Source organism: Molothrus ater, chromosome 8, assembly GCF_012460135.2.
Source record: "Molothrus ater isolate BHLD 08-10-18 breed brown headed cowbird chromosome 8, BPBGC_Mater_1.1, whole genome shotgun sequence".
NCBI lineage: Eukaryota > Metazoa > Chordata > Aves > Passeriformes > Icteridae > Molothrus > Molothrus ater.
Genome location: NC_050485.2, coordinates 29,176,661 through 29,319,714, shown reverse-complemented (window position 1 = coordinate 29,319,714; position 143,054 = coordinate 29,176,661). Strand labels below are relative to the sequence as shown.

Here is a 143,054-nt window from a genome sequence, read left to right as displayed (position 1 = left end):
CGGTGTCCCACCGCCGTGCCCGGTGTCCCACGGCCGTGCCCGGTGTCCCACGGCCGTGCCCGGTGTCCCACCGCCGTGCCCGGTGTCCCACCGCCGTGCCCGGTGTCCCACGGCCGTGCCCGGACGGCTCCCGGAACGCGCCTTCCCCGGGTCCGCGTGGGAGCGAGGGCAGGGCGGCCCCGGGGTGGGCATCGGTGCGGGCGGTCCCGCATCCCCCACGCACCGGCCCGGGGGTGGGCGAGCGGGGCCGCTGTGGCTGCGGCCGGGCTCGGCTCCCTCTGTGCTCCGCGGGGCCCGGAGCCGGCGGAGGCACCGCAGCGGCTGCGCCCCGGGGCTCCGGCCCCGCTCCCTCCGCCCGGGCGGGCAGGTGCAGCGGCCGGACCGGGCCCCGCCGCTCTCCCTTCGCCGGGGCTGCGTTCCCGGCCCGGCCGCCCCGCGGAGCCGGGAGCGGGGCGGGGAAGAGCCCGCGGGGCCGGCGGAGCTGCTGCCGGGCCGCAGAGGGACGGGGGCAGCTCCGCTCCCGCCCCGCTCTGGGATTTGGGATTTCCCTGTCCCGAGAGCAGCCGGGCTGCAGCGGCGTCAGGCCGGGCGGCGGCACCGCCGACACTGCAGAGCACGTTTTTGTTTGTTTCCACACAGCAATTTTTCCTTTTCGTTTTCCTTTCCTTTTTCTTTTTCGTTTTCTTTTTCTTTCTTTTTCTTTCTTTTTCTTATTCTTTACCTTTCTCATTTCCTTTTTATTTTCCTCCTTCTTCCGTCTTTCTGGTTCTTTTCTTTCTCCTTTTTCCCCTTTCCCTTTCTCCATTTTTCTTTTTCTGTTTCTGTTTTTCTTTTTCGTTCCCTTCTTCCATTGCCCTTTTCTTCTCCATTTCCTTTCTCTTTTCCGTTTCCCTTTTCTTTCTTCCGTAGTGCCAATTCAGCACAGTTTAAAACAAAGCTATAAACACCAAGCATCGAACGCCACTTTCCCAGTGAAGAAGTCCCTTAAAGCGTCCCCTTCCTCCGGCTGGCGCCCGATGCAGCGGGATTCGGGGAGAGGAAGAGCCGTTCCTGCCGCGCAGGGCAGGGAGCACCACAAGGAGGGGGCAGGTAAACTGGCAGGTACTTGAGAGTATTGCCTTAACAAGAGAAGTTGTTTGAAAGCACTAACTCTGCCCATCATCCCAAGGCTGTTAGTCATTTTAATTTACACCCGTAATCTATTTAACACGCAAATCTGACACCGTTTTTCCAGCAAGCTGGCCCCTCGCCATCCGAGCCATACTGTGAGAGTCACGGTTCCCCAGGACCGGGGAATCCAAAGGAGCCCTCTCGATTCTCTTTTCCCCACCGTCGAGGTGGTGATGGTTTAGCGTAGTTAATTCTAAAATGCTTGGCAGCTTGCCCGTCAAACCATAAGCGATAGAAAAATGCAAACAAACTCCCTGTTTAATAGTCACAGGACAGTGCAACTAATCCACTGTAAACTGCTAATGGGTATCGATGTCAACAGGTACGCGGCGAGAGCCTGATACTCTGCACTCAATGGAAGACACTTCCCTTCTGAATGAGGATTATGTGCAAAATGCAACTTGGCAGAAGGATCCAAATTAAATTCATGCTTCAGTTAATTCAGATTAATTTTCCTGATTGCCCTAGCACACCAGACAACCAAATCCCTGTGTATGTTTGCTCCTTTTCTTTTAAGGAGTTGATACAAATCTCTTCTCCTAGGAAGTCTTGCAAGATGCGTGTGCTGAATATTGTGATTCTCTCAGTCATTACCTAGGAGTAATAAAATACCTGAGATGTATTTTTATATTGCTGTTATTACTACAAACATTAGTTTAGGATACTGGATCCACTATATGACCGTTTTTCCAGTGTTTTTTCACTAACATGCTGCAAGCAACATTCCAGCTAATCACCTTAATGGAAATTAGAGAGGAAAATGGTCTATTAGGCTATTTAATCTACCCTCACTCAGTAACATTTTCTTACCGTTTTCAGTCCAGCCTTAAATTTAAAAATAGCCCATAGGAATTACTCTCCAGAGGTTGTTATACCAACAGATAGCTCAGAAAAGCGTGAAAATACACTAAAAAGAGGTTGCTAAGAAATGTTTTCTGGTGGTCAGCTTTATTTTCTTTCTGTTTCTTGTTATCCAATTGCTATAAGTCACACATCCCTCTGACAACCTAAATATGTGCTCTCTCTTCTTCATCTGGACTCCTGTCACCCATGACTCTACTGTGTTTTTAATGTGGGCGTTTTGGAGTTTATTGGGTTTTTTTTTCCCTACAGAAGGTTAATAAAAGAGTGTGAGTTTAGCTCGGGCTTCATTCCAGGCAGCATCTTGACTACTCATTTAGATCCAAATTCTTGCTCTTTTTCTTTTCCCTTATTTGACACCTTGACGGCAAACAGCATAATCTTTCTTGCAGATTTATTTTTTCCTCTGAAATGATAGGAGAAGTTGGAAATTTGTTTGCTTCTGCCCCAAGCTGCTTTCTCTGCTGTTTCCTCTATGAAACATTTACATAGAGCTGGTACCCCACAGAGAATAAATGTATGGTACGGCAGCATGTGGGAGCTTTCTGTGTCAGGGTAGTACATTTTATGTCACAGCCTCAATGTAATTTCACCCTCTTACTAAGGGTATAGCCTGCCTCACCCTCTCCTTGGCAAAATTAGTCCTTACACAGGGATCTCCTGGCCCCTTCTCCATCTCCATGCACCCCCCTGTGCTTGTCCCTCCAGCACTCTCCCCATCTGTGCAGCTGATACCACAGTGACACTGAGGACTCCAGCTGGGGGGACACAGCCGTTTTCCGGGGGTTGTTTCATTCCATCTGCTTCCCCCTGCAGTTACTCAGCTGGCACCACTGGGAGAAGCAGCCACAGCAGGATGATCTGCAGGGGTGAGGTGCAGAAACTGCTTCACCAGGCTGTGCCACCAAAATGATGTCACGGTGCTGCAGTGCAACTTTCTGCCGTCATGCGAAGCCTCTGATGGCGTATGTGGATGTGAGCCAGCCTGGCCTGCTGCTTTTGGTGGTGCTCAGAGGCTTAGGCACAAACCATGTCCCCTCCTGGCCTGCTTGCCCCCACAAGCTGCCCTCTGGTCAGATGACGTGCAATTCCCTCCCCTAGACTAGATTGAATGCAGTCCAGTAATTGCCTGAGGAACAATAAATCATACATGAGACAAAGCATTCGTTTACACCACTTTATTTCTGTAACAATGAGAGAAACTGAAATGGACCATTGTTAAAGATCACTATTTCCTGCTCTGTAATAAAAGTCTCATCTTCCCTGATGCTTGTTTATTTTATAAATGTCTCTGCTTTGGCTTTCATATTTAGCTGCCAGCAGGACACCATTATTCCCTGACAGCATTCTGTTCCTTCTCCATTGTCATTACTGCTGGAGTGATGTTATATTGCTGTGCTTGGCCTAGATGGTGGTGCTTTCTTATCCTGCATTTCCCATTGCTTTTCCCATCCAGGCTTCCAATGTGGCACAGAGCAGAGGTGGCAACACTTAAAAAAAAATGTTTTCATGGAGTATTAGCGATTCTGGTTTTAGCTTTAAAAAACCTCAACAATAAAACCCCCACTGGTTGCTGCTGTTTATTATTATGTTTTCAAGGCCAGTTGAGAAGGACTGAGCTGAAGTGCATGAGTTGCACCTACACTGCAGTCCTGAGACCCTAAGGACCAAGTGGGTCTCTGCTGTCCCACTTGTGGAGACCACACCAATGTGGCAGAGCCCCACAACCTGCAATGGACTGTCAGGAAGTGAAAAAAGGCAAAGGCCCTGGGACACAAGTGCTGTGTCCACATTTTTTTCTCAAGTGGAGGGTTGTGTGCATCAAGGGCAGGGGTAAGATCTCAACCCTGGTGCCTGTGCACCTTCCAAGGGGATGGGCAGGGCTGACCTGTCCAGATCCACACACTTGAGTAGAGCAGAGTGTGTGTAGGGTGGCGAGATGAGCAGTGCCAAGCTTGAAGCAAAGCTTTTCAGAGTCAGTGGGAGCATTTCCACTGATCTCAAGGACTTGTATTATGCTCTTGAACACCTACAAATGAAAGATACTGTACTCAAGACAACTTATTTTTTAGGGCCACCTTGCCCTGCTGCCCATCTGTTTTGTTGATCTCAGAACATCACCAGCAAAACAGCAAAAACCAGCAGCAAAGTCGTGGTATGTACCACACTGCTTCTCCTTTCAAGAGCTGAAATCTAATAATGCCCCTGACTCTCCCATCCTTCAGTCACACACACAGCATTCCCTTTAATATTGCCATGTCTCACTTCTCCTTCTTCTTCTTTTCTTTTTTAAACAAAATTCCCAAGTGGAGGTATCAAGGTTTTCCTACAGCTCTGTTTCACTTAAAAAATAATTGGATCGTTATTTTCTATAAGGACCAAATTTCAACAGTAAGTAATTTCTAGAGATGTCAAGTGGCTCAGCATAAAAGTTAATCTTGATCTATTGGTTTGTTAGGTATGTTTACATCCAACCAGTTAGCTCTCCTTAAACAAGAGTGATTTGAAGCCCTTTCTGGAGAGCATGAAAATGATTCCCCCAGCACTTAGATCCTCAGGGCCATAATCCAACAAAAGCAGGCTTATCTTTAAGCATATGAGTAGCCCTGTCAAAGTCAATGGGGCTCCAGATGTGTTTAAAGATAAACACATACTTAAGTGCCTTGCTGTATTGGAACTCGTTGCCTGTTTTATTTCCATTTAATTTCAATAGTAGACCTTAAATTTTGTACATAGAGGCAGAGGATTCTTGCTGGATGGCACATTAGAATATTATTTTCAAAGAGGCTGAATAGGGAAATCTCAACATCATAGAAATAATTTTGAATTATTCAGGTGGTTTATTTCAACTGTTATGAGTCTATATTGTTTGACTTGTTTTACTTGGGGCTTCAGGACAGAAGCACTGCAAACATGGAATTGAGCCACAAAGCTCTGTGAGGCTCCACTCCAGTGCCACAAGTTCAATATCCCACTTTAGGGAAGTTGCTTCACCTGCTCAAGCTTCATCTCACCTCTGCAAAAATGAAGATTATTAACATTTCCTTTATCTCACTTCAGTTGCCTAGTAAATGCTTGAACAAGGATTTGATAATAGAAAATGCTGAAAGCTGCTTCTATTGAAAAAATATAACTGGAAAAAAATATTGATTGCAAACCTGCTTGGGGAAAAAAAATGTTTCTTTGAGTTTTCCACATGCTCTAGCAATCAAATTGATCAAACAGCAATTTTATGCAACTGTTTCTTAACATTTCAGAGAATGAGCTCTGCTATTCTGGATGACTGAGCTCCAGATGAAAGTGCCGCAGCAAAATCATCCCAGTGAACAAAACTGAGGGAGCTGAGCTTTATTGCCCAGTGCATTGTAAGGGATGATCATCTCTATGGCCTTTTGGGTTGGATGGCTTTGCCTGGACGCTCCATCTGCCTACAGGACTCCTTTGGCAGGGTGTGTGCTGCTGCTCTGCCTGGCCCTGCTGCAGGCAGGTTTCACAGGCAGCTGGAGAGCCCCAGCACAGCAGCAGTGCCTGCACCCAGCCCTGCAGAGCTGCTGGGATGTGCCTGGGAGGCAGCAGGGTGGAAGGCAGTCAGGGGGGTGCATCACATGCCGTGTCTCCAGGTTCTCCTGAGATTCCTCCTGCAGGAAGAGACAGCCTTTGGGCTCATCTATATTTCAGCTGCTCCAGTGACTGCAGCTTCTGCAGAGTCATGGCTGGTGGGCAGACACAGCAGCACTGCTCTGGTTTTTCCTGCAGCTCCCAGCACCCCTGAGCACAGGAGGGGCAGGGTGCTGTGTCTGCCCTGCCAGAGCTGCATGGAAACATCCTCCTGCACAAGTTGTGGGTGTGGAAAGGGCTGCAAGGCAAGCAGCCTTTCATTCCTGTCAGACTGCGGGCAACTGGATAGATCCCATTTAAAAGGAAGGGGATGGGAGGGAGGCACTCAAAGAGTGGGAACATAATGAAATGAAAAGAAATCCAGATGTGGTGTTCATTTGCCTGAAAGGACTGCTGCCTGGGCCTTCCCACGCAGTGCAACAATTGCCACTCCATCTGCTAAGGAAGCAGCTATTCATACGGAGCCTGTCTTCCCACGGCACAGCACAGGGCTGCCCGTGACACCCAGGTTTGCAGCACAACCCAACAGCTTGTGGCACTATCAGCAAGCTTGGGCAGTGGGTGATGTCCTTTTCCCCAGCTGGAAAGACTTTACAGGAGCCAGTGTGACAACATGGCCCCGTGTGCCACACAGCATCTCCCCAACACATCTCATGTCTTGAGGTGACAGAAGCAGGGACTGGCAGGATCACAGAGAGACAACTCATTCTGTGTAAACATCCACTGACCTGTGCTGCTTAATTCAAGGCTAGGCACTGGCCTGTGTTTGGCAGGAGAAGGACAGAGTGGTTACTCTAGGCTGAGGTTCTACAGCATCTTTTTATTTTTTCCCAGATGACATTTAGCTCCTCTCAGTAGCTCAGCTTTCCATTTTCCCTTTGCCATGTCTATTCTCTGCCAGGAAACTTGCTGGCTGCTTTATTGCCTTGAATGTCCAGCTCTTCTGCTATTCTTTTCACATCTGTACAGTCATTTTTCCTTTTCCTTCTGAATCAGAGCACCACTCCAAACAACCCTGTGAAGTACAGTCTATTATCCCTTTTCTCCACAAAGTGGTTTTGAATTTTCATATGTAATGCGCTATATAAAAATAAAAAACCTTGTCCTGTCTTAATAGCCTAATTCTTAAACAGTTATGGCCTCATTCTCCTTCAAAGTACATAATTTCCATTGACAGCAGTGGGAACACTGCCAACACAATGGTGAATTAGTTCCCATGAAAAAAAAGATGCAGACACCAAAAGGTCCAATTCTGCTCTTCATTAGGAGGAAATGAAGGTAGAGCCGACAAAAAAAAAGATAAAACCAAGACACAAAATTGCATGAAACAGCTTCATACTAACCAGGCAGTAGGGAAACAGCTTCATACTAACCAGGCAGTAGGTTGCTAACTGAGAAGTCATTGGAACTGACCCTAACATGGCAGGAGTGTGAGTCAAGAGAAATTCAGTAACATCAGTAGCAGCTCATCCCTGTGGCAAAGCTTGGAGCCAGCCCTCAGAGCTGTGCCTTCCCCTGAGCTGGCAAAGGTTGGTACAGCTGGACCTCACCTGCCTCCTCTCCCCTGGCTCGTGGGGGTCTGAGTCAGTGCTTCAAAAACATCTTCAAATATTTCCAAATGTTTGTCCTTCACAGCCAGACATCACATGGATGTTGTCTGTGCCATATTAAAGGGCAGGGAGTGGGTGGCATCATTTCTACACCTGAGAACTCAACAGTGGGGGCTTGGCAATTATTCAGCTTCCCTGCTGTTTAACACCTCTGTTTTCTGAATATTTTTTCTTTCCTTTGTGGATGGTCTTATAGTTGGAGCACTTCCCTGAGGATCTCGCTCCATCTCTCTGGCAAAACTGGGAAAGCATAGCATTCTCTGGGCTTTTTTTTTTCACCAATAAAATAAAATAAAATAAAATAAAATAAAATAAAATAAAATAAAATAAAATAAAATATTTATTCTATCTGTAAAAATAAAAGAAATCATATTTCTTCTCTTATCTAATTAGTCTGTTTCAGGTTAAAAACTTGAAGAATGCTCAATTTTTTTTTGTATGACTTCTAATCCATCAAGAGCACAAACAGATATGGGGATTCCTGATGTTTTTAATGTAACATCACTTTTCTTGTGCTATTCAATGGTAGAAACATCCTAGCAATAAAAATAGACAATCAATATACTAGTAATACCAAGTCTTTACAAACATCTTATTATTTGAGATTTGTATCTCTCTGCTATTTAAATGAATAACCAAACTATAACTGCACCTAAACTCCTTTATATTCATAAATGGGAAACGATGGGAGTTTGGTAAAAATTGCCATACCAAAGTGTTTCTGCCTGACAATGAAACTGCTGTGTGCTTCTACTGCTGGAAGAACTGCTCCTACTGTTCCTTTCACACAAAAGTGAGTCTTGGAAGTCCAGGCAGCAAGATCTGGACTCCAGGATTTCTTAAAATTACAGAATTGTTCAAGATCTTTAAGATCCTCAACAATAAGCCCAGCACCAGCACAATGTTCATCATTAAAGCACATCCTCAAGTGCCACATCCACATTTTTGTGAACGCTTCTAGAGATGGTGGAATCATCTTATCTTATCTAGATTATTTCCTTCTAGGAGCTGGAAAACATAATAAATCATCCCTCTTGTGCACCCAGAGGGGGAATGCACCTTCTGCCACAGAGATGCCCGAGGAGTTTGGTTTCCAAATTTTGCAATCCCTTTGTCAAAGGAACCTGTGGAAGTGCACCAGAGCAAAAGATCTCTTATTATTGCTCCTCTCCTCCTTGTCCTTGCCTGTGCTTTGCAGAAGCTGAAAGCAGACCAAACTTTGACAAGCTTGGCTTTGCAGAAGCTCACTTCTGAGCTGTCCTCCACATTTAGGATTAATGTTGTCTGCTATCCCAAACGTGCTGCTCTGGCTTTTTCCTACCCATGCCACCAGTCTTTCAGTACCCTGCTCCTGGTATTTCAAGGAAGAGCAAACTAACTCCCAAACAGATGCATTTCTGCCCCACTCCCCAGAGTGAGCAGTGCCCAGCCCTGGGTGTAGGACTCAATCAGGCTGATCATTGTTTTCAACCTTGTGTAATGAGTTCATCCTAACAATGTCCAACTCACTTTAAAATCAGACCAAGGTATTTGCCTCAGTAACCTCCTGCAACAGCATCTCCTGTAGGTGATGAGACATGTCTGGCCATTTATTTTTCATTCTAAACTTGATGGTTTTAAATTTAACCTGATGCTTATTCTCATGTGACAAAATAAAAAGAGGGTACAACTTTCAGTGCTTGAGAATTTTGACTTCCACAATCAGCTCCATTTTCATCTTCTTCTCATCAAAATAATTCCAGTCTTTGCCATGTCTTGTGTATTAATCCTAGCAGCTCTGTCCTAACTATTCTTCATTTGAATTTCTCATTGAATTCTTATTTGAATTTATTATTTCTTATTCTTATTTGAACATTTTTTTAACTATGCTATGTACCTCAAGAGAGAAGAGGTTAAAAAGAATGAACACAGATTTAAGGTGTAATTGTGGCATAATCCTGCTATGTGGCATAAACCAGCTATCTTGATGGGGTTTTGGCATTCTGCTCTATCTTTATACAAGGAAACCAAATAGTCTAATTTTTTTGTTTTTTTAAAGCTGCTGCTACAGATTGAGGTAAATCAGACACTGCTGATTTCTAGTACAGGTTCTTTTCCCTCAGAGATTGCAGGAAATTCAGGGCTTTTCAGATTATTTGAGCTATACAGTTAATCACTGATGATTTACATTACTTTTCATTTAGCCACGCTCAGAGCTGTCTCCATCGTGCTGCTCACCCTCCCAGTGTGCTTAAATCCATCAGGTTAAGTATTCACCATGAAGTGAACTCATCCCAAGCTGGCCCACAATCTCCAATGGGTTTTAACAAACCAAAGTGCACTGATTTTTTTGCCCGTCTTTTCCATAATTTTCCATGACAAAATGTTTGGAAGTATACTGAATCATTATTTTAAGGGGTCCCACTGAAATTCTGCTATCTTCTGAGTAACAAAATCCTGCCAGCATTCAACCAGCATATTCTGTCAAAAATTTCCTGTAGATGTGACTCTGTTCCCCTTTATTCAAGACCCATAGTTCAATAATTTTGTGTTTAGGCTCCTATTTGTTGGATGTAACCAAAAGGTCCAGGCAGGCAAACCTTTCAAGAAAAGATTTGATTTTGTTTGTGGTTTGTACTTGTGGTTGCTGTTGATGTTTTCCATTTCCATATAGGGAATAAAGAAATCACATTATAATAAAGTAAAAACAGCAAAAAACAATCAAACTTAAACCATTTCAGGAAGATTTTAACCAAGTCTGCTGGATGCTCCTGGGTGAGCCTTAGGATGATGTCAGAGTTTCTCTCACCCCAGAGTGAAGGGACAGTTTCCAATCTCTCCCATATTCCAACATGACTGTCCTCTGCAGCTTTCCCTGGATCCTTGGGACCATGCTTTTGAGTTTTTGAGACACTCTTGGTGTTCAATCTGACCTGACTTAAATTTTCAAAATCAAAGAACTGAATGGTTTTAGCCCAAAATGTGACTTTTTTTTTTTTTTTTAATTTGATGCAAAGGTCTTTAGTGTTAAAACACCAAGTGATTGGGAAGAGTACAGTTCACATCTACTGCTCTGGACATGTCACCTTTGCAAACATCTCCTCTTGTTTAAACCTTCAAGCTTGCTTTTATTGGCTCTGTGAAAAAAATATGATTGTGAGAGTTTTAGCACCAATAGTAAAGGCTCATGGTCTAACAGCTTTTGAGGTGGTAAATACTCATGAGTGCTCCAGGCGAGCTGGTAAAGCTCAGCCCCCTCTCGGGAGAGGGTGAAATGAAGGCAGAGGGAGTTTGAGTGCTCAGGTACTGCTGATTACAGAGGCAGCCAGTGACATGGGGGAGGCTGAAACCAAAGGCTCTCAGTCTGCTCTCAGAGAAAAACCAGTATTTCCTCTCAAATCACAGTTTTCCCTCATGGAAAGCCCTGTTCAGATGGCTTGCATATGCCATGGGCATGATACAGGCAATAAAGCTTTGTAATAAGCTACTGTCCAGATTGATAACTGTAAGGAGCATCTCATAATGACCACAACATGATTAGTCATGATACATGTGTGATACCCATGCTCATTATTACTGGCCTCCAGAGCAGCACTGCTGAGTCCTGCCAATGTGCTCAGTTTAGTATCTGGGAGAGACAATACTGCAATTACTGCCAATGTATGCAGGAAAATTTGGAAGCAGCTGGTTGGGGATTCTGCACCAGGCTGGCAATCAGGAGCACAGCAAAGCATGGGAAGGTAGGAGCTGCAAGAACTAACTTAGATTATCTGGATCCAATGAATTATTTTAAATATGTCTCTGGATGTGCCCATTTATTTTAAACGGTTGTCTTGCAGAACAGAAGGCATGCATGGGACACCGGCATGAAAAACACAACATCTGCACTGGAGCTGATGAAACCTATTTGGAAACAGCTACATACCAATTTCATACCAATATTTGATGTTGTTGCCCACTTATAAGGCAGAGAGAAATTTTCTTTTTCTTGCTGTTGCGCCCATTAGGTTTCTTGTGAGCCTGTGACATTTAATTTCATGTGCATCTTTTATGTCATGACACAGGGACCCATGTGCCATTGAAAAACACAAATGTACCTGAGCACCTTGGAAAGTCTGGGAATTAGAGCTGTTTCTAGCCATGCAGACTACCACAAACATGACAACCTTCCACTTCACACAGAGAGCTGGACTGAGTCAAAGACTTCAATCCTTTCCTTCAAAGCAGTGTAAAGTTTCCAGATAGAAACACATTTCTGTTCCTCAAGGATACTGCTGCCCTGTGTGGGAGGAGTCAATTTCCAGGCTTACTTGCAGGAGATGAAGGCAACTCAGACTAGAACAAATCTCTGTTTGAAACAGAGAGCTTAGCACATGCCTTCTAAATGTCCCCTAAACACACAGTAGCACGTACATTCTGAAAGTTCCAGAGTCCATCTGCTGTGGTAAGGAAATTTCCTCAACAGCAGCAAGTAACTGCAAAAGCAAAAGAGTTGTTAATTCTGCTGTGCACTTTGTTTTGAGGAGGTGCTCAATGTTCCTGTTGGTAAACACATTTCTGAGACTTGTGGGAAAGAACCTTCTGGTGAACCTTCATCTTGATAAAGCTCTTCTTCTTCTGCACTGACACAGTGTCACTCACACTGGACAGAAACACCCTGCCCAAGAGAAATGTAACATTGATGCACAAAATAATAAGGTTTTTCTTGTCTCTTCACAGCCATTCCTTGACATTATCACATGTATCATTATGAGTAACCACCACACTCTCTGTTAATTGGAAATAACCAGGAAGTTGTTCAGCCCCAAGGAACCAGTTCACATCCCCCTTGTGCTAAACAAGTATCCAAAAAAGGCCTAGCAGCTCCTTGCCAAAAACATCTGTAAGTTCAAAAGCAAATAATCTGAACCAAAATAATCAGGAAAATTAATGGAATAAAAATCTGCTTAGGGCTATTAAACCCTGAGATAAATCTTTGAGTCAGAAGATCTCTGAACCACGTTTTTCAGATTGAAACTTTTACTTTCATTAACAAATAACACAAGAAGTAGTAGCTGTAATGTACATCTCTCCTGTACATGAAATAGAGATAAAAATAACATAAATAATGGCAGTCAATGAGAAACAGATTTTTCAGTCTTCTACATGCTAATGCAAACTAATAAAACTGTATTTGAAAAGCAGCAAGGTCTACACAGCAAAGTACAGCCAGGGAGTACCTGTGTAGTGTGCTAAGAGATTTTATGCATTATTTGAAGAGAAAAGAAGTAACCCTTCATCTGCTTATGTGGTGACACACGAGTGTGGATGTGAGAGTGCTGAAGCTACAGACAAGCCTGAAGTTATAACAGTAAGAGAGGGACATATCATGTCCTGAAAGAACAGAACATCCAAGAATGACTGAAGCATATTGTGGGGGGAAAATGAATGAGAATAGGTGAAAGGAAATTTAGTGACTGCTGGACTAAAGAAAACATTGCTTTTGTGAAGGATAAAATTCTGATTTTTCTCCTCTGGATGTTGCTATTTGTTGCAGATGAGCGGGCCTCAATTAAAGGAACTGAGCTCTGTTTGGACAGGCTTGTCTGCTCACTACAAGTTTCCTTCAGGATTAGACTCATTATTTGAATTTCCAGACCTTCAACAGTGCTATGTTCATAACGTGTGAAAGAAAATTTAACTGATTCAATTGGGAAAATTCTCTTTATATCACTGAATTCTATGGACAAAAAGATCCTTGAAATGTATTTATCGTAATATGGCACAAGTAGAACAAAATTCCGCTGGTCTTTACTGAGCTTTGGATCAGGGGCTTGTCAAAAAAAAGAAAAAAAAAAAGCGAGATTATCACACAAACATAATATTTAATCTCCAGATATTCTGTTTCAAACAGTGTAATTGAGTTCAATAGCTCCATGTTTGTTATTATGGCCTATGCATAGAGATTAGCATAAAGAAAACTATGGGGGGAAATGTCATACATACACCCACACACCTATGCAAATACAATTATAATTGCCTCTGTATTTCACAGTAAACCTTTTATGGGAATCACTACGCCTATTCTGTCTAAAATAAAATCTGTTAGGTAAAAATGTTTGTAGCAGAACTTTGTTTTGTTTAGCATTAAACAGCCATGTCCAGCTGGGACTGTTGATGGAGCCTTGCCTGTGCACACATACATGTCTGTGTTTATCTATATCACACAACAAAGCTGGCCTGCTAAGCCCAGCCTATGCTTCAGCCACATTAACAATTTCCCTAATCAGCATCCACTTGTTGCATTTCCTTTAGAAAGACCAAATCTCTCTGAAATGTATCAGAGGTTTCCTGGTATCCTGTCACCCAGCAGGCCTTTGAGCAGCACTGCAAATCCCTGGAGGAAATGAACTCCTTCCATCTTCTCTCTGTAGCTGCATGGAGCCTTGCACAGGGGGCTGGGGTTTATTTGGGGCCCCTGGGTATGACTGCCATACATGTGGGAGCTAATTACAACAGAGCACCACAGATCCCTGAGATGCACTGGCTGTAAGGAAAAAAGAAACCTGGTCCATAATAATGAGGATGTTCCATGTCTGGTTGTATGCATAAATACAGTTGAAATGAGAGGGGTGGATGAAGATTTTGGGTACATCTCACCAATCTCAATCTGACTTTTCAGACAACGTCAGTATAAATAAATTATGGAGATTTGCGGAAAAGTTACAAGGATTTGAGATTTCCATTTAAGACAACTCACTGAAATGTACCTATGAACAGCCATCTTATTTTTCTTTTTTTTTCTCCCCTTTTTTGTAATCCTTTCCTTTCCTTTCCTTTCCTTTTCTTCCCTTTCCCTTTCCTTTCCTTTCCTTTCCTTTCCTTTCCTTTCCTTTCCTTTCCTTTCCTTTCCTTTCCTTTCCTTTCCTTTCCTTTCCTTCCCTTCCCTTCCCTTCCCTTCCCTTCCCTTCCCTTCCCTTCCCTTCCCTTCCCTTCCCTTCCCTTCCCTTCCCTTCCCTTCCCTTCCCTTCCCTTCCCTTCCCTTCCCTTCCCTTCCCTTCCCTTCCCTTCCCTTCCCTTCCCTTCCCTTCCCTTTCCTTTCCTTTCCTTTCCTTTCCTTTCCTTTCCTTTCCTTTCCTTTCCTTTCCTTTCCTTTCCTTTCCTTTCCTTTCCTTTCCTTTCCCCTCTCCTTTTCTTTCCCCTCTCCTTTCCACCGTCCCCACCCCCCGTTCTTTTCTTGCCTCCCATGAATTTCCTGTTTATGGTGATTGGGCACTTGGGCACTTGGTCCTTCCCTCCATTCCACCACCTTGGACAAAGATTGTGTCCCATGGGATGAGGGTGGGTGGTTTTTCCACCAGCAGAGGCAGGATGAGGCCCATGGAGCTGAGTTCTGCTTCTCCCTTCTGCTACCATCAGCAACAAGGCACAGGGCTGGCCCTGCCTGCTTCAGGTAGGTGGAATTCCCAGGCAGGCAGGGGACGAGGCAGGGAACAGCCAGCCCGGTGGATACACCGCCATTTGTGTGAAAAATTCTCAGGGAAAATTCTTTCTCTCCCTCTCAGGCCCCTAAACTCTTTGTGAATGGGGCCAGTGCAACATGTGGCCTTTCACCTCGCCCAAGAACCACTGCCAGACAGCCACACTCAGAGAATTGTTTGTTAATAGTCCAATTAGATAATTGCCATCTTTCACTCCTTTTGCTCTACGTTTCCCATAAAGGAATGAATAAGGAGAGAAGCATGAAGAGGGCTTCTGCCCTGCAAGGTGACAAGAAGGACTGGAGCATGCTCTTTGCACAAGGCCATTTGCTTGAATTGAATCATTGTAGCCTAATCAATGGTCTTATTGGATTACTGGCTGTTGCGGTTCTCAAAGATATTGTAGCAGAGACAATGAAATAGCTAGAGTAAAACTTTTTTCTCCTTTAGTGGATCACGCAGTTGAGATTTTTCACGGGCTATCTCTCTCTCTCTCTCTCTCTCTCTCCTTCCTTCCCTCCCTCCCTCCCTCTCTCTCTCTCTCTCTCTCCCTCTTTCTCCCCCTCTCTCTTTCTCCCCCCTCCTGGATCCACTGCACACAAAGCTGGCTTTTTTTTTTTTTTTTTTTTTTTTTTCAATGAGCAGGCTCTGCGAATTGGTTCAGTGTTTGCGAAGGTGCAGAATTAGCAGACACACATGCATGCACACATACACACACACACAGAGGGAGAAGCACAAAAAGCAAGTATCGGGACTGAAATAAGGAGAGGTAGGAGTTTAAGATGGCTGTCTGTGGGGAGATGTGTTAACGAGGATTTCTGCTGGCCAAGATAACCTGCTTCCTTGGAGAGATCTGCTTGAAGGAAGAACTTTTTGGGTGTGTGCGTTCTGGGGATCTGTTTGTTTGTTTACAATTCAGGGGGCTTTTTTTTTTTTTTTTTTTTGCTTTTTCTGCACCCCCCCTGCAACTGCATTTTTTCAGCCTTTCCTAGCAGCTTTATTCAGATTTATTTGGCGTGCTTTGGAGAAAGCCACTATATAATCGGGAGGTCAAAGGCAGACTGAAGAAAGTTAATAATGGCTGCTAATGGTGCTAACAATTCAGGGTGAATCTTGTCAAAAGTTGTTTTTTTTTCCCCTCTCCCCCACCCTTTTTTTCCTCTCTCCTTTTTTTTTTTTTTTTTTTTTTTTTTTTTTTTTTTTTTTTTTTCTGGAAGTCTCAGTCTTTTGATTGTGTGTTTCCTGAAAGCAAGACCAATCATTTCAGTTTATTCACTGGCTAAACTCTACTTGATTGGGGACAAGCACACAAACCATCCATTACGATCTGATATATTATCCAAACAATTTAGTGTATTCATGAGGTAACCTAAATGTGGAGGCTGCAAAATTACCCGTAATCAATTGAAACAGCGAGTGCGCGTCCCTCTGTGTGTCTAACAACTACATGTCTCTGTAATAAGGCAGACATTAAATCATTTTAGAGTTGTACTGTTGAGTACCTGATCACTGGGCGCTCTGGGAAGCTGGACAGTCACATTAGGACGCTGGGACTGAGGAAGCCGCTGCTTTTCCAGTGGGATAAAACCCGATCTTCCTTACTCAAGGTGCTTTACAGATCCCCACCGATCTCACCCTAAGTCGTGCAATATCCAGCATAGACTTCGTCTTCTTCTTCTTCTTCTACTCTTCTATAATTTTTTTGTTATCGTTGTTGGCGCTTTTTTTTTTTTTGGTTTTTTTGTTTTGTTTTTATTGCACTACATGTTTGGGAAACAAGACAAAATGGACGTTAGATGCAGTTCAGAGACTGAAGCTAACCGGGTGTCGAAGAACGGACATAAAGAGGGCAAGGAAAGCAAAGGGTCTGAAGGAAATATTTCTACTTCTTTTTTGAAGGATCAGCAAGGGACTTTTTCTGCCTCTGCAGCTACGGAAGGTTGTAATAAAAGTAAATCTAGTTCGGCTGATCCGGACTATTGCAGGAGGATCCTAGTTAGAGGTATGAGTTTGAGGTGTTTGGCGAGGGTGGGGGAAGGTGAGCCGCGCTCACGCCCGGGAGATGGGTTGATTTTGTCGCTTTGCCTTGGGTCTGGCCCTGGCTCGAAAGCCCTTCCTACGGCTGCGGGGGAGAGACCCCGCTCCGGGCCGGGCTGCGCCCCGGACCCCGCTCCGCCGCCCTTTATCCCGGGGAATTTCCGCCGCCGTCTCGGCGCAAAGTTAAGCCGTGGTTGTTGCTCCCCGGCGCTGCCCCGGAACGGACCGGCCCCGCTCATTGTTGGTTTGTTTTTCCTTTCCTGCCCCGCAGCTTTCCCGGGGTGCCCGTCCCCGCGGGGAGCCCTCCGGGACCGCGGCTCTGCCCCGCGGGCCGGGCGCGCTCCCTCCGCGCCCGCGCATCCCGCCCGCGGCCGGCCGCGCACCACGGCGTGGGGCTGCGGGCAGGAAGGCCCTGTGGGAGGGCAGAGGTTCCTTCGGTGCCCCCTCTCTCCGCGTCCGGCAGCCCGTAGGAAAGGGCTGGTTTAAAATAACCACCAGCCTTAAAATAAATGGAGGAATGACGAAGGGGTTTTTAATGATTACTTTTTAATAGTTACACGTTTAATTTCCTTCAATCTTCGTCCTTTCTCCAGGCTAAAATAGCTAAATCATCTTATTCTTACTCCCTCCAAAAAAAAAAGAAAAATTTACCTGAAGAAATTTCAGTTTTATTAAGGTGCGTTTTGGGGAAGGAGGGAGAGAAGAGAATCGGAACAAAATATGTGGGAAGCAGGCCTTGAAAGCCAGAATTAATCCTTACGCCACTGGTTGACCCAGAGAAGGGTCAGATTAAAATGATGTGATTGTCTCTGATTTAAAACATACCGAGGAGGTAAAATTACGGCAAGTAAAGTTGGGAAGGTTTTAAGGTAACCTGAATCTGGCTCTAGCTTGACAGTCGTGTTAATGAGATTTGTCCTGCTTTCCTTCAGTCGGGGCTACCAGAAAAGTGAGGTTTCTGCGGGCTGGTTGGTGCCTTGGTTTATTTCCCTCCCCCCCTCCTTTTTTTTTTTTTTTTCCCCTCCTGCTTCTCGTTGCCAAAACCCCAAAGCGGCAGCGGCAGCGGTGCAGGGTGGGCTGGAGGTGTCCCCACGTTCACAGTGGCAGGCAGCCAGGTCGGGGCACTGCTGCCTCCGAAAGCTTTTTTTTTTTTTTTTTTTTTTGGAAGCATGAGAAACTTGTTATTAAAAAAAAAAAAAAAAGAAGGATTTCTATTTTGGGGGGGGCGGACGGAATGTGTATGGTGGCTACCAGCAAGTCCTAGCCCGGAGCCCAAGGGGAACAAAGAGTAGCCCTGCACTCCAGGCACAAAGCCTGGCCTGAAGGATCTCTCTCTCCCCAGCTTCCCAGAGGGGCCGTGGGTGATGCCGCAGTGTCGTACTGTGAGTGCAATATATTCAAAGTAATTTTTAAATGGGCTGAGGGGATTAATTATAGAGGCCTGGGCCCCCATCGCCCCCTCCTTCCTTCTCTGTTGTGGGTTTTTTCCCTCCGTGGGTGCAGTGGCCAGGTGCAGAGCCTCAGTCGCAGGGACCCTGCTCCATCCCGACTCGTGTCTCGGTTCTGAAGGCGTTGGGGACGGCTCTTTCCCTTGGAAAAATTAGAAAGTATAAAAAGGAGGGGAAAAGCAGAGGAGGGTTGCCCGGGTATGAAGCTGATTGCGCCTTTCTTTGCCAGATGCCAAAGGTTCAATCCGAGAGATTATTCTGCCTAAAGGGCTTGATCTGGACCGTCCCAAGCGGACCCGCACCTCCTTCACGGCCGAGCAGCTCTACCGCCTGGAGATGGAGTTTCAGCGCTGCCAGTACGTCGTGGGCCGGGAGCGCACCGAGCTCGCCCGCCAGCTCAATCTCTCCGAGACTCAGGTAGCGCCTGCAGGACGGGGAGCCGCGCCTGCCCTGCCCTGCCCTGCTCCGCGGGACCCCCTTCTCGGCCCGAGCAGCTCCTTCCCGGCCCGGGCAGCTCCGTGCCCTGCGGGCCCCAAGGACGCGGCCCTGCGCGCCTCCTGCGCCCCCAGCGCAGCCCCCGCGGGGCGAGGGGCGAGGCAGCCCCGAGGTGCCCACGCGTGTCCGGCCGGGACGGAGCTGAGGGGCTCGTGGCTGAGGAGTCCCGGCTGGGAACCCGTAACTGCGTGTCCCTAACTGCGTGTGTCCCTAACTGCGTGTGTCCCTAATTGTGTGTGTCCCTAACTGAGTGTGTCCCTGAGTGTGTCCCTAACTGCGTGTCTCTAACTGCGTGTGTCCCTGTGTGTCCCTGAGTGTGTCCCTAACTGCGTGTCTCTAACTGCGTGTGTCCCTGTGTGTCCCTGAGTGTGACCCTAACTCCGTGTGTCATGGGAAGGGGAGCTGCTGACCAAGGGAGTCCCTCGTGTCCCCGCACCCAGCTCCACTGGGCTCTCCCCGCGGGCGAGGAGGCCCGAGGGCCTGGAGGGAGCTTGGCCACGAATCCAAACTCCTGCCGGGCCGGGAGCGGCTGCCCCAGCTCCGGCCCGCGGGGATCCGGCCCCGCCAGGCTCGGTGTGCCCGGCTGCCCCAGCTCCGGCCCGTGGGGATCCGGCCCGGCCAGGCTCGGTGTGCCCGGCTGCCCCAGCTCCGGCCCGGCCAGGCTCGGTGTGCCCGGCTGCCCCAGCTCCGGCCCGGCCAGGCTCGGTGTGCCCGGCTGCCCCAGCTCCGGCCCGGCCAGGCTCGGTGTGCCCGGCTGCCCCAGCTCCGGCCCGCGGGGATCCGGCCCCGCCAGGCTCGGTGTGCCCGGCTGCGCCGAGCCGCCGTCCCCGGGCGCGGAGATTTCGCTGCTGCGGCCTGGGAGAAGCGAGAGGAGGCCGAGCCGCTCCCAGCCCCGGGATACAGGCGCTCAAAGTCGCAGGGGTAGACGGGAACCTTCCCCCAGGGCTGCCGGGCTGGGGATGTTCGGCCTGGGCTTTCCTGGGTATGAGAAATCCAGGGATGGGGCTGAAGTTTGGGCCGTATTTTGAATCCTTGTATGTCCGAGGGGGAGAATCGCTCCTCCACCCTCCAGAGCAGAAAGGCCGGGGAACGACAGGAGGCCCAAAACTGTGTGAGAGCGCGGGGAAGCATCCAAAAAGTCCAAACTTCTTAAAGCCTGTTTCGTATTTCCACAAAACATCATATGACTAAATTCCCCTGACACGATAATTAGCTTTTTTCTTTCCTTGCCACATAGGAGTCACAAGTTCAACAGCTTGTAGGTTACAGAACCTGCCATGGGTGGGTTTTGTTGTGTTTTGGTTTGGTTTTGGTTTTGCTTGTTGTTTTTTGGGTGACTTCCAGAATTCCTTTTAAAAGTTGAATATTATTTAAAATTATTTGGGGGTAGAGAGAGAGCGTCCAGTTTGGAATACGGGGAAAGAAACTCATTGCTGCTGCTACCCCCAGGAAGGGCACTCGGAGCGGGCAGCGGCTGCTGGGAGCCGCGGAGTGCCCGGGGCTCCGGCTGAGCCGGCTTAGAATAAAGCGGTGAGAAAGGGCTGGCTCCGTCTCCCGGAGAATTCCCGGCCTGTAGTAAACTAGGACGAAGTGAGAGGTCTGGTTAAAGATGCAGAACGAAAGGCCCCGGGGTTACCCCGAAACCGGGACCAGACAGAGGGTGCGGGGGGCTGTGTTCTGTGAGCGTGGCTTTGTGCGTTTTGGAAGCGCTCCCCGCTGCCAAGCGTCTGCGCCCCAGCCCTCCCCCGCAGCCTCCGGGGGGGCACCTGCCGGGGGGCACCGCTCCTCCCGCCCCGCTGACCCTGCCTCTCTCCCCGGCCCGCAGGTCAAGGTCTGGTTCCAGAACCGGCGCACCAAGCAGAAGAAGGACCAGGGCAAGGACTCCGAGCTGCGCTCGGTGGTGTCCGAGACCGCCGCCACCTGCAGCGTCCTGCGGCTGCTGGAGCAAGGCCGGCTGCTGTCTCCGCCGGGGCTGCCGGGCCTCCTGCCGCCCTGTGCCACGGGCGCGCTGGGCTCGGCGCTGCGCGGGCCCGGCCTGGCTGCAGCGGGCGGCGGCAGCGCGGCGGCGGCTCCGGGCGGCGGCGGCGGCGGCGGCTCCCCGCACCCTCCGGCCGCCAGCGGAGCCGCCGGGCCGCCCCCGCCCGCGGCGCTGCACGGGGCGGCGGCCGCGGGGCACGGGCTGTTCGGGCTGCCGGTGCCCGCGCTGCTGGGCTCCGTGGCCGGCCGCCTCTCCTCCGCGCCCCTGGCCGTGGCCGGCTCGCTGGCGGGCAACTTGCAGGAACTGTCGGCCCGCTACCTGAGCTCGTCCGCCTTCGAGCCCTACTCCCGGACCAACAATAAAGAGAGCGCTGAGAAAAAAGCACTGGACTGACTCTAAGTACCTTCCCCCTATTTATATTTATAGTCTCTATTTGTGGCGGTATTTATGGGACGGGCGGCGGCAGCCGTGCCCCCGCTCCCCGCCGCCCCCGAGCCCCGCGGCGCGGCTCCCTCCGCGGGCCGGGGCGGAGCGGGGCCCGCAGCCCGGGGCAGCCGAGGCGGCGGCCGGGGCCGGGGCCGGGGCCGGGGCCGGGGCCGGGGCCGGGGCGCGGCGAGGGGCTGCGGGCGCCTCCCGGTGCGCTCCCCCTGCGCCGCGGTCCGTCTGTCCGGGCGGGAGGGGCGATCGCGCTGCTCGTTCGTTCGGGAAGGGACGCAGAGGGTCAGCGGTCGGGCCGAGGGTCGGCCGGGCTCCCCTGCATCGGCTTTGGCCAATGCCGAGCGAGGGAGCGGCATTTCGGAGAGAGGAGGATGGAGCTGCCAGGTGATGCCCGTTTTGGGGTGGTTTTTTTGTGTCTCCCAGACTCAGTGATTTCTAAGCACAAAGGTTTTGGGGCCCCACCTGTGGCCCCCGTTTACCCCCACACTCGCTGCACTACAGCCCCGAGCGAGCCCTTAGCGCCAGTCAGGAAATCCTCCAGCAACTTTTCTTTTTCACGGTAAATCTTGATTGTGGGAAGGGCCGAGACTGACTGAACGTACAGTCACGAATAGGGGACACAGAAACCAGTGGCTGCAGAAATTTTGCATAAAATTGTCTCTTCCTTCGAGATAACACAACGTCCCCCCCCCTTTTTTTTTCTCCTTTTTTCCTTTTTTTTTTTTTTTTATTTGAATTCCGACGGGCCTGTCCTGCGGAGCTTATCTGCAAAAACAAGTCCGCAGACAAATCATGGAACTCACAAATCTATTTGTATCTAGATCTGTTGCGAGCGTAATTTTAATTTTTATTGCTCTATTTGATTTTTCCAAATAATTTCAATGTTCATCTAAACACAAAAAAACCCTGTAGCCTTCCTTCCTCCTAAAATAACCCTCTCGCATATCGCTCACACTTCATTTGAAACGAACGTAAAATATAAAAAGTGTATCTTTTATTGTTATTTTTGTACTTTAAAACACATCTATGTAACAAACTTTTTTTTTTCATAATTCTTACTGCTATTTTCTCCACAAACATATGTATTTCACCTTCTAGTATTCTGGATCGAATATTTTCTGTTCAATTTTGGTACTTGAATTTGCCACAAAAGGGACGCTGTACTTAGGTAATTCTTTGGGGGAAAAAATTATTTACTTTGGTTTTAAGTTTCTTATCTTTCTTTGAACTTTAACACATGGCGTTTACAAACTGTATAAATACGTGCCACCAAACTGTAACCAAAAAAGAAAAAAAAAATTACAAAAAGTGGAATGGTTGCTGTAGAATATAGAATTAACTATAGACCAGAACTGGACAGAAGGAGCTGGATGAAAAGAAAATAGTAATTTTATTGTAAATTATTTACGTCTGAAGTTTCTAGGCAACTAGTCGAAAAAATAATGAATGAATCGAGCGCTGAGCCCTTGCTACTAACTTTTGTTCTGAATGTTTTGGATATTTGGATGTTTTGTATTTATGTGGTGAGAGTGAAATATATTATATCTATATGATGACGGAATTAGGTGTATTTTCGTCTTATATTTGTAGCACCCAAATTGCCTTCATTTACACACGCACTGCAAAAAAAAAAAAAAATCAACAAAAAAACCAACAAAACTCTATCCCTATTGAACCTGCCCGATTTTTCCTCTTTTTAAAATTAAATTTAGTGTTTCATTTTGAGCGGGGGGCTGTGAGGTCCACTTCCTAGAGGGTGATTTTCCTCCTGGGGCAGTTTGGGGCATTCCCAGTCCCGTGCTCGGCTCCGACCCAGCCCTTGCAGCTCTCCCTGGCCCGCGGGGCCGATGCCCACCCATGCTCGTGCCCGTGTCCGTGCCCGAGGTGCTGTCGGTGCCCCGGAGGTGCCCACCCTGCCAGGTGCCACCCTGGCCAGGGCACTGCTCTCCTCCAGACCTGAGCACTCCTGGCTGCACATCCGTGCCTGTGTGACAACATGCAGGTGTACAGGCACAGCTAAGCACACTGGCACGGCTTGTGTGCACAAACACAGATATTTAGAGGGGTTTTCTGAGCAGCTCTTGCTTCCATTCTGATGGGCAGCCCAGCCCTGAGGGCTTTTACTGGGCAGGCAGTGCAGGTTTCCAGGAGCCCCCCAGTGCCCTGGCTCCCCAGGCCAAGCCACCTGGGCAGGGTGGCACCTGCTGTCCCCACGCCTTTGCCCTGCCCTCAGGTCCCTCTGTGGCCTCCGCTGAGCTCTACCATGAGCCTGTCCCAGCCAGGGCAGATGCACTGCTCCAGGTTAGGGGGGAAGGATGCAGTGCTGATGCTGATTTGGTTGGTTTTTTATGAAGAGTGTAGAAATGATCTGGGGAAGGGCAGCCGGGGTGAAGGAGGGGATCGCAGGTGACATTTGAAGAGGTGGCACTGAAACTGCTGGTCAAGACTGGAAAACTTCAAGGGGAGGGGAGGGAAAAGCGTTGTCAAAAAGGAAAGAGCTGAATGTGACAGAAGAGATCTGCCAGGGAGATCTGGAGGGAGAGGGTGGTTTTCAGTTTGTGCCTTGCTGGACTGCACAGCATCACCCACAGCCCCGCACAAAGAGGGGAGCCCTGGCCTGGGCTGCCTTTGGGAATTCCCTTCCCAAGGAGGGAATTATCACCACCCAAACCCTCCCTGGGCTCCCCTGCCAAACGTGGGGCTGAACTGTGTGACGAATTTGCCCTGTCTTGCAGCTGAGATGGGGCCATTTCAGTGCCCAAATTCGCTGCTGCGTTGTGAGCCATGGGAACAGCAGCACAAACGTGTTCTGACAGAGCTGGCTCAGGTGCCCCCATCTAAAAAGAGGATTCCCCTTCTCCTCTGTTTAACCAGAGATTGCAGGAGCATTCCTGTCCCCTCACACAGGTGCCACGAGGCTCTTTTTCCCTGGTTGCTGGCCTGATCTGCAGTCTCAGGCTGGAGCTGTGGTCACTGTAAGCTCTCTGCTCCCCTTGTAAGGCAGTTTAAGCCAGCACCAGGCTAAATTGCTGACACAATAGCAGAAGCCCTTATTTTACAGCTTTGCAGCCCTCAGTACACATGTGAAGAGCTAGACATTTTTATTCTTATTTCTATTATTATTAATTATTTCTGAATATTAAAAAAAAAAAGGGATATGCCTTGAAGTGTGAAGGAGTCTTGTCTAAGCATTCAGGTGAAATAAATACTTCAGGAAATTTTAATTTCTTTTTTTTTTCTTGTCTCCTTCAAATTCCACCTGTCCCACACCTGTATCAGGGGCTGCTTCTGGGCTGGGGTTGGAGCAAAAACCAGAGGCTCCCCAGCCCTGTGCAGGGCTGTCACAGTCCTGTTCCAGTCTCTGCTTGTGACTCAGGCCAAAACCCCAAAACCTTGGAGCCCCACAGGGAGGGAGGCAATCTGTCATTTCCTTTAAAAATTTCAGCATCTCAGAAGCACGGGGTCCCTGAGAGCCAAAACACCCTGCTTTCTACAAAAGAGACATATAAAATATGTTCATCTGCATTTCTCAAAAAAAAAAAAAAAAAAAAAAAGGGAATACCACCTGTGTCATTGCATAGGACAAGTTAAAAATCATTCATACACACATCTACATATACAGTGAAGCTGAATATAAAAGCTGGTTTGGTTTTTGGTTGGTTGGTTTGGTGGGTTTTTTTTTGGTTTTTTTTTTCCAACTACACCAAAGCTGTTCTGAAGCTGTGTGCTGCCCAGAGACCCTACTTGCCTGTTTGCACTGAAATGCTGATTTTCATCCTACTGGAGCAATGAACACAAGCCACCTTCCTGAAGCTATTTGCTGCTGAAAGGTTTTGCTGCATTACTTGCTGTATTTTTATTTGTGGCCATCACTGGGGCATTAGAGCTCAATCAGAGAAATATTTGGCTTATGCAGAGGGAGCATGTGTGAGTGTGAGGGGCAGGAATATTCAGTAGGAAAGGAAATAAACCAAGTATAAACCTATATCTGGCATGAATTTTTAAAGGAAATTACAAAAGGATTTCTGTGGCAGGTGGGCTTCCCCAAACTTTCCCTTAGCAGCAGCTACACATAGGGCTTAGAGTGAGTAAGGATTTACAAAGATGGAGTGCAGCATGGGCTATTTAAATTTCTCCTGAACTCAAGGAATATTTTCACAGGTCCACGGACAATATCTCTCTTCCTGTGGCTCTCAGGAAGGAAAAAGCTCCCAGGGTCAGCTCCAGAGCACCCAGGGAAAACACAAAACAATGTTACACACAGGGAAAAGAGGAATCAGTCTATTTAAAGGATTCTTTCAAAAGCATTTGCCCACCCACTTAACATAGACCTGCTTTTTTTGCTGCTCCTCTATATCCCTCATGCCAGGGATTAGTGCAGGCTCTGACCACCCTGTCTCCATTTGCAATCCTGTCATCAGCCCAAGGTACATGACCTTGTGACATGTAAAAAAGCACACGAGGTCTCTGAGTAACTTCAGAGTATTTGATAACTTTTAAGGAAAGAAAAACACTTTTAAAGAATAACTCTTGGACAGAAGCAAGTCACAGCCACCAGCAAGTGTTTAACAAAATTACCAGGAAAGCTAAAATGAAATCAATGGATGTGATGCTGTCTATGCAACAGCCACAATACAAACTGTGACCCTGGACCACAGCTGTGGCCAAAGTGCTGGCTGGCAGGGGCTGACCTGGAACATTTCTGACTCAGGTGTAAGAACTCTTCAACAAGCACTTTACTCCCCATCTTTCTGCTTCTAATAATTGCTGAGCAACTTAAGCACAGTATTTATTTATTATCTTTCTATATGTAGTTGTTAGTGCTCATGCTTTTCTTCATCTCTGTAAGTGACTGATTCTAGTTTGTATATTGTCCTAAACTTTTCTAGTGGAGCTAGTTCCACAGTCAATCACACACAGAACAAAAATTATTACATTTTGTATATGTTTTTATGTGCTTATATGTTTTTTTTATATGTCAACTTTTTGTTGACAAGAATTGTCCCAAGTTCTGTCATTAGAAGTAGCAGAACAGATGTTCCCACCTTCTGCAACCATGTCCTTTTTAATTCTTTTACCATGTTACCTTTTGTCTCCTTTCTCACGAACAATCAAAATAATTTTAACTTATTTTCATACACATTTCTTGCAAACTGTACTTAATATAACTGTTTGCCAAGAGGTGCTGCCTTTTTTTTTCCTTATTCTCACGGTGGAAAAAAATAAAGTAATAAATTCCCAGAGCTTTTTTCTCTTCAGCTGTCTTCAACCCATTCTTCTGTTTCATCTCCCTGCTGTGAGCAAGAATGAAAACATCACACCAGTGCAAGGATTTGTCCAGAACACAAACCTTCACTTGGCACTTGGTGTCATTGCCAATGCAAGAAAACTGGATCACAGGCCTCATCTGATGAGATGACACAGCCTGGGTGAATAAATTCATTTTTTATATTTCAGCTGAAGCAGAAAACCAAGGAACCAGATCTAGGAGGGGGCAAATAAAAGAGTTCAATCCACACAAGGTGGGTCCACAAAGTTTGTCACAGAACCAGGCACACCTACCTGGCAGAAACCTCCTCTTACAGCTCTCACAAGTGAGTGGATTGGCTGCTTAAAAAACACCACCAAAGGTATGGGCAAAAGCAGGGTTTAGTATAATTTGTGGAAATACAACTTGACAGAGTTTGATGGCAAGGTTCACTCTAAAATTTACTGTACAGGTTAAAGTGTAAAAAGGAAGATCAAATTAGAAGCAATTTGAAATGATTTGTATGGAATCTGGGAATGCACAAGCAGGTAAAGGTGTAAAGGATATTGATGCAAAGATAAGGGTGCAAAAGGGTTTAGCAGCAGTTAATCATTGAATTCTTTAACATTTACAATAGTGATTCAGTAGGGCTCACTACAACAATGACTTAACCATAGATGTGAGACAGTAACATCATACCATAATCAATCACAGGCACACAGGTAAAATTATGTGTACACCGATTTCTGTGGGTGCAAAGGCTCCTATCAAAAGTTCCCCTCAGGTTCAGTGCAATACTCACACCAAATCATTGTACTCACACCAAATCATCAATGCTCACACTGTGCACTTCCTGACAGGCGAGGGTTTCACTCTGAGGAATGTAGAGATGTGGTGGGGTGGGGAATCAGCCTCAGCCTTGTTGTTGTCAGAGATGGTTCCTTGAGTACCACAAGTTTGGCTTGGGAGCTCTGGGAGGTGCCCCAGTCACAGGGAGGTGCTGGTGCAGCTGCTGCAGTCCAGGAGAGCTCAAAGGGTCTCACTTAGGACCACCATTTATAGGGTCACAGGATGATTGACTTTGGCCACCAGTAAGTTTCCCTCCTGACCATAACCCAAGCCAATAATTGCTGTGCTTTTTTTGCAGCTTCCCAGAGGGCTGTGACAATGGTACCATTCCACCCAGGCTACAGTTCACACTGGTGCCACTCCACTCAGGCCACAGCCCAGGTAAGCGATTTACCAAGGTTACAAAGGAAAATTGCTTATCCTTTGTTTCCCACCTTTTTTTGGGAAGCTGATGTTTCTGGTACTTTCCACCTCTACCATGCAAGAGCTCCTGGTACAACCAGGGAGTGACTTATGGCTGGACTGGTGTGGTCAAGGGACACTTCACCCCTCAGCTGGTTCCACCAGGGTTTATCAGGAGCTTCTGAGGTCACAGAGCAGGCCCAAGGATGAGGAGGATGGTAGATGAACCACTACAACAGTCCAGAAGCACATCCCTGAAGGTGCATGAAAACCAGTCTGTGAGATGACTGGAAAACCAAAGGGAAACTCGTTTCCTAATTTTGTCTCAAAAATTTAAAAAAATGAACATGAATTAAATTTTTCCTAAGGTTGGTATCCTTTACATATTAGAAGATTTTTCTATTAGTCTAGCTGCACAGGGATGAATCCAGCAGAAAATCTGTAAGGGAAACCTTGCAGAGTTCTTGTTCTTTTAAATTCCCTTCCACATTTTTTTCTCTTATTTTAGTGGACAAAAATTAGAAGGAAACTCATCCTGGCAAGCAAGGAGTTGGCAAGTCATGAGCTGTGGATTCAGATTGGATATTGGGAAGAATGCCATCCAGGACACAAAAGAGAGAAAAAGGTTACTGAGGTCATACCTGGCTATAAAAATGCTGTTAGAGAGAGAAACAAGTGAAGGACAACCTGGTGTGTGTACAGAAGCATGGAAGGATGTCCTCATGGCTTAATTCAAAAGCCATGACAATTAAGAAGAAAAATTAGGAAAATTAAGAAAACAAATTCTTATTTTTGCCAGATTTGTCCAATTCTGAGAGCACTGTTAGTCATTGGCCAGTGAGTTTCTATCTGCTCTTCCTCTGAAATGGGGATGCTGATGCTCATCTAAACCTATTCAGAAGGAGGTATGAGTGTCAAGTACAAGTGTACTGAAATAAAGTTGAGGCAAAATTGTGATCAAAAATTTGACAGCCACCATAGTTGACTCCAATTCAATGTTAGCACTTATTGCCTCTTGTTAGCCCTGATCTTTCTTCTTTTGTTTATTTTCTTGCCTGGTCTCTAATTTAAACCTCCAAAGGGTGTCTACCACTAGACAGTTATAATCTCCTTGAGGCCTCTAAACAATTTCATAAACCAAATCCTAAATGGAAATTAGAAACAGGCAGGAGAGTGAAGTGTCTGTTGCCATAAAGAGCTGAGGAGGATAAATAGCCAATCCAAGGCATCCTGAGTGCATGCTCCAAGATAATCTCTATATTTCTCTGGACACAGCATTGTGAACATCCTCAAGATCAGCTGATTATTGAGATGAATTAGCAAATAAGAGCCCATTACATCAGGTGTGGAGGAGGACTTTAATTGTGCTCAGGCTCCAAATGGGAAACTTTATACTGTGTCACAGCTGTTAAAACAGCAGAGCCTTATGGAAACAGTCTTGGATTACTGGCCCCATGGAGTGAAACATTTTGAATGGAAGGGATTATGCTTATTATTTCTCAGTGCATTGTGTTTTCTTAGATATTTTTACTGTCATTATTATTATTTACCAAGTTAATTGATACATACACATGCTTAATGATGTTTGCATGTATATTTAATACTTTCTTCCACTGGTGTAATTTGAATATGGTCGTAGGGAAAATAATATGAGATACATGAAGTAGTTGCCCTTTGTTAAGATTAAGATCCTGAGAAACTTGGTGAGTTTGCTTCTCATCCACTTGCCAAGTGTCCTACTGCATTTTACCTGATGAAATCAGATCCTTTGTCAGGTAGAGTTTAAATGGTATTTTGTGAGAAGATGATCACCACAGAGGGACTGCCTTCACTCTTAGTATAGACTATTTGTGTTCAGAACAAGTTTTCTCTTTTATCAGAAGAACCAAGTGGGGAAAAACCCAGCGGAATTGATCAGAACTTTTAGACATGAAATTTGTCTGTTGCAAAGGGAGAGGACCAGACTTGTAAGTTGTATTTCCATTTCATCTTTTAGTCTGTATTTCATTACAAATTTGAGCTCCTGAGGTTTTTAAGTAGAAATGTGGCAACCTGATTAATGCTTCTCAGCGAAATGCCTTGGACTCTGTGCACAGGCTTTCATAGAAGCAAGGGCTCATTTGTGTATACAAAAGAAGAAATGGCCATCTAATAAGGTAGTAAAAACTCTTCTATGGCACATCTCAGGTTTCTTAGAAGCATGTTCAATGTTGAGAACAAATATGTGAAGGCTGTTTGAGAAGAGTGGATAAGTGTGGAAAAGATGAAAAATCAATGAATACAGTATTTATCATGAAACACAGTCATAAAAAAGGAACCAAGGAAAGAAGAAATATTTTCACTCTGTTGGAAGATGCTCAAATCCAGCTGCCCAGATATCTCTATAGAAATCTCTCCCTGCAAATAGGAGTTTTGAGCATGTATTTACCTTCTATTTTTTGGACTCTGTGGGCCAGTAAGCTGAGATAGTGTTACTGTCTCAAAACTTCTCCATGAGCCAAACCTTGCATCCTCTGGATATAATTAGTATGAAACATAAGGTGTGAGCTTTATCTCTATCTTTTCATCCACAGTTAAGGCAATTATTCCAATGTTCTAGCTAAATTTTGGCATGTTGTTTTCAGACAGTCAGACACATGAATCAAAGAGGAAAAACACAATGCAATGCTCCAGAGCACCGGCTTAGCCAGAGACGCCTCAAGGCATAAAAATTTCAGGCAAATGGTCTTTTTCTGCAAGAGTGCCCTAAGCACCAGTGACGCTACAAAAATGAATTAACAGAAATATCAATACAATTCCTTTTATGTGTAACTGCTCATGTTCAGAGGGGAACCTGACGAGGTCTCTGGTGTCAAGATGACCCCAAGATGTTAAAAAGTCTCTTTTTTCCCAGCCCCGAGACTGAAGAAGAAGACAGAATTCCTTGGCTCTGGTTCTCAAGGTTGTTTATTTTTTCTTATCTATTACATTCTTTCTCTGACCTGCTGAGATCTGTCCAGCAGGTCGGTTTGAGGCACACTGACCGCCCTCGGAGCGGTATTATCTTTTTATACTAAAAACTACGTGTACTTTATTTACAATAATTTTCCAATACCTATCACCTATGTTAGGCAGTCTGTCTCTACTCTAAACCAATCCAAAAGTGCCACCATCACAGCAGAAGATGGAGGACAAGAAGGAGAAGGAGAAAGACAGAACACGCCCAGATTCCTCCATCTCGCCTCTTTGAACCCCCATTCTAAAAAACCCCACAATTCTACTTTTCCACCCTGTGATAAATTCACTATCATTCTATTCAAACCCTTGTGGCTTGTAGCTCCTCACACAACGTTGGTAATTGTTTCCATGGATTAAAATCGAAGGCACGGGTGGTTTTGACTCTGTGCCAGGGTCTCGAGTCCTCCAGGGCAGCCAGAGGGATGTCCTGGGTCCCGACAGAACCTGCTCCCGATGCAGGTCCAGCCATGCTGATGTGGGACCTCGCCTCGTGCCTGATGGAGGCAGAGCCTTTTCTGCAGGCAGGGCTGGGAGCTCCGGGGCCGCTCAGCACCGCGGACAGCGGCGGCAGCACCGCGGGGCCGGGATGGGAACCCGGGCTCGGGAGCGGGGAATCGCTCGCACCGCGGCGGGGCGGGTCCGGCACCGACACCGGCACAGGAGGGACCTGAAACGAATCGATCTGAACGTAATCTCACTAAATCTCTCACTAAATGCGTCCGTAATTTTTTTAAGGCAGCTCTTGACAGGTCAGGGATGAGGTGCCATGTCGCGAATTTCTTTAATCAGGAAAGGCAAAATTGTTTCAAATGAAAGGCTTGGTTGCTGCAACTCCCTTTTGATACCACAGTGCACGTGTTTGGCAGGTTTGCCTGCTTGGTTCAGCCCTACAGCTCTAACCACAGAGGGATCTTCTTCCTGCAGCTTTGTATGCTGAGCATGATGCCACTGGTAGGAAATACCCTGGTGGGGAGCTGGGATCAGCTGTCCCAGCTGTCCCCCGGCCAGCTCACTGGTGGTGCGGGCTGAGGAGCAGAAAAGGCCTTGATTCTGTGCAAGCACTGCTCAGAAGTATAAAAACATCCCTGAATTACCAACACTCTTTTCATCACACATCCAAACTGTGTCCCACATCACTCCCACATCAGCTACTGTGAAGAAAATTGAGTCTACCACACCCAAAATCAGCACACCATTTTTCACAACCTCCATATAATCCAAATGTACATGAAACACACTTTTGTCTTGTCACAGTTAACAGGAGAAAGATTATTTCCTTGACGTCACTTAAAAGATATTTCTAAGATCCGTAGGTGATCAGGATCCTTATTTAAAAGCATTAAATGCTCTTTCCAGAACTATGGTTGTGTGTCTGGCAAACTTCTGTGAGAAAGTACAACATTACAGAAGTTCAGTGGGGACAGAATGTGCAGACCTTGGTTGGTAATCAGAGAGCTCCACTTTGTTCATTTGCTTTCCCTTTCCATTCTGCTCTCACTCTTATTAAGTTTATCTGTAAGATTTGCAGGTAGAAATTCTCCCCTGCTGTGCATTTGCATAATTAGGCCAATCAATAATCACTTCTTTCATATGAATACCAATAATAAATAGCTTTGTTAGTCCTTAAGAATACAGTAAACAGTGAAAAGTCTACAGCCACAAGTTCAAACCCTTTAAAGAACTGTAATGCTAGTTTATATTAAACTCAAGATAAATGATAATTTTCTACCTCATCATTTGTTTTCACAGTTTAGAGGGCAGATACATTCCTCTCTAGGTGCATGTGAGTACACTAGCACTATAAAATATTCCTGCTAATACCTGTGGGACTATTTATTGAAATAAAAAAATTCCAGAGTTCACCTATCTAGAGCTTCCAAGAAGTTTAATGTCTGGCTATATGTAAACACAAATATGCTTTTGCTAAGAACAACCCTTGAAGCAGCCTGCACACCATAGGCAATTGGTGTGGATATGCAGATAACACAGAAAAAAAAAATCAGTAGCAGAGAAGATTTTTCAATGTCAGTTTGTGCAGGCTAAAACAGAGAGTATCCCAACAGAAGAACAAATCCAGGAAGCAATCTTTGGTGTAAAGCTGAATCTTTTTTGCTTTGTTACTCTGAAATTTATTGCATGAGATTTAAAAGAAGAGACTAACCTAAACATCAAGATCAGGGGTTTTATGACATTTTCATAAAGAACTATCAGGTGTTTCATTGCAAGTTCTTGATGCGTAAAAATCAAGAGGTGACAAGTACCAGAAAAAGAAGAAAAACCAATTCAACCAATGTAAAATAAATATGTCTCCATTATAATAAGAAGACAAGGGAGTTCTGTACTTTCAAGGTGTGCTTTGGTGGTGGTAGTATTGTGGGGATTACCCAAGTGTGTATGGGTTAATATTGAGTCTATTAACTCTTGGTAGTCTGGGATTGGACATGAACCAAAAATATGTTTTGCAGCAATGCTAATAGGCAACCCCTTCAGTCTTGATTAGTTCAAGAGTTAGTCTACTGGTGAACTCCTGCATGAATTTTCTAGAAATGGTGAGTTTTGTACCACAAAATAGTGCAGGACTTCAATTCCTTCCATAGCTAGAACTGTGAACAATTGCTAATTAATATAATGCTACTTGATCTCTGTTGTTATGTGAGAAATATTCATCTTAATATATACAGTGTTCTTTGAGAGAGGGAAAGGGAATAGCACAGGGAGCACCACGTTCTCATGAGTTATCTTGCAAACAACCACACTGAAAGGTTGTATTTTCTAAAATTATAGGGAAAGAAGAGATGTCCTTAACTTAAAGGAAATAACTTACCAGCCTTATATGACCACCTGTTTTTTTATGGGGAAAGTAAAAATTTAAAAAGAGAAGTTTGAAAATCTCTCTGTGGAGAACTCTACTCTGTATCACAGAGATGCATTGCAGAAGGCTGGAGACAAAGCAAAGGATTTTGAAGCCTTCAAGTACAAGACAATGTTTAGTCAGTACTTAACAGTGGAGCATGATTCCACAGCCCCATTTACCACAAACTCTTGCTGACTGTATTTGGCAGCATAAGGCCTTTGAGGTCAGGGTGCTCACTTTACAGTTTTGCCCTTCGAGTCTCAGATGTAAGGAAGCATTTCAAACCTTGAGCTTCAGAAAGAATTTAAGAAATGCACAAGAGAGCCAACTTTTAAATGAACTGGAAAGATTTTATGAGGACAGAAGATCAACAAGTGACCAGGACTCCAACTGTGAAAGAAAATGTGAGAAACAAGCACCTCTTCTAGTGTGAAATTGGTCTAATTCTTGGGGCCCTTAGAGTGGCAGTATCAAACAACTGGCCAATATCGTGTACACTTTCTGCCATCCACGTGGCACCAAGTCCATTACCACACTCTGTGAAGCAGTCCAATCTGCCACAGGTTTGTTTAACCCCTCATTTCAAGGTGGAGATGGAGATTTCCCCCCCTCACCCACAGTTGAATGTGTCTTAATGCACCTGGAAGCCAGTCTTAGCATGCACCTCAGTGCTGCACACAAGCAACTGCAGGAAAAACCTCATCCAGCCAGGAGCTGAGTGAAGTGGGGTTGCAGGTGCACCTGATCTTAAAGGGGTTTAAAACAGAGGTGAGGACAGACTTTTCATAGTGCTGGTAGAGATACAGCAAAGGCTAATTATTTTAAATGTACTGAATAAGGTTTTACAATGAGGGTGGCCAAACAGTGGCACAGGTTGCCCATGGAGATGGTGGGTGCCCTGTCCCTGGAAACATTCAAGGCCAGGCTGGATGAGGCTTTGAGCAACCTGGTCCACTGGAAAGGGTTCCTGCTTATTCCAAGGGGGTTGGACTAGATGGCCTTTAAAGAGTCCTTCCAAACCAAACCAGTCTGTGATTTTATGGCTGCTGGTGCATTGGTGGCTGCATTGGTGGGCAGGTAACTACAGCTGTATCTTGGAAGAGGCACCTACCTCAACACAGCTCCAAGCAACGTGCTGAGCTGCTGATCGCCAGCATGATCAGCAAGGGCTCACAAGAGGGGTGAAGGCTGGCACACCATTTTGGATATTTAGACATCAGGTGGTCTTCATTTTCTGGTCTTCATTTGGAACATCTGACAATGGATTTCTATAGTTTTGAGGGGTTTCTAGGTGTGATTAATGAAACAAACCAGAGTTTTGTGAAGCTCAGCTGTGAATGGTGCTTCACAGATGTATCATGCTTTTCACCCTGCCCTGTTTTGCACCATCACCTGCAGGAACAGATGTCATGGATCTGCTTGCTGGATCTGCCAGTGCTCCCAGCCTGTGCTTGTGTTGTTAAGAATCAAACAAATCTGCTACTGCAAGGTATCTTGATAGTAAAAATGCAGCCTGTAGATAACTCCTCCCAGCTCCTTCTAGTCCAGCTGCTTTTACTGCTTCACTGAGAGCACGCAAGAGGAGCACTCTGAGGTGTGTGAGTGGCTGTGTCTCTCTCTGCTGGGCCAGGCAGGTAACACTGCTCCTCAGTAAACAGAGACGCAGATTTGTTAAACCACTGCTCTGATGCCCTTGCCAATACCAATTCCTATCAGATCCCAGTCCACAAAGCAATATTGATCATCTTTCTAAAGGGTGGCATTTCCACACTGATATTGTTGAAGGAAGGAGGAACATTTTTTCGAGAAGAGGTATTTCAAGGCAAATAACCCTCCAAGGAGCATTCATTTTCAAATCAGTAACACACAAGTATGGCTAACTCACAAAACAGCAGCCAGTTATATATACAGATTTCAATGAGGCTTTTAGGAGAAACAATGGGGCTGGTTTTAAGGGTGGTTGGCCTGCTGAAGTGCATTTCTCTGAACAGATACAATGCTGTAGTGCTGAATGGATTCAATAGTGCTGTCTCAAACATGGCCAGGAGTGTCTGGAAGTGGGTGGAGGTAGAAAGAGCCAGTGGGACTCATCTTATGGTTGGCTCAGGCTGCCTCCTCCAACCCTTTCTTTGCCCTGGCAGGGGCCACGGTTTCCTTCCCCTTTCCCTCTGTGACAAGTGTCCTTATCTGCATGAACAATCCCCATCTGGAAATAATAGAATGAAATTTTTAAAAATGTGGGCTTAAAAAATTCAGGCATAACTTTGTCTGAACAAGGTGTCTGGGTTGCAGAAGACTCTCCTAAGGGTAGTGAGTATATCTTGGTACCTTGGCTGTTTGAAACTGGGAAGGAAAAATACATACACGGATAGAATATAACGTAGGAATCAATCCTGCCTTGGCCTCTGTAAGGAAAACAAGTGACCTTAATGATCTATTCTCTCTCTAGAGCACTCACAGAGAAAGCCGTGCTCGCTCCAATTCAGCTGTGTGCCCAGCACATAACACAATGGACCTCACTCCTCGGGAAACTCTAAGTGCCACTGGAATAAAAATAAACAAGTCCTGCACAAGATGGTGAGGGCACCAGCAGCCTACAAAAAGCAGCTCTTGGGGGCCACACAAAGTCTTGGAGTGGGGGGTTGTGCAGCAGGAGAATTTACGTAAGGAAATTCACTTCCCTCGTTGAAAGATACACTTCAATTCAAAATGCATGCCTCCCTTTTTGCCAGTACAAATTTCACATGCACATTCCTATCTATGTCAAAATAGAAACACAATGACTGCAAGCTTATGGGTGACACCACTGAACAATGCCATAACATGCAAGATAGGGGACAAAAATACATAAATAGCTGCAGGCCATGATCTGCTCTCAACTGTTTATGTGCTGCTCCATTAATACTAATAGGAGTTAAGTGTGCAGAATAAAGTGACAGCTATTGCCCCTCAGCTCTGCCAGCAGTCCTTAAGGTCCAGCCAGCGCTTCTTGGTGCTACACTGCCACTGGACTCTGGGGAAGAGCACAGTCCATCTGCTCTAACACCATGTGGGCTGTTTTTAGGATTCCTGTCTCCAGTCTCACTATGAGCTGTTGTAATGTGAAAGCAACAACAACAGTAATAGTGCAATCCTGGTGTGCTCATACCTTTTTCAGGAGAGGAATACTTTGACAGAGATTTGAAATGAAAAATGGTGCTGAAAGGTGGATTTTGGTGTCCTGAAAAATGTCCTTGAAATTTTTCAGCTGAGAAGCCTGAGACAATAGAGGCATAGGACTGCCACGGTAGTATTATATCCCAGCCATCTCATGGTTTAGGGGTTTTCTGGGGGAGGAATGGTAATAATTGTTTTTCTTTTTGGTGACATTGTCCATTACCTCTCTGGGTTCTGAGAAGGAAATTACAAACCCTGCAGGAACAGCCTTGGGATAGTCTGCTCTCCAGGCAGTAAAAGAAATGACAATGATCTATTGTACTGGATAGTTCTCAGGATGTGCCACTCTCTCCTTACCAAATTTCTAAAAGCCAGACAGCTAAAATACTCCCAGTGGCACAGAGATGATGTTCAGCTAAGCTCTCCTTCTAGTTACTCCTCTGTTCCTAGTCCACATTTTCCAAACAATTTTCCAATGTGTGTTGAAATGAATTTTTAAATACAGCTCACCTAAACTTCACTCCAGCCTGCACTGCTGGAGTTTCCATCAACTTCAGATGCATGGAGTCAGGCCAACTGCAGGAAGTTACCACCATGTGAACCACTTGAAGCTTTTATTCCTCCTAAGGTTTGAAACACATAAGTCTGTGTTCACACAAACAGAAAAAATAATCTTTTGTCTGATCCACCTTAGAACAGATCACATTTGGATATTTTGCACACTGGGCTATCCTTGCTCTGCTGCCATCTCAGAGCTGAAGCAGTGTGGGAAGGAGGTTGCCCTGCTGCTCCCTTTGCTGGTTCTATGCTTTGCTAGCCCCAGCTCAGCCCCACACCATCACAGGCCTTGCAACCTTAGATTTTTATGCAAAAGAGCCTAGATTTTTATGCAAAAGCAAGAAACACTCATGGGCTTGGGGCACTGTGCAGACCACCACCCCTTGAGGGGTTCTCAGGGACCTCAAAGGAGACAGACACTAAGAAAAAGCCTTTACTGCTAAATGAAAACTAAATTCAGACCTGCAAGGTAGATTTGCTTTTAATCCACAATTTAAAGGGAGTGATTTCTCCCTCTTGCCCTACGGTGCTGCCCACTGTGCAAGCTGGGCTCTAGAAGCAGAACTTGAAGCTTACTGTGCCTTTTGAAAGAAAATATCTGAGGGCCTCTTTTATCTCTTTATTAACAGGTTTTGACTAATCCTCTATTCACTGATGTCCATTATAAGATTATACAGCTAAAATTAAGTTAGTGCATACAGTATGTCTACAATGAATTCAATAATTGTGTGTTTCCAAAGAAAAAAATTGTTCAATAATTATGGCTGGGATCAGCAACTGGCATCACAGTCTTTGTTGCTGAAATGTGGCAGCATTTCTTTGCCTGCACAAGTTAAACCCCCAAATCAAGGTGGTTGTGCTCTCTGGGAAGAAAGAGTAAGTGAGTAGCATGCACAGGGTGCAAACATGCATTTTGAGGAGGAATCAAAAGCCCCAAGCTGGCACCAGTGATAAGTGTGGCATCAGGAGCCATTCTCAGAGCAGAGATGTGTTAGCAGCTCTATTCAAGGTTGGTTTCCATCAGTAGGATTTGATTGATGGCAGCAGGTCAGGAAGGCCAAGTGGTCCAGGGCACTGCTGCTTTTTTATGAGGAGGTACACTTAGATGATGCTGAGTTAGTTACTTTAGTTTATTTTGTATTCAGGGCCTATTATCAGGCTTGACTGATACAGGAGTCTTCCATGCTTCAGACATGAGAAGATGAAAAGAGCATGCCTGGTGTATTCCTCCTGCCTGGTCATTACACAGGTAGGGAAAATCTGGTTACAAGTGCTCATGTGAGGAGCTTCCAGGAAAGGCAAAAGTTCAGCATAAAAATTGGCAGCTAAATACAAAAAGGAAGTTATTTTTTCCAAGAAAAGTCAATATATTATACTTCAGCTGTTGCATACTGTGCTGAGCAGGTAAATCTTAAGAGCTTTACAGGACACCTGTTTATAACTAAAACAGCTTTTTGGTTTTAAAATCTCTCCCCTGTTTTCACAAGTTTTCCAAAGTTATTCCCTGGTCCTGACTGGTTGGTCCTGCTCTGCCTACCTTTGCTGCTTATAAAACAATTCTTTTGGGGGCTGGTTTGTCAAAGCACAGGGTCACATCTGCAACAAAACTCAAGCAAAACTCACATTGGCTCACCCACCCTTCACAGAAACAAGGTCTGCAGAACCTGGCCAGAGTAATATGTCTCATTAAAAGGGGAATCACTGAAGGAGCTGCTCCAAAGAAGCTAACAATGAGAACTTCACTCCATCTGTGTTTATAGGGAGTGAAACTCTGCCCTCTTCAAAGCCAGGGACATAATTGACTCTGACATACAGAGCCAGAAATTTCACATTTTAAGTAGATTTGATATGATCTCTGCAGATGCCTAGAAGAGCTGCAGGACCATCACAAATGATTTTCCTCTCTGGATACGATACATTGAGCAGACTCATGCCACTCACAATAGCTGTGCTTCTTCACAAATCCAATCTTCCCATTTTATGTCCCTGGTATATATATCAGACCTGAATAGGCCTGGATTTTATTTTCTGTTCCTCCACTTATCCTTGCATTTGGAATAGACACTGACAACTCCCAGACCAAAGGATGACTTTGACACAGTGCTTCCAGGCTTTAAGCTGGGGGTTCTGTTTAAACACCACCTACAGTTTTCTCAGTTACATTCTGCCACACAGTATTTTGCTTTCATTCTGGACTTTTTGTTGGCAATGCAGGGGATGTAGAGCACCACAAACTGGTTAAAGAGCCCCTTAAAGAGAGAAATTCCCCTTGGAACAGTAGGGAAAGGCATTCCCTCCCAAAGCCATCCGAGCCTCCTAAAAGCCAGGGAAGAGCAAACAAGGAAGGGGTGGATCAGACCAGGCAGGTCAGTGGCAGGGCATGGCCTGGAGAATGTTTCCCTTTCACTCAGTCCCTCCATGAGGGTGATATCTGCCCGATCCAAACATCAATGCTTTTCTGTGGATGAATTTTACACTTTCTGAATTAAAAAAAAACAAAAAAACAAACAAACCAAAAACATACAAAAAACACCCCCGAATCAAACCAAACCAAACCAAACCAAACCAAACCAAACCAAACCAAACCAAACCAAACAATACCCAAACTAAAACAAAACAAACAGACAAACCAAACAAAAACCCCCAAACAAACAAACAAACAAAACCAAACCAGAAAACCCTTCCAGAGCCAAGAGTAAATGGTGTGAGATTTAAATAAGAACCAGCCATTTGGTACTTTGAGGCCTGTGCTTTATGAATATGGGGACAGGGACACTGAGTTCAGTACCAAGGCTGCCTGGAGCCAGCATTTCACCCCCTGTCACTGTGCTGGGGCTGGCAGTGCCTTGACACAGCCTGTCAAGGGAAGGCTGCACAATTACTGGGGCTTAACTTTTACAGCCATAAAGTGTCAGATGGTGATTTGCAGTTCCAGGACTGCTCTAAATATTCTTTATTCTTGTCCTACCACTCCAAAATCTGGATCAATTCAAAGCATAGCAGGTAGCTGGAGCTCCCAGTTTCCTTCCTTATGATTGCACCGACTCAATGAGAACTTGTGGCACTAAATCCCCTGCCACATGCAGGATCTGGAGTGACATCCATGCAATAGCCATTCTGAACAGCAGATCAACTTGAGAAAAAGAAATACTTTCTTTCCTATATCCATGAAAAGAAAGAGAGATGAAGACCCTTTTATTTCATGTTGCTGGCTATAAACCAGCCCAGCCTTCATAATCACACACAGAGACAGAGCTGAGAGGGATAAACACAAGTGATGTGCGTCTCTGTTTGTAGGAAAGGGGAAGGACCAGAAAAACAACTAGGAAAAAATCCATTATGAAAATATTTTACATTCTGTCAGCTTTTGCCTTTGTCAGGGAAGAAGTAAAAAGGCAGGAGAGCATGATATTAAGATGCCACTACCTAATAATTTCTTGATAATTGCCCTTCAAGAGCAAATGACAATGAAATGAGTAAGGTAGAGCTTTCACCCACTCTATCCTGATTTAGGCAGCATGCTTTGGTACACACTTCCTTTGAGTAAACAGTACCTATAGTTATACAGGATCTATTCTCCCATTGATGTGCCAGGGATTTATGTAGGTGAGCCCCATTAATGTTAATGGAAGTTATGTGTGTAATTCCCCTTTTTCAGCAATGAGAGAATAGACCTTTATGTTTCTAAGGTAATTACAGCCTTAGCTCTGGCTAGGCTGTTCTCCTCACCCTCCCCCCTTTGATAACTTCCTTGCTTCCCTCCCCAGCATTGACTCTGGGAGAAAAAAAAAGGGATAAATTCCTCCATTCAGGAAGGAAAATTGGAGAAATAGCTGAAAGGTGAAACAAATGTAACTAGATCCACTCATTGTGTGAAGGAAATGCAAATACAGGAAGCCAATCCACATCCGCTACCTTTGCTGTGCTTTTGGGGACAGATGTAGATTGATTTTCCCTAAATTGTGTATTCACTGGGTATTCACTGTTTTCTAGGCATGTAGGTTATTTAGAGAGAACAAGGGTGGGTTTTTTGGTACTTCATTGTGAAGCAGTTTTAGAAAAACGACACGTTTTTATACTGCCAGACTTTTGCAGAAAATGGTAAAGTGAATGGAGATTTTTGGAGAAGGAATTAATTGATTTACAAAACTGCTGTTATCATCTGAATCTGAGCTGGGGGATGGTGTATCCCATGTGAGAGGTTAAACATTCTGGAGTTTTGTGAGACCTCCTTTAGGAGGTTTCTTAGCCCTGGGTTCAAGGCCAGCAGGTTTCAGAGGGTGTGCTGTAGGGTCAAGCCCTCCCCCAGCAGCCCTCTGAGATTTTAAATATTATGTTTGTGTTCTGTTCCTGATTATGTGACAGGTTTTCTCTGGAAGCCATGTGCCAGTTTTGTATTGAACCTCCTCATTTCTAAAACACAGATAGTGGTGTTTTCCATTTGGAGTAGGATGGTAGAAGTTTATCTTGCTGATACACCCAGAGTGTGCAGAGAACACCTGTAATATTTAATTGCTTCACCTTTCTAGGAATTTCTGACGATAAAATCATGGCAGTAATATTCCGCATCCTTCTGAGGAGATCAGCTTAGCTTTGCAGTCCTGCTGCCCCCGTTTTGGTCCCTGCCACTGCTCTCCAGAGCTGGCCCAAGGCTCCTCACAAGGGATGGGGGCACTGGGGGTCCCTGAGTACCTGCCTGGGGCTGGGGGGGGACCCTGGAGGCTCTGAGCTGGCTGATTCTCTGCCTGCTGCTCCTGGTGTGCCTTTCTTCCCCCAGCACAGCAGCTGGCACCACGCGCAGCACGGCCCCTCCTTCCCAGCCCAGCGTTTGCTGCTTGCTGACATTGACAAAAAGAGGAACAAGGACATTTTTTACACCCTGGAATTGTGCTGCCCTCCCCAGCTCTGCTCTGCTGGTGCCTCCAGCCAGAGAGGTGTTCAGAGTGAGCAGCATCCTTTGAGTGCCAATGTAAACAGGTGTGAGTGTGGCTGTGATTTCCACCAATGCCCCTCAAGAGCCTCAGATGTAAATTTAAAAGCAAAAGCTGCAACTTTGGAAATTCCTGGAAGCCCTGCAGCTCAAAGTTTTGTGGGTGCAGCAACAGGGTCAAGGAATGCCACCTCATGCTCACACTCATTTTTCATTTTTTCCTCTTTTGTTCAAATTCTTTGCTTCATTTCTTTTTTCCCCGGTTATTACAGAATTCAAGGGGGACAGACAGGTGTCCATCAGGATCAGGCACCTGGAATTTAGGAATCTTTCTATTTTACTGATCTCCTGCAAAAAGGAGTTGTATACTCTTGTGGTTCTCTGCCACCTGGCAGGGATAACAGAAAATATCCAACAGTGTCTTATAGGCTCACCCAGAGTTTAATACCCCTCCTGCCACATCAGGAAAAGAAAGGAGGAGTGGGTGGAAACTTTTTTTAAAGTATCAAATCAGTCAAAATGCTGATTTATTTTCTTAAAAGCTTGGTGGAGATTAACCCCTGTGACATTTACAACACTGGATTACAACATTAACTGGATTGAAATACCACTAGAGCTGTAAATGTGAGGGGGGGTGGGGGGAAATTATTGGAATGGGGAGAAAAAAAGTTTGACATATTTGCCATACACTCACCTCCCAAAAGAGGAAGGAGTGGTTTTCAGAGGCTGCTTCTCTCCCTTTTATATTTTTTTAAGTGCAGGAATACTGAGGGGAAAGTGCAGATCCACACACACCGGAGGCAGCTCATAAGCAAGGCTTCATCTGAAAGCTTTCTCTGAGCAGTCCAGGGAAAAATGAGAACCATTTGGTGCCCTGGAGCAGTTAATTTTCAATCCTCTTGAAAATAAATACTATTTTTTAACATTTCTAATGACCTGCTCTGGTTTCCAGGGTCAGCCCTTGCTTTGAGGTAAGGTTTGTCTTCTGCTCTGACCCTGTGCAGTGCCAGAGAAGCCTGCAGAGCTGGGGGAGACAGAGGGGGGTTTGCAGGAGGATTTTTTGGGTTAGTTTGTCCAGTCACTTCTGCTGCCTCACTTCAGGCAACTTGAGGGCTGTTCGGTAATGAGAACTCACATGGGTGACCCTGGAACGAGCCCTGCTCACCTTACTCATGTGAATAATCAGTTCAGTTCAGGAGACAGAGCATTATTCACCTGCAGATCGCTCACAGACTGAGGTCTAGGTCTGATTCTGACTGATTTTTTTAAATTAAAACTCCTCAAAAATGCCTCCTTTTCAACCAGCAGATGCTCTGTGCTTGCTGAGCAGCTCCTGCAGCACATCTTAAGGGCTGCACATGGAAACACTCACCCAAACCCTGTCTCCCTGCATCCCTTTGAGTTCCTTCCTGCCTTTGCTTTCATTGCAAAAGAAGTTATTTGAAACACAAATAAACCCATGAAACATCCAAAATTATTAAAATATGTCTCTATACTTTAAATAGACAAATACATTTTGGGAAAAGGAATGTTATCAGCCATTGTACTCTGCATTGAGGTTTTAACATTTCCCTTCATTTAACTTTTCATCTTCCAAGGGAAATTTTTTTTAGCTTGATCATCTTCCTTTTCATCCATTTTTAAGGTGCTTTTGTGGTCCCACTTTATTTCTGATATATATATTTCTGAGACATACTTTACCATAACATTTTTAAGCAGCTGATCCAGAAAATGCCATGCCAGAGACAGAGTAATTTTATCATGATGGGAGCAGAGAATCAGGCATTCAAATCAAAAAGGCACCTTGAGATAACTGACCAAGATGAAATTCTGACACCTACCCTTTCCTAATTTGGCATTAAAATATACTCATATTTTTCTATGAGTCTGGAAAATGCCAACAGTGTGATTTGCAAACTTTAGCTGCCCAGAAGTGCTTTAGGAGGTCGGCAGGAGAATTCAGCACTTTTTGCTGTTCTCTCCAAATGGATACTCCACATTTCTTAGGCGCTTTGTGTTCGGGGGGTTGGTTTGTTTGTTTTACAATAATTGTGCAAGAATCGTGGCTTTGTCTTACCTTCCAACTCTAACCATGGGCCCCTGTTCTTTGAGCAGAAAATCTCTGCTGATTAAGGAATCCAACATTTTATATGCCCTTTTTTTCCCCCTTGCACTGCAAAAGCTCATGAAAAAGTACATCTGAGTAGTTGTTCTTCGGTGAAAGAATTGCTACTGTAGCTTTTTTTCTGTGTACATTGGTGTGCTATGGAAGCTTTTATTACTGGGTTTTTGCATTCAACACCTTGAAACACTTCCATGAAAAGAGTCTCCTAAGTGTTTTGTCCTTGCCTAGAGCAGTGTCTAATGAAAAATAATCATTATGAACGAATTCGGAGATGAAAATATACCAAATATATCCTACCCAAAAACTTACATTCAGCAAAATTATAATAATGCACACAGACTGTACATCTCTCTACTTTATCAGGCTGTGGGAGGCAAACTCCTTTGACCTATGAAGTTGATCTGTGAACTGTGTCAAAAAATTCAAAACCTCACGGTTGAGGTTTGTGCATTCTATTAGCATAATTTACCACCCAAGCTGTAAATGTACATTTTGCACAATGGCGTGCTGGACAGATAGCATTTTACAACTTCCTAAGGGGGAGTGTTTATATCTAACATTTCTTGTGTACATTTGATTATAAGTTTGCCATAATAGCTGCCTTTTCTCCCTTTCCCTGTCCTTCCCGTCCTCCCCCTCCGCCCCTGCCCCCGCCTGGTTGCTCTGGAAGTACCTAATAAAAAATGTCCTCTCTCCTTCAGGTCCTGGATGCTTATTTGTGCCACATAATGGGCCAGCAGAATCCTTAGGGAAACTAACTTTGGGCTGGATTTACCCAGCTCCTCCTGAGAAGGACCGAAAAAGGGCTGTCAGACCCTTGGGTTGCTTTTGGGTTCCTTCAGCTCTCTGAAACAGAGTTTGTGCATTGGGAACAACAAAATGGAAGAAAGATACAAACCTGAAGCTGAAATATAAGAATATCTTGGCTTTTTTTTTTGTTTTCTTTTTGGATGTGTGTGTGTGTGTGTGTAAAGAGTGTTTGTAGAGCTTACTTCATGGTTACTAAAGCTTTGTATGACCAATTCAGAATCAGCAAGATGATGTGTGCCATCCCCCCTCTGCCCTAACCCCTCTGGCTACACCCTCCCCTCCCCTCGCTTTTTCTTTTTTTTTTTTTCTTTTTTTTTTTTTTTTTTTTTAATTCCTGAAATTAAAATGTGTTGGAATGCTCAGTGCTGCTTTTCACTCTCTTTTCAATGGGCCCTTTAGTTTTTCACACCAAGGTGTCCTTTGGGGTGCCAGGTCAGGCTACCAAAACAGCTTCTAGGAGGGGATTAGGACCAATTAACATCTTTGTACACAAAAGCCACTGGCAGCTGAACAGGCGGCCTGGTGGCCTGCTCGGGAGCTGCATTTTAAATAGGGGCCTTCTGTACTTGAGCTCAAGTGGGAAGAGGCGGAGAAAGTTTTTATTTATAATTGAAAATGCTGCTCCTGGATAAAGTCTAATGAAAGGCAGAGTGGTGTTCAAAAGTATCTAACAAATACCATTTGAATATTGGCCTTTATTGTATGATTTCCATCAAGGATAGCATAACAATATAGTCATTTCTCCTACATATTGAGATAAAGTGATTTTTCTTGTAGAGGAAAACAGCTTCATCCACACATAGTGTCGGCCCTTCTGGTTTTCATTTCATGTTTTAAATTCATCTTTATATTGAAGGTGCCTGGTAGGATGGCTACTCAGGAGTGATATATTTCCATAAATCTGTTTTTGAAGAGAATTCTGCCCTTCATTTACCTGATCCAACAAAGCTCAAGTCCATGGAAGAATAAAAAGAGAGAATTTAAGTATATGCATCAGGATGGAGGGGGAGGGAGTTCTACAGGGAATCACAGTGTTTCATATGAGTAAATTTGCATTTATAACCCTTGGGTTTGTGCAAAGGGGGAAAAAAGTAAAAAAAATAAAGATCTCCAAGTCTGAAGTGCTGAATTCAGCTGAGTCAGACCCTTAGCAAAGGTAATGGCCTTAGCAGCATGGCCCTGGGTGCTTTGCACCTGACTTAATATCTTTACTTCTGCTCTGCTTTGTTTTCAGAGCATATCACTTCTAAATCATCACTCCTGCAATCTGATCAGGCATTAAAGCAAAGGGAAAGGGAAAGAAATATATGGTGTGAGAATTACTATGGTACAGAACCTAGCAATTTACAAGGGCTCATAAGTGGGAGTTGTGCGAGCTCGCAGCGATGCCGTAACGCTTGTAATAAAACCGATTTCTGTGTTTTGGGGATGAGCTGCTTTCAAACACAGTATTTCTAATCACTGCATAAGCATTCCTCCTCCCACTTTCATAGCAGTAATAACAGGACACTTCTGTGTACCTTTATCATTCAGATAGAAAAGTAATTTCTAGGAGTTTTCTAAGTGTGTGTATGGTAGGGGAAAGATTCATGGCAGGAAATAACAGCGCAAATGTGATAAGTTCACTGGGCAAGCGGGTACCGACATCCTGATTGATATGATTTCAAATGAAGGAATTGCAAGGTGGAAGGATGGTGCACAGAAACTTTAGAGAGGCTTGCAACTGGCTGGCTGAAAGTAAATGAAAGGGAGATGAGAACTTCAGTCAGCCTGTGCTGGCTTGGCTGCACTGCTGCACACGAAGGATGCAGTCTGCTACAACAGCACTGGAGGAGTCCTTTGCCACTGTTTTTTATTCACATATTTCTGGTAAGCAACAGAAATATGGATTTCTCTCTGGGCTGACGTGAACAGAAAAACCCTAATCACGATCATTTTCGACCTCCTGGTTTATACAAATAAAGGGAGATTCCACTTAGCGCGATGTTCTGCAGCAAACATTAATACACTCGCTATGTGTGGCTTTGCTCCTTCCTACCCCCTCTTTAGTTTCAGATACTGTATTGTATTTCTTCCGACATGTTGATTCTACCTCATGTTAAATGGTAATTGGCAGTAGTATAGGTGGGGAGAGAAACATTGTTATATTTTGTTCATTTTTCACACTTCAGCAGTTATTCCTTTCTCTCCGCGGCTGTACGCTTATTAGTGTATGAAATGCAGGTGTGTGGGAAATGGCAAGCACACATTGACAGGTTATTTTGTTGGCCACTGCCTAATTAGTAGCATAGTGGATGCACCCTGCTAAGCTTTAGTGTGGTGCAGTAGAGCTGGTCTGTTCTAATTTCCTCACAGCTTTGATATTCAGCAAGAGATTGACGGTTAGCACAAAGAGCCAAAGCGCGACGGAGGCCTGCAGAAACAATGGCCCTTCTTGCTTGTAGACACCACAGATGTGAGAGAAAGCTGACTAAAAACAATTGGCCGACACTGTCTAATTGTCTCCAATGTCAGCATCATTAATGTTTTCCCATGTAAAAAGTAAAAGGCCAAGGTTGTATCCTCCCTTTATTTTGAGTCACATGATTATGTAACTTACTGAGATTCAGATTAAGTGTTAATTGTATTTGTGCAATAAAGAAACTGAAGCTACCTTGAATTTAATGAATATGTACTTAATTAATTTTGACAGCCTTTATCTTTATTACCTATTGAATAATCACAATCAGAATTAATAACATTTATAGGCAATTAAAATTACAGCCTATTTAATGATAATATATGTTTACATCTTTTGCTGAGATACAAATTATGAATACTTATTAGCAAAGAAGTTGTTTCCCTGCCAGAAGGGTTTCTTGTCTGTGTTAACAGCAACAAACAACAATAATCAGTTCAATGTGTAACAGTGCCTTTCACATCAGACAATCTCCCAAAGCACTGCACAAGGGCACATGAGAAAAGGCTTCGTGGAATTTAAAGGTAATCACTAAATGGCAAAAACTGTAGTGTGCCTGGAACAAATGCTTTAAAATTACATGCAATAAGGCAAGGCCAACAACATTTGAGTAGTTTCAAAGCTTTATTTTCTCGCAGAAAAAATAATGAGAATAAAAAGGGTCCATTGAGGACGTAACATCAAATTCTTTGCTGACCCAATAATATCAGACCAAATATTCAATATCTCCACTGGTACCAGCATGGCTAAAAGCCTTTTGGCTCTGAGATCTTACATGGAAATCCTACAGAAGAAGCACAGACACAGCTCAGATTCTACCAGTGCCCACAAGAGTAGGCAGCTTGATATGAAATACAGTAAATCATACAAATAAAGATGCTTTGGAACAGAGAGTCCTCTCTGCCACTGTCCAGGACTAGTAGAGGTTTTTTGCAAAATTAAAAGAAAAAGGAAATAGATGGTGCAAAGAAAGAAGGAGGTTCAGGTCTGGAGTTTGACAGGTATGACTCAAACCAGCAAATGCAAGAGAGAGAACCCGAGTGGTGCATGTGCACACAGAGGTGCTGCACACACCTGCACACACATGCTCACTGGGTCAGTCTGCACAAGCCATTTTATTCTTTGGATGTTTGTTTTCCTAACGTCTCTCCCTTGTCTTTGTCCAACCACACAGCCATTGTCCTCAGAGAGCTGCACAACTTTTACCACATGCTGGAGCCTTGCAGAACCCAGCTCGGAGAGAACTGGGTCTGATACCCATGGCCCATGAGAAACAAGCAGCTACCTCACCAGGCCTGAGCACATGGCAATGTGGTAAATCCCTGTGAAGAATTCAAAAGATGCATGTCCAGACTCTCATGCTCAGGATGAGCTTTGCTTTGCTTTCCCAATCTGCCATTCCTCAGTGCCCACCTTGATTTTGCAGGGAGAAGCTTCTTTCTCACTTCTGGCCCCAAATCATCAGGCACAGCCACTTGAAACACCTGTGTCAGCAAAGTAATACTGAGTGCCTAAAATCTCAATGCAGGAGAGAGCAGGGGGCTGGGTGATAGCTGGGTGACACCCATGTCTCAATCCCACTGCCCAACACATAAGCTGGTTTACACTATTAAAAAAAAAAACCAGACCAAATCAAACCAAATACCACCCCAAAACCACCAAACTAGCACCACAGCCCTTGTGTTATTTCATGTATTTTGAAAGTTAAAGAGAAGCCCTAAAGCTGGAATTACTTCTGTCTCAAGCCACAGTGTACCTAAGAAATACCAAGGGCCACCTCCATGGCCCATCAAGATGACCAAGTCCTGAGCAGAAAGCTTGTAAGCCAGGCTGACCCTGGGGACAGTGATTTATTCCTGGACTTCCTTTGTTTATCAGCATAGATTCAGTCTTTGTAACACCTTCTGAATGGTCAACCACTAGAAAACAGCACTCCCTTCAAGGTAAGATTCTGCCAACTCCCTTCTTGCACAGGGAGACAAATAACCAGTTACTGCTGGGCACTGAGAGAACAAATAAACAATACATCACTTTATAACAGCTACCGTCCATGAAATCGTTATGTTGTATTATAAAATCAATCTCTATATATTGTTATGTTATTTGTTAAGCTGTGAAGTGCATAAACAGTAGTTTCACAACACTGATTGCCTGCTGCATTCCCTTTATTCCAATGCAAGATCTGCCTCTTAAAGCCCATAATTCATCAGCTTTATTACACTTAAGACATTGACTTCTCTTTTCCATCAGGCATAAGGAAGTGAATCATTCATCCTTTATGCAGCTGTGTGCTTTTAAAGCATCTTTTTTTTAAAAAAAGTGTACTTGGTTGTATTTAAGATAATTGAGAGCTCAAAGCCAGATTCTTTCAATCTAGGGTTGAACATTAACGTTTCCTGCACTGCAAAGAGGATGCAAGGAGGCTGTGCTACTCACAGAGCTACTCAGAGTGTGCAAACCAGGAGCAGATCCTGCATGTAGCAGAAAGTGACCAGTGAGTCCAGGGCTTGTTTGACTTCTGATGGAATTACAGCCAAAGGTGAGACTTTGGGGATGGTTCTACGACTGATTATATTCAGGGATTTGGGGCTTTTTAGTCATTATAAGTGTGCTGGAGTTCAGTACTAGCCAAGCAGGTAATTTCCAGTTATTGTTGCAGTTGGAACTACAGGGATGAGAGGTGGAACTTGTCATAGAGCAGAGGTCCTGGCCCATGTGGAGGGATCTGCCTTGATGAGCAGCCATGGGACATCCCCAGTGTTCCCTGAGGGACAAGCAAGCATGGGATAAGCAGGGCCTGCAGCACAAATGCACTGCTTAAAGCACAGCAGTGGGCACCAGCTCACTGAGCAGAGCTGCCCAGCATTACTAGCCTAGGCACAATTTGTTCTTGCTGCAGAACATATTCAATAATCCTTTTCTCAGATACCACCTGCCTTGGAAGCCAGGATTCCATTAATTGTGGTTTACATTAACAAAGATGAGGTATCAGCTTTGAGGTTTTCCTCAATTCATTTACTGGTAAAGGATAAGCTCCAGTGCTTTGCAGCTTCCAGGGCATTTTCTCTTCCTTGTCATGGCAGAGTAAGCAATGTACTACTGAATGACTTGTTTGAAGTGAAATTATGCCCTTATAAACTACCCTTGCATTCCTCAGAGACATTCAGTGGCTGCACAACACACTCTGCTGTAGCCATACCTGACAACAAAATGACAGGGGGTGAGCACTTGGAAAAAATGTGGTCATAAAAAAAATCACAGGTTTTGTCTGAAGAGTACATCTACAGGAAAAAGGTCCCTATTAGTGCAGGACATTTTAAAGAAGTCTCTAGCAGTGTCTTCACCATCTGCTTTGGGAGGCTCTGATCTCCAGATGTTGCTGCAGAATACAGAAACTAGGAGCTTCTGCACCTAATAAACCCTCATGTTCTTCTTAAAATCCATTTGGATCTTTGCAATGTACAGATTGCACTGAATTTCCTACCAAAAGAACAAACTTTAGCTATGTTTCAAAACCCAATCCTCCACAAGTACTCCCCTTACCTGTTTTCAGTGCCCATTTTATCTTTCCATTCAATTTTCACCTGAATGCATTTTGTTTAACTTAATAAAAGGAATTTTCAATAAATGGCCCTGTTTCATCCATTGCTGTGGTACCCATCAGGGAGATCAATAAATGAAGCAAATCTTAGTAGAAATAAGGAGGCCAAGGAAAAAAGAGTAGGTGAGTTTTGCAGTTTCATTCACTCAGATAATGGCAGTCTGCAGTAATGTATGCAAGAACAACAGTATTGACTAGTAATCCATTATGAACCAAGGTGTTCGCTTTGCTGCACGGTCTTGCTTTCATTTTTTAAGATTTCCCAGTGGCTTTTAGTACTTTACATCTTCATTAAGGATTTTAAAAGCAAAGATCCTTGCTTACATTAGAAATACTTTCCTGGTGCTGTGATGAAGCACAGCTAATGGATTTCTGAATGCCATTTTCATTATAATATTTTTATAAGACTCCTTTTTTTCTCTATTATTACATTTGCTTTTGTGAAATGGTTGAGACTGCTCATCATGTACTTTAGGTCCTTTAAATATTGTTCCTGTTTACCATCATGGGAGGCAAATGGTATTTTATTCATATAAGAATAAATATTCCAGTTTGTATTTGGCAGCTAAGTGAGTTTTTGCAGAACCTACATTTATCTCCAGGATGGGTTAGTATGAAGCAGTAATGCAGTTAAATTTAAACTATATTCATATAATATTGGCTGAGGCATTAGTCAATGCAGTCTTCATATTTATAAGTGTCCAGGGTTCCATAATTCCATAATTCCATAACTTGACTGCATGGGATAAATGATATTTAGGGCAGCTGAAGCATTGAGAACCTCACTGTGGTCTGTCTAAGAGCAAAGGGAGGATGGAGCACTGCACCTAGAGACACCTGCTAAGAGGTGGTTCCAGCTCTCAGCTCTGAGTTGCCAAGATATATTTGTGTTAGTTGAGGCATTTTTGGGTAATTCCCAGGTAAGAAGATCTCCCAATCAGACATCCCTGCTGGTCTACAGACATAAAGATGCCCTTTATTTAATCAATCAGACCTGACTCCAGTCCAGCCAGACTCCACCAGCCCAAAAGCCTCTCCTGGGGCTGCTTTGCTCCAGCCTGCAGCTCAGGGGCTGAGAGCCCAAACCTCCCTGATCCACACAGTCCAGGAGCTGTGAACAATCCCTCCACTACTGCTGGCTGTGTTGGACTTCTTGGTGGCTCCTCCAAGTGTCCACTAACCCCTTGAAAGCACAGTGCTGGATTCTCTCCTGATGAAACCAAGTGGGAAGGCAATTGAGCTGGTTATAACACCAGTATTTCAATGGCAGGCTCTCTCTCTGTCACTGTCCTTTCTGCACTAATCTCTCTTGATTTAATTTCATGGGAGGCAAGACCTGATTTTTGTTCCTTTGATGTATTTCTCCAAGTTTATGTCAATAGAGATGCACTTGTACTTTAATAATCTAAAATGAGTGTGGTTCCTGGCTGCTCAGGACACTGAGCAAACCCATGAAGAATGACTGCTGCATATATCAATAATGTTGAGTTAAGATACAGAGGTTTATTACAGAGCTTTTGCAATGCTTTTTTCACAAGTGTTTTTCAGTCATTTCTGCCCCAGTATGTCAACAAGCTGACTCAGAGGCTCAGGATTTGCTCCAATGGGTAGAAGTCAAGGAAAGAAAAGCATTTCTTGAGATTGATGTGTGTTATATTCTGCCTTAATGCATCTTTTAGCTGACCTGTCAGAAATATTTCAGACCTATATATCCTGAAAATCTTATTTCAGTTCATCTGTGATATTTGTGCTGATAGCTCTCCTCTCTCGGACCAATGACAACAATGCTTTATAGAATTCCTGCATAGTTAAAAGCAGATGCTATACCCTTATGAGGGTGATGAATCCCACATGTTGAATGTGCCAAAGCAAGGACAAAAGGGCCAGAGTCATGAGCTCAAGGTCTGCTGACAGGTAAAAGGAAATGGAAAAAAACAGCAATAGAAGCAGTCTAATGACAGCACTGGTATTGCCTCCTTTCTACCAGTCTCTGCATTATCTACTGAAGCTGACTATTTTTGGGGTGGGGGGAGGGATTGGGGTGGAGAGGTTTAGCTGGTGTAGTGCCTGCAAGAGTTTTTGTAGCAGTTGGGATGATGAGCACAGGGTTCAGCCAGGATTGTGTTGCAGACATCTTTTCATTAAAGATCCTTCTTTAGGATTTTTCCTTCTGGGAGGCTGGGAGGCCTCGGAAACAAAATGTGAACAATGGTTGTCTGCTGCTCTGGAATGCAACAGGTGGATCTGGGATTGGTCTCGTGTGGATGTTTGGAATTAATGGCCAATCTCAGCAGAGCTGACTCTCTCTGTCCGGGCCACAGACCTTTGTTGAGTCATTCTTTTCTATTCTTAGCTTAGCTAGCTTTCTGAGATGAAACTTTTCCTTTTATTCTTTTAGTGTAGTTTTAATGTAATATATATCATAAAATAATAAATCAAGCCTTCTGAAACATGGAGTCAGATCCTCGTCTGTTCCCTCATCCCAAGACCCCTGTGACCACCGTCACAGGGTTGGTCAGGTGCCACTGCAGTGCAGACAGGCTGAATAGAGCCCTGAGAAATTCCAGCTATGAAATCCCATAGCTCTAAAGGGTGGGTGGTGGGCTTTATGAGCAGAGGAAACTGGAACCTGAAGGACATGGAAATACCTCATCAGTGCAATGTTTTCCATTGGCTGAGCAGCTGAAAGAAATGAAGAGGGCAGAAATGCAGGGCAAGACAAAGTGCACACCAGAATGTTGATTTCCTGTGCTAAATACTGCCCACCTCACTGTAAACTCATTCCTATTGGGATTTGACCTAGTCTTTGTTTGTTCAATATTTCCCCTGCTACTCCTTTTTTCATACATTTCTGTCCAACTTGCATTACTTGACCATTTGTACACACCTTGAACTTGCTGCAGATCCACTGAGGCAGTTGGCTTCCTCTCACATATCAGAGAACTGGAAAGCAATTGGTATTTTCAAGATATTTCCTCCTGAGCTCCTGATGGGAGGATGATTTTCTGTTGCTTGATAAAATCCAGTTGGTTCTTAACCTGGAACTCAAGGCTAAGAAATATTTCAAAAGTGTTACTGAGATACTAAGACACTAGAGACAAAGACAGTAGAGCATTAGAAGCAGCAGAGTTAGAAAATGTATATTTACTCAAAGTGTGTCTGGCTTTCAGTAGTTCTGGACACACAGGAATCTGGTCTGGTGAAACTGCATAAGAGAGGAAATTGAAATTCAAACTGTTCATCTTTAGGTTGCCAACTCAGACTGGCTCAAGATTTATTTGTTGATAAAATAAACCTAGCTTCTAGAAAGAGACAGAAAGGTATTAGCATCTGCCAGCATGGGTAAATTGTATGAATGACTTGTGAGTGGGACAATTTGGAGTGTTTTTTGACTGCAGTCTGCTGTTCTTCAGCAGAAAGAAGGGAGACTAAATGGCCATTGGTGCCTGCCAAGGACTTTATCAGATCTGGATGGGCCTGAGACTCATTACTGACCCTGATGCTGGCACCAGAGCCAGGGCTGGAGATCTCATAGACCCACAGTGCCAGCTCTCCGCAGACGGGCAGCAATTCTCACTTCTGCAAGCTGCCTTCATTTTCAGACCTTTTTACCAATGGATTTGGTCAGGAGATCACCCTTACTTCCATAAAATAGAGCTGGTTTCCTTAGAGAAGTAAAATAGTTATTCATAAATGATAGGGCAGAGCAGGCTGTTGAGACAAGCTTGGCAAGCTGGACTGTCTCCCACACAAGACACAATTGCCTGTGTTTTTCACTAACCACACCAGAATGCCTTCCTTACCAGATTAATAAGCACATGCTAGTTAAACAGACACCATTATGAGGCACTGCAGGAAGCAAAAATGTAAAAACATTTTTTTTGCCAAGCATTTGTTCCAAAGAAATCTGCTGTTCAAGACAGACTGCCTGGTTTTGGCTCTTCTGATGCCTCTGGAGTGGTTTGGAGGCCTGTGGATGTGTTTGGTGGAAGGGAGGGATTCTTCAAATGCTGCTGTGGCTGTAGATCAGTTCATTTAGGGCGAGGACCCAAAGCCAGGGTGGAAGTGTGTTGGTGTGGCATTTTTGCAACAAAGCCATTCTACACTTATTTTCAATACCTAAGCCACTCTACACCTATTTCAACAGGTAGTCTGGAAACATCTTGGAGCTGGTGGTGTTGCACAAAGTGTAGGGATGAATCTCTTGACTGACATGAGCTGTACCACAGGCATGGGAGACTTGATTTCAATCCTAGCAGAGAGTGAACAGAGAGTGGCTCTGTATCTTCCCCTCTCTGGAGGGGATGCAGCTGCTTGGACTTGCAGCTGTAATCCTGTCCTGAGACAGGAATGCATGCTACAGCAGCCTGGCCTAATAGAGGGGTTAGTGCCCCCTTCACAGCATTCCCTTTTCCCTTCCCTCATCCTGCACCTGCAGCTGTAAATTCCTGCTCCAGCGAAGAATTGTCAAAATTAGAACCTTTGTTTAGGGCACACATGCCCAAATATTTTCTTTGCAAAGTGTAACACCTGACAGGTCATCTTCAAAAGGGTAGTTGTTTTGGGTTTGTCTTATAACATCACCTAGAGGTATTTCCTAATTTATAGCATATTAAACCTAGGGAGGGGAAGGAGAGGAGGCAGGTGAGGATAGGGTTCAGCTTTCCCTGTCCATGATGATAATTTAGGGTGGGTTTTCCAGAGCCCATCTCTGGGTTGCTCTGACCCAGGCAGAACAGAGGCTGTGCTCTCCAGGATGCCCTGGCCCCATCTCTCCTGGTGTTCTGCCTTGACAAAACCAAACTCTGTGGCCAAGAAGTCTCCCAGCCACCACAGGGATCCCTGGCTGGGTTTTTAGAGCTGCCACAAGGTGGTGAGGTGCTACAGCTTCCCAACCAAGCAGCAGTAATTTGTTTTGGTTTAGGTTTGCTTTTTTTTCCTTAAGGAACGAAAAATTAGTGGCAGTATAACCACTGAAACAAACCCCAAATTTGGTTTTACTCAGAAACTTGCCACTGAATGCTTTAGTCCACATCATTAAATTGTGGCAATTCTATAAACAAAAGTAAACCTTATAAAGACATGTATGCAACACAGCTTTACAATTCATCAAAAAACTTTTACAGAAGGTACAGAAGTGTTTTGATTCTCATGCATCTGTATGTAAATAAAAGGTCTGAATCTTTGTAGGGAGTGTCCAAAAATTAATTAATTAGAAGTTTTGGGGGTTTTTAAATTGTTCTATGGTCTCTATTTGAGGACAGCCTTCTCTAAAGACAAGTTCACATATACCACCCATCAGCACAATCTTTTCCAGTGCCTGAGGCTTTGGCATTATGTATGAGGTCATTTACTGAATAGTTTAAAAACTGATTTTTGTCAATTTTCAGTGGCACTTAGCATCAGCACATCCCATTGGTATCAGCACCTTGGGATTTAGGCCTTAAATGAAAATAACTAAGGAATGAAACACTGTCTCTTCAGTTTCCTTATTTGAAGTGTAAAATTTTTAAGATCAAAGCCAACTTATTCTGTGTGAACTCCTCTGCAGTATTTTGGTTCGGGAATGCAAAAGTAGGATTATTATTTTACTTTTTTATGTATTTCAGCTGGATTTCTGCACATCTCCTCTAAGTGGCTTTTACTGCAGAACAGTCTGATCTCTTCTCTGGCATCTTCTCTCTAAAGCCTCATCAAGTGCTGCCAATCACAGCCTGGATGGATTCAGAACTTTGCCTGTGGAGGTGTGGGAGTGGCAGGAGAGGTGTCCTCAGGGAATGCCAGGACCTCCAGCCATCCAGGTGGGCTGTGTGACTCCCAGCACACAGTGACACACACACTCAGCGTGGTGGCTGGACATGTGCTCCCCAGGCTGTGCTGAAATGGGGGTCAGAAATACTGCTTGGGTCACATTTTGCATATGCATTTTCTCTAAGATAGCCTGATAAGATCCTCATCTTATCAGGAGATGCTTGGTATAGCCAATGCAAATTACATACTCATCTTCCTGCAGAAACAGAAGGAGAAAATAACAGAACAAGGGATTGGGTGTTTACTTTGGCTTCTAGTGCAAAGTGTAAGTGGCTACCATAGCAATGTGAAGCAGATTTTAATAATTCCTGTAGTTTAGCAGATAATGAACAGTGGCAAACATTGCTGCTTCACATGTAAGGCAGCGTGGGGAGTGGATGACAGCAGGAGCTGGGGATATCTCAGGTGGTGACAGTGGAACAGCCTGATGCAAACATCCAGCAAGATGCCCCAAATCCCTGAGCCTTACTTAGGCAAGAGCTTCTCAGTCCCTGCAGAGCAGGGAGGTGCCTCAGAGGCCAGAGCAGTGAGTCTGAATGAGGGAGTGAAGTCAAAAATATGCAGCACAAATCAGATCACAAGGCTCCCATTCAGGTTCCTCAGTGAATGTGAGTGGCAGGGAACAACACAAGATGGCTCTGCTGAAGGCTGCAGTGGCACTGCCACACTATTCACATCAGCTGCTTGCAGAATTTCTTGTCTCCTTTCCACCCTTTATCCTTGGGAATAGTGTTCTTAATGAATCTTTTCTTTTATAAATGTTCATCATTATCTAAATTGCTTTTTGTCTTTCAGTTATCACTGCCTCTTCTTGTAGGTGGTGTTCATAGGAACTTCTTCCAGGGAGAGAAAAATGATGAGTAACCCTTTGTTTGCCTTTCCATCTTTCCTTGATTTTAATAAGACATGAAAGGCAAAAATCTGAGACATCTGTTGTTTCTTTCAGCCATTTCCACAGAGACATTAGATAGCATTTCAAGCACTCAACTGACAAAACAACTCACCTTGTGAGAACACTCTCATTTATTAGATTGTTTCATTGCACTAGTTTTGTACAATGTAGGAAATATCTTTCTTCTCTGAGACTACCTCCATTTTTTTGCATAAAAGCAGTATTTTCACACAGCTTTAAGATATTTTATTATACTTATTGTATATTTATTATATATGAGTAATGATATGCTTGATATTTGGAATGTGAAGCAAGTCAGTTAAAAGTAATGCAATTAAGCCAGCACATAACTGACTGATCAGACCCAGAGATGTGGCTAATGCCTGATTTGTCATTTATATTAATGAAAAACCTTAATGTAGAAAAATCGCATTGGCAGGGTGAGAATATCATATATACTACTTCTGGTGATAAAATAGTATATACTCTCATCCAAGGAATTTGTTATGATAAAATGGGGTGAACTGAGAATATTTTTAAACTGAAGATGGTTACTGGGAACCAGCATGTCAAGCAGGATTTTTCTCCTCAATGTCACTCTTAGGAGGCAATGTATGACCTGCTCTGATAGAGAAGACACACTGGAGTGTCTTGTTGACCAAAAGGCTCTGTGGGAGCAATCCCTTGTGGGCACACTGAATTCCATTTTCACTGTCTGTGATTCTTGGTTTCAAACTCTGGTGGGAACTTGCAGCTTTTTCAAAGTCCATTTAATGCTGAGAAGCCACAGGGCAAAGCAGGGAGTTCTCTTAAATTTTAACATTCTGGGCCAAGTTTAGTACCAGTAAAACTCCACTGAGAGCAGTTTTTTATCCTTCATGAACAGCCCTGTATAATCCTCTCAGACTTTCTAGTTCAAGGTTCATTACAGAATTTCTTTATCTCTGTTTATAGCACAGACAGGAGCAGTGCTTGTGAGAGCTGTAGGAGCTGGCCTGTGGCACTGCAAATCAGCAAAATCAAGTGTTGCAAAGGATGAATTTCTCTCTACCTGATGATGTACAGTTTCTGCAAGTGGCAGAAAGTTTGTGGGGTATTTTTATGGAAATAAATTTGCTTACTCCTTGTTTTATGGAAATAAATTTACTTACTCCTTGGTCCCTTTCCTTCTGCATTGTTGAAGGACTTCCAGAAATGCTGCTTAAGCTGGTGAGAATCCTTATGGCAACTTTGAGGTTTGTCCCTAAATTCTTACAAAGAACCCAACTTTCTGCTGACATGAACTGATAGATTTCCACAGCACACAATAATGCCATGGTGATTTTTATCAGCAAAATACCTGGCATAATTATCTTAATGTAGTAAGTGTGGTCAAGTGGTGTAATGTAATCCAACACCAGCTAAAGAATGCATGTGACAGCTTTGTTTTGCAAGAAGGGAGTAGAAAGGCTTGTTGGAAGGAGAGCCCAAATGCCTTTTAATTCAGGGAACTAGCATCTGACCCTAATTATGTGGAAAAATGGAGGTAGTGCAAGCACCAGAAAAGGGACAAGTCTGCAACAGGAACAAAAGCATCAACTGCTGTTGAGCTGTATGCAAAGTTCAACTGAGAGGGAGAGAGAGACAGACAAAGTGGCTCCAGTTGCACATAAATACTAGATGGAAAGTGTGTTGAGGAAGCAGGGCAATGGGTTATTTTTCATAAGCTGCAAAATTGCTTAATAAAAGTGAAATGACTTGCCCTTTCTGTAGAAATTAATTATGATGGCAACTTTGCAGATCAGCATACTAAAGACATAGGCAAAATAACAGTGGCTTTGAATTCAAAAGCTATGCATAATGAATGGTCTTTTAAGATGCTTATGATCAGTACCAAAAGACCTTGACTGTTGTATTGTAATGTATTTAAGTTCCTAACTAACAGATTTTATTATTTAGTTTGACATGATGTTAGTTGTTTATCAAAGAACAAGGTATGAAACAGCACTGCAAGCTCCAGGAATAACTTACTAAGGAAGAAGTTTTTGTATTCAGTGACACTTCATCAGCTTGCAGTGTGCTGTTTCCCTAAGATTTGTCCCATCATAAATATCTGTTCACACCAAAATCAGATTATGTCCATGTGTCACCATGAAATTATGAGCGCAGACATATTTGATCCTACGATCCTATTTGGCTAGGATGTTTTGGTTTTTTGGGTTTTTTTGTGGTTTTTTTTTAATAGCTCATACCTTCCTCCTAGGGAAAAAAAAAAAGAACTTTTTTGCTATTGTCATTTACCATCACATAACACCAAGTGGTTTAAAGATTCCTGTACAACCTCTCTTCTTCTTTGCTCTGGCAGCCCAGTTGTCCAAACTGCTGCAGAGCAAAGTAAAGAACCCCAGAGGAGCTCATAAAAGCCACTGCAACAACAGCCTCCCCAGTGATGGTGAAACAGGGTTCCCCATTTGAGGAAAGGGGTCTGAGAAGTGACTCAGTTTCTAACTCTGCAAAAGTGTGGTATTTGTCTCTGACAGGCTGGAAGCATGGGAGATCTCGCTAGTGAGCTATTTGTTATCTCTAAATATGTCTGCTCACAGGTGTTGGCAGATGTTCACACCTCAGTGGCTGAAATCCACCACCTGTCTTTGCTTGAAGATAGAGGATGCACCCATTTCAACCAAATTGTATGAGGTGAGCATCCATAAAGTACAATGAACTGCTAGGAAGGGTGAGTAGATTTAATTTGCCTAGTTATAGTTTACAGTTGCAAATTTAATATTCAGGATTGTCAATTATGGTACAATTAGAGCATTTAAAAATGCCATGATAAATACTTAATCTTCCTCTGATTTATCCCCCAATCAATTTGTGCCTTTTTGCTGTGCAGAGACAGACATGTTTGCCATCCTAGATGGAGATGACTAGCAAAGATCATGCTAGTGTCTCTAATCAAATGGTTAAAGTTTTTCAAATTAATCTGTATTATCTGAGGGTTTTTTTTTATCTTTAATCATACTTATACTCCAGTTTGAATGTGTGCTGATTAGTTAGTTTCTGTCCTAGGGAGACAAGAAGTGCTTATATTTACCCTAATATATTATGCCGGTCATTATTCAGCACTGATTGGTTTGATGGAAAAATATACATTACCTCAGCATAACAAGCTGCTTAGTCTTATTCATCCTGTTAATTAGATGCTCAAATAGCTACTGCCATTTCTCTTTTTTTTTTTTCAGTTTATTGATAGTTGTTTATCTGTGCAGTGATTATGTAGTTTATTTTATCTTGTCCCCCCACTTCTCATAAAATCTGAGTGCTCTGGAAGTAGTAAACACATGGCTGTAGTGGTGCCCTGAGGGTGTGCTCAGCCTGCAGTCACGGCTCTTTCCACCAGGTAGCTCTCCTCAACAGGAGGGTGATGAACCCTCAGGAGTCAATTCAGGCTTTGCAGGGACTGATAGGCTGCACTGCTTCCGCAGGGAACGCCTTTCTCTCCCAGCCAGAGGGGTCCACTGCTCCCTTCCTTGCTCTTTGTTCTTGGAGATGGTGGGGGTTTATTTATGGGGGAGAGTTAAGGCTGCCTTGGTATCCGTTAGAAGGTCTGAGTAAACTTTATCCAAAAATGAGGAATGGGAATATGTGTGATGATGTTCACAGGGGTTTTCAGATGAGGGAAGAAATGAGAATGTTGACTCCATATTTCAGAATGCTTGATTTATTATTTTATGATATATATTACATTAAAACTATACTAAAAGAATAGAAGAAAAAGTTCTCATCAGAAGGCTAGGATAAGAATAGAAAAGAATGAATCAACAAAGGTCTGTGGCTCGGACAGAGAGAGCTAGCTATGCCATAATTGGCCATTAATTCTAAACATCTACATGAGACCAATCACAGATCCACTTGTTGCATTCCACAATGCAGGATAATCATTGTTTACGTTTTGTTTCTGAGGCCTCTCAGCTTCTCAGAAAGAAAAATCCTAAGGAAAGGATTTTTAATGAAAAGATGTCTGCTGACAAATATGCATATTTTAGATAGATAGATAGATAGATAGATAGATAGATAGATAGATAGATAGATAGATAGATAGATAGATAGATAGATAGATAACAACCACATCAACTTCCTGACTGTTGTACCTATTTGATAGGGTATCAAAATCTTTACTTCTGTATGCCCAGTTATGAGTGTTGTTATGCTAAATAGCCAAAATATGAGAAAAAAAAAGAAAGTCCAAGGATTTATAGATAAAGTTTACACTTTACTAGTGATAAAATACACACTTAATGTTTCTAGGTGGTCCCAGGACAAAGTTGTTCATACACATGATAATTGTTTCAAATTTAATTATTCAAAATTTCAAACTTTCAAAATTCAAAGATTCTACTATGCTATGAATTCCTAGGTCTTCACTCTAGATCTTATGAATTTAGGAGTTATATGATTAATCACTGCAACCTTCTCCAGTTTGTCATATTGTAATATTTTCAACTTGCCAAGTCCATCAAATGACAGGTTACTCATCAAAGTCCCATCCAAGAGGTGAACCATGGAAAAAGTTGAAAAAATGATATGCAAGCAGGTACATCAGCTTGAGTTACACACACCTGTTGGGAACTGATCATTTGCATCAGGTTCAAGCAGCAGAATAACAGGAGGTGTCCAACACCTCCCTAAGATCTATCTCAAAGTAAGACAAAGTTAGAACTTCCAGTATTTTTTATTTTCTTTCTTTTTTTCCCTGTAAGTAGCCTACTTTGTATGATTGATGGCTGTGTAATTGAGAATATCAGGCAGATTCTCGCCCATTGCAACCATGAGTTGCTGGAATTTAGAGCTATGATGAATCCATCTGAATTTTGGTCTCCCAAAGGACATCAGTTATTAGCAATAGAGTTAACTTTTCAGCTATCTCCTAACTTAGAAAAATATTAGCAACAATTGATTAATATATTATTATTATTATCATTACTACTACTATTACTATAGTAATAATAAATAATACTACTGCAGTGACAGCCATCCTGTTCTTGCAACCAGCATGGCCTGAAACCAGGAGATCCTTGTTTTAAATGCTGACTTTTCAAAGTATTGTAACTGGATGTAAACATAAGTGAATAAAATCAAAAAGAAAAATTATGAAGCCCTAATATAGAAACTATGGAAGTGAATTCTTTTGATGTGGACATATTACTTTAACTTGAGTAAACAAATAAAATAATGGAAGAATTGACTTGCAGCCTTTGCAGATATCAAAGGGATTTTATGCCCTGTTCTGGCTGCATACAACAGACAGAACATTGTTGGAGGATGAAAATGTCCAGTGTCTTGGCACTGTGCAGGGATAAGCAACCCTACAATGACTCTTTTGCAAATCCTGCTATTGCGCTGCATAAAGGAAATTGGTTTGGAAATGAAAGGGAATGATATCAGCAGTGGGAAGAGGGACTTGGAAGGAGACCTGTGGCTGAAGGGAAGCCAACAAGACAGCCCAAGAAAGGACACTAAAAAGTAAAACACTGGCAAAACTGCTCTGACTTAAAGTGGGGGCTATTCAAAACCAAGGTCATCCCAGAACTCCAAGGACCTAAATGGGACCTCTGTGTTCCTTCAAATGGAGGCATTTATTGATGTGTGGCTTTATTTGTAGCTTTTACATTCAGCTTCTGGTTACAGGGATTCTGGTTGACTCTTTTCCACTAGGCTGAAAAGCCCTCAAATATTGAAACTGCCATAACCAAATAATTTGTTTCCTTTTTGCTCAATTAAAAAGATCAAGGGTTTAAGGTCTCTCGTTGCAAAGCATTCTTCTCAAACCTTAGGTCTTTTTTTTTTCTCTTGTGCTTTCTCTTTAAATTTTTTGTACCATTTTTTTAAGTGGATACTGAAAATTTATTTGGTCCTGTCAGTGTTACAGAAAAAACTTTTTACCCTGCTGTCAGCATACCCCTATTCTTCTGCAGCAGTAACTTTCTGACAGCACTTACATAATTGCTTGCACTTTGCCTCCCACTTCCTCTACAGAGCCTTCGTTTTCCAAGGTGATTCTTTGCATATGACTAGGAGCACAAATCCATAACTTTGCATTTGGTACAGTTAAAGGTGTTCTGTGCTCATGAGATCAAAATAAGCTGACTAGCCTATGAACTTGCTGCTGCCTTGGGGCATATCATGCCTCTGAGACATCAGCACAGCTCACATGGTTCTTATGGCTTCTCTCCAGGATGTTACACGTGTCATTAACTACCTGTAGCACAGAAAGCACTGTAAATCATCCATAGAGAGTCTCTTCATGTTTTAAAGATCTACTAGGTAAAAATGGGAAAACTAGAGGATACTGTATGGGACAAAGGAGACAAGAGGACGGAGCAACTTTTTGCAGCAGGATCTTTTTCCTTTCACTCCGGTATTTCTAACTAATGTTGCCACGTCAGTGTGTTCTGACCTGCCTGCCACAGGGGTTGATGGGTGTTTGCCAAAGAAGGAGGGAGGGAGGCATATGAACTGTACCTTTGCCCATGTCAGTCTGGAGATAGCTGCTGCTCAGCTGACTGCTGCTGGAGCTCAGCAAAATGTATGAATGTATAGAACAGAAGCAAACTCTCCATTGCACCTTACTGTCAGCCTTGGGGTAAGCTGGGTAAGGTAACCCTTTCAATACAGAGATTATGACTGGATCCTCTCCTTTTTCAGAAAGGGATCATCAGAGAATAGCAGAGAGAAGCATGTTCTTCTGAGGTGAACACAGCAGGTCTCTGTCAAAGCCCTCTGCCGTAATGTTGTACCAAAGTTTCCTTAAAGTGCTGGACACTGGCATGCAGTTGTTTTCCCTTGGATCCTCACAAACAGTAATGCAAGCTTCCAGGGTTCTTTTAAAACCTTTTAGTTTTCTTTGTACCAAAGCACTCAAACAACCATTTTATGTCCCCACCTCTCTCTGGGCAAGGGTTCCTCAGTGGAAAGCTGCGCTATGCAAGCTGTGCAAAAGGGCACATTAAAAATGCAGCAACACACTGTGTGGGGAGTGGATCAGGAGGGCTTAATCCCAGCTCATGGGGGACTGACACTGTGGGAGACCTTGCCTGGGGTCTGCAGCAGGACCTGGACACATCTGGATCGATGGGCCAAGGTCAACAGCACGAGGCTGGGCAAGGGCAAGGGCAGAGTGCTGCACTTTGGCCACACCAACAGCACTACACGCTGGGGGAGAGCAGCTGGCAAGCAGCCTCGTGGAAATGGACCTGGGAGTGCTGGTCTGCAGCCAAAAAGGCATCCTGGTCTGGATCTGGAATAGTGTGGCAGCAGGCCCAGGGAAATGATGCTTCCCCTGTACCCAGCACTGGTGAGGCTGCACCTTCAGTGCTGTTCTGAGCCCCTCAATTCAGCAAGGACACAGGTGCTGGAGCAAGTCCAGGGAAGGGCAACAAAGCTGGTGGAGCGTCTGGAGCAGATGTCCTACGAGGAAAAGTTGAAGCACTGAGGGTATTCAGCCTGGAGGATGTTCCAGGGAGCCCTTCTCACTCTACAGTTCTCTGAAAAGAGGTTGGAGCCAGATGGGGTCAGGTTCTGCTCCCTGGAAACCAGTGACAGGACAAGAGGGCACAGTCTTAAGGCAAGGAGGTTTAGGTTGGACATTAGGAAGAATTTCTTCACAGAAAGGGTCATTAGACATTGGAATGGGCTGCCCAGGGATGTGACAGAATCCCCATCCCTGGAGGTGCTCAAAGAAAGTCTAAACGTGGCGCTTGGTGCCATGGTGTGGTTGACACCGATGTGTTCGCTCACAGGTTGGGCTCCATGACCCCCTCAGCCCATTCCAGGCGAACCGATCCGCCATTCGGTTCCCGCAGCCGAGACCCCCGCCCCGGGCCGGGCCCGCCGTGCCCGCACCCGCACATGCTCACTGGGGCGCCGCGGGAGTCTGGGCATGTGCAGAGCGGAGCGGGCCGGGCCGCTCGCCGCGCCCGCCGCGCCCCGGGGCTGCGGCCGCCGCCGCCCGCCCGCTGCCAGGTGAAGCCGCGCTCGCCGGGGCGGAGCGCAGCGGGGCAGCCGCCGGCCCGTGGCGGCGGCGGCGGGGCAGGATGAACAGCTCCGACGAGGAGAAGCAGCTGGAGCTCCTCGCCAGCCTGAAGGACCAAGGTAGGGGCGGGCGGCGCCGCCTCCGGCGCTGGAGAAAGCGGCTCCCCCCGCTCCGCCGCGGGCCCGGGCTCGGCCGGCGGGAGCGCGGCCGCCGTGGGGCGAGGGCTCCGCGCCCGCCGGGGGAACGGGGCGCGGCGGGGCGGGCGCGGCCTGGGCGTCCCCCGGCTCCGCTCCCAGGCCCCTTGCTCTGCCCGTGCGGAGGGAAATAATAAAAGCCTTAATGAAATAAAGCAGGGCAGTGGAACGTGTTGGCTCTTCCCCATGTGGGCGCCCGCCGCGGCCGCCTCGCCGCCCCGCAGGTGCCCGCTGTGGCTGAAGGTGGCTTGGAGTCGATGATCTCTGGGGGCTTTTCCAGCCCCGCTGACGGAGCGGGCTCTGCCAGCGCGGCCGTCGCGGGGGCCGATGGCGGTGGCGGGAGGCGGCGGTGCCGCACATGGGCCGTGGGTGCTCGGTGCTGCCCTGGCGGGGAGCTCGGAGCAGCAGGACCGGACAGCTCCAGGGGTGACAGTCTGCTCTCCTCGCTGTGCCTCCGAGGAGCTCAGCCTCACGTGGAGCTGAGCCAGGCCGTGCTGAGCTGTCAGCTTGTCCCATGTCCCGCTCCGTGCTGCAGGGTCCGGCCCTGGCCCTACCCATCGAACTCCTGGCATCCCAGTTCCCATCAGCGATCGAAGTTCCCGCTGATGGCTCAGGGCTGTCCTGATGCGCTGTCGGTTTCTGTAGCACTTTCAGTACTTGCACCCTGGGCGCTTTGGTGCTGTGCGTGAGTCACTTTCGGTGCTTTAGTAGGAAAGGCCAGAATTTCAACATGTTCAGTTTCACGAGTGCACAGTCTGACTCAGAAACTAGAACACTGTAATACTTAATCCTCTGCAAGAAGGCGCATGGAAAGGAGTTGGGGTGCTCATGAGCCATTTTTAACTCCCCCGTGGTCATTGTGTCCCTGAGCCAGGTTGATCCGACAAAGCTGCAGCCTTAGTCAGGTGGGCACATTCAAACGTTTGAAGATCTGTTTGAATTGTGACCATCTTTCTGTACACCAGACTGTTTGAACTGTCAACATCTTCCCGTGGTCGGTGTTGCCTCCTGCATGTGCAGGAGGTGTGAAGGAGCCGCGCTAGAATTCACCTTTGGTATTTCCCACTACTGAGCTCTCCTGGTCACTTGTGAGCCAGGGAGGGGCAATTTGGAAAGGAAATATTGGGCAAAGTTGTGTAAAGGAGTGAAATTACAGGGGTGTGATCAGTGCCCATCTTTCTGTCATTCATTCTAACCATAAATGTGCTCCATCACTTTTGTGTTTAGCAGAAGCTTTTCCTAACCAAGTTTCATTTGAATATTAATGGACTATTTATGACGTGCTTTGTCACTTTTTGGGTTTTTCCTTTATGCTCAGCTTCGGAAATTCACAATTACCATCAGCACAAGATAGATTCTGCCTTGGAAAGATTCATTAGGTGTAAAATGATAATCTTACAGCTGAGTGTTTAGGTAATCTGAGACCAAAAAGCATGGCTCAAAATCTGGTTCTCTTGCTGACTGGCTGCTTCCCTCCAGTACTGTTGCCTCCAAGAGAGCATTTATTTAAGTGACAATGATAAGTTGCAAAAAAGACAAGTTTGTGTTATTTTCTTTAGAGAAAACAGCCTGTTGAAATTGTTTAGAGCAGGGCTTCAGTTCTGCTCTCTGAAAGTCTTCTCCTCCAGTGTGCTAGGTATCCTTTAATGTCTAAGGAAATTTTACAGGACTAGAAGAATTAGTTCAAGGGAAAGTTACTGTAACTTGAGGACTGGCTGTCCCAGATCCACCTGAGCTGTTGAAATAGAAGCTGTACTTGGCAGATCCAGTCCTGTAAGGCTCTGTTCTTAGTGGATGTTCATCCTTAACACAGGAGTTTTGGTGTGTTGTTATGCTAACATACACTTTTGTGATGATGTGGCTGGTGAGAAAGTTGTTTTTTGCAGGCAAAAAGTTAGCTAGTGGAAAAAAAAATAAAATACTCTTCTGTTTTACATCTTAAACTATGCCAAAAAAAGGTAGCACACATAGTTAAATCAGTAGTTGTGTTAACTGATGAGTCTGGTGTCTGGAGTGAAAAACTCAAGCAGTGAAAAGGTAATGACATAAATGAAATTATTCTTGTCATTAGATAAAATACATTGTTACTGTAGACAAGTAAATTTGCTAACTCTTTATATACTGTAACTTGGAATAGATAGTGTCCCCTCCATTCTTATTGATAGCAAAACAAGACTATTTTAGATACTACCAACTTCCCTCAAGTAATTTTAGGATGGTCTGTTGAACAAAGTCTCTTAATTTTCTTGTTTATTGCTTCCAAATGCAAATAACAGTATTATTTTGGAAACAAATGCAGTTGGTGGAAGGATCTGCTGGGTCTGAATATTTGGGGTAATGGGTACACGGGCACGTCCTATCTTTATTTTGTTCAGAGCAGTGTATGGCTTCAGGTTTTTGTAACGTTTTGATGTGTACTCAGATTTCTGAAAAATGCAAATGGGTTTGGAAAGGTTTCAGAAAGCATTCATTCAGTAGCTGTTGGCTTGGTTTCTTTTTCAGGATGTGTTTTTCTACTCTTGAGAGGCTTGCCTGGCACCAGGTACATGAAATGTCTGAGGAGTGGTGCCACAGCAGCGTCTGTGGCTGACTGCTGTCACATTTCAGCTGCTGCTCTTACTTTCCTCACCAAGGTCAGGAGATCGAACCTGAGGCAGGTGTTTTGTGGCTGCCCACTCAATTCTCAGTGGCAGCTGTGAAGCTCTCCGGGGCTTGGGCAAATTTGCTTGGCTGCTTGGCAGAGCTCTGAGCAGTAACAAGGACACTGAAGCCATTTGTGTGTAAGATACTCTTATCTTTCACCCATGCTGAATTTTCCAAGTCCTGTGTGTTAGACTCAGATACCTGATACTGATTATTCTTCAGCTTGCTCCATTACTAAGTTTAAGGTGAGCATCATGAAGAAACAAGATCTCTGTATTGATGATATTTTGGACTTAAAAGTGTTGTTTGAGTTTTAATCCTCAAATAGTTTTCTGAAATGCCATGGTTTAATACAGCAGTTTCACTATAAATATTACTATTGCCTCACTGTACTTTAAATGATGTTTCCAGTGATGTACCTTCTATTCAACTGGCCCTTATATTTCTGTGGGTAAGACTTAAAACAAAACCAAAAAAAGGTAGATTGGCAAAACTTTGTGTTATTTTAGTGGTTGGTTGTAGAACCTGAGGAATGGTAGCAAAGTTGACTAACAGCTGAATCATAACAGTAATTGATTACTTGCCTGGAAAATTGCCTTGTTTGTCTTTGGTTTTATTGGCACTGCTGGAACCTTGCCCTTAAAAGACAGAGTCATCTTCTGCAATAGTCCCTTTTTTGTTCAGTTGAAAACAGGAGTCAGTGATCAAAGTGTCTGGAGTTAGAAACTAGGTAAAATTACACTTCAGTACTGTCATAGCCACATTTCTGGTCACTTTGCTACATTGCAGTGGTTAATAACTGCTGCTAACCACACATATACTAAAGGTGTTTATATTGCCTGGGGTTTTTTCTGCATTTTCAACTGGTCTAACTTTGCTCTCTGTTTGTTGGATGGATTTGATGAAGTGTGATGATTTCCAGTCTCTAGTCCCAAGCACTGTGGCTCTGTATACGTTTTTTTTATTATTATGATCTATTTGATCTCTTTAAACTTTTTCTTATAATGTCAGTACCTTTGAATAAGGGAACATTTTATATGTATCTTCTTAGGAACAGACTAGAGTGCCAATCTGACAGCAGTATCTCAGAGCAGTACCTTTTAAATGTATGCTATTGACAAGCTCCTAATGTGGCCTGACAAATTCCTTCTACTTTGTAGCACATGGGTAATTTTTATGGTCAGAGGAATTTCTTAGGACACCTTCTTGGCTATTGTCTTTACCTGCTCTGTAATTTGTTTTTTCCTCATGTACCTGTGTGTATATCTTAGTACACAACATTAATTCCCCGGAAGAACCCATCCTTCTTGAATGTATTAGAGTTCAGATGTTTTTCCACTTCAGTTTCTTGTGTTGAACCCTATCTTTTTTTTTCAGAAACTTGTGAAGGCAAGTCTTTCTGTGTGAACTTAGTGCTTGGTCTTTATCAGGCAGTGGTGTGTTTAGTTTTCCTGCCCTGTTTTTTCAAGGAAGGTGTAAGACTGCAAGATGCAAATTCAGGGTTTAATTAAATTTACTTGTATGCACTTTCACAGATTTGAGTAAAATCAAGGCATATGGGGACACAGATACAGGAGCAGACTTAGAGTATTTCTACCTAACACTTATCTTTGTGTACTTACACAGGTGCTTTTTATTTATTTTTTAAAGAACTGTTAGGTAATTGAGCCATGTAGGTTTCAGCAAATGCAACTGATAGCTGACCAAAAGCTTGGTTTGCCCATGTAAGCTTTAGGCCTGCTAAAGGTTTGTGAGTCCGGGTTTGGAGTCATTGTAGGGTGCTGGGTGTAATTCTAATGCTGTCCCATAGATTGCCCTGAACAGAAGGAGGTGTTAAAAATGCCACCCAGGCTTTATTTGAAATAGTGTGCACCCGGCTGGTGCTGCTGATGCTTACTGCATCCTCTTGAAATGCTGATAAGTTGGATTTAGCAGAAGGTATCTTTGAGCCTAAAATGGTGAACAAAGGGAAAGTTGATCCCTTTTGGCTATTTTTTATCCTTTTGACAGCACTTCACGGTCTTGTGCATGCTGTACGTGTAGGAGGCCATTGTTGTTCGAGAGTTTTCACAGCACTTTTGGTCTGAATTTTCCTATTCCATGTACACTGGGAGAAGCAATGTGGTGGCAGCAATTCCATTAAAGCTTCTGGTGCTGACAGGGGTAATTCTGTCTCTAATGATATATCCAAAAAGCCAGGTGTTAGTTTACTTCTACCAACAAGATATGACTTAATTGGGATATCTTGTTTCATCTGGAGTAGAGGACTTTTTGCACCATCAGCTCTTTCTCCTGCCTGTACCAGTAAAGACATGCCTTGTCCATGGTGGAAGCAAAAACAGTCGAGTGACACTTGCTTCCTTTGACAGCTCCTCTTATTTTTTTGAGTAAATAAGTAGATTTTAAATCCATTACTGATTGATTTGGCATGGAATATCTCTCAATCGACTGGAAGGCTGCCCTGGTTTGCAATATAAATGCTGAAGTTTATGCATGTAGCATTTTTAAAGTTCGGGGTTTTTTTCTTTAACTTGTGTTTTTTAATATGCAGCTTTAGGAAAGGGGTTGATTAAGTTTTTAATAAAAAGAGTAGGAATAGTCACCACCTCACTCTGTGTAAATGAAGGTATCTTTCCTGTTGTTCATTGTGAAGATAGTCATTATATACTTTTACCCTTATGGCTTTGTTTTAGTAATAAGTCCTATTCAGCCATAGTAAGTACCTAATATTTAAAACATCTAATTTAGATAATACTTACATTTTGTTAGCAAATTCAGGTTCAGGAGACACAGGTTGACAACTGAAAATCAAAAGTTATAATTAAAGGAGCTTCTGCATACAAAGTTACTTGCTTAATTTAATACTGATAAAGGGTATTGATATGTTTCCAGGACAGTCCCTTCTGGCCAGCTGAGCTGTGGAGTGAGAAGCTGGTGAATAAGTGAGGCCACTGTTGTGGAGGAATGTGCTGTGTTCACTCATATTGGATCTTTTGGGGTTTTCCTCTTTTACTGTAAGAGAGAGCAGGGTTGGCTGGGAATAGTTGGGTGGGTTAAGAGCTATAGCCCAGAATATTCTGTTATTTTCTCCTTCAGGGCTAATGAGTCACAGTTCTCTGTTCATGGAGTGTGTGAAGAGAGCTGTCGAGGGTGGGGCAAATCTATATTTACATTTTTCAGTCATTTGTAAAGTATTGAATGTCAAGAATGACTTTGCCTTAAAGGCAAGCAAACACCAGCAGTTTTCAAGTATGAAGAAACTTGAATTGACTCTGTTGGTACAGTTTGCATTCCTTTTCATGCATCTAGATGGTAGAGGTCTCTTCCCTTATTTTCCTGAGGGGAACAGGGAATAGCTTGGCAGTGGAGCAGTGACCAAGAGGCACAGCCTTTGTGCTCCTGTGTAGGAAATACACTGTTTCACCAGTGTGAGTTTTTGGTTGTTCGTCTACCTGTTGGTTTTGGTTTTTTTTTTTTGGTTGGGGTTTTTTTTTTGTGTTTTGTTGTTTTTTTGTTTTGTTTTGTTGTTTGTTTTTCCTGCTTCTTGGGCATGGAATCATGGGTACATATGGAGAAGTGGGGACAAAGTAAAGGGATGGATGGGAGACCCTCGTTTTACTGGTGCACGGATCAGCTGCTCTGCAAGAACCCATATATCACACCAACCATTCTTTATGGGCTTGATCTGTAACCAGTGTGGGTTTAAAATGGTCACTGCAAACCAGTATATCCACTTTATAATTTTTTAACTCAATCAATAAGATTATTTAACTCTACATTGATCAAAAATGGATTTGTTTGGGAGCTACCATCTTTTTCAGACACTTCCTAATTGCTTCAGTTCTAGAGGGCTGTCCAGTTCATAGGACATTAACAGGCTATTAATGAAGTTTATGACCCATGTTATTTAAGAAGTCTGCATAGACAAAAGAAGAGTTTTCAATTTAATCAATTGGAGAACTAATTAGGAAAGAGGTACTGCTATATTAACTTTTTTTCTTTTTTTCCCCCTTGTGTAGCTATTGGCGAATATGAAGAGCTTAGAGCAGAAAATAAGAAAACGAAGGAAGAGGTTTGTATGAACCAATTATTCATTTAATACTGAAACACCTTGTGGACTGTGGCAGATTGTTGACTGCTTTTTTGAGTTCACTGTTAATTTATAATAATAAGTATTATTTGTACCTATGTGTTTTATGGAGCAATGAATGCAGCTCTCACAACTATTCTGGCTGTCCCACTGCAGAAAAGTTCCTGTAAATATATTTTAAGTGATTGCTGCTTTACCAGATTTGCATGTGATAACAGTGGGAGCATAGACCAAGTCACGTGTTCAGATAAAATTGTTTCTCTTTGATCTAAGTCTTGTTTTATTATTACTTCATTTGCACAGGGGACTTAATTACTGAAAAGAAAAAAAGAGAGAACAACTTTCCTCAGCTTCTGAACATTTATAATGTAGGAATATGATTTCTGAAGGTAGGGAGGAATGCAGGGGAGTCAGTGCTACGCTGTATTGTAAGCAAAATTCTCCTTCTCCAGTATGAGTGAGCTGAAGATGTAAGAAATCTGTTAGTTTTTAAATCCCTGTTAGCTGCCAGGATATGTAGGTTTAATTGAGCTTCTTTTGAAATCATTTTGGAATGGTCATTTTTAGTTACAAAGGTTTCAATTCAAGGCTGTATTGAGAAGATCTTGTCCTTAACTCTTTTCTTATTGTTGAAGAAAATTTGATACTTATGTACACTTATGATTCAGCAAAGATTATTTGTATTTCTACTGAGGTCAGCACAATGTGCTTCATTCCCTCTATGCTCTGACCTCCTTGTCCTTTTCACTTTGATTGTTGCTGCATTCCTGTTCTGCTGATCTATTCCCAGGAAATCTGTCCTCTCTCTTTGCTGTTTGGAGGAAATGCACAGAAGAAAATGAGCATAAGACTGACTTGGACCAAGACTCCTCCAGCCCAGAATGCTGTCTCTGAGAGCAGAAAGAGAGGCATGTAGGAGCATGTTTAACACCTGGGCAGGTTTCTCTTGCAGTCTCCAAACCATTTTCAGCCTGGGAGTGGTTTCAGCATCCTGCCCTGCACTGCTCTGTTCCTTTAGGTTGTCCCATGCTGGCTGTTGGCTTCTGTCACGTGTGGGGAGTGCCATGCCAGGACATGAGTACACCTCATGAAAAACAGGCTCCCCAGCTTTGCCCTGAACCCAAGTTACATCAGCTTTGGTGTTTCTTCAGCAAAGCTCTGTTTAGCTGGGAAGGGAGGAATGGGGAGACTTCCCTTGAGCTACGGGGTTTTTTTTGTTTATTTTTTTTTTCCTTCAAAGGGAATGTCAATGAAAAATTTTATTTCTGAAATTGAGATGGAATGAGATGTTCTGAGGTTGTTTTTCCGTTCTGCTCTTCTTGCCTCCTTGCTCCTCTCTTTCACAAGGCTCCTTTCCTACAGCTGCATATCTCTAGCTACTCTTGTGTGTTTCATCTCGAGGTTGCTTTGAACTTTTGCAGAATTCTTGCATAACACCCAAAAATCCCCCAAGCCTGAGCCTATAGGGATTACATTCCCAGCTGAGCAAACAGTTAAACACGTGCTCAGGGCTGGATTTTCAGTTGTTATGCAACTTTTCTCCCTCCAAAATCTCCATCCTGCAAATTGGTGTGCTTGTGTAAGCAGTCATGGTTCGTTGTTCAAGTGCTTGGACTCAAGTGGTTAAGTGTGAGGCTCTAAGTGCATTTCTTCCACAAAAAAAAAAAATAAATCTACTGATACAGAGCTCATGGTTATATTTGCTTCCAGTGCCAATACTGAAATGAAACTATTCCTTGTGTTATGGGAGGGCAGAGTAATTCTAAAGGTCCTTAGCATCTCTTGCTTTGTATCTTAGTTTGTGCTTTGCAGGATCAAACCTGCTGCTGGAAAGATGTAGCCCAGACTTTCTCTGCTTGTGGGTCTGGGAAGTTGTGGGTGACTTCTGTTCCTATTTCTGCCACTGTCTGTCACTGTGAATGTCAGCAAATGGCTTCCTCTGTATCAGTTGTGGTCACATAATTAATTGCGTGGACAGGAGAATGAGATGTTAATTTTTTTAGCAGGTGACTTGCAGACTGTGTGTGGAAAGTGCCACAGAGGAATTAAATAGCAGTGTGTGTGTGTATGTGCTTTTGGTACACTTGGTGGAATACTTTCCTAGGTCACTGCTGTGCTTGTATGGCTCTGAAAGATGAGCTGTGCATGCAGAAATTGTCCTAGTTTCCATCAGACACATGGAACTTAGTGGATAATGGGCAGGTAACTTGAGATATAATTTTAATTTTTGAAAATTTATGCTCTTTGTTCCATATTTTTCCTTAAAATTAGGAAGTAAATTGACTTTTATGTGGGTTACTTTGTTCAAAGCACTGCTGCTTTGAAAGGGATGCTAATAACCATGAAAATTCAGGAGCAAAAGACAAGATCTTTCATCCACAATGTCTCTTCCTCATTGCCTTGCAAAACTGCCAATTTGGAGACCACTGGTGGAGTCTCTGACAACATTTCCCCAGACATTTTTTGTTAGTGTTTTTAAATACTTTTAGAAACAATGGAGACAAAATTATATTGCCAGATTACGTCTCTTAGGTCACCTTTTTTTTAATGATGCAGCCAACAAAACATTCATACCAGCCCCCCAAAAATGGATAACAAATGTTCAGCTGCACACAAATGTGGGTAACTTAATATGCAGTTCTGACATATTCAGAGTCAGATCATGAATAAATATTTGACTACTTGCTAATCAGACAGAAATGACTCTGAACACTGGTTTTGACAGTGTTTTGTCATGCTGCCAGTAGGGGAAAAAAAAAGCAAGACAGCTATCCAAAACAGTAGGTGTAATACTGTATCTCTATACATCATTCATGGTGTTTGCTGTGCTAAAGCACAGGGATGGAGTGGATTATATGTTTTATCACCAAGTGGGAATGGGGAAGGGACTCTGCCTTGATGACATGCTCATTGTTTCTCTGAGTAGAGTACTGCAAATGTCATTGGATACTTTTGAGCACTGCACCAAACTCACAATTTTAGAACAAGCATTAAATCTGCATACATTTCACAATCTCTGTAAATAGGAAAGAATTGTGTCTTGTGTTGCTTAGCAATGGTTTAATTGACTATATGACTACTACGTGAACTTCTTGCATCTTAATATCTGGGCTGAACAATCTCCCTGTTGTTTTTGCCCTTTGAAGGCCTTTTACTGAAGTCTGTAGGAGCTTATGTGCAAAATAGTTGGCAAAAAAGAAGCCTGTTAGTAGAGAATAGACAAGAAACTAGAAATTAAAATATTGCCTTGTGTATTGGCTACCTAGAAGGCTAAAATCTGAAAGGAGTGGGATTGACAAATCTTCTGAACTTGTGCCTGCAAAGATGAAGAATATATGGAGTTATTCACAAAATTAACTGTGGCAGCTGGACTGTTAATTTCTAAAAATACAGATGCTATGTATTTGTACTGCTAGGAGATTATCACTGTAGCCAGTCCAGCACTGCAGTATTTTCTGTTTACATTGTTAGGGTTTTATAGGTGAGATAATGCTGGTATAAATATTAGATTACTAATACTAGATATATTAAATAAAATAGAATAAAGGGCTATTTTGCTTTGCAGAGAAGCTGGAACTCTTAATTAAGTTAAAAACTGAAAATTGACTGGCAATCCAGGAGCTACAAACTTTTTAATTTTTATTCAAGGTTACTCTTTAGTTTGGAGTTATCCCTTAACACTGAAAAGGGAAAGCTTAGTAAATACATGGAGACTTTCTCCTTAGCAGTTCCATGTGCTTGAATGTGGAAAGTGAAGATTTTATAGTCATGTTATGATATTTGCCTTTTAATATTTAGGAATAGTGATACTTTTGTCCATTAATGATTCTAATGTGTATGCCTAAAACTGCATTTTTGAAAAGTGAGATGGTTATGAACTTTTAGACTTCTCTGGAGCGTTTTAGGAGCAGCTCATACATCTAAATTTTGATTTTTAAACTTTTCAGTTTTAAAGGTAAGGTAAATTTATTTTAAAGGGTGGCAGAATTTTTTTATTATGAAACATAGTTTATAGGATTTTTATTTTTGTGTAAATTTCAAATTTGAAACAGTTTAAATAATTAAAGAAAATCTCAAATTTTTCTAATGCTTAGAAGATAAACCAGGGTATTTTTTGGAAGGACCTGTAACAGCTCTGCTTGCATGGCTCTGATTGCAAGACAGAAGGCAAAGTGCTTTCCATTGATCATTTCAGCAAGGGCAGCAATCTCCCACTCTCCTTTTCTTCTTCTTCTTTCATTCTGAAGCACAGTAGCAGCAAAAGGAAGGTATTGAGAAAACTGCAACTGGGAGCAGGAATTGCTCTGCAGAGACCCAAGCCTAGAGACCCTGATTGTGCAGAGAAATGTGGCAGTTATGAGGAGAATAGTCAGCTTGCCGTGGTCCAAATGGAGCTCTCTCTGCAAATAGCACTCGAGGTGAAGTGGAATAGGTCATTTAACTTCCCCTTTGACTGCACAGGGAAAGCTGCTTTGCCTTACAGCCTGCTGCCTGGCGGATTTTAAAAGGAGTTTTTGCTGCCTGGAGGATTTTAAAAGGAGTTTTTCCCGTCGTTGGGATAAGGGAGTGTGCTGTGTCCTCTACAGCAAGGTTTCCATCAGTAGGAAAGTTGTCGACTTCTACAGGCAACAGATCAGATCCTTAAAATGTTAATGTTTCTGGTTTTTAAGTTGCTCATTTAATGTGCAGTGGGCTGAAAGCTTGCAGTGTGCAGAAAAATCATGTGTGGGTGAAATATGTCATTGTGGCTCCAGGGTCTTTCTTGGGAAATCCAAGGAGGCAGCAGCTCCCACCAGTTCCCTTTTGTGGCAGAACTGTGCTCTGCAGAGCAGCCAGAAACACCTTCTGCATCTTCCACTGCCTTCTGCTCTTAGACTGCACTTCTGCCACAAAGGTAACCCAGATTTTTTTCTGAGGAAACAGAGGGAGGGCAGCGAGCAGCAAGATTCGTGCAGAGATTTCCCTTCCCCACCTCTCCTCCGCAAGATTCTCTTCCCAGGTTATTTGCTAACAGGGCCCCAGGAAATGTTGAGTCCTTGTCTGGCGCTGCTGGCTCAGCGTGTCTTTGCTCCTTCTGCAGCTCTGCCTTGTTTCACAGTCCTTACAGCAGCTGGTGACTGACCTGTCCCCTTACTCAGCCCCTGTCCTTGAAGCCTCATCACCCCAGTGCCATCAGAAGAGAGGGTGTTGTTGAGTGCAGCTCCTTTTGCTCCCACAGATAGGCATCAGCTGCCCCAAGCCAGCACCAGTGGCATCCTCGCCTTGCCCGAGAGCAGATCCTTCTTTGGGTCTCATCCAAGGTCCTCTGTAGCTGATAGAAGAGTTCTCTTGAATTTGGCTGCCTTTGAATCAGACTCTCCCCCTTCTTGTTGCTTAACAGCAGGTTCCTTTCCCAGCTAACTCAAAGTGGCTCCTCATGTGGAAAAACCGAAAATCGAGCAAAAGAATTTCAGGGTTTTTGGGTTTTTTTTTTTGTCTTTTTCTTTTTTTTTTTTTTTTTTTTACCCAGTTCTGTTCCAGTGGCCAGCGTCCTTGTAATTGGAGTTGCACTGTAAGGAGCTCAGTCACACAGACCTCTTCCAGAAGTTAACTCATGGTTTCAGGTTGATTTATTGCTGTGAACATGCCCAGCCGCATGTGAGGAAGGATGTGTGTGTAAGGCACCTTGTGTGCCAGTCATACTTCCCCCTGGGTCATGTGTTTTTCACACTGTGGTTAATCACTGACTGTGTCTCTTGTGAATTTTACTCATTTCTTTGAGTTCTTTCATTTACTTACAGAATGGATTTTCTTAGAGAATTCTATTTCACATCTGTTTTATTCTTTCTTTGTGAAGAACCCGTTGCATCATAAGATCAGTGATTGCAGGCCTGTGTAGTGTTAGCAATAACCACAAAATTAATAAAACTGAGGTGATGGGAACTCCTTAAAGCATGAAATGAGTGCCTTTGTCTCTACAAAGCTGAAACTATGCTCATGATGTAATGGAATTAAACAGCATGTCCCTGATGGTTGGCTCTGAGGTTTTCCCTGCACATGGTGGGTATAGAAATGTAGGCCTCTTTTCTGAGTCTATTTGTGTTAAAGAAACTAGACCTAAAGCCTATTTTTGACATGCAAAGTATTGCTTCTACTGTTGGTGTAACATGGATAACTGCTTATTTCAGTTTTGGATAAAGTGTCTCTTTAAAATATTTTCAGAGTAGCTCTGAATCAGAACCTAAATCAAGTACAGTGTGCCAGTTTGGCTGGGAAGTACTCTGAGTAATGAATTTTTTATGCATAATTTCCATTGATCTTACATGGCTGAAAGGAAAAAGAAATGCTTTGATAGGCTTCTGTACATTATTGTGCTGGCAATTGATCCTGGTTGATTTTGCATGTTGTGACTGACTGCTAATTAAATAACTGGGATCAGTGTTTCATTTCAATTTTCTCTTTTCCTACAGTGTGACAAAATCAAGCAAGAACGAGATGAGGCTGTCAAAAAGCTGGAGGAGTTTCAGAAAAGTAAGCTGACAATGTCAGTGGGATTTTCTTGACGTAGACAGTTATCATCATAGTTCTGCACACTCTACAGCAGTGTTAGGAATGCTGAGATTCAGGTCCACTTGCTGTTTCTCTTTGAAAGCTGAGTTTAAGGAGCTAATCCAGTGAGACTTTGCCCACAGTAGTCAGAATAAATGCTGTTACAGCATTTGTACTCTCTGGCATGGGTAGTCACCCTCAAGGTGCAAAGTGGTGAAAATACAGTGGTGCAAAGGTGGCTCTGTCTCACCTGGATTCTGCAAGTGACTTTTGGAATGATGCATGCTTGAAGTGAGTGGGATCTGATGCTGAGATTCCTAATAATAATAATAATAATTAAAATGGCAATTTTTTCATGAAGGAGTAATACTACTTTAAGCACAGACACACCAGGAAAGGTTTTTAGGACGAACTGCTCTCAGGTGCTAATTTTTAGAGCAAGTTCTATCTCGTCTGGGCTGTGAGAACCTCAATATTCAGTTTTGCACATTTATGGTAATGGTTCTATTGAAACTGTATGGTGTCTGGAAGCAACAAAGCACATCTAATGGGAGTGGAAGTATCCTAGTGGAATAGCTCCTTAGAAGAGACAATTACAATGGGACTGTGGTCTGTTACGTCTGGTTTGTGCCAGTACAGTGAACTGCACGGTGGAGCATCAGAAATGTGGATGAAGTTAATGCAGGAGAAGGAAATCACATGGTCTGTACTTTTGTGTGACTGTGTTAAAGAGGAATTTGCTCACTTCTGTTTTATAATAGTTCGTGTGATACAATTATGGAAAATAATCTGAAATCAACAGGAATTGTCTACTGCCTTGAATGATCTTAGGTAAGCAAGAATGTTCTCTAAGGAGTACAATTCCTGTGGAAAAACGGCTGCCGGTTTTGTTTTTGTTATGATACGAGGAATACCGGAGCGTGGCAGAAAATGTCAAGTAGTTAAGACTTAAAATTTGAGGTAATATTTGATGTTGTAAGATTTTATAGGTTTCTTTTATCTTCCTTTCACATTTTTAAAGGACATACCTTGTAAACATAGTGATAAAATGCCAGGAATATTAGGATTTTAAAGCAATAATAGAGCCCATTATTTAAACGACAATATAAAAGGCAATTATATTGATGAAGAGCTACATTGGCTTTGTGTCTGTGAATAAACTTGGCCTGTACTCAGCTTCTATTTGTTCTCCTGGCATAAACACATATTGTGTGTGATTCCAGTTTAATGGGGCCCCGTTTGTATGCCAAGCAGCTGCATTTTAGGCCCTATTGCGTGATTTCATAGCTCTCTGAAAATTGGTTCTATTGAGCACAAGAGATAGAAGGTGGTGGTGGGGGGGAAAGCTTCAACACACAATCATTTCTTTTCAATTGGAGCCAGCAAGGTTGATGACAACATGACCATTGTGTTATAATGATAAGACCACTAAGGATCTGTACCTCTCATCAAGGCTTTCACACAACAGCAGATACAATTTAATTCACTGCTCTGTCAGCAGTGCTGATACCATTATGCCGTCTGTCTCCACAGTTATAATCACTGTCCTCCGAGAAATGCAGTTGAAATGATCTTGAGCAGTCAAAGAAACTCTCAATTAAGGCTGCCACTTCCAATGTGTCAGATTGTGTCTTATGCACTTGGTACAATTTTCACTTCCAATCCTGTTTATTTACAATGTCTACCAGTAATTATGCTTAACATGTCATTTAGTGAGGGTGCCCCTGCCAAGGAGATTGTTGGGTGCTGCGGTACCATTGAGGGGGAGTTTCTCGCAGTCAATGCCATCAGCGGCTTTTAGTCCCTGATGGGATGCAGTAGTAATGTTGATAATGCAAGTATCGTGCTCATCAAGTCATAATTAGATGCCACTCAAATGTGCCACTTGTAATAACAGTGTTGATTCATGTTTTCTCGGTGACTGCAACTACTAATTAGTTAAGTGGTTTTTGGTTGGCCTGCATTTGCTGCGGATTATTATTACCCCTGAAAAAAACTGTCAAGGTTAGAGATGTTTCAGGCCACTTAGTGCTTCTTTATGAATATTAATATTAACATAATAAGAACTTTGGGCAGACTTAGGAAATAATATATTTTTTGTATTTAATTTGGAAAGACTTTTTTTCCCCTGAGTTAATCATAATTGCAGGTTAATTAAGTTTAAATGAACCAAGAGTAATCCCTAGTTCTGCCATGAGAGCCCGATCCTTGTTTCCCAACTTTAGCCTTGCTTGAGGCCCTTAGATTGCTGTCTGTAAAATGAGAGCAGCTCTGTATCTCCACTGCTCCTTCACCCAGCCCAAAGCATCTCACTGCTCAAAGCTCCCAGGGCTCAGAAGAATAAAACCAGAAGAGACAGGGAGATGTACTGCCTGAAACTTTTCCTCTCTCAAATTGTATGTATTGTATGTCTCTCAAATGTAGCAGCTGGTAGGACACGTTTGGAGCCGATAATTTCTCCATAGAGAAATGAAAATAAAATAAAATGAAGATAATTTCTCCAGGAGAAATGAAAATAAAAAGATAATCAAAGAAAGCGGTCTGGTTGCACTGCTGGTAGAAGACTTCATGTGAATATAGTTTTTAGACCAAGATTTACCAGTACACCTCCCTGCCTTTTATTTTTTGTAGATTTTGGGTCTTTCATGCAGCTGCTCAGCAAACCAATGTGTTGCTAGTTCCTCTGGCAACATCAAAACTTCAATAATGAAAACTTCAGTGGATGCTAAGTATAAAGCTGCATAAATAACATTTGTTAATGACCTTCTTTTTCCTATCATGAAGTCCTGTTTTGTAGTTATTAAGATGACCTCTGTATATCAAAGATGGCTTAAATATCTCTCTTCAGTCTTTGGTCAAAACTCTTGGAATAGGGCAAGGGGGGTTTTCTACCCAGTGGTATAAAATCCCTAGATTTTAAAGCTTATCTTGATGAAAAGGAGAAGAACTACTAGGAAAAAATCCCTCTGTATTTACACTGTGTTTTCCAGCCTTGTTCCTGCTCCAAAGTGTTGTTCAGCTGCAAGTAACCTGTGCATTTTTGTAAGTTTTCTGTGCATTGGAATAGTGACACTGGGCTGAGGAGGAATTTGTGCCTTGCAATGACTTGCAGAATTAGGGTCCAGGCTGTTGTTTGGGATGGGATGAGGGTGTCAGGAGCCAAGGGGGAATTGCACCCATGAGCCTGAGAAATGGAAAACTATTCTGGGGTTTTCTGCTTTGCTCCCCTGTGCAACCTTAAACCTGTCCCTTAAGACTTTGAACACTCATAAAGTACATATGTACTGATGGGAGATGAGTGGAATTGCAAGATAAAATGTATCTGTGTTTTTAAATTCTTCCTGATTCCCATTGGTCTCTCATGTTACAAAACAGAATTTGTTCCAGAACTTTTTGGTCACTGTTCTGCCTGTCTTTGGCAAAGTGATGTGTACCCGCAATTGTAATAGGGATTTTCTAAGAGCAGAGGACAGATGTGGCACTTGCTCCTCCAGCTGTGACATCAAATGTACAGCCATGCATTCCAGCTGCAGTCAGATAGCCCAGTCTTGGTTTCAGGGAAGATTTTTGTGAGTGTGTTGAAATCTGTGTTGTGAACAGTGGAGGTAGGTGAGATCATGGTGCTCGTTTTGGGGCCTACTCAAGCACAGAGAGACTGGCAATGAGAAACAGACCAGAAAGTGGAGAGGAACTTTGTGAACATCTCTTAAGGGATTATCCTAAAGGTGTCATTCTGAATCCTCAAGTGTTAGTGAAATAAAGATGATGAGTGAGGTTTGTCAAGGAGGCTCCTGCTGGTCCTCTGCTTCCATAAGTTTATGCTCAGTTCTGCAGTTGCCCCTCTAATGCTGCAAACATGTCTTGAGAGAATTGCTTAAAGGAACAACTCCAATATCCAATGCTCAGAACAGTTCCTATCCGTGGAAATTATCTGTGTAGTTCCCTGTGTTTTGAAATGCTCACAATGAAAGTTAGCAGAAGAAGATATGCTATTTCTGATCATGGGAAGCATGTGTCAATCTCAGGAAAATACTGAGTAATTTTTGAACTCTTCCCTTAGTTTCTCACATGGTTATTGAGGAAGTGAACTGTATTCAGAACCATCTTGAAATTGAGAAGACATGTCGTGAAAGTGCTGAGGCTTTGGCTTCTAAGGTGAGAAGAATTATAGTGATGCTGGGTTTTTGTTGATCTATTTATTCACCTGTTTACCTATTTATTTATTTAAAACTTGAGATTGTATTCATGACCCTTATATATTTCTGTATAGTCTTGTGGAGCTGTGAAATAGTTTGGAAGTGGCAAAAAACTAACAGCCAGATGCGAGATGCAAAACTCCATTCCTGCCTTTAAAGGAAAAAAAAAACATTTTAATGTAGTTTCTATTTTCATGGACCAGCATCCTGATCTCTAGCTTTCATATGCATTTAGGTTAAATGGAAAATAAGTTTTAGAACTCCTCTGTGTGAAAACAATAATGAGCATTTCAGTGTCTAAATCAAATGGAAAAAGTCAACCACTGCATTACATTTCAGGTGATTGTTTATGAAAGCAAAGCAAGGGCAGGGGAAAGGTGACCTCCACTGCTCTGTTGATTGCGTCTAGTCTGATGAATTTAGCAAGTGTGTAATTTTCTATATTCCATCTCATCAGAAGTGCATTATTATTAAAGAATGTTTTTATCTCTCTTATATATTTTTGGTTGTGTAAAATGCATCTGAGCCACTTCATCAGAAAATGGATTACAGCAATTTTGAACCAAATTTCATTAGCAATGCTGACTGCCTTTTTTTTTTCTTTTTTTTTTTTCCCCTCCCTCCCCATTCCCTGCCCAAAGTACATCCTTAGATATGGTAAAAATCACACCAGCAAGAAATCACTTTAATTTAGATGCATTAGCAATGTACTTTCTGGAGGTATTTACTTAATTGTTTGCATAATGACACTATATTAGAATTCATAAGATAGACAATCAGCATATAAGTAAGAAAATGAACACATTTATGCAACTTGTCTTCTTCTCTGCACTTTCCCTGTAATGCAGGGACAAGGGCAGTTCAAAGACTCCCTTTGCTCCGTGGGGCTGTTTGTCTGTGAGCTGGCTGCACCATGTAGGGCTCCTCACACCACTCTCCCCACTGTCTCACTTTCATTCCTTAGGAAGCAGATAAATCCTTGAATGAATCTCCCGTAGTTGAAGGGCTGAGGATAAGGGGGGTCAGAGATTATTGTTCAGGTGAAAATTTGGGGTCAGATGAACTGTATTGTGTATATTTTCTTTGAAGATGCATACTGGAGTTCTGAAGTCTGTGTTGACTTTGGCACATGGTGTGTCTTTAGTAGAAAACTGAGTTTCATTCTTAAACCTGAGCACAGGGAATACTTGGCTGATGGGTGGGCAGTCACCCTGACATTTACCTGAACACCCCTGGGGTGCCTGGATGCAGGACAGTGAAAGAGAATTAAACATTTGCAGTGATTCCTGTTGAGTTTTTGTTGATCAAGACCGAGGTGCTATGTAGGATCTCTTCTGTACCATCCACCAGCCAGCCATGTGTTCAGGCATCCAGCCCAAAGTGGTTTCTGACTTGTGGTCAGACCCATAAAGAATTGGTTCATGAGATGGCTCTCATCTTATGTATGTTGACTCTACAGTAATAACTCCAAAGAATTTTGAGATAATTCTGTTGTGACTAGGAATATAGTAGTGGTAGTATTTGTAGTTTATATATATGATACCTATTTCATATATATATAACATATATATCTATATATATCTATATATATAAAACATATATATATATAACATATATATAACATATATAATAATATATCATGTATAATTATATATTAAAATTAGACAATATGTAATATAGTTTCTATATTATTTTATTATTATCATTGTTTATATATTATTATATATATTTGTAGTTTATATATAGGAGAAGGTAAGGATTTTTATTTAACCAATTGATCCAACTTAGAAAACCAGATGAGCTTTCAGGAGCACAAACTCTTCTTCAGGTCATTCACTTGGGTCTCCTGGTAGATGTTTAAAGGTGAGGAGCTGAAGCAGCTGTCACAAAGCCTGTGTAGCATTAAGCCAGCTTGATAGTTGATTTGATTGATTTAAACCTACACAGTATTTATTAAACAGAAGTACCAGAGAGGGGAAAAAAAGGCATGGACAAAGCATCACGTTGAATTGAAACCTCTCAGAGGAAAAAGTGGATAACCACCCCATCTTCAGATCATTCTAGTGTTGAGTGGAACTTAATCTAATGTTACTTTTGACTTCTTTGATAGATCTTTTAATGATAAAGGACAAAAAACAGTTGACTTTTTTTTCTCTTGCCCAGCAGCTTAAAGACAGACTAATCAGCTTCTTACTGTTTGTACTTCTCACCTTTCAGCTGAACAAAGAAAATAAAACCTTGAAAAGGATTAGTATGCTTTGTATGGCCAAACTGGGCCCAGAAATTATCACTGAAGAGATTAACATTGATGAGGATGAATCATCCACGGATACAGAAGCTACCTCTGGACCATGCAATTCTGTGCACTGTCAGCAGCAAATAAAAGGTGAGCATTGCTGCTGATCCTACACCACCTGCAGGGCAGAAGTTGTCTGAAGAACAGCAGTGTTGGTTTGGACCAGAGACTGGCCTTGTTCCAAGTCATGCCTCTGGGAGTGGTCAGAATCAAAGGATTTCCAGGAATGACTGAGAACATGGAGGGCTGGTAGTGTGTGACATAAATGGTGGGGGATACACAGCCTGCAGAGGAAGTTAAGTGCAATAGGAAAATGAGATCTACCCAGCTAAGAGAGTTCAATGCTACTGAATCAGTAAAAGAAACATTTCCTAAAACCTTAAAAAATAAAAGTTAAGTAGAAGGGCAAGGTCACCTTCAACTGCAATGTCAGTATTTCAGAGCCTGTCAGACAGAACTCTCCATTTCTGTTTCCATTATGTACCTTTGTATGCACAAACTTCATTCACGTTCCAGAGCTTCCCAACAAACAGCCTAAAGAGGGACTGTTGTACTGGGTAAAACAACACAGCTGGAGAACATGGGAATATATTGGTAAGACAGATCTGTGGGTTTGTTTTTTTTTCTGAAATTTCTGGTTCTTTTTTGAAAGGCAGTTAATATTCCCATTGTCCAAAATCAGTCTTATTTCTCATCCCTTTGATGAAGTCACCATGGTTTTCTATATTGTTGTGTCATAGTATCCAAAAAAGGGGAATGCCAACATTCTGGATTTTGTGACAAGATAAAGTGTTTAACTTCTTAAAAAAAAAAAGGCTTTCACTTTTTTTTTTATTGTAACTTGGAGCAGCACATGATGTTTAAGTACAACTTTTTTGAACTTTTCAGTTTGACCTTGTTAATTGTTGTCTTTTTGAATGCAGCAGCTGTAAGGAGTGGTACAAAGTATCACTGAGGGAAAATGGTGTGTATTGTAAAAATGCTTGTGAAACAATCCCACTGAAGAAATAGGGTGTCATAGTACCCTGCTGTAATCAGTTTGCCATCCTCTAGATGCAGGAAAAGGCAGCAAATGGTGTGATGCACACCATGCAACCCATCAGAATGGGAAATGAGACTTTTGTACTGGAGAAAGGTGTCTAGAATACATTTAGAGAATAAACACTGCCTGCAGATCAGATGGGAGAGTAGCAGGGTCAAACTAGAGAAATATTGAGAAAGGTTTTGATGTATCTGCTTTCTGTCTTGATGAACAATTCATTAAAGCATGAAAAGTGGTATTTGGGGGATCTTCTAAGTCCTTTAGCCTTCTCACCATTCAAGAAAGTATTGGATGTTTCTTGGAATGATTCCTAATCTCCCACCACTTCTCTGTAAGGATATACAAATAAGGTTAGTAAAACCTGAGGCTCTCTGTGGTCAGTGGATATGATTTCTTCTCTGCATAGTGGGGTTGATACAAGTATTGTAAAACCAGAATTGATCCAAGTCTCATAAATTTCAGTGAGACTTTTTTTTTTCCATTAATTTCTCTGGAGAGCACAGATCCATAAAATGGACAAGGTGTATCAAGAATCTTCTGAGAAAACAGGTCTTTTTATTTACTTTAGAAAGTGTATGCTTTTAATTTAGAGGACAATAAATCTGAGGCTCCAGAGCTGGGAGGGGGGATGCTGGTGTAGAATGGACATTTTCAAGATGTGAGACCTACCAGAATGACATCCAGCATGTCATCATCATCATCTGCAATTGATTAGGCACAATTTTCTCAACTCATGGCTGGTATTCAATGAACAGCAGTGCTGTGAAATACTGGAAGCAGGTGGTGAATGAGAGCACTTACTGAAAGCTAATATATATCAATAAATTTTGATTTTTGTGGTGATTTTATGTTAACCTAAACCTTGATATATTATGTATGCAAACTGATCTCCTGTTAAGAAGTGATTATAATCAAATGTTTTATTCCATTGTGAATTTAATTTATTTCATATTTTAATAATTAAGGAACAAAAATTCTGAGGGGAAAATTACAAGCATTAGCTCTTCCATCAGTAAAGGTTATATTCTGACTCTGTTCACATAATGTTACAAAGGCTATAAATTGGCAGCTGTTCAGGACAATTTCTTCTGTGAAAACCTCCCAAGTATTAACTGCCTGTTGTTTTGTTTATTTCCCTTGTGACAAGAACTCACGATCCAAAAAGAATTGAAGTGTATTAATTTGTTTTAAAGGATGCTTCTTAAAAATTGCTTTCTGCTGCCTCCATACCAGAGTCTCTATGATGTGACAGTCTCAAGAGCAGGACTGAGGACCCTCTGTGGTGGCAGGATTGGCCCTGTTATAGCAGGAAATTAATCATTCAAAATGCAAATAAAGACAGCAGGCCTGAACAAGGAGCTTATCTCAACAGAGTAAATCTGAAACTGTGACCCAGTTATAGATCTGTTACTTGACACTTATGCAAAGCTCATAAATTATTGAGGATGTTCCTTGGTTACAACTGATGCTTGATATGTAGTTCAGGTGTTTCATATTCAACTGTACTTGCATTGCTGTGATATTTCCTTTGTTGTTGTTTTTCCAATCAAATATATTCTTCATTTCCTTCCTCAAACCGTAGAGCTGCGAGATCAAATCGTATCTGTTCATGAGGAAAAGAAGACCTTGGCCATTGAACTGGAAAACCTGAGGTGCAAACTTGCAGAAGTAATTGAAGAAGTATGTATTGTACCATGGAAGGCGAGACCATGTCAGCCTGGAGTCTGTCCTTTCTGTAACTTTTAGCTTATTTTGCTGAAAACGCTCAGTTGTGAAGTTAATTGAATACTGTCTAATCTCCAGTCCTGCCAGTGATGGATCACTCAGGGCATGTCCCTGGAAGGGACCCTCTGCATCACAGTCCAGTCTGCTGCTGTAGCTGGCACATGACTTCTCCTTACCTGTTTGATCTAAGCCCATATTACAACTGTCAGGTCCCCTTCCTGACAGCCCCTCACCCATCACAGTCTGCAGGGGTTTTCTGGATTTCCTTAAACCCATAGATATGTCAGAAATACTTTTGTAGGACACGTAGTTTAATCACTGGTGCTACTTCTTTCAGTATATCTTTAAGTTCAGCCATTGGCAGTGCTGTGTCATCATCATTAGACCAGCAAATTGGCTTTTTAAGCCAGCAGAGTTTCATTCCTGCTTGAAAACTGGATAAGCCATGTACTGATGCAAATCAAGACTTAGTGGCTCTTCCTGTCTATGCAGCACTTGCATTCAGAAAGACACAGCTGACAGCACTTGGACAATAAGCAGAGCCCAGGGGTCTGACTATATTAAAATGCAAACAGTCAAGTAACTTTCCAACCAGGTGCTATGGCACCTGATCCTGGAAGGTTCTAAAGATCATGTATTTGCAGCTGTGACTGGAACATGCCATGGGAGGATAAGTTCATAACCCTTTTATGACATCTGTTACAACATCTGTAAGGTGGAGTAAAAGTGCTTTCCATCCCACTGGAAACTCCAGCATCAAGCCAAACCTAGGAAACAGAGCTACTGACAGCAAAATACTGCTTGAATTATGTATGTGCTGTGAGCCTTGTGCCATTAACTGAAATGCTCTTGGTTTTGATGTGTTCTTTATACTTTTCTAGGTAAATAAGCTGAAAGAAGAAAAGGCTGTTTTGACGACTGAAGTTAATAAGCAACAAAAACTGTTGGAGAAATGTAACAGAGGTGTGTAGTCTCAGCAGGTTCTCCAAGAGTTTGCTGAAGCTGCAGAGCAGTTCTGCTGCAGTACAAAGAGCAGGTTACAGCACAGTGACTGTGGTCCAGATCTGACACCTGACCTGATTGCTGCAGGCACTGCATCAACTCATGGACTGTTCCAGACTCTGTACTCCAGGAAAATGTGACAATGTGAATAGCAGGTGTTATGTGAGAATAGGGAAATCTTTTCCTGTGTGCCACAAGTGGGAAACCAGGGGCACAGTCCTTCACAGAGATGGGGTTTGAACCTTAATCTCCTGCTTTCCTAAATCATTACACCAGCCTTCCTTTTTGTTGGGATGCAGCTTCTCATTTTGAATGTCTAATGCCTTGGGAGTAACTTGTTTTATGTTCGGAGGATGATGAGAAAAAGGCAGGAGTGCTAGAATATGAGAATTAAGATTTCCAAGTTATGGAAGAAAATAATGAAGTTTCCTTTACTGGAAAGAGAGAGGTAAAACCAGGGCAGGGAAAGACTAAAAAGAGATAAAGCTCAAAAAAGGAAAGCTTTTGCTTAATGAAGGTGCATGCTTCTACATGAGTAATAGTTGATTCCAAAGAAGTTTAGAGAGGGAAAAGTTTTTAGTTCTTAGATTACTCTGCCCTTTCCTTTTGCTGCTTACTAAGCCTTAAAAAATTAAAAATTGTTTGGTAGAAAGCCTCATTGGCTGTTTCCCATTTTCCTGGAGTGGCTGAGATATAGTAGGGCATATCCTGTAAGCTCTCTCCAGGTGTCCATCCCTTACCTCTTCCAGGTGTCTGCATTTCTTAACCTATGACAGGCGGTACTTGAAGGCTCTCAAAACAGTAAAATTCAGAACAGCTGATTAAACAGATTAGCTTGAAGATTTTGATGGGATAATATGACAGGTGAAAATTTTCTGAATTTTTTTCTTTTTTCTAAGCATTATGGAAAGAACAACCCCTAGTTTCACATTTGCCTGTTTTCCTGGAGAAAATAGTTAAATTAAAGCAAGGGGTTTTTTTGTATGCATAAAATGAGCTACCAAAGTATTCAATACCTCTTGTATCCTCTGTTATGTGGCACTGTGTTGGAGCTGTGCACTCAGTGCATTTCAGTCAGAGTTGATGAATTGATCTTAAATCTTTCTAAGTATATGGGTTGTTTGTTGGGTATTTTTTGTGTGTGTGGTTGGTTTTTGTTTATTTGCTTTTTTAAGTTAGAATCACTTTGAGAGTCAGGTAGGCTGGTATGTGTATCCCACTGTCTAAATGACCACTTACTGTACCTTCCTTTATAAACTGTTATGCTCATCTCCAAACCAGGTAAACAAATATGGATTTCTCAAGAATAACATAATCTTTGATAGATTCAGTAAAGCTCTTTTGAGGCAAAGAGAGGCAAAATCTGGTCTGTGTTACTTGATGCCTGTTACTGGAGATTTTCAGTCTGAAAAGGAGGAGTATTACTCTGTTCAGAAGATTAGTAATTGTGCATATATGTGGTGAGGTTTAGGACAAATACTGCAGAGAAGATTGTATATGGAAATGTAAAACTAGGTCATGCTGTCAGTCAGGGATCCATGGTACTAGGGAATAGCAGCTTATCTGGGAAAATCAAACAGTACTTCTTCTTTTGATCTGCTCCTTCTGATCTTGTTTAATTCATATAAACAGTGTCTGTGCTGGCAGTAGAGGAATATGAAGAGCTTCATGAAAACTTTGAGCTGGAAAAGAACCTGCGGAAGAAGGCAGAGTCATTTGCACAGGAGGTGAGTAGTCAAGGAAAAATCAAGACATTGCAAGTGGGCCAGCTTGGATGACTTGATTTCAATTCCCAGCTCTCATCCAGCCCCAGATTCTGCTTAGGTAACATCTGTATTTCATCCATGAAAACGAGTTTACTGTTTCAACAAGCATTTACTACAAGTACTTTGGAATTACTCATGCAGTCTTACCTCTGTCCCCTTTCAAGGCAGGGCTTTAAATTTATCATGGGCTTAGTTTGCTACAACATCCCAGTGTGGAATATTGGGAGGGATTAGCTGTCTTTCTAGTGATATAATTTGAAGGACTGTTTTTTTTTTCCTGAAAAATACATGGACTCCTAAAAAGATGTTGAAAACTACAGTATCAATTGAGGGACACATTTTGAAACATTATATTGAAAGTACTTCTTGTAATTGACTAACAAGCTGACAGGCAATTTACCTACAATGCCAAAGAAATGCTGATTATTTGCAAACAGCTGTTTCTTGGTTTTTGTCATTATTTAGTTGTTGCCTCTTCCAGACTATGGGCCCCTGTTGGTGCAGACTGTCAGAGTAGCTGTTCACTTGAAGGTTTTAATTCCATAAAATTCTCTTACCCAAAATGGAATCACTACAACAGTGAACTTTAGGCCTGTATTCTTCCCTTTCTGTACCTGCTTGTCTTCCTGTGGTATCGTGCTGCTCAGAAGGATTTTTAGAACAGTTCTTAAAATACATGACCACATGACAACAAAGGCATTGCTGATTCATGTTTGGGGAACCAATATTTAAAATTACTTTAAAAACCTGTTATCATTGGCCTAGTTTCACACTGATGGTGTCCCTTGAGTGACCTGAGACATCAGAGAGGCTCTGGCCACAACTGCATCCACAGCAGCACAGCTTTCTGCTCGAGTGAGGCTGTGTCAGCTTCCTCTCACAGGGATCATGCTGCAAGGTCACAGCTGTGTTTGGAGAGCTAAGTTTTCTAGGATGTGCTTACAGTAGCTATGTTTGGATTATGGTAAGGATGTTCAGGGATTGTCTGCCTGCTTTCATTAGCCTGTTTTCTCTGTCTCTATAAAATGTTTCTTTTAAACCTCAAAATTTCTGCTGGATTTTCGCTTGGATTTTGCAAAAGCCACAGTAGTTGGTTGTGTTAGGCTATGCAGTGTCAACAGAAGGAAGAGCTTTGAGTAAAGGCAACACTGCATGTGCAGTGCTTTGTTCTTGATTTGTTTGGAGCACTTGGAGAAGGGAAAAAGGCCCCAAGTAATGTGACTGTCACTGCAGCTGAAAAATGGCACATCTTAGTGTTTTGTATTTTTGTGATGTCTCAAACAGCCAAACGTGTGTTTTAGCTCAGTAAAATTCAGAACTACAGCCTGTGGAGGTTCCCATGTGGTGGTGGGCATGTTGTCTGTCCAAGGGGCTGAAGCACCTTAAGTTTGCCTTTATGGTGTGGTCAGCTCATGCATTCAGACTCAGCCCTTTCCCTCTCTCCATGGCCTGGCTTCATCTTCTGTCTTTGCATTATGGCTGTCTGGGGAGTGCCTGGTGGGGCTGCTTTTCAAAGGAGTGCCCTTGGCCTCCTGCCCTTGTGCCAGGTGAGGAGGATTCTGCCCAGAACAGGAGCACTTGGGAGTGCAGGTGTGAGAGGGAAGGGCAGGTGAGCTGTGTGCAGAAGCGAGCACAGATGGGGGAGAGCAGAGACATGGAGGGAGCAGGCACATATAGGAGTGAGGGAACACTTGAAAATCAGAGCTTTTGATTAAAATTAAAAAAAAAAAAAGCCCAATACAGCTTTAATTATAGTCATGCTGCTGGCACCACCATAATATATATTTAATTAATCAAAAGTGATCCAACTTCAAACATTAGAATTCATGCTCTTTAGAGGTTCTAAAGAAACTGAGTAAATATTGTCAGCCATGGTGTGGAGAGGGGGAAGGAAAAGGAGAGAGGTTTTGAAGTGAGTCACAATCCATTGTGAAAGGTACAGGAATCTGCATAAAAGAACTAAATAAATAGAGTGTGTAAGGGGCGGAGGCATGGAAAAATCTGTACCTACCTGAATAAAACAGGGTTGTTAACACAGGAATCTTGGCAAGCTTAACCAGAATTCTAGTGTCAGGTTTTAAGAGACACTTGAAGATCTCTCAGCTGTTTGTGAAGCAGTTTATAAGAAAACAAAGGAAGGCAGAGAGTATCTTGAAGGCCATTGCAATAATACAGAGGTAGCCCTGAAAAGCACTCTCCCACAAAGATGAGCAAAATACAGTACATGCAGCCAAAGCAAGCCAAAAGCAGAAGAACACAGTGTGAGAAGCAAACTGAAACTCTTAGGCATGCAAAAATCTCCTGAGTTTAACAAAATAATCTTGCATAAGTTGTTTATTAAACATACATCCTGCCCTGCAACAATATTTTGTAAAGTGATGTTGCTTTGAAGCCCAGCCCCACACAGCTGCTTGCTCACCTTCCCCCAGCAGGATGGGGGAGCAAATTGGAAGTTAAAAATGAGATAACTCATGGGTTGTGATAAAGACAGTTTCCTAAGTACAGCTAAAGCTGCACCCAAAAGCAAAGCAAAACAAGAAATTCGTGCACTGCTTCCTGTGGGCAGACAGGTGCTTCTCCAGGAAAGCCAGGCTCCTTTAGGTACAGCAGCCACTTGGGAAGGCAGACACCATCACTCTGAGTGTCCCCCTCTTCCTTCTTTTTCCCCCAGCTTTGGATGCAGAGCATGGTGCCACCTGGTCTGGACTGTCCCTGTGGGCAGTTGGGCTCAGCTGTCCTGGCTGTGTCCTCTCCCAGCTCCTTGTGCACCCCCAGCTCACTCACTGTGGGGTGGGGTGAGGAGCAGAAAAGGCCTTGGCTCCATGCAATAATGAAAATATCTTTCTGTTATCAAATCCAAAACACAGCCCCATGCCAGCTACTGTGAAGAAAATTAACTCTCCCAGCCAAAACCAGCAGAAGTGAACAGTTTATTATTAGTGTATGCTGGTGGAGAGATAATCCCTGCACCTGAAGTGCTCTGGAAACCTCATGGAGAAGAAGCAGTGTGCTCTCAAAGATGACATTGAGCTGATTTTTTCCCTGCCCTCTGTATTTTGGACAAATAAAAATGAAGTGTGAAGCTGCTGAGCAGTTTGTTGGGGTTCCTTTCACTTCTGAGGCTCACACAGGCTTTTTGCTCAAAATGCACAACTGGAAAAAGAAAGGTTTCCCAAGTCTTTATGGTAACCTGTAAAACAGTTTGCAGTTAAGAAGTTGAAAGGCTGGATTCAGAGGAAATATGATCCAGATGAATTAAAACAATTCAGTGAATCTCTAATGTGTATCATTCATCTTTTCATTGACTTCCCCTCCTCAATGCTTTCACCATCCTACAGCTGTTTGTGCTTTTAAGTAACTACTGCACAACAAAATGTGTATTTAACTTCTTTTCCTCAAAATACCTGCATCCCATACCTGGGCCAGTGCACAGCTGACTTTACGTACTCTGGGACTGAATCTTCCCATATTGAAGGATAAAAGGTGGCTGTCAGCTTGGGGAAAATCATTGTCACTCTTGGCAGGTGTCTGCACTACTCAGGAGGTTGAATGCTATGAGTTTGGTTATCTTGATGACATGAGCTCCCAAAGATCTCTTCCTGAGATGCATTTGTGACCTTTTGGGTTAATTTGTGAGGACTTTTGCATTAACATATTACATCTCTGAGTGGATACTGCAAAAGCAGCACTGGAGAAGCAACTCTGTGCTTGCAAGTGCCACTCTCAGTGCTTTACCCAGGATAGTTCAACTGCAACTGGTGTCTGAAGATAATTAATTTGCAGTCCAGCTAACTGAACTGGATTTAATAATTAAAGAGACATAAGTAGTTAGTACTTGAATTCTCCTGAGCTTGGATGTTACCACTTTTGAAGCATGATGTAATGCTAATTTGTTTCATCAAGCTTTTTCCCAGGAAGAGGCTTGGGGAATGGTAACAGATGTATGCTCCAGGAAATTCTTTGGTCTCTTTTCCCCCCATCTCTTTTTGTTCAGGCAATTAGTCTATGGGGGAAAAAAAGTGAAGATGTTTCCTCCTTTTTCATGTGGTGTATGATCTACTTGTGAATCTGTTAGATGGTGTCTAAATGTTGTAAGGCTGTGAGCATTATAGAATGTATCCCTATGCTTCTACCATGACAAAAAGAAAACTGCAGCAAGTGAAGAAATAAATAACAATAGGGATTATTTTCCCCTGTATTTTGTGCAGTTATGCCTCATAAGTGAAGAATGAGTGCTGTAGTTTGAGAAACCCTTTTGTACAGAGCAGGCTGGTAAAATAAATAATGCTCTGTTTTTAAGGAAGTCACATTGTTGGTAGGAGTACAGTCTGCTCACACTCAAAAGTACAGGCTCCAAGCACCTCTGTGGTGAGAAGCAAACAATGGTCAAAAAATAGCCTTAACTCATCTCCTCCAGTTCTCCCATTCTGAATGAATTAGACCTCTTCTTTTGAGCCACAAAACTTACTAATGCTGCAGCTTGTAGCTCTTTCAAAACAGTCCCTTCAGAAGCTGTCTGGCAATTAGCCAGGTGACTAAAATCAACTGGATTTTATCTTTTTTGGTCAGAAATATTATGAATCATCTGTGAGTGACTCTTGGCTGTCCATATTATGTATATGACATTTTTCATGGTCACACTGCTCACTTAATACAACTAGATTAGACTTTGACTCCACTAAAGGACTTTTGGGTTTTTTTCCTGATTAGCCATTGAACTAAAAACCATACCTGGAGTTGTATTTTAATGCTAATTTTAGAGCCACTTCGTGTCCTGTCAAGCCGTAATTAGACATGATCATTCTGTTCTCCCCATCACATAAAATCCCTCAAACAGCCTGTTCCTTTGGGGAGATACAAATACCTAGAACCTACCTCTCTTGGGACTTAGTTGAGGTCTGAGCACAAGCTGTAAGGCTTTGGGGTGCACATAGGGCAGAAGGCATCAGCTCCTGTGAACTGTGACAGATGTGAATGGGTTACCCCTCTGTAGGTTGTGGAGGGGATGGGGCAGTGCTGCTGAGGATTGAAAAAAGGACCAGCTGCTCACTTGAGTGATCTTCACTTCTGTTTGACTGTCCCAAGTTTGACTCTGCCTTGCTACTTACCTTTTTATACTCTATTTATAATGGACAGCATGCCACTGATTTTTATTTTACTTTATGCAGCCATAAAATTACCTTATTAGAACAACACCTGCTGTTCTTGGACATTGGAAAATTGGGACATTTTTCTCCCTTAAACTGTAACTAAGACAAAAAAGTTATTGCTCAAATACCCAAAGGATGTATAGATGGAAGTGCAGCCTCAGACAGATATTAAAGAATTTCCTTTGTCATTGTTTTGCTCCTGGGAGAAGGGTTGGTTGGAAAGTATCCGGTTTTATCATGAACCTTACTTGAACAAGGCTTGGTGTTCCCAGGGATTTGACACTAACAGAGTTGCTTTCTAACGTTTTTAATGAGGAAGAATTCCTTTTTCAGCCCTGCTGTAAAGAAAAACCAGCTGCAGTGAACGCTCTGTCGGGTCAGGGGCTGAGCATGAGCTCTGGCCTCACTGAGGTCGAGGGAAAACCTTCTATTATTTTCACCCCCTTCTTTCCACCTCCCCAGCTCTTGTGAAAACTCTGCTGGTAGAAAGTGGCCCAGATTTCCTGTACTTTGCAGCTTCTCTTTGTAAACTCAGGGAGAGGAAGATACATAACTGGCTTGCACAACAATGGGTGATTTTAAAAATGAGACTGATAGGTGGAAGCAAATTGTTTTTCTTTGTGGTCTGCCTTCAGCTGCAGGTCTGGTTTTCAGCAGGTTCCTGCACCATTGACTTGTGTTTCCAGCATTGATTGGGATGCTCTGCAGATAATTGTCTAGCAGGTGGCAAAGTCGGAACTAATCCATCAATTGGTTAAATTCCACCTAGTCCAAATAATCTTGTTAGTAGCTGTTTTGCCCTTTCAGCAGTCACTTTAATTAATATTCAGGGTTGTGCAGACAGGCAGGTTTCCACCCTGCTAAAGCAGGAATTGATTTTTTTTTAAATTTTAAGTTAGAGTTAATTTGCAAGTGTCTTTTTTTGTCCTATGTCAAACAGTGCAGCCTCTCAAAAACTTGGAATCAGTACCACCAGCTTGTTTGACACAACTGTCCTGTCTGGTATTGTTCCTTCCACTTAGAATATGTTGTCACTTATAGAAATTATGTAAGTAACTTCTGAGATGGTTTGGACTCCCCGTGAGAATTTGGTTCCCATGTGTCTGATTGCAGCATTACCTTATAATCAAAATTATTCTTCTGTGATGTTGAAGGTGCTTTCATATTTGTGAGCAGGAAAATATTTGCAGTATCACTAAAGCAGTTTATAAAGCTAATTGAAAATGCAGGACTTGATGTGAAAGCTTCTGAAGGAAAGAGTTTTCATCCAGGTCTTCAAAAGGATTTTTATCATTCTGTTGCAGAAGAACGTGAAACAAAGTGAATATGAATTTTCTACACTTGGTGAAGTATCTACTCAAGTTGAAGAAATCAAGTTGCTCTACTTGATTTCTTCTTGTTTTGGCAGCTTTCTGCTCCCTCAGGCTGGAACAACTCTGGTTGGATTTAGTGGCAGAAACTTGGTGAATAAAAATCTGGAATTGATCACCTAAAGTATTTTTCATATTAAAAAAAAAAAAAAATTAAAAATCCAGGTTTCGCTTTGCTTTGAAAGTGTGTAAACTGATGTTTGCTGAAGTTGGCTTCCAGAGAGAGGTTGTTTTCTTTCAGGGGTAAATAACCTCTGTGAGTGACTTGACAGGAACACAGAAAACTTAGAGACAGTATTGAGTTGTTTTGCAGTGATTTAGAGGCCTTTCTCAAGTATAATGTTCAAAGATGCTGTTTCTTTTAAGAATATTCCCAAGTGTTAAATGAATCAGTTGCAGTACTAAGGCAAACCTTTATGGATTGTTGTGGGTAGCTTTGATTCCCAATTTCTCTTGCCCTTGAATTGTTTTTGCCACAGCCCTACTAGTAAAAGACAACATGAGCATAAATTGGTTTGACTGGCAGAATGTGGGGGCAGAGAGCTGATGTCCAGTGCACATTTGACTCTGCACTGTCAGCAGTTTGATCCTGATTGCTGTAGAACAAACTGCAGCACCAGAGCCCACGTTCATCATTTCCTCTCCATCAAATGCTTCCAGTCCTTTGCTGCCTGCCCCCATGGCACAGCTTTGCCCAGTGGAGTGTTCACTGCAGGTTTTCTTGGTGTTAGGGCTGCATCAGTTGACTCCTCCTGGCATGCAGGGTCACACAGGCTGCCAGGGCAGGTAAAAGTTCAGTGATTTTCTCAGTCTGTCTGCACAGAGCTGCTTGCTGGGAAGGCTCAGCTGAAGTGTCTGTGCAAAGAATGCTTGCCACAAGCATCAGCTCATACTTAATATCTAATTATATTAAAAGAAATAAATCACAGAGCTGCTGTAGTGGCACCAGAGGGGAAGAAACCATGTGTCGTGTCTGTAATTCTGGTTTGTGAATAAACAGGATGGGAATCTGAAAAGATGTCATGGCACTTTTGTATTTCTAATACTTTATTCTTAAAATATCTCCTTGCTTTTGCTGAGCTCTACAACAGTGTTTTTGCAGTCTGAGGGAGTACCTGCATTCTCAGGCTGTTCTCTGTTCTGCTGCCAGAAGTGGCTCTGCTGACCTGTGCACACTCACGTGAAACCTCAGCATGACCCAGTCCCTGTTTCTGCTCTAGGAACAGGCACAGCTGAGTTTGTCGAGTGCAAGCCCTTGTTGCCTGGGGGCAAACATCTACCTGAAAGAGATGTCAAGGGGCAGAACAAATTCACTAGGAATTTTTTGTTGATAGGAAGCAATCTTTTTTTTTTTTTTTCCTGGTTCCTAAACAGTCTGGGAGGAACAGATCTCTCAGTGAAACTGCATATGCTGACAGCTTCTGCACCTCTTAAGTGAAGCCTAGAGATGTGTGGGATTTTTTTATCAATGTCAGGTCTCTAGACCTTTTGATTTTTGCCTGCCCCCTGCAATGCATTCGTTTGCCACATCAAAAATATAACTTGGGAAGAGGAAGAAACACAAGGATCAGAACTAAAAGGCTGAAATTGTCCTAAAAAGCATTTTCCCAGGGCAAGTGCCTACACTGATTACAGTCATGGACTGAAATTTGTTTCCTGAAGAAATGAGTTTCCATCATTCACATATCCAGCTAACCCTCAAATCAGTGGCTTTATGCCAAGGCTTGCAGATGTGTTTGAGGAGCTAGCCTGTGAATTCATAGATATTTTATCTTCCACCTAGAGTTCTTTTAGTCTTTCCAGAGCTCCCAGAATGGGGCTCAGATTGTTCCCATTTCTAGGAAACAGAATTGAGAGATGTGCTTAAATTCTGAATGCTGCCAACATGTGGGTAATGGAGGTGTAGCAGTGGGTGGTTCTGAGCAAACACCTGGCTCCTTTCAGTGTGAGCTTAGCCCTTGTGAATTTTGCTCTCAAACTTCTTTTCCCCTTCCTTCTCAGCTTCTTCTTCATTATTTCTTCCACATTCACATGATGTTAATATCTCATTTTCTTTCCAGTTGCCATTTTAGCATCAGACTGTGCTTGCCTGACTGATGTTTTTGTTGGGTGTGGGCTTGTTTTGGCAGATGTTTATTGAACAAAACAAGATGAAAAGGCAGAGTCAGTTGCTTCTGCAAAATTTTGCTCCTGATCAACAGCTTTTGAAGGCTTTGGATGACAATGCTAAGCTAACCCACACATTAGAAGAAGAGAGGCTTCAACACCAGCAAAAGGTAAAACAGAATTTCTTTTCATCTCATCTGGAAGTCTTTGAAGACCTCCTGAATTTAAGGAGTGCTGTGTCTTAATTGTGTTCAGGATTACTTGAGATCATAGCCCCTGTAAGAGCTTCGAGTTTAAAAACTAAATTTCAGAGAAGGTTGTGATTTCCTTCTGAGTCACTGTTCAGATATGAGTACAGAACTCAAAGGCTCCTGAGCCTGAAGAGGCTCTGGTTTAGGCAAGTATTTTATTCTGGGTGCCAGTGAAGTGCAGTTAGAAGCAGTGAGTCAGGTTCCATTAAGTGAAGAGATGGCAAGAGCATATTTTGGACATTGAGTAATACAAAGGGTGTCTTAGGGGTGTAAGGAAAGAACAAGAGGTGAGAGGTAGGCAATGGTTTGGTTCTTGCTGAAAAAATGGATGGGGAAAGCCAGACAGATACACTGGAGCAGGGAAGTGTTAGGTGAATCTGCAAAGTGCTGTGAGAGGATCTAAACTGATCGGATATAAACAAATTTATGCTCTGAAACTAGACTAGATCAATCTCTTTACTGGGAGAAGTCACCATTGCTTCCCAGGAAAGCCTGAAAATGAGCCTTGCTTTAACCCTGAGGCCTGTTCCTAAAACTCTGTTAGTAGAAGGGATAGGTAAACAATTCCTGTTCTTCCATCAATACTGCAATACTAAGACTGCATTCTCAAATGCTCTGAATGAATATTTTGGAAGAATCATTTCCAGTTGATAGAAAACCTCTGCATCTTTGGCTACTTTGAAGTCTAGAGCAAAATGTATATATTTAGGGAGCTGGGAAGTTACTGCTACTCTGCATCTGAATGCTGCCTCTGATTCAGATATTCCATAATTTCCCCACTGGCATCTGCATGAGTTGAGACAAGGGAGTTTAAATAATGAGCCTGTCAGTGGAAGCTGTAAAAGAACAAAAATGTCAACGTTCTCGTGCTTCAAATGAGGAAATGTTCTGAAATTAATTATGTGATAAAAACTCTATAAAAAGAAAAGGGAACAACGTAAAGCTTAAGTACTTTGGAGCTAAAGACATATTTTAAAGAAGAGATAAAGCAAGTTGGGATCATAACAGAAAATTCTGACATCTCTCAGAAGAATCTTTCCAGCTCTCATTCAAAATTTTTCCTTTTTCTGGGACTTCTGCTTCACTCCTGTACTATAACATGATGTTTTCAGCCATAATTGTTCCTAGTGGGTTATTTGCCAACAGGAGGGACAGAAAATATATTTTATTGTGATGAATGCTCTTGTTTGCTAACTGCAGATTAAAGAATTAGAAGAGCAGCTAGAGAATCAGTCACTGCACAAGGAGATTGGTCGCCTTAAACAGCAACTAGAACTTTTGGAAGAAGACAAAAAAGAACTGGAGCAGAAGTGTCAGCATGCAGAAGAAAAAGCTAGGGACCTAAAGCACTCAGGTAAAATTGTGTAATAACTTTGATTTCAGGGGTGAGGTGTGTGTGTGGTTGGTGCACATCTACATTTGAGACCCTAGAGGCTTCTGTGTAGCGATGACCCAGACCTTTGCTTCATTAGACCAAGTACAGCAGCTGCCTTCAGTGGCAGAACAACTGTGTCCAAAATGTGTGTCCAGGAATAACCCTGTCAAACTTCTGTAAGGAACAAAAGTCCTGTGGTTAGGTTGCCCTGAGTCTTAGAGATGGATAAATATATGGGAGTAGGTGTCTATGTGAAAGACACAAAAGATTACCCATGGACTTTAAAGTCACTTCGTTGATTTTTAATTTTTGTTACCTTTTGAAATTTAAAAGCAAGTTTAAAATACTGCAATTTTAATTTGAATCCATCATTGCAAGAAAAAAGAACCATATCCACTTTGGAAATCATATTCTTCTCCCATAACCTACTGCACACAAAACAGTTGCTAAGGATTTTTGTAACTAAAAGAAATTCAGGACTTTTTTTTTGCCTCTGTTTCTGCCCCTTCCCAGTTAATTATATTTGACAGCATTTCAAGTGCAGAAAAGCAATTTCTACATTTTAGGTCTGACATGAAAACAGGAGAGAAAAAAATCCATTCTACCACGACCCAATTTCAACCATTTTTATGGGGAAAGCCCACACCATCGGCAAGGTAGAGAGAGGTCTGGAGGTTGAAATTGTCAATGTCTTTGATCTCTCGTTGGTTCATTCTCAAATACAACCTCTGATACACTGTTGCAGAAATGGGATCAAGTTTTCCCTGCTCTGTCGTTTTATTTGAAGAATCCTGTGTGAGGGAGAGTTTCAGTTTCAGTAGTAACTCAGGTTGGAGGCAGCTGTTTTAATGGGAATCCTGTGCGTTGTTCTTGGTAGAAAATGTCAAAAAATTGACTTTGGGCAGTTGCGTGGTTTACTCTTGTTTGTTCTTTAGTTAATTAGTAGAGATTTTTTTCACCAACCATCAAAGCTGGTTTTCAGAGGGGACGAGAGAGCCCAGGAGCTGACTGTGCTTTGTTTCGTTGCCCCCGTGCAGTTGATGAGCTTCAGAAGCGAATCCAGCAGTCTGAAAATCCTGCCCCGCCTCCGCCGCCGCCCCCGCCGCCGCCTCTCCCTCCTCCTCCTCCTCCCAACCCCATCCGGTGAGTGCTCCCAGCCAGGGCAGAGCAGAAGCAGGGCTCCTTCATCACTGGCATCCAAGCAGAAGAGTGTAATTCAAAGGAAAAAAGGCTTTCTCCACCTGTCTGGGGCTCCTGAGCTGCACCGTGGCTGCATTTCTCTTCACAGAGAAAAGCAAGGCACAACTTCCCAAGGGTATTTCTGGGAATCACAGCAGGGAAACTCAGAGAAAGAAAAAAAATATTCTTGTCTCATTTGCTGTGCCTGTGTTGTGCCAAAGGAGGATGCAATATGGAGATTGTTTAGCCAGAGTGATGGGGTTTTGTTTCCTTGGCCTGTCAGGGCCAAGCACGTGTCCAGGCTGTTGGTCAGCAGACAGTCACAAGATTCTGTTCAGTTCACTTGAGTGGAGTTGAGTGCTTGTGCAGATTCAGTGTAATATAGTTTAATATAATATAGAATAATATAGTATAATAAAGGAATTAATTAGCCTTCTGATATCAGTGGAGTCAGATGCATCATTTTCTCCCTTTGTCATCGGGGTTGCTCTGTATTTACTGTACTGCAGGACATGCTCAGTGCCCCACCTGCCCCCAGACTTAACAGCCTGACCAATTCTGAGCAGTGCCTGCCTTGCCAAGCCTAACAGATTGTCTAGACTGTGATTTTGGAGGAGGAGGGATACCTGTCTCCGCTAAATTTAGGAGATTATTTTTTTTCCTATTCACCTGATAGCTGTAATTATAGACTTGTGAAATGCTTTCTATTGCCAAGAAAACTCCTTTGAACCAAAGGAAATGTTGGATTATTGTGTGTTCCTTCATGTCAGATACTGATGATGAAAATGCAGACTCCATTGAGTTCCCACAATTACTTTCATAAGTTAAAAAGGAGGAAAAAAAAAAAAAAACAAATGAAAATCACCACCCAGTCATCAAGCATTTTTGGGCAAAATTATCAAAATTTGGCTTGATTTCTACAAAGGACTATAAAAGAGGATGACCAGTCTATGCTGATGTATCAGGCATTAGACCCAAATTAATTAACAAAACACTAAAGGACACTTAGTTAATTTCAAAAACTCTGCTAGCCTTGACATTGTCTGCTTGGTTTTAAAAATAAATGGACTTGGATGACAGTTTGCAACCTTCTGTAATAGAAATGACATGCAGGAGTCTTGTTAACTACTGTGTTAAACTTATGAATAGATCTGATTACTGGGGAGAATTCATCCCTTTGTGCATCTTGCATTGTTTTTGGAAACTGAACATATTCAGGAAGATTGTGTTTGGCCTTTTGCTTCTTTTATGTCCATTAACTCATTTGCCTGCTTGTTCCTTTCTCACTGATGGATAGCATGAAATAACTGTGGAGGGGTGTCATGGGATTTTTTGTTTAAATTTGTGCCCTTTACTGTTTGGAGTAGGTGCAACTATTAATTTTGAGCAAAGTCAGACTATTTCCTCATGCACTGTGATGTGTATGTGGGTAGAAGTTGTTTCAGGACATAGGCAATGGCTGCTACATTTTTCTGGGACAGAGTTTTGACCTTTTAGGCAGGGATGTCACTGCTGTGTAGGGAATGATGTTCAGTAGGGGGTGACTGGCCCCACTGACACATCAGATGTGCACAGGAGCTTTGTTCTTGAAGATGAATCATTTGCTGGTGTGGACTTATACATTGTGAATATAGTGAGGGGATAATTATTTGACACTGTAAGAGATTACAAACTTGGAAATGGTGAGGAGATACTGATCACCATATTTAAGTGTCCTCTGGAGAACAATACTTCAACATCTACAGCTCTTCTTTCTGTTTATTATGCCAGAGCAGCTTCTGTTTGTCATGTGTCACAATGAGACCCTGGCTTTTAATATTCAGATCTGGAGTGTTTTGATTTGTGCCTAATGTCTGTTAAAAAGAAATAAATTTCTCTGGTGCATTTTGATGGGAGGCATTGTGGGGGGTAATTCAGTGCATCTGCATTCGAGAACCATTAAATGAGTCTTTTGTAAGTGGCTGTATAATCAGGTGTAAGCAGGCTGGTGCTGTGTCATGTGCAAGCTCATTCTGGCAGTGGGGGGGCCCAGGACAGAATGACAGTGGGGGGGCCCAGGACAGAATGACAGTGAGGGGACCCAGGACAGAATGACAGTGGGGGGGACCCAGGACAGAATGACAGTGGGGGGACCCAGGACAGAATGACAGTGGGGGGGCCCAGGACAGAATGACAGTGAGGGGACCCAGGACAGAATGACAGTGGGGGGCCCAGGACAGAATGACAGTGTGTTTCATTTCCCCCCAAGGTCTCTCATGTCAATGATTCGCAAGAGATCTCACTCCAACACCAACGTGAGCAAGAAGGAGAAGCCTCCTCAGCAGGAGTCAGGTATGGCTCATCCCTTCTCAGGCTGTGTGGGTTATCTTCTGGGGCTGCAGGAAAGGAGCTGGGGATAAAGATGGTGGTTCAGATGTTTCTGATTGACAGCATTATCTACAGCTCTCCATATCCAGCACGTTCCTCTGCCTTGCAGTCCAGAAATGGGATTGCAGCCCAGGAATTTGTGTGTTACAGACACATTTTATGAAAAATTCTTTCCTTAGGATTTTTTCTCCTGAGAAGCTGAGAGGCCTCAGGAACAAAATGTAACCAATGGTTATCTGCTGCTGTGGAATGCAACAGGGGCATCTGGGATTGGGCTCATGTGGTTGTTTCTAATGAATGGCCAATCACAGTGAGCTGGCTCAGACTCTCTGTCCAAGACACAAGCCTTTGTTATCATTCTTTCTTTTTCTATTCTTAGCCAGCCTTCTGATGAAATCCTTTCTTCTATTCTTTTAGTATAGTTTTAATATTATGTGTATCATAAAATAATAAATCAAGCCTTCTGAAGCATGGAGTCAGATCCTCATCTCTTCCCTCATCCTCAGACCCCAGTGAACACGGTCACATATGTGCACCAACATGGGAAGTGATATCTTTGGTTCTTTAGCTTTGGTATTCCTAGGAGTGGTGGCTGAGGACTCTGGGCTTGTCTGGTTCAGAGAAAAGGAGGCTGAGGAGTGACTTTATTGCTCTCTACAGCTCCTGAGGAAGGGACAGGGAGGTGCTGAGCTCCTCTCCCTGGGATCCAGTGACAGAACACATGGGAGTGTTTAAAACTGCATCAAGGAATGCTTAGAGTGGACATAAGGAAGAATTTATTTATGGTGAGAATGGTCAGACACTAGAAAAGGCTTCCCAGAGAGGTGGCTGGTGCCCCAAGCCTGTAGGTTTTTGAGGCTCTCAGGAACATGCTCTGACTTCTGGTCAGCCCTGAAGTGGTCAGGCTGTTGGACCAGATGGTCACAGTGAAACATTTTGTTGTATTCTACTCGAAACTCTTGAGATCCCAAGTAAATTTGTGTAGCCCTCATAGCCACCTCTGCCTCCACAATGAACTGGTCCTCAGCATCCAATTTACTTCTTCCAAAAGGATTTGAGTATGAACAGTCTTTGAGGCTGCAGGTCAAAAACCTCAAGGGAACACCTAGCACTTGCTGTAACTGGAGAAAAGTTCTAATTTTCCTGATTGAGCTGCAGCATGTGCAGGGCTTTGTGCTTCTGCAGGTTACCTGCAAGAGGCAGAAGACCAAACCTATGAGCATTAAACAGAGAGCAGGTTCTATTCAGCATAATACAGGGAAATTTCTGAACATGGAAATTTCTTCTGTCTAGAGCCTCTCCACAGAGCTTGTTTGTTAAATACTTCAGTTTTCGTCCTTCAATTCGTATCTTGTGAAATTACCACTCAGAGTTGACTGTAATTCTAATCCTTTAATAACACTGAAAACCTAAAACAAAACAGTCTTGCACTAAGGTAGCTCTGCATGCCAAGTAACAGCTGAAATTGCATTTTATTGTTGTTGATGGAAGCTGGAAACTTAGTAGGTTGAGAACAGGAGTTAAGTACAGATTTGCAAATGACTGTGAGTGCCTGAGGAGTCGGGGCTAGTTAGACAGGCATTGCCAGTTAAATAACCAAGGCTTTTCTTGCTGTTTCTCTCTTCCTTCTGAAGCAGCAGGAGTTTGTTTTTAGTGAATTGCTTAACTCATTTGCTGCCACTTAAACAAAGAAGGGAACCTGGCTGAAATTATAGGATATAACTGTTAAAAAGACCCCTGCTGTTAGCAGACTAATGGTATGTAAGGCAGGCTGGATTGTTGCATGGAGCCAGCAGGCAGGAAGTGGGGGAAAGAGAGTTTTACTCCTTCCATTCTCAGGTGAGGAACTGAGGAATGGAGTGACATGGGCAGGTCCCTGGGGGAATTTCTGGGAACTGGTTACCAGTCTGAGAGAAACAAGGTTGTTGGCCTGGATAGAGCAGTTAGAGAGATGACCTTGTGTGAGATCTCTGATGAAGGGTCAGTCTTATCTTTCAGTAGAAGTCCAATTATGGTGCCTTGATTTGTCAGAGTTCCTTGAAGCATCCTAGATGTTTTGATTACAACTTTCTGTTGAGACTGTCACAAGTAGTGATTGCATGAAATACTCTGAAATTCACTCTTAAGTTCTCAACTCCCCATTCTTTCATTATTTATTAGTAAACTAACAGTTCTGACCTTTCTTCAATTACATATAAACTGCTTTTCCTCTTAATAGTTGAGCTGTCCTTAAAATAACAATTTTAAAAAGGCAGAAAATTCTTTCTTTATCTAGTTATTATATCAAACTTGAGTCTTGTTTTAACCCCTGTTAAGGACTTAGAATGAGTGGTTTCTATCCCATACCACCAATTAAGCCTTTATATTTGAAACAGTCCTGTTTGTGAAATTAAAGGCTGACATTAAATCAGCTTAGAATACATAAACCACATTTCTATGAATCATCAAGAGTACCCTGACAAGTGAGAGAGCAGAAATCTTTTTAAAATTCCTGTTACATAAGGTACAAGGTTGGCAGCTTTGAATAGCATCAAGCCTATTTCTCCAAGTATTTAAGTGCTCTTCCCCCCCCCTCCCCTTCCTGGTATGTTAAGGGTTTTTTCTTTTGTTATCCAGAATAAGTTAACAGGCATTATTTAGGTTCATCACAGAGCTTCATATGTCATCTCAATAATTTGCAGTCCTGATACCAAATCTCTTGACAAAGCAGCCATTTCCTTCCATGGTATTTCAGTTTTTCCCTTTAACTTGATGCAGGGTTTTTTGAAGGGGTGGGTTTAGGTCAGGCTGAGGTGTTGGTGTGCTGTTCCTGCCAGGTCCTCAAACCCATGAGAAATGGGGGAGTCACTGTCCTGGGGCATTATCAGCTTGTCCTGTGTCAGTGTGGAAGTTTCTGCTGAGCCCCAGTGGAAGCAGAGCTGTGTTCTTCCAGCCCCTGCTGCTTCAGCCTAGAGCACTGAGCTTGTGCAATTCTCAGACAGGTCCTGGAGCTTGGTGCTTTTCAGGATGAGGGCCCTGCTTCTGCCCAAACTTCTGCAGCTGGGCATTTGCAAAGTCAGGATGCTCAGTGCAGGGTGGAATTTTATCCTTGAGGAGCTGGGGACAGCTGAGCTGATAGCAGAGATCCCTGTATCCAGAATGAGAACATGGTTCTTTACTTTGTACCATTTCTGGGCAGTTCCTCTCTGAATTGTGATCTGTTATTTGACTTTTTTAGCAGGTGAAGAAGTTACAGATCTGAAGAGGCAAGCTGTGGAAGAAATGATGGACAGGATTAAAAAGGGAGTTCACCTGAGACCAGTCAACCAGTCAAGCAGGCCTAAAACAAAGGTTTGGAATAAGTAGCAGCCCAATAATTTTAGCTAAGTACAGTAATTTACACTGAAAATAAACTTTTCTGTTATATATTCAGAAGAACACATTTTCCTCCCCTCATTTACTTTGCTTGATTTTGCATAAAATGAATTAGAGCAGCAAAAAACAACACAAACGAAGGCAGCAGTAAGTAAGTAAAGGCCAGTTTCTTTGACACAGAAAGAAGCTTGTAAACAAACAGCTGGTAAGAAACAAAAAGCACAGAGAGAATACCTAAAGTGCTTAAAGGGGATGATCAACAAGTAGACTGCATTAACACTTTTTTTTTCTTTTATGCAACACAACTTCTACCTGAATGTGGCTACTGTAGAACATTGCTTAGCTCCTTCACAAAAGCATAATCTTTATTTGTAGTCTGTGGTTCACAAGATGCTGAGAGCTGAGGCTCTGCTCTTCATCAGAGTAAGGAAATGGATGGAGTGTTAGCCCTGTGCCCACGGGAGGAGGGGACAGGGGGGTGTCACACAGCCACAGGCCTGGGCAGCAGCCCCTGGGTGAGTCTGTCTGCAGGCACAGAGTCTGTCCTGGGCCACTTCATGTGACTTTTAACATTTGTGTCTTGTGTTTGCTTACAGCCAGAAACACCAAAGCCCTCTGAAAGTGCAATGAAAGAGCTAAAAGGGATTCTGGTAAGAGGAAACTTTCATATTAAATTTCATTTTCTTCTCATTGAGCTGACAGGGCTTCTGTGCAAACCTGTGAAACTTCTGCATTTTGGGTTGAAGCCGTAGAAGCAAATCCCCCAATTCCACCCTTGACTTTGGTTTGGCTTAAGGAGAATTAGTTTTTGCACTCTTCTCTGGGTTTGTGTGCTCCTGCCACTAGAGGGGATTTTGTGGTCTGTGTCTGCCATAGATTCTTTGGAAAATTTCCAAGTACTCACCGTGGGGATGCTTAGGGATGGAGTATCTCTACCTAGTCCAAAGTAAAGACCCTGGACTGCACATGCAGTAGATGCAGAGTTGTCCTCATCAACTGGTCTCTTTCCTGTGGCACCAGATTTCTTGTTAGCATAGGTGAGGTTTAAATCAAGCAATAGCTCTGGTCTGTCTGCATTTATATGTAGAAAAAATGGATTCTGAGTAGCTGTCCATATAACCCCTTGTCATAAAATAAAAACTTAAAGCATGTTTGGCCCAGCTGAGAGCAATGTGCTCCTGTTGTGTCCTTTACTCAAGTCATTGCTTGTTGCTTCTTTTGCACAAGAGCTAAAATTGTGTCAGAAGGATCTGTAGTTCTTGCTCCCTGACTTTTGTAACCCTGAAACGTTTGAGGTGCCTCTTTGGCAGGTGAAATTCTGCCAGTATTGAAGCAAAATGCTTCATGTCCACTCTAGAAGGTGAAGCTAATCATTCTCATCACCCTGTGCTTAAACAGCCCATACAAAAAACAGTTCAGTGGTGCTTTGGGGGATGCAAGGAAGTACAGCAGAGTGTGATTTAAAATCAGCAGCGATGGGTTAAAGTTGCTGTTCTCCAGTCATGTGAAGAAGCAGGGGAAGAAGGGAAGAAATGGTCTCTAGAGAGAGTCACTAGACCCTAATGCTGAGCCCTAATTAGAGGGACACTTAATTAAATGTGGCAGTAAATAGGAAAGGAATAAAATGCAACAGTGAGACTGTTCTTTAGGCAGAATTCCATAATTACAGGAGTAGTGGGATGTGGTGTGCTGTTTGCAGCAGTGAGGGTTGGACAGGGCTGTCCTGCCCAGGCTCCTTTCTCTAATAGCTGTTTTATTTCTCCAGCACTGTGTCTCTGACATCAGGGAGGCTTGATTGTGCACTCAGGGGGAGCAGGCAGAAGCCTGCAGGCACTGCATTTCTGTGTCAGGCTCCTTGCTTTCGAGCCTCTCAGGGTATCTGCAGTGCAAGACCAACTGTATAAAATGCAGCTCCAGTCTGTTCTTGAGAGCAGTGATTATGCACAGTCAGACAACAAACATGGGGGTGGAATGTGATGGAGTAAACATTTGTTGTTACTATGCTAATTATGCATTTTGTGTAGACCTCCATATAATTGTTACAAACACAACACATTTATGTTGTGCAAATTCCAGAGTTTGAGTGGCTCCCGTTTTTAAGTTGCTTTTGTACACATACATTTGTACAGATCTGGAGCATGCTACTAATGAAAAACCTGCTCAGTTAAATTTCAAATAGTTTTGAAAGAAGATTTTTTAAGTTCTAGGCAGGAGTGAAAAATTAAGAGCATCTTTGCAGGGCTCCTGAAAGTAGCACAGCTTTTGCAACTTGCAGTGCTATTTCCTTTTTTGCTTGGCTATTTCTAGTCAAAAGTTATGTGCTTATCAACAAAACATGTCAATAGAATGTTATTTATGATCTGGAAAAATGCTGTATGAGTCTGACATGTTCTGGAAGGCTGAATGAATAAGATTTATGGAAAGATTCAGAGGGAAAATGAAATAGTATATGGGTACCAAATTTCCAGTTGCATTATAAACATTTTGGGCAAATTTTACAATCAAGTATGTTCTGATCCAACAACTAATTTTTGGGAGTGGGAAAATGCATGCAGTATGCACTAAATGTGTGTTTAAATTCCTGTAGGCAAGTTTGTGAGGTTTCAGGCTTTGCTTAAAGCCTCTTTTCCTCCCACTTTAAGAAAAGGGCTCCTGAACTTGCAGCTTCACTGATACCACATGCTAGCCTTGGCATAAGGCAGTAATAGCATTTGCTTATGCATTTATTAATAGCATTTATTTAATAATATTTAATAATATTATTTATTTATGTTCTGTAGGTATAAAATACTGTTTCAGCTTGAGATCTAACTCTGTGCAAAAGAGAAGCCTTGAAGTATATAGACACAGAGTCAGGTTTATGGCAGAGCAGCCACGTTACAGGATATAATCTGTTACAGTTGTAGCTGATAAACACTGACTTCTGCACATACATGTATACACCAGGATGCAGCAACACAGGACCATGCTAAAATATAAAACCCACTGGAGCAGTACAAAATGGATCTTTGGCTCTTTGTTAGCAGAGGTTAATTATGTGCATGATAACTCTCCAGCAGTTTCTTAAGATCCTTTACACGTTAAGATGGAGGAAGTTGGCAGTTTCCCACAAACATCAGAATTTGCTCACCAGTGGCAGGGCCAGGGCATCTCTCTTCAGCCTGGTATCACCCCCCTAATGTGTAGTGAGTGTGGTTTGTCCCTGCATCATGAATCCAGGTCAGGGTGGGCTGGGGAGGGGATCCCAGCTGCTCCTGTTGTGCCAATGGCAGAGCTTGGCACGCTGCTCTGGAGCTGCAGTGTGAAGGATTCTGAAGTTGTGCACGTGAGCTGCTTGGCATCATCTGTCCTCAGGGAGTTTCTCATTCCTTTCTCTTGCTGCAGGAAACACTGAATAAATCCACCAGTTCCCGAAGCCTGAAGTCCCTTGAGACAGACAGTGGTGAAACAGAGCTGGAGCGAGTCCTGCGGCGCCGGAAAGTGACCACTGACCAGGACAGTGGCAGTAAGTGCTGCCCTTCAGGAGTCCCCTTCCTCTCCCTGCATTCAGGGGCTCCTGGAGCTCACATTCTCTTCCAGACCACTGCCATTGCAGCCATTATGAGAACTTCACCTTCTTCTTCTTCTTCCCCCCTGTCTCACCTGTTGCTTTTCATTCCATTTTCTCCAAGAGCTGCTTCTGTCAGGATTTCTGCACACACATAGACTCAGATTCTTCTTTCCATCCTGGAGCTCAGATGTTATTTGCTTGAACCTTGTCTCTGCTTTGCTCTATTCCTGGTCACATCTCACAGTAGACACTAGGGAGAGTATATTTTCATGGGGGCACTGGCATTGCACCAGCGTCAAACCATGACAGACCTACTGTGAAAATACTCTTGAGAGTAACGAGAGCCAGAGAAATGAGATTTAGGAGTGGTGCTTTGAATTAACCTCCTCTGCAAACCAGGGGTTTCCAGTTTTTATGCTGTGCTTTACTGTCATCTTCTGTAAGAAACTGTTGATGTTCTGCACAATTTGTGCAGGTGTGAGTCCATGCCACGGTTGGTGCAGGTGTGACTGGTTTGAATGTCACTGTAGAGCTTTATCTTGGACTTTGCAGACAGCTCATTAGTACTGAGAGCTGGCATTTCTGCAGTCAGGCTGGGAGAAGCACCAAAACTGTGCCTGAGTGGGGCTGTGAGGGCAGCAGGACTCACCCCCCCAGAAGACAGGAGGATCAACACAGCAAATGCTGCCTGTGGTACAAGGAAGGGAGAGCAGGAGCTGTAAATGCAGTATTTTGATATTCTCTTGCACTGGATGCTGTTCATTAAAATTCCATTTTGATTTCTGCAGTTAGCTTGAATTCTGCTCTGCTCTTGTGTTGTTTCTAGACCAATCTGGGTAACAGAAGCATTAAACTTTGTTTGGATTTTAGGTCCCACTGGAATCTTGGCCACATCAGAATCAAAGTCTCTGCCTGTGCTGGGTTCAGGAGCCAGTGCCCCACAGGCAGCACTGAACCAGAAAGATGTGGAGACAGATTTCACTTCCAAAGTACCCAACTCAGGTCCTGTCCCCAACCAGCCTAAGGGTGCTACGGGCTCCAAGCCTACTTTACAGTAAGTAGAACATGGATTTCCAGATATATTGTAGTACAAGATGTGTTTGGTAAGTGATTTAATATCAGTTTTGGTTAACAAGATAAATGCACAGTCTGCAGCTGTTTACCACTGACTCCCCAAATAATTTGCAGCCTCATGTGAAAGGAGAAATTAAATTCTCTTTAATAAAGTTTTTTTCCTCTAAAACCTGTGAACATTCTTCAAAACATGTTCATTTTTGTCAAAAAAAAGCCCTCAAGAGGGCTTTTTATTTGAAGAATAACAAGGTTGAGGGTTTTTCCATATCCTGAAGAGGGATGATAGTTATATTGTTACCTCTTGATTAAAAGTAGTTCTGGCAAATACTTTAAAAAATACAATCACATGAGTCATCTTGGTCTATATGCTGCTTTGCAGGGATGTTTCTGTTGAACCAAGTCCTGACTATTACTCTTAAAAATTTGTTGGTAAAAATTTTGAATTACCTTGAAATCTCAAGTTAAAAAAAAAAAAAAAGGTGCTGCATTTGCACGGGTGGGCAGCAGAATCTTTCACCACAGCAAATTGAAGACCTGAAACCAGCATCAGAGTTAAACCTACTTCAGCAATATTTATTTCAGATTCCCTGCAGGATTGGTTTGTTCTCCAGCAGTACCAGGCTCCTTTTGGAATTAGGCTGTGCACTTGCTTCTGTTGCCTTGCCAGCTTGCTTGTCAGTTTGTCATTTCAAGAAAAGGAAAGAGATGAGACAAATCAGATTGGCAAAATATTGTAGTTATGGCTAATTAAACTTCTGATTTCCTGCTCTGTCAGTTAGAAAATACCACCAGTACCTATTCTAGCAAGTCTCCATTGCTTTGTTCAGAGGAGAAACTCATAACAAATGAGCTGAATATTCAGTTTGCATTTTTATGAACTGATACTTCATTCTTATGCAGGTACTTTCATCATTTATTTTTGAGTGGATGGAGAGCCCAATTTCCTTTTGTGCACTACAGTTGTATTTAATTCCCACAGAGAATTAAAACCAGAATGTCATTTTCAATCATATGTATTTTCCCCTTTTATTTCATTTAAGTATCCTTAGAAGAAAAATGATCTTCATTTTAATTTAATCAGAAAGATCAAGATATTTTCAGCAGTTGTTTAGGCATGAATAGTGCCATTGCATTTTCTTGAGCAGCTACCCTTGACAGAAAGGTGAGGTTGATCCTGAAAATTGTGTTTGTAGTTTGTGGATTTCTATGATTTGGAACAAACCAGAAAACACAAGACAATCCTGCCACCTTTTGTGTACATTTATTTCAACGAACTAAGTGGAAATTGCATTTACAAGAAAGGAAATGAAATAATTGCAGGCCCAAGGTCTCACAGAATGCGTGGTGAATTGGCTGTGGAAAGGATCTTGTGCTGACAGTCACAGTTGTTATGTGTTAGAAAAGCATATGTGAAGCTCAATTTATTTCTCAGCTTGCCTATTCAGTGACATCCCGAAAGACACATTTCACTTGAATTTATCTGTTCAAAGCATTAAAACAAATGTGGTGGGCCAGAGTCCTTAGTGCTGCAGGGCTTGCTTGCACTGAGTGGCTGGTGTAACCCTGCTTTACTGGGACCACTCGTCCTTGGGGATGGATTTCCAGTGAGGGAGGAGGTGCTGGGGCTCTCCTCCTCTTGTGTGCCAGGCTGGCAGGAGGAGCAGGGATAACCTGCAGGCCCCACACCACGGTACAGAGCAACTGCTTTGCTTTTCTCTCCTGGCTGCTGTTTGCAGCAGAGGTTGGTAGAAGCAGCCTCCAGACTGGGAGGTGTGAAAGCACTGTTGGAAGCAGGGCTCCTTGGAAGCAGGCAGCAGAGGGGAGTTCATCTGGCCAGCAGGTCTGACAACTCAGCTCTGTAATTAGGCAGTTTTCTGGGCTTCCCTGCAAGCAGCTTGGCTTGGATGAGCAGAGCACTTCTGAAGCAAATCTCACTATTGTCTGTGTTTGCTATGCTTTGATTTGTAATCTGGAGAGCCCTTAGTGCATCCTGGATCCCTGGATTTATGGCATGAGTGAAGCTGAACCAGGACATGTGATCCATCCATGTTTTTGGGTGTCCTGGGGGGCCCCACAGTGAATCACCCTGAGCTGTGTGCCCTGCAGCAGGGGCTGCTTCCCTCCACACTCTGCTCCTGTTTCACCACTCCATTCCCTGAAGAGCACTGAACAAACAGTGCCCTGCCTGGACTGGATATCCTGCAGGAGAAATCCTCTTCTCCTTATTCCCAGCTGAGATTGAAAGATGCAGCTCCCATCATTTGCAATTCCTTGAAATCTAACCAAGGTGTGACTTGTTCATCTGTTTGCAGCAGCTGAGCAAACCTTTCCCATCACAGGGGAGCACTGCATGTCTCATCATTGCCAGGTGTCTCTTGCAGGGCAGGCTTTATTCTTCTCTCTTCGCCTAGATTTTAATGTACAGCTTGCTATAGAAAACCTGAGTTTAGAGGCCCTGGGTGAGGTGTTATTTCAGTGCAAGAGGTTCTTGTGTGTCTGAAGCCATCAAGGAGATGGTTTGGAATGTGTGAAATCTTGCTGAGGTGCTGCTTAGAAGGGAGACATCAGTAATTGTGTCCTGTAGAGAAACTGAGGCCTCACCTGAGTGTGCAGGTAACTTCCCCTGCAGATCTCTTCCCCAGTGTTTAACCCAGTATGAGTGTAATTTTGGGACAACTGCTTAGAAGAGGTGACAATTTATTTTCCTTGGCAGCAAAGCCAGTTCCCATGACCCCCTGCAGTGTGTGGGCACAGAAGGGAAAGGTGTGTCTGGCCCTGCCCCTGGGTTTTGGGTTGTTTGGTGGGGTTTTTTTCAGCACTTGGTAAGCATTGTGTTCCTGGGGTGCAGAGTTGTCTGCTGACAGAGTGCACTACAGAGAGGGTTAGTCTTAATCTGATGATTTTATACAATTAAAGGATTTGTCCTCCCTCTCCCAGCTGTAATCTTAGTACCCCACATCATCTACCAGCTCTGCAGGGAGCAGCTCAGCCTCAGCTGGAATGAACTGCAAAGGTTTTCCAGTGCAGCTTGAACGTGGGCAATTTAGTTTAAACAACAGATGAAGAAAACAATAGGATGTTCTGGAAGTTGAAGGTCTCCTCAATTTTAACTGTTTTAGAAGCTACTGAGGCATTTTTCTTAGCTGGTACTCTTTGTGTGCCATCTCAGTGCAGGCAGAAGCTCACCAAGATTCTTCATTTAAGTAAATTTGCTGATCTTTTTGAGCTTTTTCAAAAGAAGCACCTGAAAGTGGGAACAGTGTCCATGCTAAAGATTGGCTGCAGCTCTGTCCTGCTGGCTGCTTTGTACTCAGCTGGGTTATCAGGGGCATTCTGAAATGGAGAAGGTTCCTTGCCCTTCCTTCACAGGTGTCTGGTGTTGCAGGTAGCACTTCAGTAGGGAGCAGAGGGCTGATCCACCAGTGTCACTGTGTATGTTCCCTGTAATCACTGCTGGACAAATACGGGTAGTGCTGTGGTGGAATTCTTTGTTCATCTCAGACTTTCAAAACTTGGAATTGGTGTCTTTTTTACTGTTGCTCAGTATAAGCCTGTGCTCTTCTCTGGTTTATTCTCCTACCTTGTTGAGAATTCTGAAATAATAGACACATGTGCAGTTTTTTGCTTTTATTCTCAATGAATACTGACATAAAATTCTGTTTTCTAATGGATACACATGACAATGATTTTACAATGATTTCATGAATAGAACACCGACCCAGGTTAAATAATGCCAAGGTTCTAATATTACCAGAGGAAACAAAGAAAATCCAAGTCTCAGTTGACAATCTGATCCCTAGTTTGTCCTTTTGTACTCCTACTGTAAATTTTATGCAAAGGTCACAGCAGTGCTACGTCACAGGCTTTAGTAACCCTTTAGTATTTACACTTTCTGTAGGCTCTGTAACTACATAAACAGAACAGATTGCTTCTGATATTCTTACATAACAAAGCATGGAATATTGCATATCCCACAGAATTAATCTCAAATGCATTTCTCATCTAAATCCATATTTCACAGTGCAGATTTGATGTGTTTAGTTTTAAAAAAATACAATGCAGACTTGTGAGCAACTGTGTGTGAATGAGTACAATACAACTAGGGTCTCAATTTCTGGTTTAAATATATAGCTGGACAAATAACAAGAATATTGATAACAGCATTAACCATCTCATTGAGGGAAGAGCTATGCACAGAACTAAATGCAAATACCTTGGCTGGACAAAATTGAGTTTTTTGGAACTGTAGCAAACTCTGTCTTTGCTCATTGCTTTTCCCAGCTTTATTTGTACAAGTAGATGCTGTTTTTTTGAAAAGGAGCACCAAAATTATGTTCATTCTTCCCACTGAAACATTCTGCTCTTGGCAAACTGTTGAAAGTAAGCTGTGAATAACTGATAAATAGGGTTAATAATTTTTAACAATGCCTCAGCTGTAACAGCAGCATTGTCAGGCTGGTGCTGCACCAGTGTGAGGAATTTGAAGAAGGCAATACTGGTACAACAAAGTCGGATAGTAATTCTTATTTTTATGCTGCAAACACTGATTTAATCACCGGTTTTCTCCATTAAACTACTTTATATCGACATCTTTCATTTTTCTGTCCTTTGAAGGTGGAAATATGATTGCCATTTTATCCATTTTTGTTATAAATGAAACAGACTTCAGAGCGTTTGGCTGTGCATCAGTTGTTGGAATGCTGCCATACACTAATGCAGACTCCCCACTGTGAGCCCAGTGAAGAATTATACTTTGATTCACCAGATTGTATTAAATAGTCCAGCTGTTGGGATTTGAAAGATAGTTACCTCCAAAGTGAAATAAAAATGAACTTGGCATTTATGGCTTTGACCATTTTTATAGTGTTGGGCAATCAGCTTTTCAAAAGTAGCACTTTTTAAAATAACCCTCTTCTGGTTACACTGCTTTAAAAAGTTTAATTTGCTGTAACATTCAAAATACCCCGCCTTGTATTTTTCTGGAATGATTGACAACTTTTGCATAAAATAAGCATTATTTTCCTTTTGAAATCACTAGCTTCTGATGATAATCAAATGAGTCTGAAACTGTATCTATTAGTGCCAATTTCTGCATTAATTAACTTATACCAAAATTCTAATGTTAGAGACAATTCTTGTAATTAAAGCTTGAACATGGAATTTCATTTGTTCTATGCAGTGCTGCAGCAGCAAGCTGAGTAAATACTTTCTGAAATAGAAAGTGCAGCAACTGTTGTTTCTGTGATTATTTCTCGGTTTTAACCTGTTCATTTCCTCTCTCCCCATCAGATGGGAGCTGGTGCAGTACCCACCCAGTGTTCTGATTTTTGAGTGGGGTGACCTCTTTCTTCTTTGTCATTTTCTTTAGGACAAAGACTGTCACAGTAAAGGGCAGTTCATGGCAGATGGATCCTGTAGCTGAATCTCTTTCTCTGGCCTCCAGTTGATTCTACCTTTCCTTCTCAAGGAGGTTACCTTGCCAGAATGGAAGACTGTTCCTTAAAAATAAACATGAAAATTTAGAGGAAAAAAAGGACAAGCCTACAGTGCACGTAGAACCTTCCAGCTTGAGGGATTTCAGCAGCTGCCCAGTTTGGGCTCTGTGGGTGTGGGTGGTGCATCCATAGTGGCCTGTAAGGCTGAGCCTAAGGATGGGCCAGTGCAACGTGGCTGCCATCCCTGAGCCTGCCCAGCTCTGAGCCCACAGGCTCTGGGCTGGGGGCTCAGGCTTTGGGGGCTCAGGCTCTGGGGGCTCAGGCTCTGGGGCATTAGGTTCTGGGGGGCTCAGGTTCTGGGGAGCTCAGGCTCTGGGGGCTCAGGCTCTGGAGGGCTCAGGCTCTGGAGGGCTCAGGCTCTGGGGGCTCAGGCTCTGGAGGGCTCAGCTCAAGGGCTCAGGCTCTGGGGGCTCAGGCTCTGGAAGGCTCAGGCTCTGGAGGCTCAGGCTCTGGGGGCTCAGGCTCTGGGGGCTCAGGCTCTGGGGGCTCAGGCTCTGGAAGGTTCAGCTCAGGGGCTCAGGCTCTGGGGGCTCAGGCTCTGGGGGCTCAGGCTCTGGAAGGCTCAGGCTCTGGAGGGCTCAGGCTCTGGGGGCTCAGGCTCTGGGGGCTCAGGCTCTGGAAGGCTCAGGCTCTGGGGGCTCAGGCTCTGGAGGGCTCAGGCTCTGGAAGGCTCAGGCTCTGGGAGCTCAGGCTCTGGAAGGCTCAGGCTCTGGAATGCTCAGGCTCTGGAGGGCTCAGGCTCTGGAAGGCTCAGGCTCTGGGGGCTCAGGCTCTGGAAGGCTCAGGATCTGGAGGGCTCAGTCTCTGGGGGCTCAGGCTCTGGAATGCAGGGTGCAGGAGGCACAGCCTGTGCTCTCAGGCTCTCTGTTTGCCCAGCCAGCAGGGTTAAGGTGGCAGTGGGAACACCCCAGTGTGCCACTTGCTCAGGTCGAGCATTCCCAGTGTTTGCCATGTTCTCTGCTGGTGCATTCCAGCTAATCTAAGGATTTGCCTGCATGTTTGCAACATCAGTTCAAAGCTTCTGAATACACACAAGTGCTTTTAGTGTTTATAGGCTGATGCCAGCTTTGACAAATAACCCAGGTGTCTCTGACCTTTTCTTCCTCCCTGCTCAGAGGCTTTTTATCCCCACAAATCCCTGCACTGCAAATAATGGTGGTGTAACCCCATTTCTGCAGCACAGAGCCTGGGTCAAATGCCCTTGACAGTTCAGCAAAGCAGTAGGTGAATTTCCAGGAATCATCAGTTCTTGCTCCCAGTGAGACCAGCAGCAGCCAAGGGAACACCTGGTTACTCTGTGCCTCAGAGTCATGCAGTGCAGCCCCCAGGCAGGTGGCTCTGGGATAGAGGTGTGGAGAAGCCATTTTTCAGTGCCTTGTGAGTTCATTTTTCATCTTCCATGCCTGGCTTAACAAATGATTCAGGAGGGGGAATGTGACTGGTGCATTTTGTGCACTGCTGTCTGTACAGAACAGCTGTTAAATCCATGAATCTATTTATTAGCTTAGCAGACCTGTCTTGGTTGCATGTGCTACTAAGAGAAATGCTTTTCTGTGTTTTTATGCTCTTCTGAATATGTGAACTGTCATTTGTATTTATATATTTATTCTTTTTCTTCTAGATCAACTAGTCACACAGAATTGACAAGAAAAGCTTCTAGCAGTGAAAAAGAAACAGAATCCGTGGTAGTTTTAGATCCTGTGTCCACCAGTGGGGATCAAATGTCTGAAAATGCCCTGAACCAGAACAAAGTGAAAGAGGAAAAAAGCAAGCCACTGCATAAAGAAACTAACGTTGGGAAAATGAAAGAAACAGATAGTTCTAGCTGTTAATTGTTACTCTGCAAGGCTGTACCTTTTGGGAATCATTATCTGGACATGTGAATTGCTTAGGTGTGTTACTAGGGGCCACGGTCTGTACTCCAGACAGAAACAATACAGATTGAAATGGTCTTTGTATGCAGCTTTTGTTACATGCACTGAAGTGTTAAATAACTGTGTGTCACTCAAAATCCCTTTCCCATTTTAATTTTGCAGGTATAGTTATTAATTTCTTAGATTGTGTCAGTTACCTTTAAAAATGGATTTGAAGAGGCTTTTTAAACTCTTCTTTTATTGAGAAGATGCCTTGTTGAAGGTCTGTTCCAAAGCTTGCCAGAAGCCCCTTGCATCCCTCTTGAGCTGGACAGGTTTGGGTTAGACCCTGTAAGTGATTACACCCTCATCAGCTTCAGTATGGGGGTGTTACTAATTATTAATAAAAATGTGTTTAGACACATTGCTCTAAAGATATCCACTGAAACCAAGATCTTGTTGGTCCCCTGCCTGCTGTCCCCACACAGGCAGGACATGAAAAGCACAAGCACAACCCTTCTGTCTCAGATTGTCAGGGGACAGAGACTGAAATGCAGAGGCAGTGCAGCATCTCATTGTGGTACCAGGATTTTTGGCAGTGATAGCCAGGGTCAGGGCTTTGTGGGCTGGGACTAGTGCTGTCATTTGGGTTAAAAGCTCTGCAAAGAAAGACTTGCTCCTGAGTTTTGTTTCAATGTTACACAGCAGCTTTTGGAACTGCTGCAGCTGGAGTCTGTTTTTACTGCTGCACAAAAATAACTTGCCTTAGGCTCCAGTGGGTATGGGCTGCATTTGGGATTCATTCTAGGATTGAAAGATACTGGGAATCATCAACATTCTGAGAACTCCCAGCTGAAAGCTCACAGTGCTCACAAATGAGCCCTTGCTTTGAACCTGGCACACACTGGTGGCATTAATTTCTCTATTAGGTGACACTTCAGGTGTCTGTATTTGGTAACACAAATCCCAGTTTCCCTCAGCCCTTATTTCTATGACAAGGGTGAGATAGGAACATCATTGATTTGCTCCACTGTCAATTCACATTCCATTGTAGTCTCTTTAAATTCAGCACAGTATCTCATTCTTTTATAATGAACAAATGGATTCAGGGATTTACCTAAAGATTGGTGTAACTGAAATTGGGTGGGCACGTACTTGAATGCACTTGGATTCTTTTTTATTTAATTATTTGAAACAGTGATAGTATTGAAAGGATGAATGTTCTGAGTTTGTTGGTTTGGCTCTGCATGCAACTGTCTGGTGCTTTTCCTAAAAATAAAATGATAGTAATGAGTGTGGTGGTTTCACATCTATTTTGGTGGTTTTTGCATGTTTGCTACGAAAATCTTGGACTTGATCTAATGACTGAATTACATACAGTTCATAAACTTGCAGGAATTTGTCTCTCACTGATATTTTCATTTCTTGGGGGCATTGGTTCTGGTTGTTAATTTTTTACTTAGTTGTCTGTTACACTGAACTTAAAATGCAAAATTTCATATATGTATTTTTTCCTCAAATTATTGCTGCTGTATTATATGTTCAGATTTTCAAATTATGCAAAACCCAGAAGTTTTCAAAAAGCATTTCTTTTACTTAAACTGTTTTGTTACCTAGAACATAAATTATTTCTTTAACTTTTCATTGTTGCTTATTAAAAAGACTCCTGACAAGTTTCCCAGACCTTGTGGAATTGACTTGTTACTCACTGCTGCCAACTGGAGCGGGCTCCTACTGATGCCAGTCACAGCTCTGTGCCCAACATTTGGGGTTTGCACTTGTCTTGAGGGCTGCAAGTGGAGCAAAATCTCCTTTGCAGGCTGGATCTCAGAGCAGCACTGAGGGGGTGGGGAGGATGGAGCAGCAGAACACTCAAGGCCTTTGTTTTTTTTTGTAAAATCTGGTGTTCTATTTGTGTTTGGGGCTTTTTTACTGTTTGTCAACAGCTTGCTCTTTGTATGGAGGGAGATTCTGATTTTCTCAAAACAAACATTTAGTTTTGGACTTAACACAGCAGTATTTGTTTTGTCAATTTGTAAATGCAGCACAGAATTCTGTGGTATTTTCAGTGACTGTGGTCACTGCTCAGTTAATTTGGTTTCAGCTGAAGGCAATGGTCCCTGGGAAAAGAGAAGCCAGTATTTGAAACATTTTAGAGATATCTGGCTGAACTGCTCAAAAATAAATGGATTTAGGAATAGTTAATATGTGAGTTTCTTAGTAAAATGTTTTTTCTTAGAAATTTATCCCCAGATTAGTGTTGAGAGCCCAGGTTAGTGTGCTATTCTCTGGGAGCTGAGCAGGCAGGCTGTGAATCTTCAGGGCTGACTGAGAGCTGTGGAGGCAACTAATCCTGCTCTGGGGCAGGAAGCACATCAGCAAGTTGTCCTGGCTGTGATTCTTCAGCAAAATCAACAAATTCAAGTTTTGCTTTACCTGAAATAGAAGAAGAAAAAACAAGCAGCTCATGTTTGCTGTAATGGGGTTTGTTGTAATGTTCTTTTGGAAATGCCACATGATGCTTCCAAGACTGGACACACCTTTAGAAGCCTGGTCCTTAGAAAAGAAGAACACTGCTTACAGGACCAGGACAAGGTGCACTGCAGCCTGAGCTGGGGTATTTACTGCATTCCTTTCCTCACTGATACCTCACCTTGCTGCCTTCTGTCTTCCCCCTGCACTGGTGCTCCTGCCAGCTTCCCATCAGCTGCCTGTGCTCTTGATCCCATCACTGGCAGCTCAGCCACCAACAGTTCAGCTCCTGGTTATTCCCAGCCCTGGGACTCCTTGCCCACCCCAGCCCGGTGTCCCTGGCAGGAGGGCAGTGCCAGGGAGGGAGGGGAGGGAGGCTGCTGTGCCCTGGCTGGAGCAGCCCGGGCAAGGGGCCAGGCAATGGCAGAGCCGGGCCCGGTGCTCCTGAGCCCCTGAGCAGGCTCCTCACACACTCCTGATGTCACCCAGAGGCACCGGGCAGCCGCCGGAGTGCCCTGGCTGGGCTCTGCTGGGCATTCCCAGCCCCAGCCCAGCAAACGAGGAGCTTGGTCTGCAGCTCAGACCTGCTCCGCTACTGCCCTGCTGCTGATTTGGCTACTGGATCTTATTTCTGCCGAGTGATTAACGGTGTCCGGGATTGTTGCTCTTTCATTTCATCAGATATAGGTCTAAATATTTGTCAGACTCGAGAGCCTTTGCCATTTGAGGAGGCAATATATTAATATGCTGAGGCAGTTAAAATTCATAGTTCTAGTATTACCTATCTTATCTTTGAAAAGTACATTCTGTGAAACTATCAGCAAAAAAAAAAAATTTATATGTTTCTGTTTTTACAATGGTTATTTTTGAGCAAGGGGGAGATTTCAAAAAGCTCAACATATTTTCAATTAAAAAAAAATTCAACTAAAAACTTTCTTCTATAGCGTGCATGTCAAGTGCTGCTTTCCTATGCATAGAACACTGGAAATTATTACAAACAAGAGGGTAAAATGACTTAATTCTGCTTCGTGTTTCCTTTTCTTAGGCATAATACAATTCCTGCAAACCCTTTCCTTCCATTCTTCCTCTCCTTGTCTCTCTGCCTCCCCTTTAGACTGCATGTCTTTATTCTGGCTTGATTGATACCTGAGAAAGTGAGAAGTGGCTCTAATGAACTGCTAAGCATTTAACAGTGCCTTGGTACAGTGTAAAAAGAAGATGCAGATCCTGAAACAGGCAGGCAGATGCATACAAGTGGCTAAGGCTGAATGTGCATCGTCAACTTGGGGTTTTCTTGGGTTTTATTTAAGGCTTACCCACGCAATTGTAGCTTTCCAAACACATTTTGCTGGAAATGTAACGTACAAAAGAGGGTTCTGAAATGAAGTTTTGTTAGCAATATATGTTTCGGGCCTCAAGGGAGGTGGGGTATTTGGCCTAAAATTCCATTTTGGCAGCTTTTCGACACATTATATGCACGGTTTTTTGTTTTGTTCCTTTTTGCACCGTGGGCTTCAAGACTCCAACCAATTAATTCTGGGGGAAAAAAAAAAAGCTTAATGTAGGCTGCTCCTCAAGAAGGGGTCTATTTTAACATTCAGTAAACAGATAATCCATTAGGACAACAATATACATTGTGGCAAGTGCTATCCTAGGCTTTTTTTGTCAGCCCTTATTTATAGCCTTTTGATTCCGCTTCCCTCCTGGGGTGCAGTTTCAATCATTCTCCCTCCAATCTTTGTGCCCGTATTCATGGCAGGCTGAAAACAAAGTAAGAAAGAAGCTCGTACGCAGCGCTCCATTCGCGGCCAGTTCTTCCTCTATAGCCAGCAGCCGGTTGTATTTGGCCACCCTTTCTCCGCGGCAGAGACCTCCCAGCTTGAGGAACCTGGCACCCAGGCCCACAGCCTGCAACGACAGAGGGCCCGGGCTAAAACTCCTCGCTGGGCCAAGTGAAGTCATGCCCAAAAATTAACCACGGTATCCTGAGTCTAACTGAACACCCTCCTCCCTCCGCTGCGAAAAACGGGGAAATAAAACCTCCCCGCGAAAGATCCGCCCGATGCAAACAGTAATTTCAGCTGGCATCTCAAGGGAATTTTATGTGCAAAAGATTAAATATAGTAGTGTTAAGGGTATTTGCTTAAAGTGTTGTTACTACGCAGGAATGTTGTAAGTAACTCAGTTTTTTTATAAACTAATGCAAGCAAATGGATCATGCACACTTTTGAATATACTCCCTGCTTTGGCAAATTTCCTCTGTGCTCTCTTTACACTCAAAAGAATAACCACTCTCTGTGGGGGAAAAAAAAAAAACCAACCCCCTAGAAAAAGCCCATTTTGTAAAATGTTGTTTCTTTCTCAAGCACAAAAAGGCTTTCTCCTTAAAAAATAGTACATGTTAAAAGCAGTATTTTTGCAATTCTGCAATTGAACAGCTTTCAATACTTACCAGATCCACGAGGCTCTCATCTGAAGATTCTCTATCTGGACTTCCTAATATGGAAATATGTCTTTGACCTATATATAACAGGAGGGAACACCTTAATTAGAGTATATTTTATATATTTGACACAGAAATTGTTTGGACTTCTCTTTTTTTTTTTTTTTTTCTTTTTACCCTTGGGCTATCCAAGCTTAAATACAAACAGGAGTAAACCCCACCTGACAAAAATGTAAACTACATTGCTGTATTTGCTATTTGCTACATTAGCATTCTGTTTTATTTTCAGATGGATAAGGGAACATCTAACATCCTGTCCTGGTCTCTGCCTCTCCCTGATCTGTCTGATCAGGCTGTGCTATTTATTTTAAATGTGTTCCTCACTATAGAAATTATTTTTCTTCTATTCAAAAAAGAATTTACCATCCTGACTGAATGGAATTTTTTAGTTGCTATTTACTCAATTTGATACAGCGATTCTGGGTGTTTTTAAGGAAAAAGAAAAAAAACTAAACTATATTAAATTTGTCCATCTATTCCTTAGGTATAAAAATGAATAAAGGAAATCTGACACAAAGAGAAATCTTACATATGAAGCTGCACAGGCTCTTAATACTTACAACAAAGGCTCAATAATATGTAGTCAATAATCTAAATGCAATTTTAAACAGTTTGCACGTGTCTGAATTTTTAAATTATTAATGCTAAAATTATTCAATATTTAGATGAATTGACCACATCTCTCTTATTTTCTTTAATTCTGATATCTAACTGCATGACACTTATCTGCAGTGTCAAAGGTACCCACGTTAAAAACATTCACAGTGTATTAACTGACAATAGTTGAAGCCTTGACTGCTGTTTTAAGCCCCTTGACAGGGATTTTTGAATCAAAACTTGAATTTCAGTTTCTTCTGACAAGTGCCTTCTAAATTAGCATTTATTTAATTAGAATAATTAAATGAAAACACGTAATATTTACAGGTGTGGCTTGCAGGGTCTGGTTTCAGCCTTTCCCCCCTCTACTCACCATCCAGAATTCCAGTCAGTTCTATGAGGTCTGACACCGTGGTCTGGTTAATGTATTTCAGCACAACACCACTGCACATTGCTATGTCTATGTTTTGGTCGGTTTTGAGTTTGGAAATTTGTGTGGCAGCATCTTCTGCAATCAGGAAGCATTTGGAACCAAGGGCACGACAGATGCTACTCCACTGTTCTCTGTCCTGCACAAACAAATTGAGCAAACAAGTGCAGTTTAAAAAAACTAAACTGAATGGAAACTCTAATTGAGGAGGTAAAAATTAAGTAATAATCTGGGTTTAATCCTAAATATGCCCTTCATATAAACATACTACATTTTATACTGTGTTTTAAATCTGTCTGCCTAAGAAAAACATACCACTTGGATTTTCCTTGGGTTTTAAGATTTTGCTAGAAAACATAAATTTTAATCTGAAATTAATCAAAACTATTTGCACAAAATATAGTTAAAATATTTAAAGTCAATTAAGTGTAGGGGCCTGCTATTTTGATTTCCCTCCTGAAATTTACTTCATTTTGATGGAACATAAAATAATTTTTATTGTTTTATTCAAATGACTCATTTTTGTGTTACATTTCAAGTTAATATTTCAAGTGTCATAGTTGTTTGAACATAAAATAATGAACAGGAGACAAGACTCAATGGCAGGACCCATAGGGAACAGAGGAATGCAATGCTCTCTTTTCTAGCAAAGCTCCATTTTTCAGGGTCTTTGTTTCTTTTTTTCTAATGCATTGTCCACATGCTACATGGTCCAGGCTAAATAAAGGACTAGGATATGTAAAGAATTTGAAAGAAGAAATTTACGAATTAATTCGCTTGCTTTGTATCCACAGAATGCAAAGTTCTCACATTAAAAACATCTCTATTTCATAATTCTGCCATTCTTGCTCTGTGGATCAGTTTTTTGTACTTATGTACTTGCAATCAACATCAGGGGCCATTCCTGTATGGATTTCAAGCCTGTGCATAAGAGAAAATGAAGTTTTTGACACTTGAACAAATGTTTAAATTTTAACACCAAAGTGGCCTGGTGTCTGGCAATGAATTATTTAATTGGTACCAGAACTAATCCTCAAGGATTTGATTATCAGGGGCAAAGATGTGGCATGGGTAAACCTTGGAGATTTGGGAGAGGAGGAGGAGGAGGAAGAGGAGAGGCATTTCCCCTCAGTCTGTACTCTGTTCCCAACTGCCCTTCACTGTGTGCTGTAATTCTGCTGCTGATTCTCATCTTGCACATATTTTCCTTCATAAGAATTCTCAAGGAAGTTTGCAGCCCTGGCAGGAGTGGGGAATGACCTGGTGTTTTGGAACGTGGTAATTCAGTGAGTCAGACTGAAACAACACAGGGAGGCAAGGCTAACCAGAGTGAGGTAATACTAAACACAGTTATGCAAAAAATGAACTTTTAAAGTTCCAGTTAAGGACAAAATCAGACGGATTTTGCAGTTCATCAGTTTTAGAATTATTGATTCAGGCACTGGGCAGATTCACAGAGCCAACATCACTTTGCTTCTCCCTTCAATCACAGTTTTTTGTGTTTTGTTCTTAAAAATGAACTCTGTGTATTTATTTTTAAGAAGATAAAGTGAAATTTGACACCAAGAGCAAATTCTGTATTAAGTTGGGCAACTGCAGAATCTCAGTCTACAATTGTAGGTTCTGCAGCAATTAAGTTTTTATTCTTTTTTTAACGCATGGAAATTTAACCTCATGTATAAATGTGAATATTTAAAATGATATAATCTTTTATCCGTCTACAGCTTGATAACATGCTTAATATTATTGTGCTTTATTGTTGTACTTGATTGGCCATACTAATCAACTCCTCTAACTTTGATCATAGAGGTGTCTTCCTCCCACCTGAAAAATTCTGCTGAGCAATGCTGCCAGTGACAGGACTTTGGTTATAAATATCCATCACAAAGAACTGCAGCAATAACATATTCTGGTGCGTTTTGGGCTGAATATACAACAATTCAAATGTTTGTTTATCCAGCTTAATATAACATTGCATTACACATCAATTTTTTTGTAATACACTTGACTTTTACAATTTCACCTTATAATTTGAATAGTGTACATAAAGAGGAAAATGTAATCAAAATAACAGTGGTTTAGCAAGTAGAATCAGATTAAAAAAGCAAAATTTTGTAATTCTTTACGGTATGTGTACTGACTCTATTCTGTCAGGATTTTCTATCAGAAATTATGTAAAAAGTACTGAAAAATTTGGATATTGCCAAAGAAATATATTCAAAGAAATTGTGAGATGCATTTTCTAGTAATGTTTTTGTGCTTAAAACCTTGAAAATCAGAAGCTTTGTATTTTTCATGTTTTGTAAAAACGAGAAAAGGTCAGTGATATACCACTGAACAGTACCACCAGTTTTTACAGGACTGCACTGTAGTATCTTACCTCTTTTCTTAAGGGATCTATTAATGCAATAATAAAAGGAAAATTCTTAATCATTTCCACATACATGGCAACCATTTCATCAGGACTTCTGAATGTTCCAGTGAGTATTTTGTATTTTCCTTTATCCTAGAGAGCGAAGTAAAAAGCATGAAAGATAAGGAGTTAGGACCCTGAAAAGCAGAGTGTACCCATCTCTGTGAAGGCAGGGGCTGTGTGTGCTTCAGTCAGGAGGCATTCACTCATCTGCCTCACCCTGTGTCTGAGTTGTCAGCACATTGTTACAGAAAACTCTGCCTAAAGTGACACCGTGGGTTCCAGTGGGCTCAGGCCAAAGGCTCTGAACAACGCCACTGCCAAAGGAAGAGAGATCTATTTCAGCATTTGCTAGGCAACACTGCCATTTTGACACAATTACAGCATGAAGTTAGCAATATTTGACATTTTTATTGAATCTCATGTGAAAAAAAATTTAATTTTTCTCTTCAAAAAAAAAAAAAAAAGGTGATTTTTTTCTCCTCATTTTCATGAAGAAAATATTGCTGGGGCAAGGAGTGCACTCTCAGTGCCCAAAACCAAGATACTGCCTTTTCCTGCTTCTTTCCCCTTCCAAAAAAAAAAAAATAGACTAATTTAAAACCTGTCTCATCATTCTGGGAAGCACAAACTGCAGCCTGGGAGGAATTTTAAGGGCCCCCTGTAAAACTGTGCCAGGATATCCACTGCTTTAGTGGCTTTGACAGTTCAATAACAGAAAGTTACAGAATTACTGGTAATTCAATGGTTAAGATTTTGCACATTCTGGTATAGGATACAGATATCACAGCCAGGTGATATCTTTTGCTTTCACAAAAGATATTGGTAATGGAAGCTTTGGCACTACAGAACACCCCAACACAAAAAAGCTCATGAGCTACTAAATGGAATTTGAAGTTCCTTTTTCTGCTTAGAGAAAAACCTGATTGATCTTGGAATAAGGGGCAAGAACTGTAAGACTTGGTCAGAAGATAGACAGGTTTTCGTCAAATAAAAACATTAAAAAACTGATATTAAAACATTAATGTTGATGCACAATGAGATGGGCACTAATGTGTATATAAACACACCATAGTAAAAATACAAGCAAATGTTAGGACAGTTTGAAGAAAAGAAGAGATGTAGCTTAATAGAATGGAAAAACAAGCAGATTCAGCCAGAATTTATAAATGCAGAGATAATTCTTTCTGTTTGCTTGATTGCTATCTTTAAAAAAGGGAGTTAGGAGCTTGTAGGTGAGTCTGCAACATAATAATAATAATAATAATGTTAACTAACAGCTACACTTATTTTAAAACCCAAGAAAATCGAAATTGAAAAAAAACTTACATAATCCATTAATTCATGAGCAGCACAATTTATTGCTAAGTACATGTCTGTTCCCAGCTCCAGACCTAAATTGTTGCAAGCTGCTTGCATTTGGAGTAGCAGTTGTTCTAGACTATCATATCCTGTTATCAGGCAGCCTAAGTGTGATATTCTTTTTAAGGATCCTTGCTGAAAGCAAAACGAAAATAATCATTTTATTTACACACATAGTTATTATACATATTTATGGGCTCTTTTTCATTGTCAGTTCAGCCTGCATTTAGTCATCAAATTATAGATTTGTTCTCACAAATCTCCTTAGTGGCTTTAACAACAATTGTCTAGGAAAGGGGGATTATCAAGTGCTAATGAGTAGAGAGCAATAGTCCTTGGAAATATGTCTAGTCATGCAGATCTCAGTCTTGTATGGCTAGCACTGGTTTAAAAAATTATATTAAAGGCACTCTTAACAACCACTGGGTTGCCATAAATGCTCTGGTGCTATGGACCAACTCTTTGCCACAGAAACATATCCTCCACTTTTAAATAGCGTTTACTCATTAACCCTCAACTACAACATTGATATTGACTCTGGAGAGTGTTCAAGAAACCTCAAGAATCTCCCAAGGCTTCTAGAAGGAACGAATTTCCTAGAGGGGAAATACCTCCAGCCCAGCTGCACACACTTGTCTGCTTCAGGGACAGTATTGCTGGACATCAGCCACATTTGCAAGTATTGAGCAAATATTTCATGTATTTCCTTCTGCTGCCAGTTTTTCTGTAGGTTTTCCAAACACTGATTTTTAGCTTTAAAGTCTGGGAAATTTTGGATTATAAAGATGCTGCAATAGACAGCAAAAGATGCTGCAGTCTTCCTGCACTTCAGATGGAGGTTAAATCTGCAGTTTGATGTGGTTTTCAAGATGTCCATATGCTGTGCCTTGTTACATTCTATTAAAAGCATTGTTTATCTGGATATAAACATTTTTCTCTGTCTAGTTTTCACTTCCTTAACCTAAATAAATTCTTCTTCACTGCCTACTTTACAATTCCTCCTTTTTTTCCCTCACAAAAAAAGTTCAAACTAACATGGTGCCTTTATCAGTTTTAAATTCAGTTTCACTACTGTCTCCTTTAGTTTTCTCCTACTGAAATAAATGGATTTTTTTTTCAGAGAATCTAATGCATTGTTTCCTTGTGTATATCTTACAGAAATATTCTACCTTATGATTGCAGTACATATTGTGGTATTGATATGTAAACTACCCACCAGGAAAACATTGGCCAGCATCTTCATGATGATGAGGTTTTTGTTGTTTTAGCAACAATAAAATAGGAAAGCTTTTGTTGAGCCTTTCTTTTTTATACTTGACAACAGTAATGATTCTCACCTGATAATATTTAAATCATCTCAGAATGAAGAGCAAAACCTGCATGGCATTTCTATCCCACTATTTGGAGTGATGCTCCCAGGGCTGGGAAACAGCACAATCCACAAATCTCACAGGTTAACAGTTTTATGATCTACACAATCAAAAGTTCTCTGCTGGTGTTAGAGGCCTGCAAAATGCTCATTTGGACAAATTACCAGGATTTCTATCTGAGAAAAATTATCAGATCCCAGAAATTTCTCCCTATTTCCTCTACTGCCCCTGAAGGGAAGGTATAGGCAGAAGAATTTAAATTATTATGTAAAATATGAGCATTTGGAATATTTAAGTCTTGCCTTGACCTTTCCAAAATGGTGATGTAGATTAATGCTTCCTTCCTTAAGAACATTTTAAGTTCCCTGCTGCTGTTAATACCTTGTTGAAGGCTTAGTGATAAAATCTCTTTTCTTACCTGAGCTTTTTGTGCTTTTCCTCTCCTACTGTCTGCTCGTGAAACAGGCTGTTGGGAGTGAAAGAAGATAGAAATCAATTCCATGAAAGAAAAGAAAAGAAAAGAAAAAGAAAAGAAAAGAAAAGAAAAGAAAAGAAAAGAAAAGAAAAGAAAAGAAAAGAAAAGAAAAGAAAAGAAAAGAAAAGAAAAGAAAAGAAAAGAAATAGAAATTGACTGAATTTTGGTCAAAAGAGACCAAATATTTCGGTTAGGAAATAGCTTTATTTAATAGTTTAATAGTTTTATTTTGCAGTGGTTACTAATTTAAAATATTTATTTCTAGGTGGACATCTGTCCAACCATCATTTGTTTTTCAAGACATTCTCACCCAGTCCATCAAAAATGAGAATCTAGACTCTGTACTTGGAGAAACACAACACCATTGCTTTCTAAAAAGCACATGCACACACTGAGACTGATTTACTGCTGCAATAATAGTACCTGGAATAAAATATGTGTGAGAGGTGTAGCAAGGTCAGAAGATATACTGTATATGCCCTGTGATACCATTCACTCCCTCCCAGTATATTTCTGAAGGTAAACAGAAAGCCTATGCTTAGAACAATGATTTTTTCTAATTTTAATTTAGTATCACCAAATGACCAATGTTTTATTCATCTGTCAGAGAGGCATATCCTCTATTCTGTGTCAGGAGCCTGCAATAGGCTAAGTGTTCCATGTGGATGTTTGAAAGGACAAGGGTAGTAAAAGATCAAATGAAGTATATCTCACTGTAAGAACACATTTTTTATTGTACCGTTTTGCCTGGAGACTCCATCTTTCTTGTCATTTCTTTCTGAATTTCCTGAACTATTTCTATGCCCTGAAATTAAACAAGAGTAATCTTCAAAAGAAAGTTATATTAATTCATTTTAGCAGCTTAAATCAGAAAAGATGCAACACTCATTCTAAATGCAAATTTTAATATAAAGTCTTCAAAAAAGCTCAAACCATTACAGACTCCTTAACACAATCTCTCCATCCACAAAATGCAGTCCTGCCCAACAATAAAGGGTTAGTAGCAGTGGAATGAGCAGGAATATTTGATTATGGGATTTTCATTACTTTTAATGCATTACTCTTTTTCCTTTTCAGCTGAGCTAGTAAATGTTGAGTGTGAACTTCACAAAGGACATTTCAGATTTTCTCAAATTGGTGCCAGTACAGGAAGGGGGCAGAAGTCAGTCACAGCTGGCAACAACAGGACAAACAGCTTTGAGTTCTGCACTGCAGCAAACACCTTCCTGCTCTGCCATGGGCACTGGGAGGCATCCTGGCTTTGAATGGGGCAGAATCAGGGACCTTGTTAACAGCTCTGGGGGACAACCCAGAAAAGTTAAAGGAAGAGCAAAAAGAAAGAGAATCGAGCTCAGCTATTTGTTCAGGTCAGCAGCACACAAAGTAGAAACCACAGCCCTAATGGAGGCATCTTGTGCAGATACATTCTTTAATGCAACACATGGCTAAGCAAAAAGAGAGAGGGTTGATCCCATCTGTCTTACCCATCCTTCTTGCTCTTTGTATTCCCTTCTAGTGTCACAATTTCATTTTGAAGCAACTTATTCCCAAATATTTCATGCTTTCCTGTGAAGTTGTTACGGGTTTTGTTGTTTTGTGTGCTATATCAAACAACTGGTAATATTTATAATCTACTAATGCAAAATCTATTATTGTGTAACACAATTCCTTGACATCTTCTTCAATGCACTGATTTATTCCTCTATACAAACATCCATTTTTAACTTAAATCTTCATGGTTGTTCTTTTAAATAATCGTTTTACTTAATGTTATTAGTGTTAGAATTCTGCACTAACATTTGTTAAAATTTTGGCCTTCTAAGCTAACAAAAAATGGAAAACATAGTTTGTAAGGACAACATTGAAAAGACTTATGTACATATGTAGTTATTATGATGTTTATAGAATACATTAATTAAAAAAAAGGAAACAGTACCTGCTGGAGTGATAACTCAACTGGTGGTATAAGCATAACTTCTTTGACTAATTTCAGTTTTGCAGGTGAATTTTTTTCACAGTACAACACAGTAACCATTGGGAGTGGTAGAGTAATTTCTTTAGGTCTCTCCTGTAATTGGGAGTGCCAGGTGAAAATAAAAATGTAAAAATCAGAATAATTTCTTATATATTTGAGTTATGGTACAGGGTTCAAACACGGGCAATGGTGTTAAGGGTGTGTTCTATGAGGCAAATTTAATACCACTGTCACAACTGCAGTAATTATGGTAACTGGGATGAAATGAACCAAATGACCAAAGCCACATGTACCTTGTGTTTCAGCAGTGCAGTGTGTAAGTACAATGGGACACGGCTGATGGTGGCCCCAGCCTTTGCTATGGCAAGTGATGCTCCCCCAATGGCCAAGCTGCCACACAGCACTGGCTCAGCAGGCTCTGCAGGTGAGATGGGAGCATCTTCTGACACCTTCTTTCCTACAACACAGAGAGTGGTAGCTAAACATTTTCTTGGTGCTAAATATATGCTTGTGGATCAGAGTTATGTGAGTAAACATTCACTGTGCACTCAATGCACTAAAAAACAATAATTTATTTTTTAAAAACTTAGTTTTGTCAGCTGTTTTATATGGAATGACCTTACAAGAAAGAAGAGTAGCTGTCCTCACTCTGTTTTCAAATGCATTTTCAAGTCTGTTTCTTTTGGAGATCTTTCAGCCACTGAAATATGTATTTTTGAATCAAATAACATTATATCATTTTTCAGGTTCCTTTCAAAAGCATGTTTTCAGTCTTCTTAATTGTGCTCCTTAAATGCTCAGATTTTGCAAAAAAATTGCAGATTACATTATAACCTGATTGGGAGTACAAACACTTGATTTCATCTAGTAATGACTGTGAGAAAAATTTCAGGCCTATTACAACTGGAATTCCCAAAGAGAAAATAGGTCTTTTAAATATCACACATTAAATTTTCATAAGAATTTATTTCCCTTTCAGATACAGCAACTTTGTCCAAAATGCTTTAAACCAAGCAGTTTCCACTACCACATTTATTGCCTACACTGCTTACATGAACACTTACAGGGAGCACCTGCTGAACCTGCAGTAAGTGATGATTCCCAAGAATCACTGCATTGGGAACTGTTTGATATTGGCTCCAAGTAGTCATGCACTGAGTCTAACAATAACATGACAATCAATGCCACAATTAGTGAAAACACATAATGGATGTATCAGCAGAAGCTTGACTCAAATATCAAACACACCACGATGACATCTGGATGGACCTGACAACTGCAGAAGTTAAATCTCAGGTGGAAGGTGAACTTCCTGTGCACACATCCAACATATGAAGTGGGAGGTTTTTTAGTTGCCACTAAACTGATAGTTGCAACTAACCTGATAAGAAATAATGATTTGCCAAAATTTTCTGCTCTTCCAATAAATGACAACAACCCTTTTTTGTCTGAGTTTAATGTATAGATGGAGACAAGATATGGTGGTTTTTGTTTGGGTTGTTTGGTTTTGGCTGTGTATTCCTACCTTGTTTTTCTAGTCTCACACCATTTTTTCCTTTTTCCTCTAGTAGGATGTTTGCTTACTTCCTTTTACTCTATACTTCCCCTTACTCCCATCTCACCCTCTTCTTTCATTCTTTTGCTTTTCTCTGTATTTCCTCCTTTTCTCAGTGTTAGAATGAAACTTTCCTTCCTCTTTCAATTGTTTTCAGCTTCTATCTTAATTCTATTTCCTTTTTACTACTCAGTTCTGTGATTTCCTTTTCTTTCCTTATCATTTTCATTCTTCATTTGCATCCTCCTCCATTCTTATTCCTCACTCTGAAGAATAATAACCTCCTGTCTAAACCAACTGTAAAACAAAGGCAGAAACTGTTCAACCAATGCATGTGAATGATGAGGAAACTGTATTTTTCCCTCCCTCATTTTACTGCAGAAGCTGCTGTGATCAAAAAGGTCAGGAGAGTAACCAAACCCTTTGAACATGAGACAGGGTGTCTTTTAGGACCTTTTTCAATATCTGTATTGCAGAAAATATTAAAATAAATTAAGTAGAACCTGATTTTCGTCCCTTTTTTTGCTTAGGTGTCACGGCTGAACGGCATGAAGCAGGGGAAGTAGTGACTTTTGCTGATTCTTCTTCCTCTCTTATTTCTTTTTCTTGCTTTTCAATTTCCTTTTTTTCTTCTACCTTGTTAGCAAAGTACTCACTGAGGGAGGATGTATAAAAATTACTGGGTCAAAATTTTGTTAGACATGTGACATATAGACAGATGTGATGCAGGGTAAAGAACATGCTAGGAGGTAAAGCGCTTATATTTGAGCTACTGCCATAGATTCCTTGTGTGAAGCTGGAGAAGTCCACAAGTTTATTATATCATTCTTTTTTGGTAGTCATCTGCAGCACTGATTAAACAAAAAAGGACCAGAAGCATTGAAGCATTGCAAACCTTAGTACAAGCTTTGTAAATCACTCTGGTTTGAAAGTCAGCTCTGAGCAGACAGTCTGAGCATGAAGGATTTATTTCCTTTGCATGAGTAGGAACAGATCCTGTCATGACTTCATGACATCCATCAGCCTGGCCTAGGTTAAGACAGTGAGGTGAAATGAATTTCAATTACATGCATGAAAGGAAATCTTCACCCATGGGTCACAGAAAGCCAATTCAGGCAAACTGAGTATGTGAGATACATTAAGTAGTGTAAACAATGCATTAAAATCTTATTTTGACTCACTTCCCAACTGAGTCCTTATTCCCTTTATCAAGGTTTTCCCAAATCTAGTCCACATGGAAGGCAATTAGGTCTGTTTGCTACAGCTTGTGTTCAGTGGTGCAGCCCAAACCAGCATGCTTTTTATATCATAATTATGAAAAGCAGGCAATCATGTGGTGAAATGGGTCTGAGACAGACACTATATCCTAAAAATATTTGTAAAAAGGTAGAAAACATTGAATATTCTACATGTCTTTCACTGCAATATTAATTAATGGTGAATATTTCAAATATTCAAATGCCATAATTTTCATAATATACAAGACCTACCCAAGCATCTTATCAGCTTGACACTGGTCAGTAGGGTCCAAGTCCCTTAACATTGTGTTCAGAGATTCACTGACCCATTCCACAGCAGTATAAACAGAGTCATTTCTTTCTCTCTCATCAGCTTCAATTGTTTCAGGTAAAGCATTTTCAGGTATTTGAGAATGAGTAGCCATTACACTGGAACAAATCCTCTGGGAAAAAAACAAAAAACACAACAAAAAAACAAACCCACCAAAACAATGTAAAAGGGTTAAAACACTGATTAATTTCTAACTTGGAAACATCCTTTGAAAGACTAAGAGCTATGTCCTTACTAACTCTATAAGTACATATCCCCAGATCTATTTGCTCCACTTGTCTTTTCTCATCCAGCACCTTCTTTTTAGGCTCTTATACTTTGGTAATTGCAGACATTATTCAAGCTTTTTGACCTAAAATTATAACTACAAAGGCAAAACCCCTCTGACACGTCTGCCTTATACACATATTATGCTATCAGAATAGAATGGAGTTATTTTAAGGACCACACAGTCATTAGGACACCTTTTATTGCAGCTGTTGGTAGCCTGTTGTACCATGATTCATCAGCATTCACGCTTAATGCCATCCCTCATGATCAATTACTTTTGTCTTACTTAGATAATTCAAACCTATCTTTCTGTACTGATGAACAATAAATGATATTAAGAAAATTCACTTAAAGGAAGACATAATTTACAAATTTCCCACAGTTGCCTGCATTAACAGTATTAACTTTATATCCTGTGAATATCTATGAGGTTACATGTAATTCAAGAATTAAGTGAACCAGAGTTCAGCTGAGGGAAAGTAGGAATAATTACTCCACAATAGCTAGAGCTGCAAAGATGTAGTTTGAATATTTCAGGTTGGGGAAGAGATGAGCCATCAATTCTGCACTGCAGGTGCTAAATGGGTATGTTTGACTTTACTGTCACCCACATCTGCCTATTAGCTCAATGCAAAAGAAGTGCCTCTATCCATAGTGTTTTTCAGCTGTACTGTATTTTTCTGAAAGTGTCACACATAGAGAAATATAAAGATCTGAAAATTAAAGAAAAAGGTGAAATGAAAGTGAATGTATAAGGTTAGTATATGTGTAAGGAAAACCTACATGATCATGAAGATAGAAAAAAAATTAATATACAGAGATACACTATCAGGTCTCACTCACAAAATATTGTCTAATTCCTGGAAAATAAAGCTTTCATAGCTGCTGCCACTGTCTAACTTTTCATTACACCTTTTTTTCCAAGTTACAACAGTCAGCTGGGATTTATGTCTTGTCATAAAGATGGAAAATAAAACATACATTGGGATGTAAGAATAGTACCTCTCTCAGATATTGTTCTAGTAAAATAAACAAGAAGAAGCAGCTCATACCTTCTCATAGTTTTTAACTGTGCAGTATATTTCCACTTCTAATGTTGGCTCACCAACTCCATCAATAACTTTTCTTCCAAGTAATTTGCATATTACTGGAGCTTTTGAAAATCTAGAAAAGTAGTTAGCCTTAAATGAAAGAGAAAGAACTCAATTAAAAGTCAATTTCCAGGCAAAGAGGCTTTTATTCCACGAAATACTTTAGAATCAAATCCACCACTAAACAAATACATTATGGGTCTCTTCCAACCCAGCATATTCTATTATTCCATGATTTATATGTTCCAGCAAGCTTTGAGCCCTGTGAGAAAGTGGAAACCATGACTTCTCTAGGCAGAGTCCTCATTCTTCTTCCAACATGGTCTCTATTGGGCCTGAAGAACTATCTTAATACATTTGGGTCTGTGTTCATAGTTAATAAACACTAATGCTGGTTTAGAAAAAGGACTGCATTTTCACCTGAGGTTTCTACATACTTCCTTACTGGTTTCATTATTTAATCCAGAATTGGAGAAGCACCAAACCACAGGTTACCAAGTGGGAAAAGTACAAAACACCTCAGGCTACGAAGAAGAGGAACATGCCAACTACCAAGCAAAGCAAGGAAAGGTGTTACCAGTTCCAGTCCCTTCCACTGATGATGGCAAAACACTTGGAGATGGGAAGCAGCGTAAGATGGAATTAAATATTTCCATCCCACAGCCACTCTCCCATACTAGAAATCTTTTGTTTTTTTTCAAGATCTGCTCACTATTCTAGTATTGGCAATTCCAGTATTGTCACTAATTGAAGTTTCATTATGACTACCATCAACAACACTTTGCCAAGTGGGAACAGATAAAATTGGTCTGATTCTTGACCCTTCCATGGGGGCCCATTTGCCTTTCATGAGCAGCTGCAGGGCGAACAGCACCCAGTCCCTTGTCACCGCTGGCCCGGGAGCCATCCCTGCTGAGCAGCAGCTTTGTTAGGGACAAATATTAGTCCATCTGTGGACTACTTTGTTTTTGTGTCGAGACAAGAAGCCTGGCTGCTGTGGACATGCACAGCACCCAGCCGCCAAGGGCCACAAACACAGAACCACGGCAATGCTTGCCCGGGCCCGGGGACAAAGCACTGAACTGCCACCACACAGACGCCGAGCCCCTCGCTGCACGGCCTGGCTGAGGGCAAGGGCCGGGAGGGGGCACGGGCACGGCAAAGGCACGGGCACGGCAAAGGCACGGGCACGGCAAAGGCACGGGCACGGCGGGCACCCACACGGCCCCTCCGCGGGGCCAGGAGAGGCCGCTCCGCTCCCGCCCTGCTGCTTCCCCGCCCCGCGCTACCAGCTCCCCGTAGAGATCCTGCGGGTGCAGCGGGAACAGGGCGTTCAGCGCGTCCTCCATCCGCTCCGGCACCCGGAGCCCTCGGTAATACTCAGCCGCCTCCCGCTGCAGCCGCCGCCGCTCGCCCGCCTCCATCGCGGGGCCGCGGCCGCTGCCGGGCAACGGAGCCAGGGAGCGCCCGCCCCTTCCCCCGCTGCCCGCCAGCTCCAGGGCGGGCCGGCGGCACCTGCGGGCGCTGTGCCCGGCTCCACGTCCCCAAGGCTCTGCTCCCGAGACTCTGCTCCCTCAGGGAACAGCCCGGGCTGGGGACAGAGTGGTTCTGTCTGGCTTTGGTTTCTCAGTGCCGCGCGGTGCTCGCACTTCCCTCAGAGCCCGGTCACCGCCTCCTGAGCCGGGACGCCCCGACCCAGGGCTCCTCGGTTTTAAAAGCATCCGAGCAGCAAAACTCTGTAAGATTATGGTTCTGAGGGAGGGACAGGCTGTGGTTTGGGAAATGTCTGGTGAAGACGACGCTGCGATACGCCCGCAGTAACTCGTAGGTTTGAAAGCCCTCCATTTTCAATGAAAGGAAACATTTCGCGACCTAAATGATCATTTTTAGCCCGCAATTTCCTACAAAAACTTTCACTTTCTTACACTGTTCACTGGTAATTTTGTTGAAGTAACTGAAAATGGAGATGCTTAAAAGCTGTTAGCTGCACACTTCCCCAGCTCTAAAATCAATATGTGTGGACCTTTGCTCATTGTGTGCTCACTTCTCCAGGTGGGGTGATAATGAAGAAAAATCCCTAAGGAATCATTTTCTTTTCCTTTCACATCCCTTAGAAACACTATGGTACCTCTCCAGAGATTTAAACCCTCTTTTTTTAAAAGCTGTTTCCTCTGAAAAAGTTTCTAAACTGACACCACCTGTTCCTTGAGGAGAGTGGGTAGCGAATGCCTCATTAGATTTTCTTACTTCGGGAGGAGTTGGTGTGGTGGGTGGCTGCTCCTTTGGGCACACAATTGCCTCAGGAGGGGCTTGGGCAGTCAGAGGCCTGGGTGGCAGTAGCCACATAGTGTGCCAGATATTTGTCACATGCACAGGCTTGCCCCAGAAAGCTCCAGTTTAATTAAATATTCCTGGAAGAAAAGGCTTCTGGAGGTAAATGGTGCTGGTGTGGTGGTCTCTGAGCATAATCATATGCTGTGTAATACCACTCCATATGAGAGCTGTGTCTTCCGATATGTTTAAGCGCCTCTCTCTATCAGTTTCCCACCTTCTGCCCTTTCTAAACAAAATGTGAAGGAACATGTTGAAGATAAAAGGGAGACTAGGGAAAATGTCTCTGGAAGAAGGAAGTGGGAGAACTGGTTGCCTAGGATTATGAGGAAGGCTGATACACTCAATGGCTATTGTGCTACCATTCACTGGCAAGTGCTGCAGCTACACCACCCAAGTTGCAAAAGAAAAATTAAGGACTGAGAGAACAAAGGGGTAACAGTGCTGGTACCTGAGGGAAGAGTAACTGATGTCATCTGCCTGTACCTGTGCAAAGCATTTGACATTGCCAGCATGACATCATTTTCTCTAAACTGGAGAGATGGATTTGATGGATGGACCACTTGGCTCCATGTCCAGGTGGAGGCCAGAGATGAAGGGTGTCCCTCAGAGCTTTGCCCTTGGCCCCAGGGCTCTTGAATGGCTTTGCCACTGGTGGCACAGGGAGTGGATGGAGCTCCCCCTGAGCATGGCATTCACAGGGGACAGGGAGCTGGGCAGGGCAGGGGCTGAGCAGGAGCACTTGGGCTGTGGATGGAGGAGAAGCTGAGCCTGAGTCAGCAATGTGTGCTGCCAGCCCAGAAAGCCACCCTGGGGCTGGGCTGCATGAAAGGAGTGAGGAGCAGCAGGTCAGGGGAGGTGATTGTGGCTCTCCAGTCCATTGTTTGAGACCCCCCTGGGGCACTACAGCTGTGTCTGGGGGCACAGCATGAGGAGGATGTGGGCCTGTCAGAATGAGTTCAGAGAGAGCAGCTGGGATCCTCAGAGGGTTGGAGAGCCTCTGCTTTGGAGAACAGGCTGAGGGTGTTGGCATGGTTTAGCCTAGAGAAGAGAAGATTCAGGGGAACTTCAGAGCCCTGCCAGTACCTGAAAGGGCCCCCTACAAGAATGATGGGGAGAGACTTTTTACAAGGGTATGCAGTGATAGAAGAAAGGGCAATGGCCTTAGACTGAAATGGATACAGATTAAATATTAGGAAGAAATTCTTTGCTGTGAGGCTGGTGAGGCATTGGCACAGCTTGGCACACATTTCCCAGAGATGCTGTGGATGTCCCCTCCCTGGAAAAGAAGAAATCTGCCAGGTTTGCCTTAAGTGAAGCAATGAGATGAAACAGAATGATACTCATTTAATAACCTTGCACTCTTGTTTTCAATAAACTCTTGGAAATACTAGTAGGGAGTCCCTCAGGTATTTATAATTTTTGTTTCCCGATCAAGTGAATGTTACATGAATTATCTGTATGGCCATGTAATTTCCATTAACAGTAATAGTAATTGTAAGCATGTAGAAAGAGGGTGGCTTATCCTGTGATCCTCCCTATTACAAAGTAGTTAACTGATTAAGGTTAGGATACCACAAGCCACTTCATACCATCCGTGAACTCTCTGCAACCCCATTATCTTCATTAGGCTTGTGTGGGTATAATTAATTGGTGTTTAGTTACCAGTTGTGTTGAATGAAAAGAATTTAGTTCTATTTCTCTTAGTTTTATTGGCCCCATGGTGATAACAGGCTAAAGTGTAATTAAAAACTCTCTAATCAAAGTATATGTAACAAGAGCCAAGGAACAAACCCAGTGAGGAAAAGCCTGTGATTGGTGTAACTCTGGCTTTTGAAAAATGACTGGGTATAAATGACACCCTGTAGCAGTTCTTTCTTTTTTGTTGTTTTTAAACAGTGAAGATACTTCCCTTATATCAACACATACATTAAAACCCCATCTGTATAATTGCAGTCATGACATTCCTAGGGGTGACATCATATTTTAATGTCTTCTCAGCAGATTTTGCCCCAAATCTTCTAGATTGCTTCTTATTTTGGTTTCAGAGAGAAATGGGTCGTGTTTCTTTTGAGAGCAACTGTACAGAGTTTTTACTTACCTCGAGCCTTTATGATAAGTCTTGTGCTAGGAAAGAAATGACAATCAGCTTTTCCTCGTTTGTGATACTGTGTGGTGTGTGTTCTCTTTTTCACCTGCATCTCCTTTGGGTACAAATACATGGTGCTAATGCTCTAAA

General features: G+C 42.6%; 3 protein-coding genes and 1 long non-coding RNA gene across 5 annotated transcripts in view; 2 read left to right on the top strand and 2 right to left on the bottom strand.

The window, feature by feature from the left end:
* LOC129046744 (uncharacterized) overlaps positions 1-1,052 on the bottom strand; it is a 2,998-nt gene extending 1,946 nt beyond the window's left edge. Inside the window, exon 1 of the long non-coding RNA XR_008508507.1 lies at positions 722-1,052. This is a non-coding gene — a long non-coding RNA (uncharacterized LOC129046744). The remainder of the gene's footprint in view (positions 1-721) is intronic.
* Positions 1,053-16,430: 15,378 nt separating this feature from the next.
* VAX1 (ventral anterior homeobox 1) lies at positions 16,431-21,134 on the top strand. The gene is made up of 3 exons (XM_036385738.2): positions 16,431-16,700; positions 18,413-18,600; positions 20,504-21,134. The coding sequence occupies exons 1-3, from the start codon at positions 16,463-16,465 to the stop codon at positions 21,047-21,049; spliced, it is 972 nt and encodes a 323-aa protein (XP_036241631.1). The 5' UTR covers positions 16,431-16,462; the 3' UTR covers positions 21,050-21,134.
* A 44,642-nt stretch (positions 21,135-65,776) lies between these two features.
* Positions 65,777-122,085, top strand: SHTN1 (shootin 1). Of its 2 annotated transcripts, none has more exons than XM_036385715.2 (17): positions 65,777-65,915; positions 72,653-72,705; positions 79,173-79,233; positions 83,312-83,406; positions 85,665-85,833; positions 88,368-88,465; positions 89,392-89,473; positions 91,145-91,239; positions 99,928-100,074; positions 101,356-101,509; positions 102,568-102,673; positions 104,958-105,040; positions 108,297-108,406; positions 109,027-109,080; positions 111,815-111,935; positions 112,851-113,034; positions 120,171-122,085. In XM_036385715.2, the coding sequence occupies exons 1-17, from the start codon at positions 65,858-65,860 to the stop codon at positions 120,379-120,381; spliced, it is 1,881 nt and encodes a 626-aa protein (XP_036241608.1). In that variant the 5' UTR covers positions 65,777-65,857; the 3' UTR covers positions 120,382-122,085. The 2 variants fall into 2 exon arrangements, with proteins under 2 accessions (XP_036241608.1, XP_036241607.1); XM_036385714.2 differs by having other exon boundaries at positions 65,778-65,915; positions 108,294-108,406.
* On the bottom strand, positions 121,976-139,908 carry ENO4 (enolase 4). Its single transcript, XM_036386241.1, has 14 exons — positions 139,498-139,908; positions 138,446-138,574; positions 137,045-137,235; positions 136,058-136,209; positions 134,293-134,456; positions 133,961-134,092; positions 132,764-132,829; positions 131,968-132,015; positions 130,147-130,314; positions 128,785-128,910; positions 126,348-126,543; positions 125,327-125,394; positions 124,665-124,782; positions 121,976-122,838 (listed from the first exon to the last, which is right to left on the bottom strand). Exons 1-14 carry the CDS (start codon positions 139,906-139,908, stop codon positions 122,750-122,752), a joined length of 2,058 nt encoding a protein of 685 aa, XP_036242134.1. The 3' UTR covers positions 121,976-122,749.
* Between the last annotated feature and the right edge of the window lie 3,146 nt (positions 139,909-143,054).

Excerpts from the sequence above, each read along its gene's own strand:
- VAX1 (XM_036385738.2), top strand. The coding sequence starts at position 16,463 with ATGTTTGGGAAACAAGACAAAATGGACGTTAGATGCAGTTCAGAGACT. Across the intron at positions 16,701-18,412 it reads CAGGAGGATCCTAGTTAGAG|ATGCCAAAGGTTCAATCCGA; the intron begins GTATGAGTTTGA and ends TTTCTTTGCCAG. Across the intron at positions 18,601-20,503 it reads TCAATCTCTCCGAGACTCAG|GTCAAGGTCTGGTTCCAGAA; the intron begins GTAGCGCCTGCA and ends CCCGGCCCGCAG.
- ENO4 (XM_036386241.1), bottom strand. The coding sequence starts at position 139,908 with ATGGAGGCGGGCGAGCGGCGGCGGCTGCAGCGGGAGGCGGCTGAGTAT. Across the intron at positions 130,315-131,967 it reads GAAAAGCACAAAAAGCTCAG|CAAGGATCCTTAAAAAGAAT; the intron begins GTAAGAAAAGAG and ends TTTTGCTTTCAG. Across the intron at positions 125,395-126,347 it reads ACTGACTGGAATTCTGGATG|GTCAAAGACATATTTCCATA; the intron begins GTGAGTAGAGGG and ends TGTTATATATAG.
- SHTN1 (XM_036385714.2), top strand. The coding sequence starts at position 65,858 with ATGAACAGCTCCGACGAGGAGAAGCAGCTGGAGCTCCTCGCCAGCCTG. Across the intron at positions 89,474-91,144 it reads GTTGGAGAAATGTAACAGAG|TGTCTGTGCTGGCAGTAGAG; the intron begins GTGTGTAGTCTC and ends TCATATAAACAG. Across the intron at positions 102,674-104,957 it reads CCTCCTCCCAACCCCATCCG|GTCTCTCATGTCAATGATTC; the intron begins GTGAGTGCTCCC and ends TTTCCCCCCAAG.